Source organism: Poromitra crassiceps (genome assembly GCF_964638095.1).
Source record: "Poromitra crassiceps genome assembly, chromosome: 4".
Taxonomy (NCBI): Eukaryota; Metazoa; Chordata; class Actinopteri; order Beryciformes; family Melamphaidae; genus Poromitra; species Poromitra crassiceps.
Genome location: NC_139626.1, coordinates 76,046,828 through 76,191,006, shown reverse-complemented (window position 1 = coordinate 76,191,006; position 144,179 = coordinate 76,046,828). Strand labels below are relative to the sequence as shown.

At 44.7% G+C, this 144,179-nt stretch overlaps 2 protein-coding genes across 2 annotated transcripts; one reads left to right on the top strand and one right to left on the bottom strand.

The window, feature by feature from the left end:
• Positions 1-33,173: 33,173 nt before the first annotated feature.
• LOC310775943 (protein NLRC3-like) lies at positions 33,174-95,794 on the top strand (the record flags this gene model as incomplete). Its single annotated transcript, XM_083636066.1, has 5 exons — positions 33,174-35,056; positions 36,675-36,848; positions 40,638-40,811; positions 61,553-61,728; positions 95,250-95,794. The coding sequence occupies 5 exons, from the start codon at positions 33,174-33,176 to the stop codon at positions 95,792-95,794; spliced, it is 2,952 nt and encodes a 983-aa protein (XP_083492192.1).
• On the bottom strand, positions 76,337-79,911 carry LOC310774951 (uncharacterized protein; the record flags this gene model as incomplete). Its single annotated transcript, XM_083635041.1, has 3 exons — positions 76,337-76,834; positions 77,198-77,815; positions 78,913-79,911. 3 exons carry the CDS (start codon positions 79,909-79,911, stop codon positions 76,337-76,339), a joined length of 2,115 nt encoding a protein of 704 aa, XP_083491167.1.
• Positions 95,795-144,179: the final 48,385 nt, after the last annotated feature.

Sequence of the window (144,179 nt, the reverse complement as noted above, 5' to 3'; positions counted from 1 at the left end):
AGAGTGTTAAAAACGGGGAACATAGGACCCGGGGAACATAGGGATGACCCCGCCATTGGAAGATAAATTGGAACTCCCATGACATCTGCCGAATCTGAGAGGAACTTTTCAACATTGAAAAGGATTAAGACATGATGCTTTCCATTGAAAATGAGTTCATTCAGGGAAAGGTGGATTTCAACAGTAAAGTAATCGAGAGGTTTGCTCACGCAATGAACCGGCGCGCTACATTCTTGTTCAAGTGACCTGCATTGGTGAGTCAATATTTTTGTGTGTGGAGCTGAAATGTTTTTTTCACATAGGCTAATGTAATGGACAGTGCGCCGTACACTGTATACACACTACTGGAGCTGTCTGACATGTTTGTTTGGATATGTATGAGCTGGACAGTGCGCCGTTCACTGTATTCTGTAGACTATTGCAGCTGTCACGTGACTTGTCGTTATAGCCTCTGCTCTGCTGTTGGATGTTGAATAGAATAATTAAAGCCAAATTGATTTAGTAGTTTTGTATATTTTTTGTCAGTAATGCAAGGTTTGCAAGGCTGTCATATATGTGATAGTAACCCCATCTGGGATAAACAGGGAACAGAGCAGTGTGTGTGTTTGCAGCAGAGGGCTGCTCAATATCACTGCTATGAAGTCTGCGTTCCGTGCGTAAATACGCACGAGCTCCATACCGAGCGTACCCATACAAATGTGAAGTGTATTTAGTTTTGGAATATTTCTGCTCCTTGGCACTCAAATCGCAGTCATATCTGCCTACCATAGATTGGCTACATATTTTTTGTGTGTGATGGTAAAACTGCCCCTCCAGAAATGTCAGGCTAAAATCGCCACTGATAACACAGTGAGCTAAAGAACACATCCTCCTCAATATTGTGTGTGTGTGTTTGTCTGTGTGTGTGTGTGTGTGTGCGTGCATGTGTGTGTGTCTTTTTACGGATCAGCCAAAACATTTTTTAACAAAGTCATATTCTTCCAAACTTAGTGCTGTATTGTAACCAGCAGGAGGCCATTGATGTGTGTCGTGATTTTGGTGAAGCTACAATGTACAACAGCAAAGTTCTAGAATATGTTTGCAGTCTGTGTTGCACTTTGTAGACGGCCCCTCAGCACTCGGCCTGATGTTCGTTTCTCCGTAACCCTGCTATCCTGTATACTATTTCTCCATCTCACTGTTTTACTTTGTATGCATTGTCCTATTTGTGTTTATTTTGTGTGTTTCTTAACCTATGAAGCACTTTGTGAGTCTTCTCTGTGATAAGTGCTAAATAAATAAAATGTACTTACTTACTTACTAATGATATTTGTCCAGCTTGTCCAGGAGGACGTTTAGGTGAAAATGAGGTTGTAGCTCGTGGTCTACCTTAACCTGACATTGCCAGATGGGGGCGGTATTGAGAGAATCCTGTTAGGATGACGTCATCATTCCTACTTTGACGTCGTCACCCCGACTATGATGTCATCGATCACTGAGGATGTCATGGTTCATAAGTGTCTTTCATGCCTTTCGCTAGTGATGTCATAGCACAGGTGATGTCATGTCTCTGATGATGTCACAAACGGTATGATGTCATAGCACAGGTGGTGTCATGCTCGGATCTATAAAGGCCTGTTCCGGCAGGCTCTGGCCAGTGATTCATAATCTAAACTAGGATCATACCAATCTCAAGCAACGTCTACAACCTGCAATTCCTGCAGCTTCTGCAATCTCTCTGCAACCGTTTCCAAAACCTCGAACAGTGCAGCCCCAGCTTTCAAGCTACCAAGTTCCACAACACCCCAGCTTCTCAAGACGTACCAAGTCCCCCGTGGTCATCAACTACCCGCGAATAGATCCACATGTCTAACCCCGATCCTGAGTGTTTTAGCCTGTAGCAGCCCTTCATGGAGAGATAACATGAGTGTTTTAGCCTGTAGCAGCCCTTCATGGAGAGATAACATGAGTGTTTTAGCCTGTAGCAGCCCTTCATGGAGAGATAGCATGAGTGTTTTAGCCTGTAGCAGCCCTTCATGGAGAGATAGCATGAGTGTTTTAGCTGAGGGGAGGGTACTGTTAGGATGACGTCATCATTCCTACTTTGACGTTGTCACCCCGACTATGATGTCATCGATCACTGAGGATGTCATGGTTCATAAGTGTCTTTCATGCCTTTCGCTAGTGATGTCATAGCACAGGTGATGTCATGTCTCTGATGATGTCACAAACGGTATGATGTCATAGCACAGGTGGTGGCCAGTGATTCATAATCTAAACTTGGATCCCGTCAATCTCTGCAGCCGTTCCCAAAACCTCGAACAGTGCAGCCCCCAGCTATCAAGCTACCGAGTTCCACGACACCCCAGTTTCTCCAGACCTGCCAAGTTTCCCGTGGTCATCAGCTGCCCGCGATTAGATCCACACTTCTCACTCCGATCCTGACAGTATGAATCACTCAGAACTGGATCTAGCGGATACATCTCCGCCAATCAGGGAGGCCTTTCGAATGATAATTGAGCTCGCAAGAGCAACCCAGGCTCTGGCTCTCGAAGCCACTGATCGGCACGCCCAGCAGGAAAAAGCAATCCAGGCTCTGGCTTCCGAAGCCGCTGGTCGGCACGCCCTCTTGATTGGCCGGCTAGATCGTCTCGACGGACTGAATCCTCCTGAGGGTGTCACCCCGCAGCCTCTGCAAGACCTCGCACTTGAGTCAAGACGCCTGATTGCCCACCAGGAAAAAGCAATCCAGGCTCTGGCTTTCGAAGCCACTGATCGGCACGCCCAGCAGGAAAAAACAATCCAGGCTCTGGCTTCCGAAGCCGCTGATCGACACGCCCTCTTGATTGGCCGGCTAGATCGTCTCGACGGGCTAGGCCCCCAGGGTGCCATTCCGCAGCCTTCTGCCCCTCCTGCCCCAGTTTCCGAGCGCGCCGCCGTTCCGGAGGTTTCCAGACCTGCCACTCCCCCGTCCACAGCGGCCGTTGCTTCTAGCTCTGCCTCTCGGCCGCCTCCAGCTGCTAAGGGCATATTCTGGGGGGGAGTTCGCGTCATCCCAGAGCAGGGGCAGCCACATTCGAGTCCCAGCAGCCATCTGTACCGTGATCTGACCGGCAGGGTTCGCATCACACCAGAGGAGAGGCAGCGCCGTTTGGACACCCGGAGCTGCCTGTACTGTGGTCGAGCCGGGCATTACCTCTCCTCCTGCTCCCGGCGTCCAGTAAGTGGTCCCACCGCTCGCCGGCCCGTGGTACTCTCAGTGGATCAAGACTCTACGTGTCCAGCCGAAAGATCTGTACGGTTGGGTAGCGCTCCCTGCAGGACCCAGGAGTGGCAGTGTGTCTCCAAGAGGGTTAACGAGTTGGAGAGGACTGTCGACCGTCTCATTGGGAAGCTCAATCGCTGCCTGCAGATCGGCTCCGTCCCCCCGCAGGGGGCCTCCGAGTCTGCTGGCCCTGAGGCACAACCTGAGGCACAACCTGTGGACCTGCCCCTCGCCGAGTCTGAACCTGTACCTGAGGCACAACCTGTGGACCTTCCCCTCGCCGAGTCTGAACCCGTACCCCAGCAGCAGCCAATTCCTGTCCTTGACCAACAACTCATGCTGGACCAACAACTCATGCTGGGAGGCTCCCGTAGTGTCGTCAGCCCTCGGTCAAGAGCAAGAAGAAATAAGAGGCGTTTAAAGGAGGAGACGGTGGGTGACCTCCCCAAACTACAGGTCGGGAGGGCAGGCCTCGCTGTGTCAGATCCCCCTGCGGCTCTGCCTTCGGAGACGGCGGCATTTGACCCTTTTGATGGTCCCCAGCCTCCCATGTTTGGATCGTGCCCCGGGGGATGGCCGGTCCCAGAGGATCCACTGGACCCGGTGGAAGTTCTATCCACGTATCGGTCCATCTATGGCTTCGATATCCTGTATTAGGGAGGAGCACCTCCACTGTCCTGCACCCCCTTTGGGGCCTAACCACCTGCGTCTGACCACCTGCGGAAGAGCACCTCCACCAGAACCTACGGATTTTTTGTCTCCCAGATGCCATCCTTGATGGCCTCATTGGACGCCAGGTGACGTCCGTTGAGGGGAGGGTACTGTTAGGATGACGTCATCATTCCTACTTTGACGTCGTCACCCCGACTATGATGTCATCGATCACTGAGGATGTCATGGTTCATAAGTGTCTTTCATGCCTTTCGCTAGTGATGTCATAGCACAGGTGATGTCATGTCTCTGATGATGTCACAAACGGTATGATGTCATAGCACAGGTGGTGTCATGCTCGGATCTATAAAGGCCTGTTCCGGCAGGCTCTGGCCAGTGATTCATAATCTAAACTAGGATCATACCAATCTCAAGCAACGTCTACAACCTGCAATTCCTGCAGCTTCTGCAATCTCTCTGCAACCGTTTCCAAAACCTCGAACAGTGCAGCCCCAGCTTTCAAGCTACCAAGTTCCACAACACCCCAGCTTCTCAAGACGTACCAAGTCCCCCGTGGTCATCAACTACCCGCGAATAGATCCACATGTCTAACCCCGATCCTGACACTTGCAAGGTTAGGTCTACCTTACTAAATTGGGAAAGCGGCGTGGTTTGTGTGCATTCTAAACGCTTTGCTTCTGAGCTCTTGATCTGGGAAGTGTGAATCTGTCAATGTATTTCCAACTTTAGTGAATGTGAGCGGAGCTGTTTTTTTTTCAAAAGGGAAGTCAGACGAGACAGGCAGTATTCACGCCGTAAGTTGCATAATCGTCACAAACAATCTTGTCATCTGTTTCAGGCAGTTACAGCACTGAAAATGCTAAAGGATTTTGCACACAATGTCCTTGTTTTCCGTGCAAAATGGTCGCACGTTTAAAAATAGATAAAACCTTATGTTGTGTCACCTACGTTTACACACTGACCACAAAACTTTCGTCCGTCATTATAGTTTTCGGAACAGGTTTGATTTTCTGTTTTTTTCGTATCAGTCAAAATGCGTTTGCGAGCTGTTTGACCCGTCTGTGTCTGTGTTTGGAGGGAGGAGAGAGACAGCGGCCGAGCGGACTCCAGTCTGAGCAGAGAGGCAGCGGCTCGCTCACTGGCCCCTTTCTGCTCCCTCTTCCCGGGGAGCGGTGTTGCTCGCCCACCCTGCAGATAGGGAAAACTCAATGATGATGTCATCAATGATGATGTCATCATTGAGTGATGTCAACAGTGATGATGTCACCAGATGATGTCATCATTGCTTGAGTGACATCACAGTATCATTATGTAATTAGGACAATCATCATTAGGTAATTATGGAAATGAATCTGCCCTAATTACCTAATTAAGAAATCTGGCTCCATTATGTCACCCGCAGGAGTGCTCTTTACACTTCCTGAAAGTTTCAGCCCGATCGCACGTAGAATGGCATAGCTGTGCCGAACAAAATTCTGCTCTGTGTTTTGGGGAACATTTTTTTACGCTATATAAATGCTATATAAATCCAATCAATTATTATTATTATTATTAATTCTCGACTGATCAAAATGGCTAAATCTGGCACCAGATCTGTGGAACAAATGGGATCAACCCCAGCATTTAATATGACATCATATACTTTATATGACATCATAGACTTTCAGCACCCCGAAGCTCACTGACTCCAGAGTCTCTGCGTGTTGTGACATGTGGACACACCTCAATCACATCAGTGTCAAGGCAGCTCTTTCAATGTCTTTAGTATTTGCCCTTTGCCCATTATAGAGACATTGCGTAACGCGTCATCATTCATAAACCACACCCAAGACGGGGGAAAACGGAAACCCCCCCTCCAATCCTGGCATTCTCCTATGTCACGTGCATGGTTGCGTGTTGCACAAAAATATCGTATACGGAAGATGAACACTCCAACTTACTTCTTGACAGCTAGATCCACATTTTTCTTCTCGCCAATTCTCAATGGCTTCCTTGTTTTGCTCAGGAGTACAAAAACACTTTAACTGGCGATTTTTTACATTTGTTGTCTGCGCAGCCCACCACACAACAGCTTTTAGCTATCTTTAATTCAAGGAAAATGAGGCTGGTGTGTGGAAATGAACGGAGCTTTTCCCCCGTGATGGGCGTGGCCTATTTCATGGAGTGTCTCTATGGGCATGGTTAGAGAATGTTGTTGCACATCATCTACTGTAACTGCCACGCCCCCTGTTCACTTCCTCTTTTCTGCATCTTAAAGCTGTAAGCGATCTGACAACAGGCACAGACTGACTAAAACTCTGTCCATGTTCTCTTCATTAAAACCAGGCCAGATGTCCATCCCATCTCTATAGGCCTCTAGAGAATGCCAGGTAAGATCTGTGCAATTAATGATTTAAGTGTATAATGTTGCTGTGCTTATTATATGTTTTTCTTATTGCATTTATGGGAAAGAAAACCGTTAAAATAAAAATGAAATAAAAGGACCCACTGACTGCCCCCCTGCAGCTACTGTGGGCCAGACAGCAGATTTTGAGACATTAATTTGCAGGCAATCAAATGCATTTGCACTGTAAAATGTTTTTTTTATGCCTAGAATAATGTATGAAACTTAGAATTATCTTTTAATTGTTTTCTCTCATAAGTGCTTCAAGCTAAGTTTGAAGAAGCTAAAGACTCAAACCAATGATGCGATGCACTTTACAGGCAGCTTGACCGTGTTTTGAATTATTTTATTTTGGACAAGGGATGTTTGCACATACAAGGAAACTGACTTGGTGTGGTTGGTGCGCAAGTTACATAGCGCCACTGTTTGGCGGAAACGTCATATCTAAAAAAAAAAAGCTATTTTTCACAAGCAAAAAAACATTCAGATTTTAACATAGTGTAATAATAACAACTTTAATAACACGTAATATAACATCTTTTGCTGGGCGAAAATACCTGAAACTTTCACAGGTTATTTTCTACCTACTAAATCTTAAATCCATTTATGAAAATGTCAGGAACTCTGTGAACTCTGTTTTGTTATTCTTGTGTGGCCTGCTTCCTCCTGGTCACTTACAGGCTTGTGTGTACAGGCTGCTGAGATGTTTGGAAAAGCTGGTTTCACACAGTCTGTTCTTGATTATTTCTCAGTAAAGTTCCTCTGTTGCTCCTGAACGTCGCCTGCTTTCTGCCTCTTTCTGCATTTGGGTCCACACACCTTTTCTACACAAAACCTGACAGGAAATAAACAAATAAAATAAGATAAATATATGTTTTTAAAGGCTGAATTTGGACAGAGACAATAGGTTACATAAGGAACACGATAAGTTAGAAGAAAATATACAAGATTTAGACAGATAACAGATAACAATATGAACAGTATTAACAACCGATTGTGGCGAACCAGCAGGTTATATTTTGGCTGATCAACTGACAGCTTTGTTTGTTCATTTGGGAGTCATGTGGGTCAGTTCAGGACTGTGAGCAGGTCACACTGGAATCTGGTGTTGGGTCAGTTCAGGACTGTGAGCAGGTCACACTGGAATCTGATGTTGGGTCAGTTCAGGACCGTGAGCGTCATGGAATCTGGTGTTGGGTCAGTTCAGGACCGTGAGCAGGTCACACTGGAATCTGATGTTGGGTCAGTTCAGGACTGTGAGCAGGTCACACTGGAATCTGATGTTGGGTCAGTTCAGGACTGTGAGCAGGTCACACTGGAATCTGATGTTGGGTCAGTTCAGGACCGTAAGCAGGTCACACTGGAATCTGATGTTGGGTCAGTTCAGGACCGTGAGCAGGTCACACTGGAATCTGATGTTGGGTCAGTTCAGGACCGTGAGCAGGTCACATTGGAATCTGATGTTGGGTCAGTTCAGGACCGTGAGCAGGTCACACTGGAATCTGATGTTGGGTCAAGTTCAAGTTCAAGTTTATTGTCATATTCTGGCAACAATGCAAACATCTGTCACCTGCAATGAAAATATTATACTCAGCGCTCATTTCAACTTCAGTATTAAAAAGTTAAAAGAGGTATAAAGATAAAAACATACTTAGAAGTAAGTAAAAAACAAGAACCCCAATTGCACAGCAATTCACACACGACAGAGAGAATACACACAAAAAATGAATAAAGCTATAGTGCTAAAGTGCAATACTGAATACGGAAAGGCGGGGGGGGGGCAGCAGCTTAACAGCCCGATGGCTGGGGGGGAAGGGGGGGGGACGGTCACCCAGACAGCTATTTAGAGGCAGAGTTAAGCATCCTGATGGCTTGGGGATACAGGCTGTCTCAGGACCTGCAGGTTCAGAGACAGTTCAGGACCGTGAGCAGGTCACACTGGAATCTGGTGTTGGGTCAGAATTCAGGACCGTGAGCAGGTCACACTGGAATCTGGTGTTGGGTCAGAATTCAGGACCGTGAGCAGGTCACACTGGAATCTGGTGTTGGGTCAGAATTCAGGACCGTGAGCAGGTCACACTGGAATCTGGTGTTGGGTCAGAATTCAGGACCGTGAGCAGATCACACTGGAATCTGGTGTTGGGTCAATATTCAGGACCGTGAGCAGGTCACACTGGAATCTGGTGTTGGGTCAGAATTCAGGACCGTGAGCAGGTCACACTGGAATCTGACACATTAAAAAACATTGCGAACAAACTATAAATTTGATGTGAGCAATAAATCCGAATTGAGCAGTAAGATTTTAGTGACACAAACTGTCTTGCTCTGTGCACTGCAGATGTGTGCAAAGGAGAGACAGAAAGGGGGACATAGACAGAAAGAGAGGGGGGAGACAGAGAGAGAAAAACAGAGAGAAAGACAGACAGAGAGAAATACAGAGAGAGGGGCAGAGACAGACAGATTGAGAGGGGGACAGAGAGAGGGGCCAGAGAGAGAGGGGGGGACAGAGAGAGAGGGGGAGAGACAGAGAGAGAGGGGAGAGAGAGAGGTGGAGGAGACGGAGAGAGAGGGGGACAGAGAGAGTGAGACACAGAGGCAGGAGACAGAGAGAGAGGGGGACAGAGAGAGAGACAGAGAGGGAGGAGACAGAGAGAGAGGGGGGACAGAGAGAGACAGAGAGGGAGGAGACAGAGAGAGAGGGGGACAGAGAGGGAGGAGACAGAGACATAGAGGGAGGAGACAGAGAGAGAGACACAGAGAGAGAGGGTACAGAGAGAGAGACACTGGGGGGCATGTAAAAAAAAAACAAGAACAAACAGGAAAGGGAAATGACAGTTAGGGGAGTGCCTGAGCTGCTCCTAGACCTCATAATATACCTCCAAAGAATGTTGTAGACAAGGAAACACACACACACACACACACACACACACACACACACACACACACACACACTAAATCAAGTTTAAACTAGATATAGTAAGCCAACCCTACAGTGGATAGCCCAGCCTATACCCAAAACCGCCAGCCACTGGCCCTGGGTGAGTGTTCAGTCGTCCCCAGAGGCTCTACAGGTGAACCAGTGCTCTGGAAGAATGACCTGTGTGAATATAGAATACACTTTTGACCATGTTTCACCCCCATTTAGTAGTTCCATGTAGTTTATGGCATAAAACAGAAGCAAACTCAGATTTTCCTTCTTTTGGTTGAAATAGGCTACATCTTAAAAAAAAAAAATTTTAACCTTTATTTAACCAGGCAAGTCATTAAGAACAGATTCTTATTTACAATAGAGAGCCCCAGGAAATCAGAAATCATCCATGCTAACACTCCTGGTTCCTCACTGTTTTCGCCTATGGGATTTTTGAATGGGTTTTTGCCGCGATGCTTCTAATAAGGTCTCTGGGCAACACACGCTTAATCAAACGCGAACCAGTGTTTAGTAATATCATCTTCACACATGAGGACAACTTTTATGAGTTTTTAAGCTTAACTCCAATAACTTTTTTATTTATTTTTTAATTGTTGTTGCCTTTTCAGAGATGTTTCGGGCCAGTGCCCTTCTACAGTGTGCATCAGTGGCAAGTAAGGTGAATCAGTCACACACAGGTGATGGTTATCAGCAATCACGCCGACACAGCAGCTCCCAAAAAGGCACATATCAGGATATATACAACACATCCTATACTTACGTCCCACACGTTAGTTGGCATCGTGTATGACAGCAACAATACCTGAGCATAAATAATCTAATACACAAACATAGTTTGTAGCGTCAACATTATAAAGGAGACAAAAAACAAGCAATGAGCAACTGACTAGTAGACAGCACACACTACAGAGTAGACATCACACACTACAGCACACACTACAGAGTAGACAGCACACACTACAGCACACACTACAGAGTAGACAGCACACACTACAGCACACACTACAGAGTAGACAGCACACACTACAGAGTAGACAGCACACACTACAGAGTAGACAGCACACACACTACAGAGTAGACAGCACACACTACAGAGTAGACAGAACACACACTACAGAGTAGACAGCACACACTACAGAGTAGACAGCACACACTACAGAGTAGACAGCACACACTACAGAGTAGACAGCACACACTACAGAGTACAGCAGACACTACAGAGTAGACAGCACACTACACAGCACACAGCACACTACAGAGTAGACAGCACACACTACAGAGTAGACAGCACACTACACAGCACACACTACAGAGTAGACAGCACACACTACAGAGTAGACAGCACACACTACAGAGTAGACAGCACACTACACAGTAGACAGCACACTACACAGTAGACAGCACAGACTACAGAGTAGACAGCACACACTACAGAGTAGACAAGACAGCACACACTACAGAGTAGACAGCACACACTACAGAGTAGACAAGACAGCACACACTACAGAGTAGACATCACACACTACAGAGTAGACAGCACACACTACAGAGTAGACGGCACACACTACAGAGTAGTCAGCACACACTACAGAGTAGACGGCACACACTACACAGTAGACGGCACACACTACACAGTAGACAGCACACACTACAGAGTAGACAGCACCCACTACAGAATAGACAGCACACACTACAGAGTAGACAGCACACACTACAGAGTAGACAGCACACACTACAGAGTAGACAGCACACACTACAGAGTAGACAGCACACACTACACAGTAGACAGCACACACTACAGAATAGACAGCACACACTACAGAGTAGACAGCACACACTACAGAGTAGACAGCATACACTACAGAGTAGACAGCACACACTACAGAGTAGACAGCACACACTACAGAGTAGACAGCACACACTACAGAGTAGACAGCACACACTACAGAGTAGACAGCACACTACACAGCATACAGCACACACTACAGAGTAGACAGCACCCACTACAGAGTAGACAGCACACACACACACACACACACACACACACACACACACACACACTACAGAGTAGACAGCACACACTACAGAGTAGACAGCACACACAGTAGACAGCACACACTACAGAGTAGACAGCACACACTACAGAGTAGACAGCACACACTACAGAGTAGACAGCACACACAGTAGACAGCACACACTACAGAGTAGACAGCACACACAGTAGACAGCACACACTACAGAGTAGACAGCACACACTACAGAGTAGACAGCACACACTACAGAGTAGACAGCACACACTACAGAGTAGACAGCACACACTACAGAGTAGACAGCAGAGTAGACAGCACACACTACAGAGTAGACAGCACACACTACAGAGTAGACAGCAGAGTAGACAGCACACACTACAGAGTAGACAGCACACACTACAGAGTAGACAGCACACACTACAGAGTAGACAGCACACTACAGAGTAGACAGCATACATACAGAGTAGACAGCACACACTACAGAGTAGACAGCACACACTACAGAGTAGACAGCACACTACAGAGTAGACAGCACACACTACAGAGTAGACAGCACACACTACAGAGTAGACAGCACACACTACAGAGTAGACATCACACACTACAGAGTAGCACATGCCGGCATTAGAACAAGCAAAAAAAACAAGCGAGCACCACATTATAAACAGCAAAACAAAACAGCAGAGAGCAGAGATATCAGAGGGTTTAGAAGCAGTTGCATGACTCCGAAAGAGAAACCACCATCAAGCGTTTAAACGCTGATTTGGTGGTGAGGCTAACTAGTTTAAGTGCTTTTTGTAGATTGTTCCAGTCGCTGGCAGCAGCGGCACGGAAAGCCAACAGACCGAGAGCAGTATTAGTTTTGGGAGCTTTCAACAGAAATAGGTGCGCGGGTGTTGCAGATTCACCCCACACTGACTACGTTTACATGCACACAATATTTCACTATTATTCGGAAAATGACTATATTCTGAATTTGATAAGGGTCATGTAAACAGCATATTCCAGTTGCATTTTCCGAATTTGCCGTTTTTCCGAATTTAGCATTTTCCGATTAAGACATCCCCACCATATTTCGGGGCTGTTTTAACTTAGAAAACAGGGAGGTCAGGTCTACCCAGACTACTATATCACTTTTCAACAGTTACATTTCTGTATAAATCATTACAATATGCTCCCGTAAGGTGGGGATGCGTTTAGCTGCTGCCGAGCTGGGGTGAAAAACTCTGCATAACACCTGGACACTGGCGCAAGGTGGACTGCTATCTTCCCTGCCTTAAGGCATGCGCAAACAGATGCGCAACCACAAATAGGGGATATCACCTGTACCAAGATAGGGCTCAAGATGTTTATTGTCACTCGATGTACATTTACACACGTGTGAAATTCTTGAGCTGTGTTGTGTTCCGTTACATGTTGTCAATTGTAATGTACAGGTGGTTTTCCTGCTTGGCATCGCTGCCTGCCGCACCTCCTCCAGTGCACTTTGTGTCAGCCGCAGGGGCGTCAGCTGGTACCACCGTTCACAGATGTTTCGCCCCCTAGCCAGTACACCTCCCGGTGGGGGGGCAGTGGCTTCGTGGGGACGTCTCCCCGCGCCACTCCCTGCAGCTGACCTCATTGGGGTGTTGAGCCCCAACTGCTGTCCCTCCTCCGTGGCCACAACCAGTAGCTTGCCTTCTCGGCCTCCTCCGCCAGCTCCTTGATGGCTTTCTTTAGGCTTGTTCCAGTCATTCCAGCAGCACGGAGAAGCCGGATCGCAGATCCTCCCATGAAGCCCCTGCATCCAACTTCTACAGGGTGAATGGTCGCGGCCCAGCCTCCACCTCTGCACTCCTCCGCCAGGTCAGTGTACTTTGATCGCTTGAACTCATAGCACGGTCCCAAGGCACGGTCAGTTCGATGATGTGGACCTTCTTGTCAGCTGTGGACCACATCACAACGTCGGGTCTTAGTGTTGTCTGTGTGACCTCAGTTGCAAAGACTAGCTGCTTGTCCAGGTCAACGCGCATTTACCATCTCCTTCCAGGGGTAAGCAGAAGTGATGATCTTCCCGCCACTGTTTTCTGTCCTACCTCTCCTGGTTTGATAAATCGGATGTTTGGCTGATGGGGATCTGAGGAGTTGTTTGCCCCGACTCTGCATCTCTCCAACTGCTCTGCCAACTTCCTCAGCACCTGATTGTGCCGCCACCGGAGGTGCCCCTGCTTCAGCGCAACGTTGCAGCCTGACAGGATGTGTTGGAGACCTGCATTGTCTTTGCTGCACAGGGGGCACTTGTCCTCGCTTCCGAACCATTGGGAGAGGTTTCGAGGACAAGGAAGGGTTTCATACGCTGCCCTTACGAGGAAGCTGAGCCGTGACTGTGGAGTTCGCCAGATGTCTGCCCAGGTTATGACCCTGGTGATGGTGTCCATCCAGTGGGTCCATGCTCCCTGTTTGCCCTGGGACACAGCCTTGATGAGGTAGTGGTCCTGCACCACTTGTGAGACCTCTTCCACCACCATGGACTTCCTCTGCTCCCTTGTGGCTTTGGACCAGAACTGGACTGGTTGCCCCCAGCCCAGCCCAGCCCGGCTGTCTTGGACTCTTCCCAGGACCTCCTTGTGTTGCAGCCTGGTGAGCCCCTCTCTCTCTGTCTATGTCCCCCTCTCTCTGTCTTTCTGTCTCTCCTTTGCAGCCTTGGTCCACCTCTTCCTGGGCCCTCCATTTTCGCCCCGGTGCGGACGGTCACCGCTGCACCCTTCACCGCTTTGTCTCTGGATTCCTTTAGCTCGAGTACAAGACGGGTCTTCTCCTGCCTCTATCCCTGCCGTCCATCTTGCTGGCCAAGGAAGATGGAATTTCGCTCACTTTCAGCGGCCATATCACACGCTGGAAAAGTGTGAATTGGTAGCACCACACCTTCAGTTTCCGGGGAAGTTGGCTGTTGTCGATCTTTGCGAGCCCCTCTCTCAGCTGTTTCTGTACCGACCTCCCCATCTGCCTGTCCGAGAGCTCTGATGTGTATTCCCTCCCGAGGCTTCGGATGGGTTGCTCTATCAGCAGCAGTATCTTCTCTCCTCCTGCTGTGAAAACAGTCCTGTCATCCCTCATCCCTTTCCTGATTGAAAGGCTCCTGGACTTAGAGGGCTTGATCTTCATCCTTGCCCAGCATGTCAGCTCGTCGATGCGCTTGAGGAGTCGTGCTCTACATGGGGCGGTTTGTAGGATGCTTGTCACATCATCCATGTACCTTCTCAGAGCGGGGAGTCTTCCTCCTGATGGTGATTTCAGGCCTCTGGCCATTTGCCTGGCTCCGATGAGGATGACCTCGAACACCGCCACAAAGAGAATCTGAGATATGGAGCAGTCAATGGCGATTCCGACTTCTAACTGCTGCCATCCCGTCATGTAGTTATCAACAGAGAAACACATGTGCAGGTTGTTGAAGTACTTGGCTATGATGTTACTGACGCACGCAGGAATGTGGAAGAATTTCAAAGCAAACTCAACCAGCTTGTGTGGTACTGAGCCGTAGGCGTTTGCCAGGTCAAGCCATACCACGTGAAGGTCGCTCCTCTCTCTTTTGGTGCGCTGTATCTGCTCCTAGATCATGGATGCATGCTCGATGCACCCCGGAAAGCCTGGCAGCCCAGCTTTTTGACAACTTGTGTCAATGTAGCAGTTGTTGTTGAGGAAGCTGGTCATCCTTCTTGCCAAGACCGAGAAAAAGACTTTTCCTTCCACGTTCAGCAAGGCAATTGTCCTGAACTGGCTGATGTTGATGGAATTTTGCTCCTTAGGGATGAAAATTCCAACTGCCTCTTGCCACTGCGCTGGAATGGATTGGTTCTTCCACACAACGCTCATGAGCTTCCACAAGATCTTTGTTACTTGTGGACAGTTGTTATACAACTTGTAAGGAAGCCCATTCGGTCCTGGTGCTGAGGCTGATCTGGCCCTTTTGAGGACGTCTCTAATCTCGCTCAGCCTGGGTGGTGAGGTGTCGAAAGGGGTCCTTGGGGGGTCTGGACGTGGCACATGGCCTGGTGAGCCGAGTGGTGTGTCTTTGGCTGCATCTACTGGCTCTTAATGTGCTGTTCCAGATCCTCTTTTGAGATGGCCAGCTTGCCACTTCGCTTTTCGTCCAGCAGCTGAGGCTCGCTTGATCGTGCACTCTCCAAACCTCTCCTTGCACTCCTCATAGATGATGTTGCTCAGCGAGGTTAGTTTGCGCTCAACTGTCCCTCGCAAAGAATGCTCCAGCACTTCTTTCAGGTATTCGTCAAGCCTGCGCCATTCCTCTTGGCTTTTCGCCTTTGGCCACTTGATCTTACTGCGCCTTTCTGGATGTTTGCGTTGGCTCTCTGGCTGTGCGACTATCGAGGGGACAGCGTGAGCATCGCTCTCGGGGGCTGCCTCCATCTCCTCTCTTACATCCACTGAGGTTACCCTCTCAGCACTGCTGGGTCCCGCTGCACTGTGGTTTGTCACCTGGCTTTGGGTCCCTTCCGTCTGACCTGCCGAAGCAGTGCGGTCGTGCTGGTCGGGAGAATCATCATCATCATCATCATAATTGCCTCACCATCATCATCATCATCATTATCATCATCAACATCGTATTACAAATCTGTTGTTTGTGCATGTCTATAAACTATAAATGGAATATAAATAGAATATTGCATCTTACCCTTCAATATTACAAGTCTCTTTTCTGTGCATGTACAGTATATTGCTGTTACCCATAAATAGAATGTTGCATTTTGCACAGTGGTTTGAGAGTCATTATTGGGTGGTTTTATTTATTATTTAGGAGTCTGGTGGCTTGGGGGATGAAGCTGTTACTCAGCCTGCTTGTCAGAGTTTTTGGGGTTCTGTATCTCCTCCCTGATGGTAGCAGGGAGAACATGTTGAGTGGGTGGGTTGAGTCTGATTATTTTCATGGCCCTCTTGAGGCAGCTCCTGTACCAGTTTACCAAGTGTGTCTTGGACATTAAGTATCCATGCGTAAATCCACCAGTCTCACAGCAACCTTAACAGTATGAACAACTCAGAAATGGTTTTAGCGGATAAGGTTCCACCGATCAAGGAGGAAGACCCTGAGACGCCAGTTTCCCCGCCGGCCGCTTCAGGTGGCCCACCAGGCGGTCAGCTGAAGTGGCCAACACAGTATACCTCTACTTATGCTGTCACGTTCGCAGCCTTGCAGACAGTTATGCAAGATATGCAATTGGCCAACCAACAGGGATTTGCAACAATACTTCAGCGCCTGATTGCCCACCAGAAAGAAGCAACCCAGGCTCTGGCTTCCGAAGCCGCTGATCGGCACACCCTCCTGATTAGCCGGCTAGATCGTCTCGATGGACTAAACCCCCCTGGGGGTGTCTTCCGCTCCTCCTGCCCCAGCTCCTGAGCAGGTCGTCACCCCAGAGCAAAGGCAGCCACATTTGAACACCAGCAGCCATCTGTACCATGATCAGGCCGGCAGGGTTCGCATCACACCAGAGGAGAGGCAGCGCCGTTTGGACACCCGGAGCTGCCTGTACTGTGGTCGAGCCGGGCATTACCTCTCCTCCTGCTCCCGGCGTTCAGTAAGTGGGCCCACCACTCGCCGGCCCGTGAGACTCTCAGCGGGGCAAGGCTCTAAGAGTTCAGCCCCGAAGCCCATACGGGTGGGCAGCGTTCACGTGACGCAGGAGTGGCAGTGTGTCTCCAAGAGGGTTGAGGAGTTGGAGAAGACTGTGAATCGTCTCATCACTGCCTACTGCCTACAGACCAGCTCCGTCCCCCCGCAGGGGGCCTCCCAGTCTGCTGGCCCTGAGGCCCAACCTGTGGGTGTCCTACCCCAACTAAAGGTCGGGATGGTAGGCCTTCCCCTCGCCGAGTCTGAACCCGGACCTCAGCAGCAGTCTGTTCGCAGGCCTAAGGGTCAGCAGCCAATTCCAGTTCTTGACCCATACGTGGGTTCCCGTCTGGCGTTGGGAGGTCCCCGTAGTGTCGCCAGCCTTCGGTCAAGAGCAGCTACCAAGAAAGAGCCCAGGTTCCATCAGCAGCCTAGCTCTGAGCAGCTTGGCTATCAACAATCTCCGTTGGCTCAGCCTTTGGGAACAGCAGCATTGGTTGAAGCTCAGCCTTTAGATTATGCGGAGCCTTCTGGTGCTCCGCTCTCTGAGCTTGCGACACCCCCCTTGGCTCCGTCTTCCAAGTTTGGAGCGTACTCTGTGTACCCGACTCCACCTTCGCAGTCCGCAGCATTTCGGTTGTTGCGTCAGAGACACCATCTGATGATCACCAGGTTGTGTCCGTAGAGGGGAGGGTACTGTCAGGATGATGTCATCATTCCTACTATGATGTCATAGATCATCTGAAGATGTCGCAGACGGTGATGATGTCATGATTCATAAGTGTCTTAAATCATTCTGATGGCCTTACTGATGATGTCACTAAGCAATGTGATGTCATAGTCGGGACCTATAAGGGTGTGCTCTGCAAGTCCTCAGTAGTTGTTCATAGACTAACCTCATGGCACCCTTCTGCTCAGTTCCCATCTTCGAACCTTGCAGTCCCAGCTATCAAGTGCTACAGCGTTCCTAGTTATCGAGACTTCAGTTTACCAAGTGTGTCTTGGACATTAAGTATCCGCGCGTAAATCCACCAGTCTCACAGCAACCTTAACAATAATAACCTCCTTGGTTTTGGCCACGTTCAGGGAGAGGTGGCTGTCCTGGCACCACTATTCCAGGACAGCCACCTCTTTCCTGTAGGCTGTTTCATCGCCGTTGGAGATCAGCCCCACCACTGCTGTGTCATCCGCAAACTTCACGATGGTGTTTGAGGTTTGGGTTGCCACACAGTCGTGGGTGTACAGGTCGTATACCAGTAGGTGCTGGAGACACATCCCTGCGGCGCTCCTATACTGATGGTCAGTGGGGAGGAGGTGCGGTCGTCTGCGTTCAGCACCTGCTGTCAGTCTGTGAGGAAGTCTAATACATCAGATCTGCAATTAGGCCCCGCCCCCTTATAGGGCGAAAACACAAGCCTCTCCCTGTTGACTTTAATGTAAAAGCACTACCCCAGAAAATTTTAGAAAAATAACAGAATCAATCTCGTTTATTAATGACCCCAAAACACCATGATGACATGACAATATATTACAACTCGCCTGGGCAAGATACATCGGAAAAATTACCTTGACCTAAAATCATGTGACTCATGTCACATATTTACATTACAGCCCCGGCTGGTCGTCATAGCGACCACACTCCTGCCCTCTGCCCATAGCCAAAGCAGGCTTAAATCCATAAATGGACCTTTTAAACTGGTTAGGAAATCCTGTTGCCTCTATATCATATGACCTACATGGGCAATGAGACCATCGGCCAAGAGAATGGATATAAATTTGTTGTTATTTATCCTACATGCATACGCTACGTGCAGAAGGGAAGCCACCACCCCGGCTTGCGCTGGGCGGGGGACGAGAGTTACGCTACGAGGAGAAGGGAAGCTACCACCCCGGCGGCCTCTCATTAGGCAAGACCACGGCTTCACTAAACCCACTAAACCCTCCGCTCCGGCCTAGCGGAGCCGACGTTACACACAACTACAAGGGGTTCCAGAGCAGCGGGATTTTTCTCTCTCAAAACAATTGAAAACCGTCATGTTAAGGCTGAGCAAGGAGATCGATTTTATTTCACCACAGCCGGAGGCAGCAACACAAAAGACTGATGGAAATAACAGAAGAGAATTGGCAACAGGCGGACACCGTGGTGGTGAGTAGGTCAGAGATTGGTCATGAGTTACATGATTTTAGATGGGTCAAAGTAATATTTCCGATGTATCTTGCCCATTCTATGGCCACGTGAGTTGTAATATATTGTCATGTCATGGTGTTTTGGGGTAATTAATAAACAAGATATATTCTGTTATTTTTCTATATTTTTTCTTGGTTGTGACATTGAAATCAACAGGGAGAGCCTTGTGTTTTGCCCCTAAAAGGGGGCGGGAACATGTGGCGCCTACAAAATGACGTATTGCCGATCTGACGTATATCCAGTCACATTTCCTGTCCAGCCTGGAGGGCACGATGGTGTTGAGCGCTGAGCTGTAGTCCACGAACGTTCTTACGTAGGTGTCCTTTCCCTTCAGGTGGGAGAGGGCCATGTGTAGCACAAGGGCTACGGCGTCTGCTGTGCTCCTGTTGGCACGGTATGTGAATTGCAGGGGGTCGTGGGGGGGGAGGAGCAGGGGGCGGATGCATCTGGTGAAAAAAATCCTTCAGCTTTGAGTGACCGTCACGAGTCCGTCTGACAGCGCGTGGAGCTCAGGGCAAAGCTGCTCATTGCAGCGCTTTGAGGCACCAGGCTGGAGCTGTTTAGTGGAGCTTTATCCTGCTTGCTGGTTTTGGTGGACAATAACCGTTGTTTCTGGGCAAATCTATCACATAAAGGTGAAAACACAGATTGACGTGATATCACGTCAATGGCGGGGGAAAGGGTTAATGGTTCAAGTTATCAGACATGCTCGCAGTCACACATCAGATTGTTTATTCCACATGTGAAAAGTGAATCAGGAAAGACTGCTTTTTCCTTTTACGCTCCTGATAAATGGAACAGGCTCACGGACTCTCTAAAACTGGAGCGATTTGTCTCTATAGAGTCGTTCAGAGTACTTGAAGATATGTTACATAAGGATTGATCTTGTTTTTCTTCATGTTTTTTTATCTTGTTATCTATTTGTACTGTAATTTTCCATTTTCTATTTTGTGTAAATGCACTGTAACAGGGCGTCCTTATAAATGAGAGCTTGCTCTCAAGGGCCTTCCCTGGATAAATAAAGGTTAAACAAAATAAAAAATAATAAAAAATAAAATATTTGTGGGTGGTCATGAGATGATTTTTGAGATAGGGAAATAAACTAGTCTCTTATGTAAATTTGTCCCATTTATCATGTCCTGTAAAGGTCCTTACACATCAAGAGCGATGCGAATATACAGCACGAAATTGCGATAAGAATTTTGACCCACCTGTCAATCACAGCCACAGATGTGTACACGTCGGAAGCAAATTTCAGAAAAATCGACAGTGGTTCGAAAAAATAAACACCGCAATAACGTTCAGCACAACTTTGCCGTTGGTATGCACGGTTGCATTGACTGATATAGGTTCGGAAAATATTATTGATGTGCGAATTAATCGCACGAAAAAAATGCTCCCGATGTGTAAGGACCTTAAAGGAGGTCACATGACCTCACTCTTCAGTTTTAAGTGGTCATGAGCCAAAAAGCCACCAGGACACCCCAGAGAAGAAATTACATTATTGTTCTTTGAGTTGAAAATAACATCTGATTTGCAGGGAGCCACAAGGATCATCCTTGAAGGATGGCAGCCAACAAGCTGCGAAAAGTTTTGGATGATTTGAACGATGAAGAGTTCAAGACATTCAAGTGGCTCCTACAGCAGCCTGACACCATGGAAAACTTCCCAGTCATCCCAAAGAGCCGACTGTGTAATGCAGACAGGCTGGACACAGTGGATGAGATGGTCCAGACCTACCATGAAAACTCTCTGGAGGTGACCAAGAGAGTTTTGAGGGAGATGAAGAAGAATGATCTAGTGCAGAGTTTGTCAGAAGGTAAGTCATAGGAAGAGAAAAGTGCGGACAGGTGACAAACCTCGACCTTTTGGTCATATGCGTAAATTAAGTATACTATATTATAGGAACAATAGCATAAACTGTTAGCCTATCTTGCTTGCAGATAGATGTGTGAGGAGGGAGTCCCCTAACAGATAGATGTGTGAGGAGGGAGTCCCCTAACAGCAGATAGATGTGTGAGGAGGGAGTCCCCTAACAGCAGATAGATGTGTGAGGAGGGAGTCCCTTAACAGTAAACTTCATGACAGCAGGTCAATGGTTCAGGTTTAATTAAATGGGAACACATACATGGGTCTGCACAGAGGAACACAGTTTGTGTCACTTAAGGCTGTTACACACAAAGAGCGACGCAAATAAACATTAGGAATATTCAGAATCATTCACAGGCAGAAACAAGATGTGATTCTGTGGTAAAATAGGTTCTAAACAAACCATCACGACAGGAAAAACTATAGTCAACATCAAGCAGTGATGCCTTGTGAGGAGAGGAGAGAGCATGGAGAGTTCCACTGCTTGGTACACTTTACGCCAAAGAGGCGTGGCGCAGTGCTTAGCGCTTTTCAAAACCAGGCCTTATTCACTGCGCCGGCTCCCCTACCAAAGTCACACACAGACTCACATGTGAAATCTCCCAGCATACATAGAGGCTAATACATTTGGACAAGAAATAGCAACCAAATCAGCCTAAGTAGGCTAAGTGGTAGATATAAATAATATTTATGTTAACACAACATGCAATTCTAGAACATTTCAATATTGGACAAAATGAAACGTAAAAATCAAAACACAACCCTATGTGAAACATATATGTAATCCAGGTCGTATATATCCGTCGCAAATACAATGTGATATAGACGAGTGACGAGTTGTACTGTGATGTCCGCTCCAACAAGACTTAGTTTACTTGACACATACTTTTTCAATAAAAACACATTTATGCCATGACTTTACATAATGTAGGCTATATTTATGTTGCATCATTTAGCCTGTGCTGTGATGAGCAGGAGCAGCAGGTAGCCTACAAGTTATAAAACTAAGCCTGTCCTGAATGAGCCGAGTGCTTGTTCACTATTCACTAACTATAAAGTTATGTGTATACAACATAAAGATCATGGAATTGGATGCTATCAGGAATGTCACCGATAGTTAACCTTCTATATTGTAGGCTAGGGAGACCGCATCAGCCTTGCTGAACAGATCTGTATTTGCCTGGCTGTAGGTTGAATCGCTTTATTCAGGCTGATCTGTGATGAGATATCCAAATTGGGTCATAGTCTTCCGTCCGACCTCTCAATAGTTCGACCACTCATGAGTTAGACTACCCAAAGATCCGCCCTATTATTTTCATCTCATAAATCCGACCTCCCAAAAATCCGACCGCATTAAATTAGACAGTTGCGTGGGACTCCAGAGAGAGAGAGAGAGAGAGAGAGAGAGAGAGAGAGAGAGAGACGTCTCTCTTTCTCTCTCTCTCTCTTTCACACACACACACACACACACACACACACCCTCCATCTCTCTCTCGTTCCGAAGCAAATGCGCAAATGCGTCTGATGTCAAATATCAGAAGTCATAACTGAAATAAGTCCAGTTTGAACACAGAGCCAGCTGTGAGCATTTGGTAATATGAGGGCATTTGGCAAGCTGAGTGCCGGTGTTATGCCGAACTCTGGCATCCCCGGCAAGAATTGCATCAATGATCAATGATTTCTATGGTAACGTCCTGTTTAAAATATATAGGGCTCTATCTTCCCAAAAGCGCTAATTTAGCGTTTTTGCTCGTTTAACGCCGTGCGTAGTGCTGAACGATATATCGTTTACACATCGTCATCGCGATGTGCGCATGTCCAATAGTCACATCGCAGGACGTGCGATGTCAAAAGCAAATGAACTCGTCATGTTGCTTGATAAACTCTCACTTTAGGGGTAGTCTACTGAGTGAAATGCAGTCTCTCTCAAAGGAGAGAGACGCCCCACTACTGTACTCACTCATTTAGTGCTTAGCTTCAACACAACAAACATGCACATAGAGCTCAATTGAATTACTTTTGCTCATGTTGCGTTGCGGACAGTAGCCGTCTGTAAACGATGTGATTGCGGAGGCGGATGCCACCGTTTGCATTGCACTAGCATACAGCTGGCTGCTGTAACTCATTTCATGGAGTTCCACCAAAAAGCAAGACAGCAACTTATAATGACACGAAGGCTAAAGTGATTATTACTGAGAAGTTGTCCGTGTTATCACTGCGGCTCTCTCTCAGGCTCAGTCTCTGATGATGCATCAGATGATAGCAGTAACGTTACGGTAGAGTTAATCATACATAGCAACTCATTTACACAAAACATTTAAGTGAAAATAAAAAGACAAGAGACATATCTCGCCAATTAAATCTATTTTTATTACTTTTCACGAATGAATTGTTTGTCACCGGTCTGCTGCATGTGAATCCTCGTCTCTCTATTCTGTACTGCGGTGTGCTCCAAAACCGGAACTCCCCAGATGCGGAGCGTACCACTTGGTAGTTTCTGGAGGGGGTTTCTGGGGGGTCAGACCAAGTGTGTAAAGTGACAGGGGTGTTTCACTGTTGATTTATTGAAACATTATTTAATACCTTTGAGTAGAAAATTAAAACAGCTGACCTCGGGCTCATTTAACGTCACAAGATGCATTTACATCTTGTGATGTAAATGCATCACAATGAAATCTAATGTTTTTCTGCAAATAGCATCATTGGGAGGTAGATTCTGGCATTCAATATTAGGGGTGGGCAATATATACATTTTATATCAATATTGTGATATGAGACTATATATGGTCTTAGATGTTGGATTATGGTAATATGGTGATACGGCATAAATGTTGTCTTTCCCTGGCTTTAAAAGCTGCATTACACTAAGTGAAGTGTAGGCTAGTGACATTTTAAAGTAGAATGTCCTAACTCACTCACTTTTTCATGTTTGTAAGTCATGGAAATCCATTGGTCAAAATGTGTATGAACCCTGACAGATGGCACTCTGAGGCCTACCAGTGGGCCACAGCCCAGTGCTTGAGAAACATTAAAATACCTAATTCGACCTCCAAAATCAGATGGACTCTCTACAAAATCACCCCAATCATTATTTTCTTTAAAATAGAGCTATTCTGGTCATCTGGTGAAAATCTCTGTATTTTTTCGAAATTTTGACGTCAATATTCACAGTTGCATTGATTGATTATAGGTTTGAAAAAAATATGATTGACGTGTGAATTAACTCATTCTCTGCCAGGGTCATTTCGGTCTGTGTGCTCCCAGTGCCAGGATTTTGAGCATATTTCCTGATCTTCCAGGACCCACAGAATATTCTATGCTAGGAATAAAATTACACAACATATCTCACAATAAAGCAGAGACTCTATTCTTACCCCTTGTAAAAAACTGAAACTCTACCATGTTCCCTTGTTTAGTTACAAGCAGTGGAAGTTAGCTTGTTTTCACTAAAAATGCCCTCCTTGAGAAGGGAAATATGAGAAAAAGAGGTTTTTAGTGAAGTGACACCGTTTCAAGCAGAACTCTCTTTTGAGCCTTTTATTTTTTGCCTCAGTGACACATCAGACATATACAGTATTTGTTTTCCCCAAAAAATAAAAATAAAAATAAAAATAAAAAAAAGTTTTTACTGACTTTTACTTCTTTTACTTCCTGGAACTTATTTACCAGATAGTCCAAGACTGGACGGACCAAATGAACCCTTATGCTCGCTCGCTCGCTCTCTCTCTCTCTCTCTCTCTCTCTCTCTCTCTCTCTCTCTCTCTCTCTCTCTCTCTCTCTCGCTCTCTCTCTCGCTCTCTCTCTCGCTCTCTCTCTCTCTCTCTCTCTCTCTCTCTCTCTCTCTCTCTCTCTCTCTCTCTCTCTCTCTCTCTCTCTCGAGTCTCACACACACGCACACAGGAATCACAGGCAGCTGCTCAATGGCCGCAAATGCTGCTCAATGCACAAATGGCCGCTCATGATCGTCACTAACGTATGGATCACAATAAAACTACATACCTTCTGCACAACACAGAGCTAGTCGAGTCGCTAAGTTTACACAGACGGCTGTGTGTGATCATTTCATCTCAAACGCGATACAAAAAATAGGCTACAACAACAAAAGAAACGCCCGCGTCTTCCTCGCCATCCGAGGAACTCTGGGTCGGACTCTGTTTCGGACTCTGTTTACTGCTAAATGGGTGACTATACTATAAATGCGAAACGTGATTTAGCGGGTTCCTTTCATCAGTTTGACTTGAAACAATGTCACAGGCTGGGAAAGGGTCTGATCTAATGTAAACAAGCAAAACATGAAAGTACGTCTGAGTACGTCCTTGGCACAGAACGCCATTGTTAAAAGTACGTCCGAGTACGTCTTTGGCAGAGAATGAGTTAATGGCACAAAGGAATTACTCTTGGTGTGTAAAGGACCTTTATTCATGTGAGAGACTCAGATGAAAACTAAACATGATGAATGTTCACTTCCTTCAGTCCTTCAGTATAAATGTAAAGAGTTGTGGGATGAATAGGAGCTATTGGCTGGTTGGCTGGTGTTAAATTCAAGCCCTTTTAAAGTTTCTCTCTCTCTGTCTCTCTCTCAGTGGATGTCAGTGATGTCTGGGAGCCTTCAGAGAACAGAGGAGCTTCTCCTCGTCTGCAGCCTCCCACTGACAGTCAGACTGAAGGTAAAGCTATTATCTGGCTCCCCCTGGCTGCCATGTTGTTCTTCTCACTGACCATTGTGTGGCTGTTAAAATGATGAACGATTTAAGGCGCTGACAGGGTTCTGCGCACCCTTGACTTGGAGCCTTGCCGCCGACTAGCGACGACAGCGAGACTGTGCATACTCGAACGTAACTCGGCGCGTTGGCTGCGGTACACGCAGAGGCGGTTCTTGAACCAGGCAGAACAGGCAGTCGCTTGGAGCCCCGTCCACTAGAGGGCCTCGCAGACCAGAGCATTTATTTTTTAGTATCTCCCGACTCCCGAGTCCGTCCCTACCACCGGCCTCCCGGCTCCCCCTCCCCCTAAATTGCATCTGTGACGAAGGACTAGTCCAGACATGCCCATCCCCCCCCCCTTCCTCTGATGCCGCAGGAGACCAGCAGGCAGCAGAGCAGAAACAAAACTTAACTGCATGAAAGTGAAAGTAGAAAGTGCGCTGCTGGTTAGAGAGTAAAAAGTGCGATGCTGGTCGAAGAGCTTTGCTAATGTTTACAGAGTGGACTCTATTGGTAGTTTTGCTGATCCAGTTGCTGGGGTTTTTTGTTGTTATATGTTGCTGTGCGTCCAAGGAACAAGTGAGTGTTATTATTTGTTGTTGTCTGTGTGGAATGACGTTTATTTATACTGTGTTCTACATGCGGTGGATTCGTCCGCCATGTGGCTCCTTGTTCATGCTAAATTGCAGTGCCCGTTCGCTGTCCACTGATAGTGCCTTCATTTGAGTTATTGATGTTTCTTTGTATTGTGCGAGTGCCTTATTGTTTACTTATTATTTACACATTGATGTTTATTTGTAGATTGATGTTGAGTTGAATGAGTGATCTATATTTGGTTTACTGTATAAAGATGACAAGTGACAAAGATAAAGATATGATTATGAAGATTACAAGTGACAAAGATAAAGATATAAAGATGACAAGTGACAAAGATATAAAGATTACAAGATTCACAAAGAGAATGAGAGAGGATGCAGAGGGTCATGCCCATTGAATCTGAGGGGGGATGTAACTTCAAACAGCCTCTAAATATGGCAAAAATACGTCCAAAAAAGGTCAAATTGCCGCCGGTGGGGGCCTCCTTCATGGCTTCGCCTGGAGCCTCCAGATGTCTAGAACCGCCACTGGGTACACGTCCAAAACACTAGGTGGCTTGTGGTACACTTATGTCCGTTACATATGACGTTATCGTGTCGTTTACCAAGAACTTGCAATCATGTCGGTGGGGGGACATTTTATTGTCCCTCCATTTCAAAACTCATTCCGGTGAGCCTGCAGAAGGCTTTGCTAGATGAGGGACAAGCACTGTTAAATAAGGAAATGGCATTTCCTCAATCCTCACAACAAGTACTTCATGTGTGCGGCCCAAGGCAACGGCCAATCACAGCTCTCGTGCTGGTCACGTCACGTCCGCGTTGATGCCGCGGAGTCACATTTTCGAGGAGCTGCACGCCCCCTCCACCGAGCTGCGCCGATAGGACGCCCAGCAGCGGCGACCCCCTCGGCGCAGTTAGCGCCGGCGATTTCGCATGAGCATAATTTGCGCTTTAGTTCATAAACTACATAAGATTATATGACCCATGAGAAGGCGGGTATTATGAACTATAGAGACACTGTGGAGCACGTCATCATTCAGAAACCACGCCCTAAACAGGGGAAAGCACCCCCACCCCCCCATCCTGGCGTTCTCCTATGTCACGTGCATGGTCGTGTGTTGCACACAAAGATCATATATACGGAAGTTGAACACTCCAACTTACTTCCTTGACAGCTAGATCCACATTTTTCTTCTAGCCAATTCTCAATGGCTTCCTTGTTTTGCTCGGGAGATGAGAGAGCTCTGTAACTTTCTGCATGCCAGTGGAGATAGAGCCAAAGATATCTTCTATGATATCCTGAAGAAACAGGAGAGGTTTTTTATGGTGGACCTCAACCAAGAAGGTTACAATAATATAATGTCTATATAAAGGTACAACATAGGTACTTAACAGTAATATAATGTCTATATATATGTACAACATACTTACGTACTTTACCGGTATTAAACAGCTCTGGTCATGTGACAATTCACATGAAACATGTGACACTGCACATATTTGATTGAGACACTTTGTTATGTCAATATTTACAGGAAATCTATTGATACCTCCTTCAGTGACATTTTTAGAGCCTTATAAGCAAAAATGTTTTTTACGGGTGGGATTAAATTGAATGCAGCAGCCTTTAAACAGCACTACATTAGGAAAACATGATGTGATTTTTAAGAGAGCCCAGTTCAATGAAGTACCGCGGGACCCCGCCTTTTGTTATAGCAGGCGGGAGCGGGTGGTAATAACGTGGCTTGCAGGCGGTCAATGACACACACGTTGTGGGAGCAGGCGGTAATGGTCAGAAATCCAGCGGGAGCGGGATTTAAAAAACAGTCCCGCGCACTCATCTACTTGGGGCTGACATTAAGCTGGAAGTGGTTGGACTCCACTTCCCATTGAGAAATCTCTCAAGGGGAAGATCATTGAATGTGAGGTCCATACACTTCACATTGGATGCTTGTTCAGAGAGTGGTATGCTGGGTTCGATTCCAACCTGAGACGCTGTGAGCGCTGCCGCTGAAGGAGTGCATGCCCGTCCGCATGTCCTCGAGTGCCCACCACCCGGGTGGGGTCGTCAAAAGGGCCTTTCTGTGTGGCATTTGCATGTTCTCCCCGTGCCCCCTGGGGGTTTCCTTCATATAGGAACCCCTCACCAAAACATGCAATATCATGGTCGCTGAAGTGGTGCCTCCTCTGGTCGTTAGGAGCACCTGTTCAGAGGGAGGGGAACTCGTTGGAATAGCGTGATCCTCCCACGTGCTATGTCCTACCGGTGAAGCTTCCCCTGTCAGGTGAAAAGAGGCGGCTGGCTACTGCCCATGTCTCGGAGGAAGCAGGGAGCCAGGTCGGCAGAGGGTGGAGCAGCAACCAGGATACATAAATTAAATTTGCGCTAATGGGGGATAAAATGGGATAAAATAAATCTGGGAAAAAAGAGAGTAGTATGCTCTCTAGGACGACTGTATAATTTGACAGTCTTTATGTACAGTAGTTGGAGACCACCCATGGCACAGAGTTCACTCCCTTCTCTGGCAAGCTGAATAGCATCTTCAGTACTTCCTACACTTGTGAGGCCACCATCTACTATATATCTTAACATATATTTAACATTTCTCAGCACAAAAACACAAAAGTGTTTTTGATAACTCAACAATAGTATACAGGATAGGTTAATGACATGGGGATCCATTTTAATTATTTCACCTTTGATTCTGAGATTTTTTTTGTCAGTTTTGAACAATAGGCGAAGGCTACATTAGCCTACCCATCATCCCCAGCACCCGCTACTATAGTGAAGCAAGACGCCAGCCGAAGCCATAAAATAATGTAGTCTTTTATCATTCCTCAATATAAAAACACAAGTGTCCTTATGATGTTGCATCTCTCTCCCACTCTCTCTCTCTCTCTCTCTCTCTCTCTCTCTGTGTCTCTCTCTCTCTCTCTCTGTCTCTCTCTCTCTCTCTCTCTGTCTCTCTCTCTGTGTCTCTCCCTCCCTCCTCTGTCTCTGTCTCTCTCTCTCTCTGTGTCTCTCTCTCTCTCTCTGTCTCCCTCCCTCCTCTGTCTCTGTCTCTCTCTCTCTGTGTCTCCCTCCCTCCTCTGTCTCTGTCTCTCTCTCTGTGTCTCCCTCCCTCCTCTGTCTCTGTCTCTCTCTCTCTGTGTCTCCCTCCCTCCTCTGTCTCTGTCTCTCTCTCTCTGTGTCTCCCTCCCTCCTCTGTCTCTCTCTCTCTCTCTGTGTCTCCCTCCCTCCTCTGTCTCTGTCTCTCTCTCTCTGTGTCTCCCTCCCTCCTCTGTCTCTCTCTCTCTCTCTGTGTCTCCCTCCCTCCTCTGTCTCTGTCTCTCTCTCTCTGTGTCTCCCTCCCTCCTCTGTCTCTGTCTCTCTTTCTCAGGGGATGTCAGTGATGTCGGGGAGTCTTCAGAGAACAAAAGAGCTTCCTCGAGTCAGCCACAGTCTGCTCCTCTTCCTCAGCTTCTCACTGACAGCAGTCAGACTGAAGGTAAAGCTCTTCTCTGGCTCGTCCTGGCTGCCAGTATGGCTGTTAAAATGAGGAAGGTCTTAACTGAGTCTTAACTTGGCCTAAAACTTCCTAGCAAGCAGTTCTATTTTAGGAGTGATTAACTCATTGAGTGCCAGCCACTTTTGGAAAACGGATGCTCCCAGTGCCAGCCCTTTCAGAGCGTTTTCAGTGATTTCTCAAGACCCACAGAATATTGTGTGATATTACTATGTAAACACCGAACACGCCCAAAGAACGATGAGACTATCTTGTATCATCAGCAAAAAAAGTTTATTGATATCATTTTCCGTTCTTTAGTTATCAGCAGTAGAAGATAGGTTGGTATCAGCAAAAACAGAAGTTTCAAACTAGAAGCTGAGATAATGAGCCTTTTGTGAAATGAAGCATTTCAAGCACATCACTGAAGCTAATATTTTCTGATGTAGTGACACCTCAAAAATAATTTCCTTCAATAAAACAGGGAAAACAAAGGAATTTTGTAATATTTTTTAGCTGCAACCAGCAGCGCTGGCCCCTGCGTGCGCAGACCCTACACCTTCTTGCTGGTCTTGATTTACTGCTGGTGGGCATCAGATATTCTAGCTTGTGTTTGCCAATCTGTCCATCGAGCCTGCTGTCTGGGTCGGTGTTGTATGGTGCCCTGCGTGCCCCACCCCCCTCAACTGCAAACCCCTCCTCCGTGGGAGTGTCTCTGGTGGCTCTCTGCTCTGAATTTTCCGCTGAAGGTTTCAAAGTGCGCTGGCTGCACCCAGCCTATTTTCACAGCCGCTCCGCCGTTTTTGTCGCCGGCTCCCAGCGCTTCCAGCTGAGAATAATTTATCTTTTCAGAAAGACGCTCGTGTCGGGTGCTCCTTTTCTGGCAACTAATCATGGAGAAACTATCGCAACAGACAGAAAGGCTCAATTGTGGGAGCAGATTGGCTGCTGTTCACAGGCACAGCCAACGTTGCAGCATGCAGCAATTGACGTCTTTAGACGTCATTGGCACTCAATGAGTTAAGAAAGTTCTTCTCAAAGTGACTCACCTCTGAGAGAGTAATGGTCAAGAACGTTGATCTTAGTGAGGAGGTGTGGTCCACTCTGTTGCTAGGTATGACACTCTTTTAGATGCTGTGGTCCATCAGGACAAATCTCAACATGCCTCTTTTAATAATTCAGAATGTACACAAGAAATCAAATAATCACACAATTTAGTGTACAGCAAATAAAAGTGTAGTTTACTTGCTGTCAAAAATGAAAGTCCCTGTTTAATGAATAGTTAGTCTGTCCTATCAGTGACCCTGACAACACTGGGCTAACCCCTGGCCTATATCCATAAATGCTGTTTTATATGCTGACTGCATCATAGATCTTTTTTTATCCTGCAGGATCTAACCTGTAGCTTTATTAATTCAGCGTTTGGAGAACGTTTCTCCTCCTGTCTCTTTCAGCCATTTTCTCCTCTGCTTAAGAAACTCCTCAGCTCCTAAAACTCCTCGGGCTCTATCGTTGCAAAGGCGGTTATTTTGCGTTAACGCCTCCATATAGGCGTGTTTATGCCCAAAATTGCATGCAGAAAGTCTTGGAAAAGACACACTGAAAGAGGATTGACAATCTTTGCAATTTAACTAATGCAAGCATGAGGATTCAGAGTAAAGCTTTCATTTGGTCAAGCCCAGTATCTCAGGAGGTTACATCGTCCATGTTCTTACAGCTTTTCCACTGTTTGGTTCCCGCTATATTGCGGAAATTTTGTGAAACGGGGCGTCCGAGAAGTGCAGTGGTAGATTCCCTGCATATACACAAGGGTCACAGGTTTGAGCCCCCGTGTTACCTCTGTCTTGGTTGGGGGTTCATACAGGCACAATTGCCGTGTCACGTCTGTGACAGCCTGGCGGATGAGACGCAGCTTCCAACACGTTGAGTGCAGGGGGCTTTTACTGAGACATAGGACAAAAGGGGAATTAGAGATGAGAAAGGCAGACTTGATACATGACAAGCAGCCCAATAGTTTCCTAAAGCAGAATGCTACAAATGACTGTGAAAATAATCCATCTGGGGGAAGGCAATTCTGGGCAAGTGAAAAAAAAGGATGAACACGTTCGGATATAGTTATATAGATAAAAAAGATAATATTCCATTTGAAACACATCAAAGGGCTGCCGCGCAGTTACGCAGTGGATATCCTCATGGTGTTATATGTTCCAAAGCATGCGCTTACTGTAATTAGACGTTTCATTCATATAGGCTATAACATACAGATGTATATTTGTTTCTTTAAAAGGGTTGGTGTAACAGCGTTGTGTTTGATGGTAATTGCAGCAACCCATGTTAAGGGCTTGCCCAGGGTTGGAACTGCCGACTTTCGGCTTGCAAGGCGGACATGCTAACCACTGCACCAAGAGAGCTAGCTCCCTTGGTGGAGCTGATGAACGTGCCTTTATACTGGGGGAGTGAGTTTAACCAACTTACTCGCTACCATTCAGAACTCACGAGGACTCACATTCATTCGGTTACATAGGGATGTGTGAGAGTTAAATTCTAGCCTATTTCAATAGCATCATAATTGTCCACTCGGGTTAAGCTATATTGCATGTGTGCAATTGCAGGGAAAAAGGTTACTGTATACTGGCCGACACAACGTTCTCAAAAGTAATCCACTGTTATACACCTAACATCACAACCATGACAAACAAATTCTCATTTTTAAATCCACGTTTTTTTCCCCTGTTCTTTTCGTCAGCATTTTGCGCGGACACGCCTGGTTTTGCATGGGCGACGCCCAAACCTGTGTTTACGCTCGGAACCTGGCGTCGGTATGTTGGCCAGAGTGCAAAATGACACTTGCGGGAGGTAGACAATAGCATAAGACAGAGGGAAGAGGCACGCAAAGGCCAGTATTTTGCGCAGACACGCTGGGCCACGCCTACACTTGTGTCTACACTTAGATCCTGGCGCAAAACTGGATGGTGGAGGCAGACGGTAGCATAAGACGCAGGGAAGATGGCATAAGAGGTGCATTAACTGGTGCGCAAGCCAAGGGATAGCGCCTGTACGACGATAGGGCCCCTCCTCTCTACTCTGAACACCTTCACCTTAGGAGCTCGCTTCTTGAATAACGTTTAACTTTACAAGGATTAGATTTAATTCTAAGAATAACAATTATTAGCTTTTCACCATTAGGCCTAATTATATACTATAGTACTATTTACCTGACAATATAGAGTTAAAACAAATTGTGAATGGAAGCAACCTTGTAATGAAGATGATGATGTGAATACTGCCTGATATCACAACCTGCCTATCACAAGGCAGACAATGTTGTTAGGAAAACATTGTACAGGATTGATGTTGATATGCTATGTTGTTATTCTCAGTGCACCAACCTTTAGTTAAAAATCAAAACAAGATCACAAACATCTGTTTATTATGGTACCTGTCAAATAGACTAATACTCTTAGATTTCATGGATGCTACTTTTTTCTACACAGATTTGCTGGTGAGAACAACAGAGCCTCCCAAACTCATCACATGCTACCAACAAGAACTCCAACCTCTCTTGAAGGACCTGTTTAAGTGGCTACAAGAAGGATGGTTAGAGAAGAAGGATCAGAAACGCCTGGTTGATATCTACACATGGCTCTACATCACATATGGAGGTGATGTACACATCAACAGGCAGCATGAGGTCTGGCAGATTGAGAATAGATCAAGAATGATAGCAGACAAAGAGGAATCCATCAAACTCAGCGACATCTTCAAACACCCTTCTGGAAAAGACATAAGAACAGTGTTGACCACTGGGATTGCAGGAATCGGCAAAACGTTCCTTGTGGCCAAGTTCATGCTGGACTGGAGTGAAAGAAGAACCAATCAAGATGTTCATCTCATATTCCCCTTCACCTTCCGCCAGCTGAATTTATGGAAGGGAGAAAGTTTTAGTTTGGCAGAACTAATTCACGAATGTATCAGCGAAACCAAAGTCATCAACGAGAAGGCTCTTAATTACATCTTCACAAAAATGCAGAACTCAGGAAACACCAGCTATGACAAGAGTAACTTCAAACTCCTGTTTGTGTTGGACGGTCTGGATGAGAGCCGCCTTCAACTAGACTTCAAAGCCAATGAAAAGCGCTCTATTGATGTGACAGAGCCAATCACAGTGGATGTGCTGCTGACAGCCCTCATCAAGGGGAAACTGCTTCCCGCTGCTCGCCTCTGGATGACCACACGACCTGCATCAGCCAATCAGATCCCTGGAGACTTTGCTGACATGGTGACAGAAGTGAGAGGCTTCACTGACCCACAGAAAGAGATGTACTTCATGAAGAGATGCACAACTGAGGAGGAGGCCAGCAGAATCATCTCCCACATCAAGACTTCACGAACCCTCCACATCATGTGCCACATCCCAGTCTTCTGCTGGATCACTGCTATAGTTCTGGAGGATCTGTTGAAAACCAGTGAGAGAAAAGACCTGCCCACGACCCTGACTGAGATGTATGCAGAATTCTTGTTGTTTCAGATCCTTCAGACGGAAAAGAAGTATGGCACACAAAAGAGCAATCAGTACATTAAGTCACTTGCAAAACTGGCTTTTCACCAGCTGGAGAAAGGCAATCTGATCTTCTATGAGAAGGACCTAAAAATGAGTGGCATTAACTTCACTGAAGCCTCACAGTACTCGGGAGTGTTCACAGAGATCTTTAAAGAGGAGCGTGGGCGGAAGAATGAGGACAAGATGTTCACCTTTGTCCATCTGAGCGTTCAGGAGTTCATGGCTGCTCTTCATGTGGTCCTGTCACTCAACAACAGCAACACAAACGTAATGCCTAAGCCACGACTGAATGTCAAAAATCTGAGGATGTTGTTCAGCAAAACATCTGCCACAAAAGTCTACAGGATTGCTATTGACAAGGCCTTACAGAGTCCAAATGGACACCTGGACTTGTTCCTGCGCTTCCTCCTGGGACTTTCACTGGAGACCAATCAGAAGCTCCTAAAGAATATCCTGACACAGACAGCCAGTAGCTCAACCAAGACCAATCAGAAAATAGTCCAGTACATCAAGGAGAAGATCAGGGAGGAACCGTCTGCAGAGAGAAGCATCAATCTGTTCCACTGTCTGAATGAGCTGAATGATCATTCTCTAGTGGAGGAGATCCAACAGCACCTGAGATCAGGAAGTTTATCATCAGACAAACTCTCCCCTGCTCAGTGGTCGGCTCTGGTCTTCATCTTACTGTCATCAGAAGAGAAGCTGGATGTGTTTGACCTGAAGAAATACTCTGCTTCAGAGGAGGCTCTTCTGAGGCTGCTGCCAGTGGTCAACGCCTCCAGTAAAGCTTTGTAGGTGACAAGAAAACTGGATATATTAACTGTATTAAAATGTGATCATAGTGTCGTGAACGTTCACAATCACAACCACCAATAATTACATAATGTTAGGCAAACAACAGCTGACTAAGTTCATCGTTAATGATAATTTAATGACAACAATAGCCAATGAGCTGCATCTAGTCATGGTGGTAAGAAATCCATGGTGCATTATGAGAATACAGTACTTTAATTGAATTAAACTAAATTGTAAATTGTATTAATAATGTACCATACTTGGGGATGGCGCTTAGGGGGACCTGATGGAGTGCAGTGCCGAAATCTTGTGCAATTTGGCATAGCGCCACGCCACCTATTAGCAACACAAAATGTGGTTTATCTCAAGAGCCGTTATTCAGATCGACTTCAAACTTGAGGAGTGGGCTGCTGGGAACTTGGCAGTCTATTGCCTAATTTGTAGGGCTGACCCAAATATCATAGTTAAGGTCTTTGCACACACAGTCCGATTGTTTTCATATGCGTGTTTTTTAATCCGTCATCTGAAAACACAGACGGGTCCCAGCTCGCAAAAATCTATTGACTGATGCGAAAAACGCAGGAAATCGAACCTCGTCCGAAAACTTAAATGACGGACGTAATTGTCGGACTTGGTGTGTCAATGATGATTGACACAAATGAGGTCGTATTCATTTTTTTTTTCGTGCGTCAATTTCGGACGAAAATACAGACTTGGTGTGCAAAAGCTATTAGAGCGTTGACGCTTTGCGGAGATAAAATCGATCATAATCAAAGCTTCTATGCCGGTATTTTTTTCTTTTTTCTTTCTTTTTTTTTGGTGGGGGGGAGGGGGGGATGGGAAGTGACACAAAAATAAAAAGTCCAGTTTGCCACGAAATGTTGTGAATTTAACGTCATAATAACAACACGTTCCACGTGTTGATAATCCTAATGTGACGTGCGCTCTGGCTGTATGTTTATCCATGTGATAGACGGAGCCAACTTCAGTTTCACTACCAGTCAGTAATAACAAATCCATGTGATAGACAGATCCAACGTCACGTTCACATTAGTATCTGCTGCTAATTCATAACATTATAAACAAATTAAAGGACTTGAATTCACTTGAACACTTGTAACGTTACTCACACTGGGTTAGAAAATAAGTGTACGAAGATTCATGTTTACAACAGCTCTGCAGACCACAGCTCAACGTCAGGTGTGACTACTGGCTGGCTGTTGGGTGCATTTGTTTGTTCTCACGGCGCGTGTGGGTGTGAGTTCCCCGTGTTAAAAACAGTGTTGGCCTGAATGACCCGCCCAGCCAGGAAACTAGAGACTGTCTCACAAAGCTACACTCCACGTTAGACATTATGGAGAGAGAAAGAGAGAGGAGAGGAGGGGAAAAAACAATAACAATAAAGCGTTGATTGCTGATTTGAGCGTTGATTACCATGGCAATGATTCTAGCTTTGAAGCGTCGATTTTTTGGGTCAGCCCTACTAATTTTGTGCTATTCGGCATAGCACCACCTATACTGGCAAAAACAAAAAGCGCTTTATCAAAATGTGACGCGAGTCCTAAATGGAAAACATTTTAAAGTTGTTTGTCTCCATCACTAATTCTCATGCAGACTGAGTGGCTGTCAGCTGTCAGAGAGAAGCTGTGAAGCTCTGGCCTCACTTCTCAGCTCCCAGTCCTGCAGTCTGAGAGAGCTGGACCTGAGTTACAACAAGCTTCACGATTCCGGGGTGAAGCTGGTCTCTGATGGACTGCAGAGTCCACACTGCAGACTGGAGACTCTCAGGTAAGATCCATTCACAGCTTTCCTCATGTGATTTGACACGTTGATTTCTCCAAAATAAGGTCCCTGCTCTCAAAACTCTCAGGTCAGTATTCCTCAATCTGCAAAGGGAGACTCTGCAAGTTTGACATCAGGACTCCAGAACATTTTGTCATTTTCACTGAAAATAAAGTTAGGATTTTCCAGAATGTGTTTTGTCTTGACCAACATTCATACACAGCTCTGAAACTGGAGGACTGAGAGAAGAGCATCCATGCTTTGATCTCGTCATTTTGAATACTTAAACAAATAGTAAGCAACGTTAGGAGTAACACTTTATAATTACTAAAGCATTAATAAAGCATTAGTAAATACTTAATTCACCATGAACTCATAATTTATAAAGCATTATTCATACATTACTAAGCATTAGTAAGTAAGTCATAAACACAGTTATAAAGGTTTGATTCCCGATGAATAACCTAATCTGTAATGTGTTTAATGATTGTATTCTCATACTTTGTAAATGATAGATTCACAATTTATAAACAAGTATCATATCAATTATAAACCATTTATTTATGAGTTGTTAATCGTTCATAAGATAATTTAGAAAGTGTAAGTAAAGTAATTCTCCTATTTCCCCAAATCCTCGAAACACACAATTGACCTATCGCTAAGCCCCACCCCCCGTCCTCACTCGGACAAACACAAGTCAGACTGACTAGAGTAAATGGCAGCCGTCACTGTCAAAGTTACATCCCAAGACGCTCTTCACAACTTTTTGAGCCCTGATATCGTCTAGAAGCCATCAGAAAGTACTTCACTATGTCATGGCAGTAGCCTACAACATTTAAAGCTATCGATAAAAAGAAATGCGATACGTGCATGCCTGGAAACGGCTTTAGCGAATCTTTAATCAAACATTTTAACGGAGGAAGACAGCAGGCGGGGATAACAGACGACTCACATCCAGAATTGACATACACTTAGAGTAACCTCTCCGTGGATTATATAGCCTATATGCCGAATTGAAGAGTGGCGCCTGGTAATCTATTTCATGTACCTCTGTATAATCAAGAAACGTTAAATAATGTAGATGTTTTTCATAGCGAGACAACGGCACGCACGGGTGGTGGTGTAGCAGATCAGCAGAGGCATAGCTTACAGCTTTTAATCATGTTTTTAATCATGTTTTTTTCCTGGATATTTTCTCTTTAGACTACCTCACATTTATTTGGAGAACGGGATTCATTCCAATGTTTTAAGGTTTGACTGGTGTCTGGCAATGTTATAATCACATCAATCAATGTGCCTCCTCTTCACTCTCGCTGGCCAGCCTCTCCTCTCTATCTCTTCACCAACTCATGCGCATAACGTAATGACTGGAAACTCGCATAATTCAGCATTTTATTTTGCCGACTTTCTGAATACCATGATGATTTTATGATACCTTTTGGATCATGGAAGCCAAATGAGGGAGAAGACTCGTCATCTCGCTGTCACTCACCACGATCGCAGATTTAACTCCAAAACAGTAGCATTGTGGATGTGAGTGGATCTACATTTACTAGTTTAATATTATCAATTGCCTGGCCTCCCAGGATACCTCGTAATGTTGCATTTACCCCATGCATATCGTTTGACCATTTTTTCAACTTAGAAATGTATAAAACCAGAGGAAACTCGCGTTTTCTAGTGCTTCTCTATGGAGCTCTAAGCTGAGAATGTCCGAGTGTATTGTAGAGCTGCACGCGCTGTGATTGGCTCGTCTGCGTTCGGGGCGTGGCTTAGCGATAGGTCAATTGATCCCAAGTGAACCGCCCCATCTGCAAAGCCTTAGGGGAGTAACCCCACCCATCTACTGTTTAGGGATAAATAATTATTACACCTTTGACACTTATAAAAATACACAAAAATGTCAATTTCACCCACTTCCCGAGGTCGTAGAGACTCATGGACGGTTTCGTTGTAAAGCCCATGCTCACTTCCTGGATAAGCGATGACAATTTCAGAAAGATCTGAGCGTCGGTTCCAGAGTTATTCAAGAAAATCTTCCTATTGGCTGTTTAAAAGGCTCTGGGAGGCTTAATTTGCATTTTCTCCCCATCATGCAATTCTGACCCTCTTAGAGACACAAAACCCTGAGTGAAACACATCTCTCAGAATCACCCCCCTGGCCGTTTGGGCATTCAGACATCTCCCTCCATTGGTCAAGGCCAGCCCAAACCTTCTATCTCATTTATTACATGCTTTATAAGGCATAGATAGTCATCACTTTAGATGAGCTCACATGAAATACTTAACTAATGACTAGTAACTACCTTAATTAATCATGAGTTTGAGTATCAATAAGTGTTTATAAACCATCTATTAACACTCACTAACCATGTCCAAATCATATGCACAAATGTACAAATAAATGTACATACGTTGTTTAATCATTTACTTACACGTTCTAAATGATCTTATGAACCAATAACAACTCCTAAGTAAATGGTTTGTAATTGATATAATACGTATTTATAAATGGTGCATCTATCATTTACAAAGTATGAGAATACAATCATTAAACACATTAGAGATTAGGTTATTATTCAGGAATAAAATGTTTATAACTGTGTTAGTAATGCTTAGTGATGTATGAATAATGCTTTATAAATGATGAATTATGTATTTACCGTAAATTCCGCACTATAAGCCGCACCGGAGTATAAGCCGCAGCAGCAAAATTGCCTGTTTGTTACATATATAAGCCGCACCGCCGCAGGTGTTTTAGTTTTTTTTTTTTTTTTTTTTTTTTTTTTTAATTGTGTTTTAATGTTTAATTACCATATGTAAGGGTTCATGCACAGAGGGGATTGTCGGGAAAGAGATGGCTGTTTGAGGAAGCTCCCATTTATTAACATTTCAACAAAACAACATAACACAACACCACCTGTGTTTTTTTTTACAGTGCACACAGTGTCCGCGGTGTGGTGAAAAGAGGGCAAGAGAGGAAATTAAAACAGAAGAGGATTTATAGTTAGAAAGAGTGCTAAAAAAGAGATTTTTTTTTTTTTTTTTTTTTTTTTCCCTGAAAAAATTCATAGATAAGCCGCACCGTTATATAAGCCACAGGGCCAAAAAACGGGGAAAAAGCCGCGGCTTATAGTCCGAAATTTACGGTAATAATGGTTTATTAATACTTTATAGTGTATAGTTATTATAAAGTGTTACCACGTTGGGTGCTGCTCCGTGATTTTCACTGCACAGTGAGGTTATCGTTTCACAGCACACTGTGGGATATGTCGCTAGTAATCACAGTAACGTGAACGTTCACAATCATGACCCCTAATCATTACATAATGTTAGGCAAACAACAGATGACTAAATAAATGGTTAATGATAATTGAATGACAGCAATAGCCAATGAGCTGCATTGAGTCATTCGGTTAGAAATCCATGGTGCATCATGAGAATACGGCACTTTAATTGAATTAAACTTAATTGTAAATTGTATTACTAATGTATCAAACTTGGGGAGTGCGCTTAGGGGGGCCTGATGGAGTGCAGTGCTGAAATATTTTGCAATTTGGCATAGCGCCACCTACTGGCAACACAGAAAGTAGTTTATCTCAAGAACCGTTCTTCCAATTGACTTCAAACTTGGGGATTGCGCTACTGGGAACCCGACAGAGTGCAGTGCCTAATTTAATGCTATTTGGCATTGCACCACCTATACTTGAAAATACAAAAAGTGGTTTATCATTTATGAGTGCTAAATGGAAAACATTTTAAAGTTGTTTGTCTCCATCACTAATTCTCATGCAGACTGAGTGGCTGTCAGCTGTCATGGAGAAGCTGTGAAGCTCTGGCCTCAGTGCTCAGCTCCCAGTCCTGCAGTCTGAAAGAGCTGGACCTAAGTAACAACGAGCTTCACGATTCAGGGATGAAGCTGGTCTCTGCTGGACTGCAGAGTCCACACTGCAGACTGGAGACTCTCAGGTAAGATCCATTCACAGCTTTCCTCATTTGACACGGCTCCCACAGCTCATCAAATATGGCATTCACAAAAAAAATGTATTTGCAAGACATTGTTGAGTGACACTCTCTCCCTCTTTCCCTCTCTCTCCCACACACACACACACACACACACACACACACACACACACACACAGTACACAGTACTCTCTCTCTCTCTCTGACACACACACACACACAAAAACACACAAATGAGATAACACTGTCAGTCATGTTTCGGGTCTAAACACTAATGTATGAGAGTAGTTCTGAACGTAAACTTACTTTGATGTCACATCAGTGATATATATTGAATATATTGAGATCCTGCGTCCACTCCGTTCTTGTGAGCATGACTACTCACTACAGTGTGGCAGACTGTAGTAAAAAGCTTCTCCATCCGCTAAGTGGTTTGTACTTTAGTCGCGCGTGACGACCGCATGTTTTTGATCATTGTCAGTCCCTCCAAAACATACAACTGTTGCTGTTTTCCACCTATGAGTTTTGTTGCTTCCACACATGTATCTCAGTCAAAATAAAAGCTCTCTGCAGAGCCATGTCATTGTGACCTCATGACATTTCATATCACACACACACACACACACACACACACACACACACACACACACACACACACACACACAGGGCCCAGTTGCACAAAGCTCCTTATGTTAAGATTTCCATTAGGGTCCGAGTTAAGGTGTCCATAAAATAGAATCGACTGCACAAAACACCCTTAAATCTTCTCCATAAGGTTAAACATTTTAGGGAAAACATTAGCACAAGATTTAAGGGTGTTTTGTACAGCCGATTCTATTTTACACCTTAACTCGGACACAAGTACAAAGTAACATTTGCTTTGTAGGCATAAACACAAGTAAAACAAAACTAGAAAAGTGCACTCAGTAGAGTGCAGATCTCCACCAGGCGCTGCTACACCTAACCATGGCCGAACCCAAACCCAACTGCTAAGAAAACAACTTGCAGATTACAAGGCAACATTAACATTGTTTAAAGGTCCATTCAGCGATATTTTTGTGTTAAAATAGCCTAAATGTTAAATGGCTCTATATTCTGACAGCAATCACTGAAATAGAGTGTTTGGTCAGTAACTCCAAACCCCCCGCTGTACTCTGTCTCTCTCCTGTAGCCCTGCATGCAGGGCGGACGTATGGTCCACCTCCCACTATCCAATCAGAGAAATGTTGACATTTTCTGGGAAACAGAAGGTCAGATCGCGATGGCTCTAAAGGACTATAATGTATTTTTTCACAATTGTGAATTGAGACTGGCTGCCACAGCTGCCAATCATCCCTTTGTATATCAAATAACTACTTAAAAACAAACTGATCAGAAACATGGGCCTAACCCCCCCGCCCCCCTTTTCTGTTCTGTGGCTCTACAATGATGAACAAAATATTGGCTCCCTATATATATATTCAGCATACAGGTCACACTTATGGTAGAATACTGCTTGCTTAAATACAATGGCCCATCTATACCAAAATCACTTCCAGGGGATAACACAAGTACAAAGTAACATTTGCTTTGTAGGCATAAACAAAAGTAAAACAAAACTAGAAAAGTGCACTCAGTAGAGTGCAGATCTCCACCAGGTGCTGCTACACCTCAGCATGGCCGAACCCAAACCCAACTGCGAAGAAAACCACTTGCAGATTACAAGGCAACATTAATATTGTTTAAAGGTCCATTCAGCGATGTTTTTGTGTTAAAATAGCCTAAATGTTAATTCACTAACACAGACCACACCATAGTTCGAAACAAAATTAATTTATTGTAGTTTGAGTGTTTGGGTGCAAGTCGTAATGGGGTCGAGGTGCGGGTGATGTTGATGATGTTCGACTAGTCAGGAACCCGGGGGGGGTTGAGACTCAGGGGGGGGGGGTAACGTCTCCGGTGAAGCGCCTCTTACGTGTGGAGCGCGGCTTCACAGGGATGGAGTCCCGGCTCCATCAGCCCCCCCGTGGTTCCTGTGGGCAGAGGATAGAGATGCAAGGTTATGCAGATGCCAACGGCAGCCCTAGCTAACATGTTTTAGATTTGTTGTGGGAGGAAACCGGAGTACCCGGGGAAAACCCACGCAGCACGGGGAGAACATGCAACTCTGCGCGTGCTGCCCGTAAATAGGGTTGGGCGGGAGGGTTGTTACATCTGATGCAAACAGGGTTTGGTGGGATTGTCGCGTTATATATAGGCTACAGTAGATTGGGTTGATTGAGCCCAGGTGAATGGATTGGAGGAGGTACAGGTGATTACGTTTACGTGGTGATGAGTGACAATGGTGTGGTCTCATGTTCCTGAACCTCAGTTATCTCAATAACTCCACACAGACACCATAGTTCGAAACAAAATTAATTTATTGTAGTTTGAGTGTTTGGGTGCAAGTCGTGATGGGGTTGAGGTGCGGGTGATGTTGATGATGTTCAACTAGTCAGGAACCCGGGGGGGGTTGAGACTCAGGGTGGGGGCAACGTCTCCGGTGAAGCGCCTCTTACGTGTGGAGCGCGGCTTCACAGGGATGGAGTCCCGGCTCCATCAGCGCCCCCAAAAGTACTTCAGATGGCCATGTGCGCATGCGCTCTTCGGACGTCTTCGAGGTTGTTGTGGATGTACGTGTGATAGGCTTGGGAAGACCAGCGGCCCAGGATTCTGACGGTGTGGTCCGGGAGGCCTTGTCTGGATGCCGTTGTTGCTGCGCCGATGCGGAATGAATGGCCGGAAAACAGATCTGGAGAGATTCCTGATTTGAGCAGGACGTGGCGGAGGTGATGGTGGAACCAGAACCGTGTGGCGACTCGGCCCGATTCGGTCGTGAACAGAGGATCGTGGGGAGAGGAGTGTTTTGCTAATCTTCCGTTGATGTAGTTGATGATGGGTTCGTAGGGACTGAGGAATGAATTCAGGCGGAACAGAAACACTGGGTGAGAGAGGCCGACTTGGTCGGTCTTGCTCCTTTTTAGGTTGTACCTCAGGGTGTCGGGTGAGTGGATGGAGATGTCGGACAGACTGGCGTGCTGTAGGGGGTTGTACTTGGAGGAGTTGGTGGTAAACTCTGAGCAGCGGAGGAAGCCGAAGAAGGCCAGGAGAAACATGGCTTCAAGGGTGGAGTCGATGGCGGGAGTCGAGTACCCTGCACGGAGAGTGAGGATACATCTGGTGAGGAGGTTGGTTGTCAGGGGAAGGCGTTTGGGAGGAAGTCGAGGCTCAGCCTTTCGGAGGCCTTTGATGAGCATGGTGACGTGGGGGTGAGAGATGGAGGCTACAGGTGCTCCGGTGAGTAGTTTGATGAAAAAGTTTATGCCGCTGAGATAAACTTGGATGGTGGAGGTTCTGATCCTGAGAACTGTGTGAGCGTAAGTGATGAAGCTGGTGACGGAGATGGTGTTGACGGACGGGAAGGGGAGGTGATGGGCGTTATGGAATGCTTTGAAGGAGCACCAGCCAGAGTAGTATGAGGACAGTGTTTTGGGGGCTAGGCTGTTCAGGATGAATTGTTGCGTGGCGGCAACCAGGTGGAGGAGCGGAGGATTCAGGGGAAGATGGTGGTCGAAAACAGAGGGATCGATGTCAGGTGCGGGTCTGAGTCGGGTGCCAAGGATCTGAATTTCTGGAACGAGAAACGGGAAAGGGAGTCAGCAATGGAATTGCAGTGACCAGGAATGTGGGCGGCTCGGATGATGAACTGGTGTTGGGCAGAAACCAGGGTGAGTCTGCGGATGAATTTCATTATGTCCAGTGATTGTGAGCGTCCTTTGTTGATGATGTCAACTGTGCTGAGGTTGTCTGTGTGAATGAGTATGACCTTGGTTGACCATTCGTGCCCCCATAAGATAGCTGCGATAATGATAGGGTACAGTTCCAGGAGTGCGGAGGATGGTGTGAGGAGGGACATCTCCGGCGGCCAACCGGAGGCGAACCAGCGACCGTTGTAGTATCCGCCGAAGCCGGCGGAGGCTGCGGCGTCCGTGAACAGCTGAATGTCGTCTGGCTGGGTTATTGCGTCCTCGTAAAAGAAAGAGATGCCGTTCCACGACGCGAGAAAGTCCCGCCACAAAGTGAGCTCCAGCCTACACCCGTCGTCTAGGGTGATGTAGTTGTGGAGGGATGGAACGGTGGTGGCAAGAGACAGCAGGTGGGAGATGAAGGAGCGGCCTTGGGGGATGATGCGGATGCCGTAGTTGAGGTGCCCGAGCAAAGACAGGAGCTGGCGTTTAGTGCAACGGCAGGCGAGGAGGTGGTTGGAAATGTAAAGGGAAATGCGGTGGAGTTTCTCGGTCGGAAGGGAGGCCTGGAAGGTGACTGAATTCAGGGTGATTCTGAGAAACTCGAGGGACGTGCAGGGCCCTTCCGTCTTCTCCGGGGACAGCGGAACCCCGAGCTGGAGGAAGACGGACTTGAGGGTGGAGAGGTCTTGTGCAGGGGGAGCTGATGGTGGTGAGACTGTGAGGAAATCGTCTAGGAGGTGGACGATGTATGAGATGTGGTGTTCGTTTGTTAAGATCCAGCACAGTGCCTCAGAGAGAGTGTCGAATACTTTTGGGCTGCTTTTGCAACCAAAAGTGAGGCGGACGGCGAAATAATAGGACCCCTTCCACAACACTCCGAAAAATCTCCAGAATTCTGGCTTGATGGGCAGCACCTTGAAAGCGCTGGTTATGTCGGCCTTCGCCAGCCAGGCACCACGGCCGGCGAGGCGGATGAGTTTGATGGCGTGGTTAATGGTGTGGTAGTTCATGGAGAAGTCCGGGCTGGGAATGAGGCTGTTAATGCTAGGAGTGGATGAGTTGTGGGGGGAGGAAAGGTCGATGATGAGGCGCTTTTTTCCGGAGTATTTTCGTGTTGCGATTCCTATGGGGCTGATGCGGTATGTGATGAAGGGAGGGGATGGGAATGGGCCAATCATGAATTTGTCGGCCACCTCCTTGGCCAAGAGCCTATCTACCGTGTCTGGCTCGGTGAGGGCTGACTGGAGGTTATGGCAGGTGAATGATGTGGTGGGAGAGGTCATGATGCCCGGGTGAAAACCAAAAGTGAAACCGTGGGTGAGGAAGTGAACGAACTGTGGGTCGGGATGGTTCCTTAATGCGTGTGTAAGTGCTGTGATGTTGACCGGGGTGCTGAGGTAGTGGCCTAGTCACGATGCGTGTGTGGTTGGACTGTGAGGGCAGGTGGGTCTTGAGTGGGCGCCGCCGCAGTATGAGCATGTGTGCAGGAAGCGGCACCCTGATACAGAGGTCTGCAGAGTTGGGGGGAGGTGGCGTTGCCTTTTCCCGCGGTGTGCCGCTTTGATGAAAACAATTAGGCTGCAGTAATATTTATTAGACGCTAGGTGGCAGCATATCACCTGAATCTGCTGAATCACCTGAGAAACGATACACTGTGTGACCACAACACGGTTAAAATGGCAGAGTGGCGCTGTCCACTATTTCTGTTCATTGACTCAACAGGAAGTGCCTGGAGTGAACCAAAGAAGAAGAAGGCTGTCTAACGTTAATACCGGTAAATAAATAAATAAATAAATAATAGTATGTTATGCCATGCAGCGCTGTGGAAATAGGCTACAGTGTGTACTCATCCATCAAATTTGTAACACAACAGTGAAGGTAAGACATCATTTCTGCTTATGGTAGTAGCCTAACAGAAACAAGATGATGTATGGGCTTGTTATTATTATCTCCGCCAGGAGATTATGAGATTGTCGCCTACAGCAGGCCTGTGTTAGCTAACGTTAGCATCATACGCTAACATTAGGGAGTTTGCTAAGGCTTGCCACCGTTAGATAACTGCAACTGAATGTGTAACGTTAACAGTGATTAACCCCATGGTACCGCTAATCGTTTCCTCAAGGAACATGGTTCTGTGCTGTTGGTAGGCTATTTGGTAGCCTATCTGATGCCTGTAGTCTGCTTATGGAGGGTAGTAGCCATAAAGTGAAGTGGCTAGCGAACATGGCTAATAGGAGCTAAATCTAAGTCCCGTGTAAACCATAATATCTGTGTCGTTTTAACTTTGATTGCATTTTTTTCCCACCAGATTAAAGAAAACATTTAGGCCTATGTGATATTGACTGATGCGCGGTCATGCATCATGGTGTAGCTACAGTAACGCTAATCAATCTACAGTAGATAGCTCTGTTTTGGACTGGAGCTGCATATGGAGCTAGCTTGTCGTCTGAGCCATGCTGTTTTTCAATCAGGGAATTTGGAAAACTAACGCGCACATTACATTAAAAAAACACATCAGTCAACATCACACAGGGTCTTTTCTTTAATCTGGTGGCAGCATTTTTCAGTAAAACGTGAAACGACGACAGATAATGGTTTATAGTGGGACTTAACATAGGTTCCATAAAGATCAGGTTGTTTGTAAACAAACTGCTTCGGTTGCTAACAGAAAGAAGATGGTGTATGGGCTTGTTATTATTTTGTAGGTAGTAATAATAATAATAATTTAATTTATTTTTCAGTAAATCACAGCATCGTACAGCTCCATGTTCAACTGAGCAGAAGCAGCTGAGTCAGACAGCATGACATGATTGCTACAGACATCCATCAAGAACCTACTTCATGAACATGACGGAGGAAAAGTATGAAGACCTCAAATTCAAGTTGCCATTCTTGTCATCAGCTCAATCCATTCCTTAAAACCACATGGGCTCAATGGAGAGAATTTTCATGGAAGAACCTTATCAGATTTTTTTATTACTACAATAAGAAAATATTTACAGAACGATAGACCAGAATCCGGTAATTGCTGGAGAAAATGCAATAATTCAATGGCTGATCACTATCACATATTTTGGAAATGCCCAGCAATCCAAGATTACTGGTTAAAAATAATCTCAGAGATCAAATTAATACTGGGTTTTGAATAGCTGAAAGTGAAGCCAGAAAGGCACCTTTTCAAGTATTTTCAACTTAGAAGTTTTATTTTGACACGACTTAACAATTCTGTACAACAACCTCCTATGTCCACACTAGAAATATTAAGTAGAAAGTCAGGTTGCAAGCACACTCGAAAATATTTAAAAACTCACTGGGTGCAGGGCAAGCACGAGATATGAACAAGAGAAAAGCCAGCACTCCAAATGTCTTTTTGTTGATTTATTTCCTCATGTACCTGGGCAGCAGCAACGAACGTTTCAGTCAAAGACCAACGCTGAGGAAGGCCCATGTGTATTTTCACATTGAATGTATTATATATTATACATGCATGTCTCATTCCATTTTTTCTCTCCATTTTTTCTCTCTCTCTGAAGCTGATTGGAACAAGTAACCGAACAACATAACTTAACACAAAGCTAACTATTAAAAAACTAAGAATTGATCTGTAACACCCATCATGATGACCTGAATGTTTTTTTTTTTTTGTGAGTTTGCATTTGTAAAACTGTCACTCATGTGGAGAAATGTTGGGAAATGATGCACTCTGTTCTAAAACAAAAACCTTAAAAATAAAGTTACAAAAAAACACATGGGCTACATTATTTCCAGTGTCAATATTACACCCTGTTGTGGCCAACCAGCCTCTTCTGTTCAATAAAATCATGTTTCACTGATGGAATGCCATGCAGATTAGTCACCGTTTGTTCAAATTGTCCTGTAGCCTATATATCTTATTGTTAGGCTATTTTACTTATATGGGAAACAGGGGAAATCCAGTTTGTGTATAGAAAACGCGTCACGTTGAAAACCTGTTCTAAAACAAAAACCTTCTCAGTGTCTGCAGGGTGGCAGGGTGAATTAGCAAAACAAAGGACTGGGGGGAAGGGCATTGCTATTCACAATGTTCAAAGCAGCTATCAGCTGAAGCTCACCGGATAAAAAAGCTTTCCATAGGGCAGCAGAGAGAAGGATCTAGCACTCAAAAAATGTCCTTTGAGGGTTTTATTCCTGTTTCAAACACTGCAACAACGTACGCGTTTCAGCAAGAACCACTATAGACTGTTAATTAACAGCATACATATTAACAGAGGTTATGTGTAATGTACAGTGGCTGCAATTTAATTTAGCAGCAGTACGTGTTTTATATTTCATTCATTCACACTGTTGAGCCTTTCTTTAAGCTCAGTGATATGATATTGCAGTGTTTCAGATCAAATGATTGCCTTCTGTTCTGTTCTGTCAATGAGTATTGTTTGTTTCAACTTTTATTCTTGAAAATGCTCTCGTCTGGTCCCAGCACGGCAAGTACAGTACAGTAGCTTGGAGGGTGGAGCACTTTGTCTCACTGAAGGCTCGTCAGCAAGGGAGGGTTGTCCTGAAAAACAACAACAAAATAATATATGTGATTAGGGTTGCGAGGGTGCGATGTCAACCAAATAGCCATTGCGGTGGTATTTATGAATTCATTAATTGGTTTATGAAGTAGCTGCGATACTGTTTGGCTGCGACGCTGCACGTTCACAACCTGACAGCTGATCTCTGCATGAGAGACACCACTGGATAGGCTACTAATAAGTACAGTCAAGCGGCTGAACTAAGCACTATATCACTACCAGTAATATTGAAAGGCCAAAACAAATAACGTTAACGATACAGATCCTGACCAACAACGTGTGTGTTGCTGGCAGAAAACAGGGAGAATTACTGGCGGATAACGTTAGTTATCGCGTGGCTTTCAACCTAACGCTATTGGAGAGAGATAAACACAGCAGCAGCATGGATGTAATGGAAGCGACTTCATGCAAATAGGCGAGTTGAATTAACAGTTGAAGACCTGTTCATTACTCACATTGGGTTGAAAACAGGAAAGAATGTGAAATACATTTTCCACAACACAAATGACTTCTGCTGAATCTGCTAGTCCGCCTCCCCAGTCTGAACTGCACTGACACTGTAGGCTACTTAGGGCGCGCTTGTTCAACAACGCTTGCACCTCCCACGAGCGTTACGTTGAGTGGAATTGGCCTTTTTTACGATTAAATCTGCAAATTTGTAATTCAAACAGGTAATTAATCACGATGGTCCGATGAGGAAGGCTCAGAGGTCCGCCTCCCCTCCGCTATACTGCTTCTCTAACATACTTGGGTGCGTTCGTTTAATGCCGCCCGCACGTCCCCCTCGCGTCACGTTGACCAGTTTGCCTTTTTTATTATTCAATCTGCAATGCAAAGCATTTTGGTAAAGAAACCGCGTGCAATGTTGTTATGGTCAAACTTCCCCCACTTCACTATATCATGCAGTATTTGCGAGGGGTTTATATACACCCCATGGCTGTATGTGTAAAAAGTTATAGCTTTCTGGGAAATATGCAAACAGCTGGTGTTTGAACATTAACCTTAACATGAATTGAAACTCACTCACCTTGAATTATTGTAACGTTACAAGTCACTCTGTCTTTGAGGTGCTTCAAAGATGGAAATGTTTGGAACGAATGTACACTGGCACAGGTGACTTCCGCCTGTAGAGACTGCTCACACGTGCCACCTGGCGGCTCTTTTGCGCACTGCAGCTGCTGGTGAAAAAAAATACTCCGGGAAGCCGCGGCAGGCCACGGGAGGCCACGGGAGGCCGCTGCAACGCCGCAGCGTTGGGCCCTCCCAGTTCTGCAGACCACTGTACGTAGCAACCTTGGCTGTTGAAGTTGTTGCATATCATGCAATCCTCCTTGGTACAAGATGGGCCGCCCCTGTTTGTCTGATCCACCCCGTGAAGTCGGGCCTTGGCCCTGCATGAGTGGTTTGGGAGTGATGGAGGGAGGAGGGGCGTTGCCGAGCCGTGAGAAGACTGAGGGGGTGGGAGCGGGAGGGGCCGTGGGACGAGGTAGTGTGGTGGCGACGACGCAGATGGTGGCTGGGTGGGAGGGTGCCCCGCACAGAGTGCAGTTAATGGCACTGCGTGCCGCAAAGACCCTGCAGTACAGCTCTGCATCAAGTGTGCTCCAGTACGTTCCCTGGTTGAACTGTTGCAGCCGGCCTGCTGCCTGGGAAGCAAAGAGGGTGTGGTAAGTGTAGAACACTAGGCGTCTAGTTCGGCCCTGCGCTCGGGGGGTACACCGCGCAGATGGTGTCTCGGAACAGGGAGAAAGAATATGCGAATGCGATGGTGTTTAGCTCCCTGGAGCGGGAAGGCTTGGGAGGCCTGAGCTGTGATAGGCCGTAAGCTGTGTACAGTTCCCGGGGGTGGGTGGCGTCAGCGGTGGAGGGTTGGAGAAGTGTGGCGAGGTCGGTATATGCACCTGAGAGGATTGGCTGCCTGAGTGCGGAGGAGACCGGGGAAGGCGTTGCATGCTGGGGCTGAACGGCCGGAATGGCGGTGGCTAGGGTGTGGCTGGGGCGGGCCCAGCGGACTGATGGACGGGTGCGAGGAGGGAAGGAGGGACAGACATGTTATTGAATACATTGGGGTGATGGGGGAGGGTTGGGGGGGGGGGGTTGGGGGAGGGGGGAGGAGGGTGTCGAAAGGGGTAAGAACAGGAGGAAGATTGATGTCGTGGGCCGTGGTGGCCGTGGCAACGGAAGCGGACGCTGCGGGCGGGGGCCGTTGGTATAGCGCCGCTGTGGCGGGCGGAGCTAGCGGGGCTCCGGAGCCGTGGGCAGAAGGAAGAGGATGGGAGGGGAGGGGGGGATGAAGGGACGTGTGTGCTTGGGTAACTAGTGATTGCTCTAGCTGTGGGAAGGTGGAGAGCAGAGCTGACAAAACCTGATATGCATTGGGGTGATGGGGGAGGGTTGGGGGAGGGGGGGGGGGGGGGGGGAGGGTGTCGAAAGGGGTAAGAAAAGGAGGAAATGAGCCGATGATGATGTTGGGGGCCGTGGTGGCCGGGCGGGGGGGGGTGAATGCTGGGGGGGGGGGGGGGGTCGAGGGTACGAAGCTGCGATGGCAGGCGGAGCTAGCGGGGCTCCAGGGTCATGGGCAGAAGGAAGAGGATGAGAGAGGAGGGGGGGACGAAGGGATGCATGTGCCCGGGTTGCTAGTGGGTCTTCACCCTGTTGAGAATTCAGGGAAGACAGAAAGTTTAATATGATGTTGGCTGTATTGGCAGAGGGATTTGCAGTGGGAATGGGTGCTGATACAACCTGGCTCACGGAAGCAGCAGCAGTGTGGTGGGCGGTGACGTCACTGGGTAGGTGGGAACGTTGGGCTTGGTTGGGTGTCGGAGCGTTTGCCGGTGGCACCAACCCGGAAGTCCAACGCCGGTAGAGTGTTGCTTTGTTGTCGGATCGGATGTATGGGATCCCTCTGTCGCGGAGTGCCTGTTGGAGGCGTACAACAGTCCAGCTGGAAATGGTTTGTTGGCGGGGAGAATCGGCCTGTGACGAGGCGCCGGCGGAGCGGTGTTGGGGCTGGGGGGACGGGCCAGCGGAGCGATGTCGAGGCTGGTGTGACGGGCCAGCGGAGTGGTGTTGTCGAGGCTGGTGTGACGGGCCAGCGGAGTGGTGTTGTCGAGGCTGGTGTGACGGGCCAGCGGAGTGATGTTGTTGAGGCTGGGGGGACGGGCCAGCGGAGCGGTGTCGAGGCTGGTGTGACGGGCCAGCGGGGGATGTCACTGATCGGCGGCCGAGCCGTGATGGTAGGCTGGCGGTCGTGCTTCCTGAGCGGTGGCCAGCTTGGGAAGCAGGGCCAGCTGGCGCACTGCGGTCGGGTGGTGGGCCGGCACGACGCCTCTCGTGGCGTTAGCGATCAGTTGTTACATCTGATGCAAACAGGGTTTGGTGGGATTGTGGCGTTATATATAGGCTACAGTAGATTGGGTTGATTGAGCCCAGGTGAATGGATTGGAGGAGGTACAGGTGATTACGTTTACGTGGTGAGGAGTGACAATGGTGTGGTCTCATGTTCCTGAACCTCAGTTATCTCAATAACTCCATATGGCTCTGACAGCAATCACTGAAATAGAGTGTTTGGTCAGTAACTCCAAACCCCCCGCTGTACTCTGTCTCTCTCCTGTAGCACTGCATGCAGGGCGGACATATCGTCCACCTCCCACTATCCAATCACAGAAATGTTGACATTTTCTGGGAAACAGAAGGTCAGATCGCGATGGCTCTAAAGGACTATAATGTATTTTTTCACCTCGAATCCAACAGCGCCACCCATGAGTAGGCAGGGCTACAGGAGAGAGACAGCATACAGCGGGCGGTTGGGAGGCTATGGAATTACAAAGTTCCTGTAATAACATAGCAGACTATTACATAGTTCCTGCATTTAGCCTTTTTAAGGGTATTTTTTCTAAATCAGTTGCACAGATATTGTGATGTATGGTAAATAAATCTTGCAATGTATCGAGTATGGCAGAATCGCCATATTGTGATACCATCATTATCGTGGGCAACGTATCATGATAGTATCATATCGTGAGTTGTAACGTGTCCTCCTTTTTGGTGTTATGGAAATGGCCACCCTATGTAGGTTACATAGGGTTTACTGGGCAGCCCAGGTCTGCCTCTCAGTCTGGGGCTCTAACTAATGTTAGCCAGGCTGCCTGGTCTCTTCTGTATATCCTTATAACAGTTACGAGGAGAGGAGCTTGTGAACAACATCCCCACAATCAAAGCACTTCTCTGAGATATCCATTATAAAAACTCTCCTCATGCTTTACCCCAAATAAAACCTCCAGTGTCTGTTTGTGTGACTCTTGCGTGACATTATAGCACACATGGGCAAAATGCGGCACCAGGGCCAGACCCGGCCCCTGGGCCATCTCAATCTGGCCCCCAATGTCCTCAACAGAAAACAAAACAACCCCCCAAAACTCAAAAAAAGGCAGAGTTATGTTAATAAATCTCATCTGCTATACAGCCATTTGATTTGTATCACTATTATATTATATCAGGGGATTAACAGGAGAAATGAGCAATCACAGCGGGAGAGAGGGTTAAAAATAGACTCCCATGAAAATCATGTTGGCAGGTATGATGTCCAATGTGTGGCCCTAAGCTTACTTTATGTAAACCAGTATGGCCCTCTGGAGAAAACAAAATGTTGCCCACCCCTGCATTATAGTCAATGCTTCAATAGCTAACAGCTAACGTTAGCTGATGATCACACATCAAGCAGAACCCGTCTGGCCATAACGTTACACAACTTACTATTCCCCAACACACATACACAAGGCTGTGATGAGGGGAGAAGCCAGTGACGGCTTGAGACTGGCTGCCACAGCTGTCAATCATCCCTTTGTATATCGTCAAATAACTACTTAAAAACAAACTGATCAGAAACATGACCACTTGAACATGCATTAGCATGATAAGAACAATCTAAAATGATAGAAAACACCTTTGGGAAATAATATCTGATGTGTACGTTGATTGTTTAGTTTGGCTCATTTCCCACCCACTAACATGGCGGAGGCGGGACTTGTGACCTATACTGGGACTGACCGCCAGGGCGGCGATCTAAGATGATTTGGCCTCACTGAAAAGAGCTGATATCCTGTCCATTCTTTTTACAGTCAATGATCTATACCTTCATATAATGAAACTGTGTGTGTGTGTGTGGGGCGGCTTTAGCTCAGGAGGTAGAGCGGGTCGGCCAATGACGCAAGGGTTGGCAGTTCGATCCCCGCTCCCTCCCAGCTGCCGTCGTTGTGTCCTTGGGCAAGACACTTAACCCTCCTTGCTCCCGATGCGGCCAGCCGCGTATTGTTGTAGCAGATTGACAGCCAATGAAATGGCCAGGATTTTCACGTGACATAGGCTAGTGTTAGAACGCTGAGTATGTAATCTTCCAACTCTTGGCAGGAGAGATACGGGTTCGAATCTCGCTGGGGGCACACCTTTTTATGATGTAAAGGTTTATTTACCCCACCTCAAACAATTGTCATGCAACATTGCTGATAACTAAAACATATTTTTAGCAACATTAACAACAGTTGATTAATTTTAATACAGAAATATCAACTATTACATGATTCACACTGCAGTTTGCTGGAAGAGGATGCAGATGACAGGTGCAAATGAAGTCAGGCACTTTTCTGCTCCCAGTTGAAGTTTTCAATAAAATGTCACATGAGGCAGCTTAGCCTAATATCTACATCAGTTCAGTAGTTTAGTTTGAAATGTGTAGTGGCTATAGCATTTTTTGTACAGATAATTGTAGAGGAAGTCCCAAAGTATAGCATGTAATAGCATAATTATTACACTGCATAAATCATATTGATACTGTACTCAAAACTGTTGCATTCAAAATTTGATAAACAACCTATTTGACCTATTATTCTTGAAAACAAGCTGAGCAATGCCCTTGAAGATGAAATCAAGTGAAACTAATTATTTCCTTAAAATCAATGTTTTATTAAATCCACCCACATACATACACACTAGGGGTGTCACGGTACACAAAAGTCACGGTTCGGTACGTACCTCGGTTTTGGGGTCACGGTTCGGTACGAATACGGCACGGTACGAAAATGGGGAAAAAAAGCAACAAATCCCAAATTCAGTTTTTTTCCCTTTGAATATGTCTGAATTCTGCTTTTTACGCTATTTTTACCATCAGAAATAGTGTCTAATATGTGGGAATGAATAAATGTCCACTATTTAATAAGATCTAGGCAATCCACACAAAAAGGTTTTACTCTAGAGCAGTGATTTTCAAAGTGTGCGGTGCGCCTCCCTCTCAGATGTCTGTATTCCAGCTGTTTGACAGGGCAAAGGCATTTCCCCCCACTTTAAATCTTTATTGTACACAAGTTTGTAAACAGAGCGCATGTGTGGAGTAGCCTAATACTCCCACCAACCCCTCCCCCTGTTGTATTTGTTTTATGTAGCATTTGCGTTTGATGTAAGCACTAATTTGGAATCCTATCTAAAAGCGGCCACTAGGCGGCAGTGTTTCTTTAGTCAACGTCAAAATACCTACATGTTCAGAAGAAGAATAAAACGGCAGAAGAAGAAAAACTTCTTTACCCCTGTTGAAAGATACCCCCACTGTCTGACAGACAACGCGGTGGGTTTCACTTTCCCAGTAAGTACGGGAAAGAACCCTGTCAGCGCCTTAACGTTATTGGATGTGAGTTTTGTTTAGCATAATATGATTACGTTCGGTCATCTAATGGATTATTGGAACATGACAAGGAGTCATCGCCTCTTCCTCACCGCAGCTTGGCTGTCTGCATCCGCAGATGTCTGCTTGACCGCATCACTCATCCCATGCGATGTATGTTGCTTGTTTACAAGTTAACAGCCTTGTCAGTGTTATGTAACGTTTAGCCGCAACGCGCAACTATAAAGGACTTTGTCGCGGCTACGTAACGTTACATTGGCAAGCTTACCTCGTTGGCTTGATGTTGACAGAATTTGCAAAACAGCTTATCGCCACAAAACGTCCCATTCTGTGAACGCGGATTTCTATGGCCCTTGTGTTGTTTTGGTGTGTCTTCTTCTGTGGCGTTTAATTCAATTCAATTCAATGCCGTTCAAACAGCGTTTAGGTGCTTCTGGATTTGACGTATTCGTCGTGTCGTTTCATGTACCGTGAAACGAGGTACCGTGAGGGTCGTACCGTAAATTCACGGGACGAATACATGTACCGTGACACCCCTAATACACACATACCATATATACAAGCAAATAAAGTGAATTGGATTAATCACCACACAATATACACACAGTAGCAATTTACCGGGCTCCATTTAGATCCCATGTGATAAGATGGACATTTTGGCATATCAAGGACCCCTAATTCATTCACATTAGAGCCACAGACCCCCATTTGATGAGATTCTGTCTCTCGGGCCCAAATCTGAGAATATGTTTTACTCTCAGATATGATTTTGTCAATCTGTAGTACTGTTGGTAGAGAGATAACAGTGAAACTATGATCAACACAATAATTCTTCTACATTCTCTCATTGTATCAACTTCTTGTAAATTAAATAATGCAGAAATTTATAACAAATGATCATTTTGCTAGAGACCCACTGAAACCCTTTCAAGACCCGCTCGTGGTCCCATGTCAATTCAAGCACTTTCAGGGCAATGAGAGCAGATGGTTGCCCTCATGAGGCGGCTCCACCCGCTATGCCGACCACCCGCAATGCCGACATTAGGTTTAGGCGTGGGGGCTGGGAGAGGTTAGCTCCAGCCGGTCCACCGACACACCTCACTCAGCTGGTTCTGCTTGTGGGCTATCGGCATTGCAGGCTGTCGGTACTGCGGGCTGTCGGCACATAGACGGGGCACCCATGAGGCGGAGTGGAGCAGAGCTGAACAGAAAAACGTCTCTTTTAGGGATGCACACAATTAATCGAAGCTCGATTACTCGCTCGCTCGCTCGCATTTACTCAAGCATGTGAAAATGTACTCGATCAAAACAACAACAAAAGCAACGTGCATTCGTGCATTCTGTCAGTAGAACGGTGTTTTCAAATCATTTTTCAATGATCCTCCAGAGGGCGCAATGATATCACTGTAACAGACTGCGTGGCTCTGTGTTTGTCACCTCAAGAGTTGAACAGGATGTGTATGGGGAATGAGAGTGAAGCTTCCGTTGTTGACGAGCGTACTAGTTGTCTGAGAATAAATGTGGAAGCGTGTTATAACGTTACAGCCTGACTCTCGTTTATTTTTTTATTAACAAAGTGTAAGTAATAGGCGGACCCGAACACTCGTCTACATCACTATAGCCCTTTTCAGACAAGCCATAAGATGCTCTGTCACTTGAACAGCGTTCATTCGGATTAATTGGCTGGCTCCTCTTCCTCAAACCTGGAGCAACCCACCATCAACTCAAAGAGGAAGAGTTGCGACGCGCGGCCAGCAGAAAAAATAACCCAATCAATCTGCGGTGTTATAGAAAAAGACATGATGCCTATCTGTGATTGGGTGTACACCTACAACAACTGGATCCTAGTCTCACCTGGACTCGAGCTGAGCAACTCAGCATCAGCGTTTAAGCGACGCACGGCGAGCAGAAAAAAAGAAAATCTGCGGTCAGCGAGCCCCTGTTGGACCTAGGCAGCGGCCGTGGCGTGGATTCTGGGCAAATGTTGACATGTCTAAAAGTTATGCCTCTACATTTTTATATGTTTCATAGCATAGGCTATGCTATGCAATGCTGTGAGAAACATACAATATGTTGCTGCTGTATAAATAAAGGTTTTATTGATGAAAAAACCCATTTGGTATTGTTTCGACAATTTTGTGTTTTTAATTACAATTAATCGATTGATTGATCCTTAACGTTATCAATGATCGATTCCGGAATTTGTGGAAAATGTGCATCCCTAGTCCCTTTTCATTTTGGGGCCCATGTCAGTCAATCCAGCTCCGGTCCACTCCGCCATCCACTCTGTGTCTTGTGTGAGATATCAGGAGACAATGAATATCACAACAGCATCATCTCATTTCAGGTATTAAAAGATTTTTGGTTTACATGAGTGATTGTAATGTGTAGATGAAACAAATCCGACAGCTCGTTATCGAAAATAATGCGCTCTGACAGCAGCGCAAGTCACTGTTCTCATTCAGTGTAGACTGAAGCCTATGCTATAGCCTGATGACACGGATGTCTAATTTATGATCCTGTCATGCCCACTGCCTCCTAGTCTCTCTCTGTCTTTCTTTCTGTATGTGTGTGTGTGGTGTGTGTGATCGCAGGATTGGAGCCACTTGCATCCAGTTAGTCGCTCCAGTCTAAAAACTGTCTTTTAAGATTCTACAAATCCTGTTCAGTTCTGCCTACCTGTTCTAACCTGTTCCTGTCTCTGCTCAGATCACCATCGGACTTGACTCCTGCTCCTCTGCCAGCCAGCCTACCTGCCAGCCAGCTCCATCTGGCACATGCCACTCCTGAACATTTATTAAAACACCCTGTTACCTTGCAATTGCCTCAGCCTCTGCTTCTGCATTTGTCCGCTCACCTTGGCTTAACAGATCCGACATGCGTTATTATTCATATCCCACTATGGAAACGCACTCCAGTTAGAACAGGCTCGAAGGAAAAGGACGTTACGTCGTAGCCTATAGGCCTATTGTGTCTTTCGGAGCGTTGCAGAAATTTTATAATAAAAAATGTAATAATAACATAATTTACTGCAGTGACCTGTTTTAAAGCACATGACGGATAGTGCAGCTACTGTAGGAGTGGTTTGTGATAGATCTAAAAGAAATGTGTTTGTGCCCTTATAGCTTAATGACAGTCTTAGCTGCTGAAAAATGCCTGTAACATAGGCTACCTCACCTGTGTGTAAAGCTGCCTGCGTCACACAGCCTGCACTTCATATCATCCTCACAACCAATCTATTATCCATCTGACTGGTCATGATCTTCAATAACAGTCATAACAATTGATCAGAGTTCATTATCAGAGAGTCATGTTACTCTCACATGCGGCGCTAATAATGTTCCGTAAATGATCAATGAAAAAAATCCTGTATTCTTGATGATTTCACTGTAGAAACTTGGAAACTGCATGCTGGTGGATGCGTGCATGGAGAGACAGGGCGGTGAGGGCGCACAGCACAGACCCTGATAGAAAAAGTGAATCACCTTCGTAGCGAGACTTGGGTTGGCCACAGGAGAGGCATGTCTGAGGTGGCTGTTGCAGCTGCTGCTTCTCCAAGCTGGTGTGGACCATCTTCTCAACAGCAGGAGTAGCCTGTGCTTGGGGATTGGTGATGCAGGGGGCAGAAGTGTGACTGGGACACATGCAGCTTTAGTAGTGACAGTCATCTGTGGTGGAGGCAGGCCAGGCTGTAATAGAAGTAGGGATGAAATTATTACCGGTTTACTGATAAACCATGATCAAATTCCTGATGATAGTATTACTGTTTCAAATTTTAATGATCAATAAAACCAAAGTTTGATTACAGCGCTTTGAAAAAGACTGTAAATACTGTGTCACTGGCTCCCCTGGCCAGTGACACTTAGGAATCGACTAGGTGACAACCAAGTATAGTTTGGTGACAAGCTGGAGAGACAGTTGACGGTCGGAGAGACAACATCCGGTACGGGATGGGATTAGCACCCGATCCTGGCTCTCTCGTGAGGGAGAAATCCACAAACGCTACGGATTAGCCTCCTGAAAATCTGTGCAAAGATCGGTGTGGCCTGGGGTACTTCAGGCTAGAGCGAGGTGCTCGCCGCAGGCGAATGACGTGCAGCGCACAGGCCTGTCTTCTCTCTGCCCTCTCAGGGTGACAACAACCTTGTCACCCTGATGAAGGCCTGTGTGCCGCAACGCGTCGGTCATGTCATGGTGTCTTTGGGTAATTTATAAACAAAATTAATTCTGTTCTTTTTCTATTGATTTTTTTAGTACTGTTATTTTTACATTGAAGTCAACGGCGAGTGGCTTGTGTTTTCCCCCTAAAAGGAGCGCAGCGCCTTGACGTTTTGCAAAGTACCCAGATTTGCTGGTCTGGTCTATCCAGACGCAGGTTGCACGTCTGAGTTTTCTAAATAAAACTTGGTGAAATTATTACAGTGAATGCATTTCATCATTATCATTTTATTTTGGCCACTATAATCGTGATATGAAATGTTCTTACCCTTTCATCTCTAGGGGGAAGCAAAGCAGGCTGTAGTGGAGGCAGGCCAGGCTGTGGTGGAGGTTTTTGGTCCAAAAAAGATTACTTCTGCTGTTCTGCACATAAAACAAAATACATTGTATACTGTGTTTTGCATTCTAATGATAGCCTATGTTCCACATTGTGTTTTTGTTGAACACAGGGTTTCTTCACATTTTCAAATAAAAAAATTCCATGTTTTCCAGACCTTATTTGTTTTAAACATTACGTCTGGTGTTCAATGTGAGGGAGATAGACATCTTGCCCCTGCTACCTAGGTTATATCAGTATAGATGAAGATTGTTCTTCACAGGCAGATATATCAGAATGTGTGTGTGTGTGTGTGTGTGTGTGTGTGTGTGTATGTGTGTGTGTGTGTGTCTAAGTACAGTTTGTCTACTAACCTAGGGCTTATGCTAATCAGATGTTACTCTTAGTTACACAGAAAGGCAGACAAGCTAGCATTACAGTCAAGCTGATTTCAGATGAAGTCGTAGCTAGCCAGCTATAGCCACTGACATCAGACAGAGGGAGATTGCCAGCACAACTCCACAGCAGCCTTTTCCAAACAACTGACGTGTGTTATTATTATATGGACAAACTTCTTTGGACTGTAATCCAACCACAAACTATAACAAATGCACCCTCAACACTGCCCATTAGCTAACAATCCAGCTACATACTGTACATGCCAATAACGTTTCAGACGATCTGAAAGCATTAATGTTATCTCACTACCCTTAACTACACTACTGTGTGAAACAATAGCATTACCAATAAATATTTTCGCTCGCCCCCCCCCGCCCCCCCCCCCCCCCCTAACTAACGCAACGTTAACTAACGCCAATGCACAGCGCGATGCTGTCTAGGTCAAAACAACATGAGTCTAATCAATAAAATGTTATATCATTACAAATTGAATCATAAATTACTTACTTAACGTAGTTATTCCCTAAAGGAGTTTCTCTGCCAACCTCCGCCATCTTGACCACAGCTGAGATGCAACGAAAGGCAAAACTAGGGTGGCCTGCGTGCTCATGCGCGCACGGAGTTTGAGCCCAATACACAATGAATGGAAAATGGATCAGCTGGCGTTTAGCAGAATTATTCTCGGCGGCCGCACGATGCCGCCATTGGTGTATGAATGGGTGAATGTAGACTACCTACTGATTGTAAAGCCCTTTGGATAAAAGCGCTATATAAATGCAGACCATTTACCATTTACGGTGTGTGTGTGTGTGTGTGTGCAGGCTGTCACGCTGTCTGCTCTCAGAGGAAGGCTGTGATTCTCTGGTCTCAGCTCTGAACTCCAACTCCTCCCATCTGAGGGAGCTGGACCTGCACTACAATTATCCAGGGGCCTTTGTTTATTCCTCCAGTGTGGACCATGGTGGAGTGCAGAGGCTGAAACCAGGTGTGAGGAAATGTAAGTGTGTATTTAGTTTGATTCATTAACAAACTAGCTTCAATGTCAGGTCTTTAATCAGAATCAGAGTTATTTTATTCACCAAGGTATGTTTTCACTTACAAGGAAACTGACTTGGTGTGACCGCCTAATTTTAGTTGTATGAACGACCGTGGACAATAGCTCCCTCTTGAGGGACTTTCTAAGAGACTTAATGTGAAAGCAGCTGTGAGCCTATAACCATTATGACTTATAAGCATTTATAAAACGGCTCTCTCAAATCAAGCAATCTGATTGGTTCACAGCCATCGTATAAATCCCGTAACCCACTCCAATAACCCATGGCCATGGGTTATGAGTTGCCATGGCAACTCTCTTACTAAAAGGCAAGAAAAAATAAATGGCAGAGACAGCTGTCAAATCCTTGTGAATCGATCTTCGCTTATAACTTTTCTAATACTTCGCAGAAAATTATGTTTTGTACAAGAATAGACGCAGGCTAATGTCTTCTTTGCAAAAAAAAGGCTGTTAACCCCGCATTTAACCCCGTAACGTTAGTTGGTGTCAGGCTTTCCAGAAAGCTCTCAGCTTCTCAGCAAGCGCTGAGAATGCAGCGCTGCGCTCGAGCTGCGTGTCAGGCTTTCCAGAAAGCTCTCAGTTTCTCAGCAAGCGCCAGGATTGGCCAATGTCAACTTCAGTCTCCAGAACGATCCAATCAAATCACCCGCACGTTCTTGCGGTCCCGCCTTACAGTAGTGTTTCAACTGACTCTACCAGAATGCCATGGCAGTCGGACTTATAGTATTACTATTATTATTATATTATCATACTTGGAAACCGTTTTATAAAAGCAATATAGCACTCGAGCTGCGTGTGTTGTGGCATATATCCCGCTGATAAGCTGTTATCCCACGAGGCCGCAGGCCCACGAGATAACAGCTTATCAGCGGGATATATTTGCCACAACACACTGGCTCTCATGCTATATTGCTTAAATATAACCCTAACCCTCCTGAGGGACGTTCTAAGAGAGAACAGTTCAAGTTAAAAAATATAGCTGCAAGCGGCAATTGAGGTGTCCAGGCACAATTTGAAAAGACAGACAGAGAGACAAAACATTACTATACTGTAGGTAGAAAGACACATATAGAGATAGAGAAATACAGATAAGATATTAACTTTTTGCATTTTTAGCACCCACTAGTGGTAGTTTGGATGTGTTCCAGCAACACTGATCAACATGTCTTACTTTTGGTGGGATTTGATGAATGGATTACGAGTTTGGTCTAGTTTAGTGTTAGGAGGACATGTTTCGTTAAAGCGTTGGGGCCCTATAGCGTACACCGGTGCAGAAGGCATCTGCGGTAGCGTTTGCGTCTGTGCTGGCTCTCTTTCCTATCGTCCACCTGCACACCTGCAGGCCGTGCGCCCGGTGCCGGGAAGATAGCAAGCAGCTTTGTGCTCCCAAACGCGCCCGTGGGCGTGCTGCTCTGAAAAGTAGGTGTGTCTATGGAAAATCCTGACACACTGCCATCGTACAGATGAGCACAAACAACTGTGTTTAGACGAGCTGAGACCACTTCTTACCACAATCTACACCTCTCTCTCTCTCTCTCTCTCTCTCTCTCTCAGTTAAATAGTATGAGTTGTGCCAAACAAACGTTAATATCTCAAAAACTATCCATCACATCACTTATATTTAGACTTTGTGAGTGAGAGCAGAAGTAGCTCAAGGGTTTGATGTATAATAATATATGTATGTTGTGCTAAAGTTGTGTGAACTGTCACAGTTTTGTGTGGATTTAGTCTAAAGTACAGCCTGCTATGTGAGACACACTCAAGGCTGGTCCCATTATAAAGGCTGAAAAAAGCATCAAACATAAACTGTGATTTCTCAAATAGTACAAACGATAAATTAAAGCTGAGTTAAGCTGATAAAGTCCTAAAAGTGCTGACCCGTTGAAATTTTAAATGGAGTGTTAACACGTTCACTGCCAATGACGAGTTGATACGTCAAAAAAAATCCAACGGTTGACTGCCAATGACGTGTTGATACGTCAAAAAAAAAAAAAAAAATTGACGGTGGGACGTTGATCTAACCCTTTTACATCTCCTATTATAATATAGGAGCCACCGAACGTGTACAATCCATTCCACCGACCCACTAAGTGGCGACAGTGCTCTCCAGACTATTGAAAGCCAAGCAAAAACACCAGCATGAGGAAGCCATCTCATGAAAATGGATGGGGCGAAAACGCTTTCGCTTTCGCGCTGGGTGCTGGCGGTGGGGGATTGCAAATTTGCATAATAGATTATGGGTGAAACACACTTTGAAACACCCGCAGAAAGGCCAGAATCGCACGCAGCTTCATTCCAGCTGAGCTCACAACCGAAAACCCAGAAACGAACGAGCCTCATTCTCATACTGTAGGCGAAAACGCTTTCACGCTGGTGCATACGGGCGCACAACGGTGGGGGGTTCCAAAAATAGATTGGGTGCAAAACACACTTTGAAACATGCAGCATAAAGCCTAGAATCACACAGAGCTTCATCAAAGCTCTCAAACCCAAGAAACGCCCCATCCAGACTCGCCGACGAGGGGGCCGCCAGGGAGGGAGGCTGCTCACTGCTCAGACAGGCAGTAGAAACTCGCTTGTGACAAACGCTGCTGAAAGCCACCAGACATGCCCACGGAGGGAGGAGTTTGAAGGAGAGGGGGTTCAGAACTATATTGTTTAGATGTCTGATGCCAAAAATAAATTGTTAAAGTGACTGTTCTGCCTGTTTGATTGAATTTCACAAAACTGCGATTATCTCAGCTTTCAGTCTCAGACGCTGAAACCATGCTGTACTCAACGGCTAATATCTACATAACTACTAACTCTACAAACTAACTCTTTTAGACAGAGAAAGCACACATTCTATTAGTACTTTTGTGAACTTTGTGTTCACAAAGTCCAAGCAGAAAATAATCCTTGGCTCTTGTAAAATGAGCCAGAATCCTCAAAAAAAACCTCTGGCAGAAGCTACCTACAGTAAAAAAAAAAACGGCTGGCAGTGAATGTGTTAAAGTATGAAGGAGCAGTTAGAGGTCAAAGAGGGCGTGGTTTCAGATTGAACTCTGTTTAAAACCAACAGCAGTTTCCTCCAGAAGCTGTGAAGCGGTTTGTTCCAAACAGCCTGATCCCTCATCCAGCAGCTTTCATCAGATCAAATACAGCTCAAAGTGCTTCACACACACACACACACACACACACACACACACACACACACACACACACACAACACACACACACACACACACACACACACACACACACACACACACACACACACACACACACACACTAGGGTTTAATCCCGGGAAACGGGATTCCCGGGAAATGCCATCCAACCCATTTCCTGTTTTCTGGAAAATGAATGATGGGAAACCGGGAAAAAATGTTGTTGTATTTTTACATGCAGAACATATTGGAATAGGCCTATATTTAGAAATATGCAGACAGTTTACTTTCTTAAATGATGTAGCCTATGTTTTAAAAGAACATGTAATATATATATATATATATATATATTAGGCTACTGTAAGCATTGTAAAGTCATTAAATGATCACGATGTACATGTATAGACCTTATTCTCTAACCCTGGACAGCGCCATATTGTTGACATACCGTCCTGCGCGCACACAGCGCTGCAGCTGACAACTAGTAACAGCCTTATTGTCGTTTCTGTTCCATTACAAAATAGTGATGCTAAAGACACCAATAAAAACCCCACAGTTGTTATTTGTATGCTGCTGACGGCAGCCATTAATGCCTGTAATAAATAACCAAAAGAACGAGGTGAACAGACTTTGCTGTGAGGAGCTGTCAGAAAGTTTCACCTGTCTCAACTAACTATCCACACCTCTCCTGTGCTGCTGACAGTGGCGGACTGCATAATCGGGCACGTCGGGCAAATGCCCGGTGGCCTGGCCTGGCCTTTTTTTTTTTTTTTTTGCAGGCCAGGCCAGGCCACTCAGTGAACAGCAGGCCAGGCGCCGCCTACTGGTTTACTAGTGGTTTTATTACTTTATTCAGGTTTAAAGTGGGCGCATCTCATTGTAAAATTGGACTTGGCCCAAATTGGGCTTCAAATGGCCCAAATTGGGCTTCAAACGGCCCAAATCGGGCTTCAAACAGCCCAAATCTGGCTTTAAACGACCCAAATCTGGCTTCAAACGGCCCAAATTGGGCTTCAAACGCCCCAAATTGAGCTTCAAACGCCCCAAATTTTCCGCCGCCGCCCTTCGGACGCCGGCACACACGTCGGCCCATATCGGCCTGGCCTGCTTGGTATCTAATGCCCGGCCTGAATTATGATGCCAGTCCGCCCCTGGCTGCTGACGTATCCTCAGTGTCGCTCCCTTCACGTCTGAGGACGGTAGAGATAGAAACAAACCACGGGGACTTTATTGCTGTCATTACTACAGCCATGCCTAACGCAGGTCACCATCCGAACACAATTGGAACGATACAGGTAACGCTAACAGAGGCTAACTTCCTATAAACGCTGCTCCACATAGGCTGTCACTTTGAGAGCTGCTGCGTTATGTCAACAATATGGCGGCGGTGGGCATGCCAGTACGTGAGTGACGTCAATCGAATTAGGTCTATAGTAATTTCAGAGACATCAAAGTGAATCAATCAACCAACAATCAATCAATTTTCTATTTATATAGCGACAAATAACGAGGTATTGCAGGCAGATTTTAATACTATCTTCTCTGACAACAATGCTACAGCCAGTCATTTGAAATTTGATATCCTTTGCAGAGTGGAATTAATTTCTGATTTTATTTCGGCGTGTTTTGGCCATGTGCCTTTGTGCGCTGTGCGCCGGTGGAACACACTGAAAGCTTATTGCACAACATAGCCTAATAAACACAAAGCCCACAATGTTTCTTTTCTTTTCTACTACACTTCTGACTTGCTTGAGGGGATTGTGCCATGACCGTTAATGCAGTAGCCTACGAGACGGCGATTGAGCACCGTGCAAACTTCACCAGCGGTGAAAACGACAATCAGCCCAGCCGTGCGTCCTCGGTTCGTGTGCCCCAGGTTGGGCATGATGGTCTGGTTGTAGGCGATGTCCGTGCACAGAGGGGTGGAGATAGTCTGATACAGCCGTGCTCCGGTATGCGCTATAGAGATGTCTGGGCACGGCTGGAAGAGGAGCAGTGCAGCCGCCAGAGCGCAGTGCAGCAGCCCATATAAAAGCACACGTTGACACGTATCAGACAGCATTGATGTTGTGCGTAAAAGAGGGTGAAAACAGGCTGATTGACGCGTTTACGGCTCCATTCCTTCCACGGCAGTTTCCACAACTCTCTAAGAAAATATTTAACCTAGGCTACTACAGGATTTATTCCAACACAGTCTCACAGAAAATTGTATAATACCAACGTTTTGGACCAACGTTGCTATTTTACAATTTCTGCTCGAAAATTGTAAAATAGTAACATTCTTAGATTTTAGGGTTAGGATTAGAGTAGGGGGAGGGGTTAGAAACAGAAAATCTCCGTAAACCACGCCCAAACCACGCCCACCGCTGTAGACACATACGTTACCATTTTACAATTTCTTAGCCGAAATTGTAAAATAGCAACGTTTGTCCACAAACGTTGCTATTTTACAATTTTTTTGGAGATCGGGTTGATTTATTCATACGTCAATCCAGGCGATTGGTGAATTATATAAACCCTAATGGCACTATATAGCCTAATACATAATAGTAGTTGTGTAGGGTAGGGGCTATTAAAAAAACAAAAAAAATAGGATTTTTCTAGGTGGGCATGTTTAGGGCACCTTACGTCATCAAAAGGGGCGTGGCTTTTTTTTGGGTAAAAGTCATTTTTTCAGTAGTTCCTCAAAGGGTACTTCTGTATTTTAAAAAGTACAAAAAGGCACGCACATCCAGTGAGGGATTTAAAGTCAGGTGCAGGACTGAAGTACAGGGACCCCCACATTCATCAATGATGCAACGACAGGAAGCCCCTCGCCTTTATAAACCAGTAGGCTAGTCAGCTGACAACAATCACACAGCCTCGCTGTCAGTTTTTGCGACCAACGCGTCAACAGCCAGCGGAGAGCATTTTTTATCTCGGCCAAATACATTTGGCCCATTTTAGGAACTGAAACTAGTATTTTGTTAACAGCGGCGACCATTTTCACTGTCTACAGCTTCCTCTGCTTGCTCATGTATTTCTCTGACTCACCCATAGAGACCCAGGCTTCCCCTGCCAGCCCATCCCACCCCATCCCCCACGTTTTATCACTTCCGTTTTAAATAAACTTGTTTGTTTTTTGACCGTCAGGTGGGGCGTTCCCAACAGCACGTAACGCCCCTTGAAAGCTACGAATAGCGGCGAGATCAGGGGGGCGTTCCCGGCAACACGTAACGCCCCTTGAAAGCTATGATTAGCTACTGCTGAAAACGATGTAAGAACGAAGAGTGAGCGCACAGTTTTTTCCTCCCATGGCCCCTTATATCCTTTGCATGCCTGTCAACGCCACAGGCCTAATATTTTGTCCTAATTGTCCACCATTCAAATATTCCATAATTGCATGTTGTGCATGCAAATATTCCATAATTGCATGTTGTGCAGGCTATCTTATACTAATGTATTGCTGTTAGGCATAGCAAAGCATTCTGGGTATTCCCAAGGCTATTCTGTAGATTCCCTACGCGCAACACACACACGCACACACACCCACCCACCCACCCACTCACACACACACACAGACATATTCACAGCCAGCCACAAACACACGCACCCACAAATTCACAGGTAAACATGACACTGAAACATTCCAGTTTCACCATCTCAGATTCTTCCCCATGTTTTTCCCACTCCGGATCCAATTGTGACATCCCCATGATAATTTTGATATTGTCTGATTGGCGGAATGAATTAAATTTGATTAATACAGATTGAGGTGGATTGAATAGCTACAGACTGTTTTCAATTGAATTGAAAACGATTGAATACAGACTATGGTGTATGACTATGCCGTTTGCCCGTCTCTCAACGAGAGCAGAGTTTCCCAGCATGCACTAGTGTGTTTCAACACTGTGTTTTTGGAGATTACTTATGTGCTACGTTAGTTATGTTATATGGCAGTAAAATGCCACTGAATGACCAAATTGATTTATCTTGATTTTTTATTTAACACCAGCGTTAGTTTGTTGTTTATGCGTATGCAATAACGGATGCGTTATTATATTTACTGGCTATGGTTATTTCGAACCCCACATAGGTTACGCCAACCTATGTGTCCTATCAGAGTTCGTTACGTTATTGTACAGTACAATAAACAAAACAACATGATAGCATCAGCTGCATCACTATACGTGTGAGCGTAAGTATTAATGGTTTGCAACTTGTTTGTGTTGTACAGCATTTGGTTCAAACATATGGCGACATTGAATCAGTGTTAGCTTAGCGCTAGCTAGCTAGCATACACTACGATCTGTGAATAGAATTGGCCTGGTCTTGGTCGATATGACCAAAAATTGATATAACGTTACAGTAGCATGGACCCCTCTCGTTATGACAACCCAGACCCCGGATATCCGTGACCTACGGGTATTATTTCAAAATATGGAATATGGAACGTGAACAAACATCTTAGTTTTATGTATCTGTTGTGTGATTGGACCCATTGTTTTTATTTTTCGTATTTTTATATGATTATTTTAATAGTTACTAACTATTAATAGTAACTAACTAGTCCTCCACACAGAATTGGTTAATTTGCTGTGAGACTTTATGTTTTGTAGACAAGCACCAAGTATATATATATAATAATAATAATAATAATAATGGTATATAATAATAATAATCTTTGTAATACAATTGTTATAAAATTAAAATGTATATCACACTTATAATATGCCAACAATAATAGCACCAGTCTAAATAACATAACTTAAAGTGTAACTAACCCCCAAAACACTTTTTTTCAGCTTTTAACCAATATATATGACTTTGGGGGTGATGTGTGAAGAATTCTGGTCAGAATTTCCACATTTGACACCAAACTGTTGCCATTTTACCATTTGTATCATTTTTCAGCAGCATATCTGGCATAAGCGCCCTCTAAGGGTCAAACACTGCTTTTTTTTTTTTCTCAAATGAATGGGATATTTGGTACAACCTGACGTCAGGTTGTCCCCAAAGACTATGGGATTTCAAGATAGTTACTCCACTACTCCCCCTGTACCCTTTCGGCTCCTCACAACTCAGTGCACTTAGCAGCAGCATCATATCTCTCTCCCACTTTCCCCATGCAGATCCCCCCCCCCTCTCTCTCTCTCTCTCTCTCTCTCTCTCTCTCTCTCTCTCTCTCTCTCTCTCTCACTCACTCTGCTGCTTGTAGGGAGCCAATCTCTCTCTCTCTCTCTCTCTCTCTCCCCCTCTGCCTGTCAGCAGAGCGACTAGCGACTGGGGACTGGGGGGGGGGGGGGTGAGCAGCACAGCACACTCTCTCTCGCCCAGCATCAAAGTGAGAGCCTCACTTTCATTCTTCCGCAAACAAATCTTATCGCAGTATAGCGCACATGTAAAATATAACGCTATACTACGACGTGACAACGTGACAAAGCTGGTCTAAACACATCGGCTACTGTAATATCGTCACTGTGTACAAGCAACGGGGGGGGGGGGGGTTGACTCGCTGTGTGTGTGTTTTGCTGTCTGGAGCACTTTCTCCAGTGCTCTCTGTGCACAGTCTGACATTTCCGCGGCTATCAGTCCGACTTGGAAGCACTTTCTCTCGGCCAGTCAAACGGGAGAGTCTGCTCTCTCATGCACCTGCGGGGCGCGCGCACACTGCACACAGCAGCAGTGAGAGGCGGGGGCTTTCAACAGTCTGACATTTCAGCAAACAAATCTCGTCGCAGTTTAGCGGGAATGTAAGGTATAACGCTATACTACGACGTGACAACGTGACAAAGCTTCTCTAAACATATCGGCTAATATAATATCATCACTGTGTACAAGCAACGCCAACTTCTCAGCAAATGAAAGTCAGCAGAGCAGAGCAACTGGCTCTGTCTGTGTGTGTGTGCTCCGAGGAGGAGAAGAGCTTTGTCCTGCTCTGCGCCCTGAGAGGAAAAATCATAGGTGCTGTAACTTTCAACAAGAATCACGAAAAGCCCCAAAACGCAAATTAAAAACGGATTTCATTGCGCGGTTTATCGCTAGTTGTACGAGGGAATGACGTGGAGAAATCTCGCATTGTGTTACCCCAGAGCGGGGGGTTTCTCCTATTGTGCGGTGTGCTGCTGACGAGCCCATGTCACTTTGCTCTCGTAACGTAATTTGACACCCTGCCATAGAGATACATGCAGAAAAATAATTAAATTTCTAGTTCGCCACTGAATTACCAAATTGATATAACTTTCAACCATTTTCAGATTTTCTGTTTCCATACAGACCAACAGCGTTGGCTAGTTGTTGATATTTATAAAGATATTGCCCCTCTCAAATAAATTATTTTTGAGGCAGTAGGCAAACTGTAATGGCGTCGATTTCCGAAAAAGAATCTTGACTGAACACAGCCAAAGAGTCTAGTATAGACAAGAGCATATGTCATTTCTTGGTTTTTTCCATATGTTCTGATACATATCTAGGGGGTTAGTCCCCCTTTAATTCAACTTTGTCTCTCCTCACCTCTCATCCCATCCCCTCTCCTCTCCTCTCCTCTCCTCTCCTCTCCTCTCCTCTCCTCTCCTCTCCTCTCCTCTCCTCTCCTCACCTCTTCTCTCCTATCCTCTCCTCTCCTCACCTCTTCTCTCCTCTCATCAACTCACCTCTACTCCTCCCCCCTCCCCCCTCTTCTCCTCTCGTCTCCTCCCCTCTTCCCTCTCTTCTCCTCTCCTCACAAGCCTATAGATGAGGGATTTCAGACAATGTGACTATTGTTACAATATTGTCAACAATAATAGTACTATTCTAAATAACATAGCTTTATTCAACTTTGCAGGGGTAGGGTTAGGGTTAGTGGTCTACCATTAGGGCTAGTGGTCTACCATTAGGGCTAGTGGTTGACATGGACACAACTCGTTGTTGTCCCAGGAAGTAGCTACTATACTGTCTATAGCCAGTAATATGTAATATGTAATATATTATGTAATGATATTGGCTGGGTTTCCCAAAAGCTTTGTAGCGCTATGAAGCTAATTTAACCCTTCTTAACGCCCATGAGTGTACAGAATGTCAAGATAACATGTCTCACTTGCTGGGGATGAAGTTTGGAGTGTTTTTGCTTGGTGATAATGTGTATGCTTATGAAGATTGGAGTGGTGAGTACAAAGAAAAACTGGTAAAAGAGCTCATCAAAATGGCAGGTCGATCCAAAACATTTGTGTTGTAGCCAATTTCTAACCATTTCTAGACAGTGAATTTACACATGCACTTGAGTGAAATTCATGTGAATTCAATGTGAACATGCATGAACTATGATTGAATGAACGCAGATTGTCAGATTTGTATACCAAACCCTTATCCTGGTGCCTGCAAGGGTCGGCTGTACCACTAATGTTAACCAATATGTGTAAATGTGTTACAATATTGGGCTGGTTTCATAGACCTGGCCCAAAAGTACATACATCACATATATGTGTGCTGCATATATCCATATATGCCTCTACCGTATGGGTTAGTCATAATAGTCAAACATGGTTTTTCATGTTCTGACTTGCTGAAATGTGTGCTGCATATATACATGTTAGTTACACATAATAGTCAAACATGGTTTTTCATGTTCTGACTTGCTGAAATGTGTGCTGCATATATACATGTTAGTTACACATAATAGTCAAACATAAGTTTTCATGTTCTGACGTGCTGAAATGTTTTACACGTCACGCAAAACAGTTTTTAAAACAGTTAATTGGCCTACACAATGTGTAATTTCAGGTTATTGTAAGTTATTGCATAGTTGCAATCTTTCATACTTGCATACTTACAAGTGGGTTGTTTTTAATGGCATGTGATTTGCGGTACTAATTAACCAATGTGTAATTTCAGGTGATTGTAAGTGTGTCATGCCTAGTGTGTCATACATACCTACAAGCCTACATATCAGTTGGCTGCGTCAATGATTTTCTGTACCTCTTGATGCGTCAGCATTGTTTTTGTCAGGCTTAGAAACAATGTTTAAACAGTAAACAGTTTATGACAAGTGGTGTCGGCATATTATGCCACACAAGACGTGTTATGGTACATAAATAATATGTAGCGTGTATTAATCTGTCATTATTTTTACATTTGACTTTGAGAACTATGATGAACTGTTAGTCAGTACTCTGTACTGATGTACAAAAGTAACAAGATTGAGGTTGTGAAATCTTCAACCGGAATAAAAAACTGGATATAATATAACTGAATCAGTTAGGCCAAACTATTATCAGTCAGGTCGGTAATGACCGGGGGAAATTATATGAGTATTGTCCATTGTGTGTATGATACAACTTTGTTTATCATTCTGCCCCCTCACACTATACAGTCTGTATTTAACTCAACACACTCTACCTGCCCCTTGACCTCAGAGGGCCTCTTCTGTCAACGGGCCTGAGGCAAGGTGTGGTGATCACAAGCATTGTCATAAATATTGTTGTAAATTAAATTGGTAAATTGGTTACGCAAAGCAAGTAATGCTTTTGCAATGTAGTTTTAGCTATATATTAGCTATTAACTATACATATTAAAGTATAGATGATTGTTTTGCCCACCTTATCAAAACAAATGTACAGCATGTTAAAGTATAGATGATTGTTTTACCCAGCTTATCAAAAACAAATGTACAGCATGTTAAAGTTTTAAATAAAGTCAAGTCAAGTCAAATCCAACAGGTCTTAACGTCAATTAATTTAGCTTTAATGTGTTTTTTGAAACACACACACACACCCACACATTGACCCCTCTCATATATACGTAACTGTCTATAACTGTACATATATTCCTTTCACACACACTTTTCAAAATAGACACTCTTTCATATTGTGATTCATAGTGATTCTTGTTTGTTTTATGTGATCCCGGTTTTTAAGCAAACCGGATCCAGTTTCCTTGTATGTGTACATCCTGTACAAGGTACATACATCATTGGACTCAATGATTCACAGATGTATCAAACAAATGTATGTTTTACTGATACAAATGACCAAATTACCACAAATTCAACATGTAATGCCATTTTCTCAATAATTTTGGTCAAAACATTTGGTGTGCCCCAGATCAGTCCTTGTAACGAGGACCTTGTTATCACTGGTGTATAGCCAGACTTGGCACATCTGGGGTGTCTTAGGTCAGTCCTTGTAATGAGGACCTTGTTATCACTGGCGTATAGCCAGACTTGGCACATTGGATGTGGCCCAAGATCAGACATTGTAATGAGGACTATATTTTTTTGATCAAAAATATTACAGACAATATATATATATATATATATATATATATATAGTAAATATAATTGTATAATATATTCAAAGTATTGTTAATTGTTAATTATTATTATTCAAAACCTGAAAATACTGTAAATACTGTAAATAAACTAAACTAAACCTAAAACTTGCTAAGTTGTACTGTGTGTTAATTTAATGTGTTTTGAAAACACACACCCATACATAAAATCTCAAGTGAGATTTTTGAGAAAGAAAAAAGAGAAAAGAAAAATTCACCTTGTGCGCTCGGTGTTACAAAGTGCGGACTTTTGGACCCTAGGGGCTTCCGTCGAGCCGACTCGAACATGACGAGCGTGACGTAACTGTGACGTTGCTTGCTGCCAACCAAAACAGTTGCTCAGGGGAGGAGATGCCGTATTTGATAGGTACACAATGAAGCGAAAGCAAACGACTCAAACGACACTCATTCAGTGTTTTCGTAGGCCTCCTTGTCCTGCTACTGCAGCTGTAGCTGTAGATGGCAATACAGAAAGGAATCCTGAGGACTGTGATGAGGCAGCTGCTATCGCAACGTTACCTGATGATATCGACATAATTCAAACCATCCCTAGAAGATGTTTGAAGAAGGCAGACATCCTGGCCAAAATAGATCAAATACAACAAACCTACGGCGAGAAATACACCATGGACATAACCGCACACATTTTACGGATGATCGGGAGGCGCGATTTAGCCGAACGTGAACAGGACCCAATTTTTAAAAAGCCACACCCTCCATCTTACTTTTTGTTCACATTTGTTCTCTAACAAATTCCGGTCAGCGCCATTTTTGATGATCTCCTCCCATATCCCTACGACACGCCCTCCCCTAGACCTAACTCCTCCTCCTCATCACAACATAAGGATAAAAGAGACGGATTGAAAAGAGACTCATACCATTTTTACACAATAAAAAAGACAGATATCATCATGGAGACCCCTTCGTCGTCACCATTGTCCTTCCTTACAACTCACAGCCACTCTGATTCGGCGGAAGAAGAAGAGTTGAACCGTCTGATGTACGGATGTTCCGCGTCGTCGTCACCAATGTTCTTCATTACCCCACCTACCTCGACTCCTTCCTCACATCCTTCCTCACCGAAAGACCTTCCTTCTCCTCTGATCTCACCCCTGACTCTGGATCAACCAGATGGACTGCTCAGTTTTACTTTTCTAAACATTATAAAAGCCTGCAGCAGCACTCTACTCGGTGAAGTGATATTGCGGATGCAGAAGGCGGAGTGTAACGGATGCCTTAATAACCCCCCTTGTCGGTACCCGGCTAAGAATGACTATGTCTCCATCGAATTCAAAGAATTGTTGAAAGAATTGTGGAACGAACACTTTCTTCCAGGTGTCATACGTGTTTTGGAATCTCAAGGCATCGATGTTACCCCTTCAAGAGTGCTGGATGCCTCGGAAGCTTTTCTGCATTAACTGAGGGAAATATAAATACAAATTCAACATATGTAACTTGTATAATGTGCCAATAAAAATAAAATTGATTCTCATCATAATCAGTTTTTTTTCCATAATAATAATAATATTGTACAAATGTCTGTTGTAATGAAATAATGAATAACATTATCACATAATATAATCCTAATGTTAATTTAAAATTAAATATTCCTCTAAATATCTAGATATTGCTCCTCTAATATATAAGTTGCAGACTCTCATTGTTCACCATTGTACATACACAGCCTCCATTTACCCTTGGGAACTGGTCACTGGGTATGGTTAGGGTTTGAGTCAGGATCAGGGTCAGGGATTTCCAGAGGTTTGGGGTATCGACGGCAAAACAATGCAGAAAAGAGTTATTTCTTTTTATTATCTTTATTGTTTATTTGAACAGGGACAGTATACAATAAACATAGTGCATATAAAAATATTACCACCACAGGTGCAAACCTACGTCACCAAATACACCATGGGCATAATCGTACAGTTACGCTGAGCTTCTCCTCCTTGCTCATCGGTCGCCGTCGCCACAGAGCCTGCGAAACAATACGAAATGTATAAAAACTTTGTCTTTACATCACAAAATGTAGTAATTCCTGGGAATTAAAGCTTAGTTTGGCTCTCTCTCTCTCTCTGAGAGTGTCAAGTCAAAGGCTGTGAACGTGTCAAATTGTTTGTTAACTGGACAAAACACTTGAAGACTCCGACTCGGTGGACACCGATGAAATGTGCCCTCGCTTTTTGGTCATAAGAGTGGCATTTTTCTGGCTGGACCTGCTGCTGAGCATCAGCTTGGCTGACTTCTTAAACTTGACTCCCAGGAAGGCGTACAGGATGGGGTTGAGGCAGCAGTGGAAGTAGGCCAGCGCCTCCGTGATGGAGACCCACTTGTGCACGCCTTGCTCCAGCGCGCAGCTGTGCGGGATGATGTTGAGCTGGTTGAGCAGCGTGTCCATGAGGATGCCGATGCAGTACGGCAGCCAGCAGCCGAAGAAGCACAGGATGAGGATGATGGTGGTCTTCAGCGCCTTCCTCTTCACCGTCTGGCCCTTGGCGCCCTGCGACAGCTTGGCGATGATGATGCAGTAGCAGGTGAGGATGACCCGCCCGGGCAGCACGAAGCCCACCAGGATGTGCTGGAAGCGGAACGCCGCCATCCACACTTTGCTGGAGTCCTGCGGGATGGGAATCACAAGGATAGTCACGAGATGATACTATATAAATTATTTGGACGATGATACGATATTTGGTGATTTTACAAAGTGTCTTGACACGATACAATTTCAATTCAAATTATTCACATTAAACAAGATAAGTTGATCTGTGAGTGCTGTTTTTTTCCCCTTTGCTTTTTTTGTCCTTGACCTTTCACTTATGGTCATAAACCATGCACATCTATGCTTCATCGCCTTGGATTTACAACGCGTACCTTAAAGATGACGATATTAATATTTCCCCTTTGCAAATTGCAATGATACAATATTGATACAATACAATATCTATCGATATATCGCTCTAGAATATCGCCCCAACCCTACCTGTGGGTAGATGCGCTCGCAGATGACCGGGGGGCCCGACGTCTCCACGATGTCCGCGCCGAAGAGCTGGTCTGAGGGTGTCACCATGTCCTGTGCCTTGGCGAACACCAGGTCGGGCACAGTGAGCAGCGCAGCGGGCAGCCACACGCCCAGGTAGATCACCTTGTCTGCCAACAGCTTCCTGGTGGCCTGGCTGTTGGTGGCCCGCACCACCGCCAAGTATCTGTCCAGGCTGATGAAGGCCAAAATCAGGACGCTGCTGTAGAGGTTGACGGTGTAGATCATGTGCACGGCCACGCACATGAAGCTACCGAAGTACCAGCCGCTGGCCGCATCCACCGCCCAGAAGGGCAGCGAGAGCACGAACAGCAGGTCGGCCACTGACAGGTGCAGCCGGTATTTGTCTGTCATGGTTCTGACCTTCTTCTGGTAGCCCATGACACAGATGACTAATCCATTGCCCACAATCCCCAGAAGGAAGATTATTCCGTACACCATCGGTAAGAAGATCCGGTAGAATTCTTCGCTGAGCGCTCGGCCGCACGGCTCCTCGCCAAAGTCGATATTGTCATAGTCCTCCCCGGACCCATCCGAGTCGTTCTCGGAAATGTTGAAGACCTCGGAATAAGAAGGGGTGGAAAAGGTTAGGGTCAAAATGGAGATCTGTCTCACAGAACATAGGCCACGTGTGTCTGTTATGAGACTGTTACTGTTTGGCCTGGTCAGTCTGAGTTGTCTCTCAAAGTTTGAATGAAGGCTGAACCATAACTTTAATTAATAATTTAATTAATTTAATTAATTAATACAGATTTGATGAAAGGAACTACGAGCAAAGTAGGCCTACTACACAAGTAAATGGCTGACATGCAAATATGACAGGAAAACTATGCCCATCGGAAAGTTTGGAAAAGTACATTATGGGAGCATATATATCGCACGCACACACACGCACACAATCAAGCTGATAGGTTACTCACGATAGTAAACTCAATATTCAGTGGCAAGACAAACGTAAGGTTACATGATGTAACCATGGTTCTCTGAGTAGAGGGGTTTACCCTCCAATACAGAGATATGAATATATCTTGTATGGGAAGCTGATTACAAATGGAATCAGGTGACGTGAATAATTACTTTAAGACAATCCACCTGTAGACGTGGTTACACCCAAGCCTATAAAGCCCCTGTTAACCACGCCTACTTCGACTAAAGTTTCGATTGAACGAATCCCGAGCGGCCTCTGCTGGAGGGTAAACCCCTCTACTCAGAGAACCATGGTTACATCATGTAACCTTACGTTCTCTATCGTTATCGGGGTTTACCCTCCAATACAGAGATATGAATATATCTTGTATGGGAAGTGCTGTAAGACACACCGTGAGGGAATAGAGCAGCACCAGCTCCCCCAGGAGGCTGAATCGTGGGAGCTTCGAATGAGACGTCACCACCACCAAGAGTGCTCTACAAAATCCACAAGTGCATCAACAACTACAGTATAAACAACTGTACACTATTTACAAACCCCCCCCAAAGTCGGCCAGCTCCGCCAGACGCAGGATGCTGCCGGTTCGAGCCCTGGCGCCAGACGCTACCGAGGGCGAGTTGGCCCCGCAAGTCGCGAAGGCTCAACAAGAGGGGTCAAGAGGCCACTCAGACCAGCCCCCCCTGGGCTGACTGACAGGGAAACAAAACTACCGCCGGGCTCCGCCAAGCACTCGTTCACTGAACGACGTGCCTGCAGCCACATTGAATTGGTAGAATCGAGCAAATGTGGAAGGGGCCGACCAGGTGGCCGCCTCGCAGATCTCACTGAGAGACGCACCGCGCCACGCCGCCCAGGACGTAGCCATGCCCCGGGTCGAGTGTGCCCGCACCCCCGAAGGGAAGGGCATCCCAGCCACCACATATGCCTGCTGGATAGCTTCCACAATCCAGTGGGAAAGCCGGGCCTTAGACAGCGGCTGCCCCAGGCGGTCTGGCCTGAAACAGACAAACAACTGGTCAGTCTGCCTATGGCCCTGTGTCCGTTCCAGATACACTCTCAGTGTCCTGACCGGGCAAACCAGCGAGTGCCTGCGCTCCCCTTCCTCTGTCGGAGCAGAGTAGAGGGACCGGAGTTCTATGGCCTGGCTCGGCTGAGGGATGGACAAGACCTTAGGAAGGAATGCAGGGTTTGGTCGCAAGACTACCCCTGCCTCTTCAGGCAAAAATCTGCACAGGCCTTCATGCCCTGAGAGAGCATGGAGCTCCCCCACCCTCTTGGCCGTGGCCAGCGCCAACAGAAGGGCAGATTTGAAGGACAACCACTTTAGGTCCACTGACTCCAAGGGCTCAAATGGAGGTGCCTCCAGAGCCCCTAGAACCAGCTGCAAATCCCATGGTGGGAGAGACGGCCTACTGCGTAGGCCGACGCGTCTCCTAGCACCCTTGAGGAACTGGGATATCAGCTTGTCTACCTCCTCAGACAACCGATACTTCCCAACCCGAGCTGCCTTAATTGCCGCCACCATACCCCTGAGGGTGGACGGCGACTTCCCGGCATCCAAAAGCCCTTGTAGGAACTGCAGAACGGCTGGGGCAGAGGATGTAAGCGGGTCAATCTGGTGCACCCTGCACCAGGCCGCAAAGGCCCTCCATCTGAAAGCATAGAGTGCTCTCGTCGATGGTGCCCGAGCCTCTTGCAGTGTACTGACCACCGAAGGAGACAGCCCCATAGCTAATAGTTCGGTCCCCTCAGGGGCCACGCCCAGAGCTTGAGCCCCTGGGGAAAGGGATGAACCAGAGCACCTTGTGCCTGGGACAGCAAGTCCCGCCGCACTGGAAGCTCCCATGGGGTCCCGTCCAGCAGTGGCGGGATATCCGAGAACCAGGTCATGTGTGGCCAACACGGGGCCACCATGACCAGCCTCATCACCTCCAACCGTACCCTCTGTAGGAGGGCCGGGAGGAGAACAAATGGGGGGAAAGCGTACAGCAGGACGCGTGGCCAAGGGTGAGCCAAGGCATCCACTCCGAGGGGAGGATTGTCCTTCCCTAGCGAGAAGAACAGGGGACAGTGGGTGGATTCCTGTGATGCAAACAGGTCGACCTCTGCCCGTCCATAGCGGAGCCAAATCTCCGCGACCACCTGGGGGTGCAGCCGCCACCCCCCTGGGTCCGGACCCCCCCTGGACAGCTGATCTGCCGCCCAATTGTCCAGCCCTGGCACATGGACTGCCCTCAGGGAGAGAACCCTGGGGTATGCCCAAAGCCAAAGCCGACGTGCCAGCTCGCAAAGGCGAGGGGAAACCAACCCCCCTTGCCTGTTGATGTAAGCAGCCGCTGCCACACTGTCTGTCTTCACCAACTCGTGTTGGCCTTGCAGGAATGGCAAAAAATGCCGAAGGGCCAGATGGACCGCTGTCAGCTCTAGCATGTTGATGTGCTGGGTGGTGTGAGGCTTGCTCCAGCGACCGCTGGCACCGTTTCCTCTGAACACCGCACCCCAGCCCGTCAGTGAAGCATCTGTCAACACCAGTTGACGATGTGTCACTGGGCCGAGCACACTCCCGCTGCTGAGATTCCCGTCGTCCTCCCACCAATGGAGGGCCGCCCGCAACCGCCTGGTGACGAGCACAGTGGAACTTAGGTGACTCCTGGGGCTCAAGCCCAGACCCAGGAGGCACCTTTGTACCGGCCGCATGTGTAGGAGGGCCAACGGGACGGCTTGGACCGAAGACGCCATCAGGCCCAAGAGGCGGAGACACAGCCTCCATGTGACTCCGGCCCCCAGCCTGAATTGGGAGAGGCAAGCCCTGAGGGATAGCTGCCTCTCCTGCGTCAGTGACAACAGCGCAGCCTGGGAATCCACCACTAGGCCCAGGAACTGCGTCTTCTGTGAAGGCTCCAGCCTGCACTTCCCCGGATTGAGCCGCAGGCCAAGCTGCTGCACGTGCTCCAAGAGGATGGACAGATGAGCCCGACACTGAACTTCTGAGCGTACGCACAGGAGCCAGTCGTCTAGATAGTTCAGGATTCGTATCCCCTTCCGTCGCAGAGGCGACAAAACGGCGTCCATGCACCTGGTAAAGGTGCGGGGAGCCAAGGAGATTCCGAACGGCAGGACCCGAAACTCGTACTCCTTGCCGTCGAACGCGAACCTGAGGAACCGCCAATGCCCTTCCCAGATCGGAATCTGGAAGTAGGCATCTTTTAGGTCTATGGTGACAAACCAGTCCCCTCTGCAGATGGACTGTCGCACCCTCGGGATGGTCAGCATCTTGCAAGGCAGACGCCTGAGATGTCTGTTGAGACCCCTTAGATCTAAAATGGGGCGTAGTCTCCCATCCTTCTTGGGGATGAGGAAATACCGGGAGTAAAATCCAGCCTGTTTGTTGCCCTGAGGCACCTCCCTGATGGCTCCCTTCTCCAACAGGGTAGAAACCTCGGCCTGGAGCACTGCCTTGTGCTCCGCGCCCACCACCGTGACAACCGTTGGGGTCCTCGAGGTCGGAGGACGACGAGCAAACTGAATACGATACCCCTGGGTCATGGTCGAAACCACCCAGGGGCTCGCCTGCAGTGACCTCCAAGCCACAAGACCCACCCGGGCTTGCTGGAGGCAGGCTGGACGTAAACTGGCGTCAGGAAGAAGGCGGAGGCCTAGGCTTGCTGCCGCCTCTGCCTTGCTTGCCCCTGACCGGCCTCCTGACTGCGTTGCCGTGCCCACGGCGCGCATCCAGAGTGGCCCTCAGGTCATTTGGGCCCCAGCCCGACCTCTGTGTCTGTGCGGCGGCTTCCTTCCTCCTGCCCCCCGACTGTCTGGACCACCTGGGGGTCAGTGCATCGGAAACCTCCTTAGCACAACGACGGGCCTCCTGGCCCTGCTGCAACAAAGCAGTGGCACCAGGACCAAACATGGCTGATGGCGCAACCGGCAGCCGCAAGAGGGCTCTCTGGTCCTCTGATCGCAACTTGGACCGGGACAGCCACAGTTGGCGCCTTGCAACCCAGAGTGCCGACACACCCTTACCGGCAGTCGACACCTGCTCTTTCATCAGCTGTGACAAGACTGATGAAACCAGTTGTATCTCAGCAATGAGATGAGCATCGAACCCGGTGCTCAGCTCGTGGACCAGCTTCCTCTGATACAATGCTAGTATGGACCCAGTATTGGCCAACCGTGCCTGAACTGCTACCGGCCTATGCACCTTAGCCAGTGCGGCATCGAGCATCTTACAGTCCCCTGTTGGAGTAGCCGGCCCCAGCACTGGGCTGGCCGGGAACAAAAGAGATGATATGGCTTGGTCCAGCTGAGGCAATGGGCCACAGCCCACCTTACCCCTATCCTGCATGGCAGACAGCCGCCTGTTGGTAGAGGTAAAGGAGAGTGCAGCCATGGGTGTTGCAAACCCAGCCTGCATTAGGTTCTCCACTTCCGGGAGAAGAGGCACCTCAAATGGCACCTCCGGACCTGGCGCGTCCTCATCATCGAAGCGCGAGGGAGGAGGGGCTTGGCCCGCGGCGGACTCAAGTCCCAAAGCTTGGGAAGCCCTGACCATCAGACCCTGGAATCGCTTGCGTTCACTGGTCTGTTCGCCCTCTGCGACGGACCCCTCAATGAGGCCCCCCTCATCTGATAACCCCTCTATGTCGACATCCTCCTCGACATCCTCCTGATCACCAGCCTCAATCCTGATGCTGTCATCTGGTAAAAATGTCCTAAGTAAGGGAAAGGGGCGGGGATCCCCTGAGGAACCACCCCCACTCCCCACCGCTTTAAGGCGCTTAACCTGCTGGGGCGGAGCAGACTGTGCTACAGCATCCCGCCTGCGCTTACCCCCAAACACACAAAGCCGAGCCTCCAGGGATCGTGCTGGCAAAATGAAGCAATCCATACAGGAGGAGGGATTAGCAACCGCTTCAGAGGCATGTTCCTCTCCCAGACAACGCACACACACATCATGCCCATCTTCAGTGGGCAGCTGCACTCCACACACACCACACAGACATGGCTCATAGATGCCATAGCTTCCTTTCCTTTTAATGATTTTATTTTGAAGGAAGAGAGGAAGTGCTAAGCCAGTGTAACTGCGCTTGCTGCCAACTTGACACACATGCACAGTCCACCAAACCTCGCGATAGGCCCCGCCCTCGCGAGACTAACAACACGGAAGAGCTCTAAAACTTTTAGCTCCAGTCTGTGTGTTTTGGTGTTTTTTTTTGTTTTTTTTTGTACCGTTGTTAATGCCCGGGCTATTGTTCGCCAGACAGAAGCCGCGGCCAGAGAGAGAGAGAGAGATAGAGAGAGAACGCTGACAACGAACCCGCGGACCTGCTCTCGTTGTCCTGATTAGGGAGCCGAGAGAGGACCAAGTGCCGCAGGACACGGAAGCCTCCAGAAACCTGGAGACAATATGTCAGCGCCGAGGAAGTTGTGTTTAGCGTTATATGGGAGACGGACAACACACTCGCGGACCTGCTCTCACTGTCCAGTTACGGAGCCGAGAAACAAGACCTAGCGCCCCAAGACATGGAAGCCTCCAGAGACCTGGAGACAATATGTCAGCGCTGAGAAGTTTGTGCTCACCCCGACAACAGCCGCCACGAGAGGCAATCGTCCTCTCTCCCACCACCGAAGGTAAGAGGCAAGGCTGTTTACGAGAGAGTCAGAATAGAAGTTAGATTTTTGATTGTCTCAGACAGAGCGACCACACGTCACACTGCTCCAGTGAAATCGAAAAAGTCGAAGTAGGCATGGTTAACAGGGGCTTTATAGGCTTGGGTGTAACCACGTCCACAGGTGGATTGTCTTAAAGTAATTATTCACGTCACCTGATTCCATTTGTAATCAGCTTCCCATACAAGATATATTCATATCTCTGTATTGGAGGGTAAACCCCGATAACGATAGAGAACCCATATATTACCGGAGACTTAAAACATATATAGCCGAGGCAGGCAGGCCCTAGGCGTAGGCTACTACACACCACAGCCTATATCCCTCCTTATTGCTTGCCGGATAATTCATGCTTTTTTAAAGTAGGCTAGCTAAATTGGACCCTTGCGCGTATTTCTTTGCAAGAACGTAGTTGGATAGACTTTCTGCATGCCTAAATACAGCCTACATAAAACAAGAAAGTAGGATAGGCAAACTAACGTAGACGGCCGATTCTGAGGAGAGAGATTTTTAAAAAAGGGAGCAAAAAACTAATAATAAAAGAAACCAAACAGAAAGAGCACTCACCTCATAGAATGATGTCATGTTAACCCTGCGTTGATAACATTCTTTTTAGACAGGCTCCTATGTGTGTGTGTGAGAGAGAGATGTGTCTTTAGAGCAGTGATCTAACTATGGTGTTCCGGGGCGATGCTTCTTCAAACAAAAAGCAACCATGCATTGACTTTTTTTTTTATTCCAGTTGAAGATTTCACAATCTCAACCACTCTCAATCTTGTTACACCCCAGAGTTACGGGGTCCCGTCCCTAGGGGCTGGGCTTCCGGTAGAAAGGGGCGCAGCTTTCTTTTTTCTTTCTCAAAAATCTCACTTGAGATTTTATATGTGGGTGTGTGTTTCAAAACACATTAAATTAACACACAGTACAAGTTCCAAGTTTTAGTTTTAGTTTAGTTTATTTACAGTATTTACAGTATTTTCAGGTTTTGAATAATAATTAACAATTAACAATACTTTGAATATATTATACAATTATATTTACTATATATATATATATATATATATAGTCTGTAATATTTTTGATCAAGTCATTACAAGGACTGACCTGAGGCACCCCAAATGTGCCAAGTCTGGCTATACGCCAGTGATAACAAGGTCCTCATTACAATGTCTGATCTTGGGCACATCCAATGTGCCAAGTCTGGGTATACGCCAGTGATAACAAGGTCCTCATTACAAGGACTGACCTAAGACACCCCAGATGTGCCAAGTCTGGGTATACGCCAGTGATAACAAGGTCCTCGTTACAAGGACTGATCTGGATCACACCAAATGGTTTGACCAAAATTATTGAGAAAATGGCATTACATGTTGAATTTGTGGTAATTTGGTCATTTGTATCAGTAAAACATACATTTGTTTGATACATCTGTGAATCATTGAGTCCAATGTAGTATGTACCTTGTACAGGATGTACCTTGTACAAGATGTACACATACAAGGAAACTGGATCCGGTTTGCTTAAAAACCGGGATCACATAAAACAAACAAGAATCACTATGAATCACAATATGAAAGAGTGTCTATTTTGAAAAGTGTGTGTGAAAGGAATATATGTACAGTTATAGACAGTTACGTATATATGAGAGGGGTCAATGTGTGGGTGTGTGTGTGTGTTTCAAAAAACACATTAAAGCTAAATTAATTGACGTTAAGACCTGTTGGATTTGACTTGACTTGACTTTATTTAAAACTTTAACATGCTGTACATTTGTTTTGATAAGCTGGGCAAAACAATCATCTATACTTTAACATGCTGTACATTTGTTTTGATAAGGTGGGCAAAACAATCATCTATACTTTAATATGTATAGTTAATAGCTAATATATAGCTAAAACTACATTGCAAAAGCATTACTTGCTTTGCGTAACCAATTTACCAATTTCATTTACCACAATATTTATGACAATGCTTGTGATCACCACACCTTGCCTCAGGCCTGTTGACAGAAGAGCCCCTCTGAGGTCAGGGGCAGGTAGAGTGTGTTGAGTTAAATACAGACTGTATAGTGTGAGGGGCAGAATGATAAACAAAGTTGTATCATACACACAATGGACAATAATCATATAATTTCCCCCGGTCATTACCGACCTGACTGATAATAGTTTGGCCTAACTGATTCAGTATATCCAGTTTTTTTATTCCGGTTGAAGATTTCACAAACTCAATCTTGTTACTTTTGTACATCAGTACAGAGTACTGACTAACAGTTCATCATAGTTCTCAAAGTCAAATGTAAAAATAATGCTACACGCTACATATTATTTATGTACCATAACACGTCTTGTGTAGTAGCATAGCATGCTGCCACCACTTGTCATAAACTGTTTACTGTTTAGACATTGCTTCTAAGCCTGACAAAGACAATGATGACGCACCAAGAGGTACAGAAAATCATTGACACAGCCAACTGATATGAAGGCTTGTAGGTATGTATGACACACTTACAATCACCTGAAATTACACATTGGGTAATTAGAACCGCAAATCACATGCCATTAAAAACAACCCACTTGTAAGTATGCAAGTATGAAAGATTGCAACTATGCGATAACTTACAATAACCTGAAATTACACATTGTGTAGGCTAATTAACTGTTTTAAAAACTGTTTTACGTGACGTGTAAAACATTTCAGCACATCAGAACATGAAAACCCCTGTTTGACTATTATGTGTAACTAACATGTATATATGCAGCACACATTTCAGCAAGTCAGAACATGAAAAACCATGTTTGACTATTATGACTAACCCATACGGTAGAGGCATATATGGATATATGCAGCATACGTGATGCATGTACTTTTGGGCCAGGTCTATGAAACCAGCCCAATATTGTAACACATAGTGGCTGACATTAGTGGTACAGACGACCCTTGCAGGCACCAGGATAAGGGTTTGGTATACAAATCTGACAATCTGCGTTCATTCAATCACAGCTCATGCATGTTCACATTGAATTCACATGAATTTCACTCAAGTGCTTGTGTAAATTCACTGTCTAGAAATTGTTAGAAATGGTCAAAGTTACAACTGATCCAAATTATGTTTGAAGCAAATAGCAAATGGTGGAACTAAAGTTACTTCTGTGTAGTAATCACTACTTCTGGATATTGGATGTTGGATATTTTGCATGAGAGAACGCCAAATTAGTGAATCAAATCAATCTAGATTCTAGATTGATATTGACCCCACATCTTAGAAACGCCCAATGTTTGGAAAGTGTAGTGGGAAAGAGTTGTTGTGTTTGATGTGTGTTAATGTTTGGAAAGTGTAGTGGGAAAGAGTTGTTGTGTTTGATGTGTGTTAATGTTTGGAAAGTGTAGTGGGAAAGAGTTGTTGTGTTTGACGTGTGTTAATGTTTGGAAAGTGTAGTGAGAAAGAGTTGTTGTGTTTGATGTGTGTTAACGTTTGGAAAGTGTAGTGAGAAAGAGTTGTTGTGTTTGATGTGTGTTAATGTTTGGAAAGTGTAGTAAGAAAGAGTTGTTGTGTTTGATGTGTGTTTACATTTGGAAAGTGTAGTGAGAAAGAGTTGTTGTGTTTGATGTGTGTTAATGTTTGGAAAGTGTAGTAAGAAAGAGTTGTTGTGTTTGATGTGTGTTAATGTTTGGAAAGTGTAGTGGGAAAGAGTTGTTGTGTTTGATGTGTGTTAATGTTTGGAAAGTGTAGTGGGAAAGAGTTGTTGTGTTTGATGTGTGTTAATGTTTGGAAAGTGTAGTGGGAAAGAGTTGCTGTGTTTGATGTGTGTTAATGTTTGGAAAGTGTAGTGAGAAAGAGTTGTTGTGTTTGATGTGTGTTAACGTTTGGAAAGTGTAGTGAGAAAGAGTTGTTGTGTTTGACGTGTGTTAATGTTTGAAAGTGTAGTGAGAAAGAGTTGCTGTGTTTGATGTGTGTTAATGTTTGAAAGAGTTGTTGTGTTTGACGCGTGTTAACGTTTGGAAAGTGTAGTGAGAAAGAGTTGTTGTGTTTGACGCGTGTTAACGTTTGGAAAGTGTAGTGAGAAAGAGTTGTTGTGTTTGATGTGTGTTAACGTTTGGAAAGTGTAGTGAGAAAGAGTTGTTGTGTTTGACATGTGTTAATGTTTGGAAAGTGTAAAAAGAGTTGTTGTGTTTGACATGTGTTAATGTTTGGAAAGTGTAGTGAGAAAGAGTTGTGTTTGACGTGTGTTAACATTTGGAAAGTGTAGTGGGAAAGAGTTGTTGTGTTTGATGTGTGTTAACGTTTGGAAAGTGTAGTGAGAAAGAGTTGTTGTGTTTGACATGTGTTAATGTTTGGAAAGTGTAGTGAGAAAGAGTTGTTGTGTTTGATGTGTGTTAACATTTGGAAAGTGTAGTGGGAAAGAGTTGTTGTGTTTGATGTGTGTTAACATTTGGAAAGTGTAGTGGGAAAGAGTTGTTGTGTTTGATGTGTGTTAACGTTTGGAAAGTGTAGTGAGAAAGAGTTGTGTTTGACGTGTGTTAATGTTTGGAAAGTGTAGTGGGAAAGAGTTGTTGTGTTTGACGTGTGTTAATGTTTGGAAAGTGTAGTGAGAAAGAGTTGTTGTGTTTGACATCTGTTAATGTTTGGAAAGTGTAGTGAGAAAGAGTTGTGTTTGACGTGTGTTAATGTTTGGAAAGTGTAGTGAGAAAGAGTTGTTGTGTTTGACGTGTGTTAATGTTTGAAAGAGTTGTTGTGTTTGACGCGTGTTAACGTTTGGAAAGTGTAGTGAGAAAGAGTTGTTGTGTTTGACGCGTGTTAACATTTGGAAAGTGTAGTGAGAAAAGTTGTTGTGTTTGATGTGTGTTAACGTTTGTGGCTGTGTTTGGGGGCTGGCTGTGTGTGTGTGTGTGTGTGTGTGTGTGTGTGTGTGTGTGTGTGTGTGTGTGTATGTGTGTGTGTGTGTGTGTGTTGCGCGTAGGGAATCTACAGAATAGCCTGGGAATACATTAGTAGGCTATACATTAGTAGGCTATACTAGCTAAGATAGCCTGCACAACATGCAATTATGGAATATTTGAATGCTGGACAATTAGGACAAAATATTAGGCCTGTGGCGTTGACAGGCACGCAAAGGATATAAGGGGGCATGGGAGGAAAAAACTGTGCGCTCACTCTTCGTTCTTACATCGTTTTCAGCAGTAGCTAATCATAGCTTTCAAGGGGCGTTACGTGCTGCCGGGAACGCCCACCTGATCTTGCCGCTATTCGTAGCTTTCAAGGGGCGTTACGTGCTGCCGGGAACGCCCCCTGATCTCGCCGCTATTCGTAGCTTTCAAGGGGCGTTACGTGCTGTCGGGAACGCCCCACCTGACGGTCAAAAAACAAACAAGTTTATTTAAAACGGAAGTGATAAAACGTGGGGGATGGGGTGGGATGGGCTGGCAGGGGAAGCCTGGGTCTCTATGGGTGAGTCAGAGAAATACATGAGCAAGCAGAGGAATCTGTAGACAGTGAAAATGGTCGCCGCTGTTAACAAATATTAGTTTAGTAGTTCCTCAAATGGGCCAAATGTATTTGGCCGAGATAAAAAATGCTCTCCGCTGGCTGTTGACGCGTTGGTCGCAAAAACTGACAGCGAGGCGGTGTGATTGTTGTCAGCTGACTAGCCTACTGGTTTATAAAGGCGAGGGGCTTCCTGTCGTTGCATCATTGATGAATGTGGGGGTCCCCAGTCGTGACACAGACGCGTGATGCTGTATACCGTGATGCAGTATTTGATCCGTTTAACAACTATTTGCTAAATGGGCCTAATTACATTTGTCTGTGGTCAAAACTTTGCCCGTGGTTAAAAACATCATAGATGTTGCAACGCTCTGCTGATAGGGGGCTGATAATTAAATCGCGAAAAAAAACAAAAAAACAAGACTGGTTAAAGTGATATGGAGGAAATGCATATAGTGTACTTTGAGGAACTACTGAAATAAACACTTTCCACAAGAAAGTGATTTACACAGGGCGAAATGCAGAAGTGCCCTTTGGAGAACAAGTGAAATAAAGCATTTTTCACAGGATGGTTTAAACACAGGTTAAAATACAGAAGTACCCTTTGAGGAACTACTGAAAAAATGACTTTTACCCAAAAAGAAGCCACGCCCCTTTTGATGACGTAAGGTGCCCTAAACACGCCCACCTAGAAAAATCCTCTTTTTTTGTTTTTTTAATAGCCCCTACCCTACACAACTACTCATAATATAGGTGCAGCCTACTAAAAACAGCCTAAAAAGTTAGTTAAATTGTGACGTTTTGCCTTAATTAATTAATATTAATGGCACCAAATAATACATTCATCAGGTTGGGAACTAATAGGTATATTTCTCCTTGATGTATAAAAAAAAAGAAAAGTTAAAAGTTCCCGGGATTCCCGGGAAAGAGGTCTTAATTTCCCGTTTCCCGGTATGGCTCATTTTCGGGAAAAATATTAAACCCTAACACACACACACATAGACACACACACACACACACACACACACACACACATACACACACATAGACTAGGGTTGGCACGATGGACGATGGCATCGACCATCGTGATTGGCCGACCCCCCATCGACCTCTGAGCCTTCTACATTGGATCATCGTGATTAATTATCTGTTCGAAATAAATTTGTGGCGTTTTAATAATAAAAAATACCAAGTACACTTACCGTGACGCGTGGGGGACGCGCCGGCGGCATTAAACGAGCGTGCCCAGTTCAGACTCAGAGAAGCCTCCCCTCCCCCTCCTCCGCTCTAGTGCTTCTTTGCACTGGCAGCGCTTGTTTAATGTGGCCGGGGCGTCCCCCGCGCATGAGAAGTCAGTTCTTTTGTTGCGAACACTTTTTTAAGACAAAGAAGAAACTTCACGTTCTTTCCTGTTTTCAACCCAAAGTGAGTACAAATCTTCAACTGTGAATTTAACTCGCCTGTTTCCAAAGTGAAAGTTGAAGTCGCTCACAGCAGCAGCCTCAATGCTAGACTCATCAGTCTGACTGATCAGTCTCGCGTTGAGGCTACAGCAGCAGCTGTGTTTCTCTCTCAACTCTCCTCTCGTCAAATCGCTCTCATTAGGTTCAAAAGCCCACGCGAATCTAACGTTATATCAACCAGTAATTCAGTCAGTTTACTGCCAGCTAGTTAAATTCAACACACACACGTTGGTGAGGACCTGTAACGTTAACGTTTTGTTATTTGCGCCGTTCAAATTGCTGGTAGTGAGAGCCACTGCTTCATTCAGTCGCCTGGCTCTGTGCTGTTAGCACAGAGGCTAATAGTAGCCTATCGAAGCCCGCTGGTCTCCGTGAAGAGCACAGCTGTCCAGTTGTTAATGAACGCATTGCAATGAATGGCATTACCGCACCGCAGCGACTTAATAAATTATTAATTATTCCCCCCACCCACATAATCACGATGGATAATTTACTGACATCGCACAAACCTAACATAGACAGTGCTTCACACAAGACATTATTCAAACCATAAGAAATAAGATCATAGAAAAGACAAACCATCTCACTCTGCCCATTGATTGACACAATTATGCATGAGGAGATTCTGTTCCAACACACACACACATGCACGCACACACACACACACACACACACACACACGTGCCCGCGCGCGTACACACACACACTATGGGGTCCTATCGACGTCACTATTCACTGACACATGCGCAGCAATGTGTGTGTGCCTGCGTGACTTAACATAGTCAATCTTGTCACGCGTGCACACGTACGCGCACTATGATGTGCGCAAACTACATCACGCGTAACGACAAGCTGCGTAGCACAGCTACTTACAGCGTGTACACGTGTGACCAGTGTTGGAGAAATTTCGTTACGCGTTCACACACTCACGCGTTCGCAGTTTTGAGTGTTACGCAACCGGAAGTGTATCTGCATCGCGCACAACACTGCGCGTACATGAACGCGTCGCGTAGTTCTCTTCTGTTTTATTCTATCTCTTTCTATGTTACATTTTCATCCAGTAGATGGTGCCAGTGACCAAACCAACCAGTTGATCAAGCATGTCGCTTAGAGGAGCTGTCCTGCTTCTGAAAGTGAGCAGCGTCACAATCACATAGCCTGCTATAATGTTTATTAATGTTCCAGATGTATTTTATTTTATTGACAGTATTTCATTGTTAATATGACCTGCTGCACATGTGAAGTTGTTATTTTTTATTTTGTAGCCTATTATAAAAGCCTGCTGCTCTCTGTTTTTGTTAACTTTATTCCTCATTCATAGGCTATATTTTTATTTTATTTATTTATTTATTTGTTTTATTGCCTAAACATTTCAGAGGCCATTTAAAAAACGTTATGCTACATGCTGAAAGATCGCCTGTTTATTTTGTGTTTTGTAGCTATAGCCTATTATATGGTAACACTTTACAATAACGTACACAAATACTATAGTAGTTACTAGTAAACTAACCATTAACTAATAGCCAGTTAATTAGTAGCTAATGCAAAGATTTGGCATTAGTCAATCACTAGTTAATCATAGTTAATGAGTAGGTAGTCATTAGTTAATGATTAGTATCTATTTTCCTGAAGTATTATTGCCTGAACATTTCTGAGCCATGATTAAAATTATCTGTTTATGAATTGCGTGGTTTTGTGTGCAGTGTGATCAAAGAATAGACCTAGAATGAGTGTGTTTACTGTCATGCACACAATAAACTGATAATGAGAATTACTGAACTGAGAATAATCAGTTTATGAACGAAAAAAGGGTTTTTTAAATGGCCTCTGAAATGTTTAGGCAATAAAACAAATAAATAAATAAATAAAATAAAAATATAGTCTATGAATGAGGAATAAAGTTAACAAAAACAGAGAGCAGCAGGCTTTTATAATAGGCTACAAAATAAAAAATAACAACTTCACATGTTGCTGTTAAGGAACAGCAGAGCATTAACACTTGCAGCAGCTCATATTAACAATGAAATACTGTCAATAAAATAAAATACATCAGCAGTTAATGATGTTAATGATCTACAATTACCGGGAACATACATGGTAATACCAGGGAAACAAACCACGCTTCCTTTTACAGTACAGTTCCACCTTACTTAGCGGGTAACTCGTGAGCTTTTACTTGATAACGTTTTGGAAATGTATGTGGTACAAGTTTCTAATTACTGGGTAAATACCAGGTAAATACCTGGTAGTTGTCAAGAAAATATCTAGTCATTACCGGGTATTTACCTGGTAATTACCAGGTTATTACCCAGGAGATACTTCTAATTACAGGTAAATACCTGGTAGTTACTGGGTAAATACCTGTCCATTGTCAAGTATATACCTGGTAATTACCTTGTAAATATCTGAGTTATTGTCACACTAACACGGTCACATTTAGACAAATTGATGGGTGATAGTGGAGATTTACAATCTGTAATCTATAATTACTGGGTAAATACCAGGTAATTACCAAGTAAATACCTGGTAGTTTTCAGAACAATATCTAGTAATTACCAGGTATTTACCCGATAACTACCAGGTAATTACCAGGTAATTATTACCCAGTAAATACTTCTAATTACCAGGTAATTACCTGGTAGTTACCGGGTAAATACCTTGTAATTACCGGACTGTAAAAGGAAGGGTTACCCTGCGTTGTCCATACTGTTAGGCTTGGTGTGGGAAATGTGGATCTAGTCGCGGATAGTTGATGGCCAAGACACACTTGGTAACTGAAGTCTCGATAATTAGGGACGCTGGAGCACTTGATAGCTGAGTCTGCAAGGTTCGAAAGATGGGAACTGTTGCAGAAGGTTGCCGTGATATTAGTCTATGGACAACTGCAGAGGACCTGCAGAACCGAACCTTTATAGATCCCGAATACCTTGTGTTATGACATCACCAGCGAGACCATCCGAAAGGCATGATTCAGACACTTATGAATCATGACATCATCACCGTCTGCGACATCATCAGTGATCCATGACATCATAGTAGGAATGATGACATCATCTAACAAGCAGAGCGTCCAGAGCCTAATGATGATTCATTTGAAATGGATTAATTGGGGTTGGTCAACTTTAGGCTAAGAGGCACAATGATGGCAGTAACAAATAGCAGACACTGTGATATTTAGAAGTGAATCGTGGACATGCAGAGCTGCTGTTTGGGCTGTCTTGGGCTACATACTGGGGGCAGCAGCTCAGCTTGAGGGAGGCTTTGGAGGGAATTGTAGCCTCCATGAAACATGAAAGCTGGAACATCCCCACCCCCCACTAACTACTTAAGACAATTTCAAAATATATTGTGAATATATGCCATTGTTCTCTTGTTTTAATAATAACAAAAAAAAACTCTTAATGTGTAATTTTTCCTCCGTGGTATCGAAAATGGTATGAGTGAGTGAGTGAACTCTGAGTGAGTTCATGTCAATTCTGCTAATAAATACATAATAGCTGCTTCTTGCCTTTTAGGGGTATTTTTTTCTCTTCAGTTACACAGATATCGTGATGTATCGTAGGTTAAATTTGTACCCTGAATATATTGATTATCGTAGAATCGCTGTATCGTGATAATATCGTTATCGAGGGCCAAGTATCGTGACCGTATCGTATCATGAGTTACTCCGTGATTCCCACCCCTAGCACACACACACATGCACGCGCATGCGCACATACACACACACACACATACATGCGCGCGCATGCGCACATACACACACAGACATGCACACACGCGCACACATACAGAGCAGACACACACACAGACACACACACGCACACGCACACATACACACATGCACGCGCATGCGCACATACACACACACAGACATGCACACACGCGCACACATACAGAGCAGACACACACACAGACACACACACGCACACTCGCACACACACACACACACATGCACGCGCACATACACACACACAGACATGCACACACGCGCACACATACAGAGCAGACACACACACAGACAGACACACTCACACTCACGTGTGCACACACACACACACACACACACACACACATTCACAGCTCCTCTTCTGTCTCTCCCTCAATGAAAAAAGAATAGATACAAAACTGCCCTTAATCTTAATCCCCACCCGCAGACACGGCCAAATGTGCCTGTAAAGTTACACGGGGGCTCGAACCTGCAACCCCCATGTTGGTAGGCAGGGATTCTACCACTGCACCACTACGTGGATGCCAACGCATTTACTACCTTTTTGAGGTTGGTTTCCCTTTTATTTGGATTTAAATCAATAAATGAATATAAAATAAAATGAGCCACAAAAATGAAACTGTTGAATCATAAAGAGTGAAGTTATTAATAGAATAAAAATCAACACAACAGGTGTGTTAGATGAGAAGCTGCTATTGTATTGAGTCTTGTTCTCTCATCAGATGCCTGTGAACTCACACTGGACCCAAACACAGCACACAGATGCCTCCTCCTGTCTGAAGACAACAGAAAGGTGACGTGTGTGTGGGGAGAGGAGCAGCCATATCCTGATGACCCAGAGAGATTTCACTACTGGAAACAGCTGCTGTGTAGAGATGGTCTGACTGGTCGCTGTTACTGGGAGGTGGAGAGGGAAGGAGGGGTTCATATAGGAGTGACTTACAGAGGAATCAGCAGGATAGGACAGGGTGTTGACTGTAGGCTTGGATGTAATAAAAAGTCCTGGAGTCTGATGTGCTATGATAACAGGTACACTGCCTCGCACAATGACAGAGACACAGACATACGTCTCCCCTCCTCTGTCTCTAACAGAGTCGCAGTGTATCTTGACTGGCCTGCTGGCTCTCTGTCCTTCTACAACGTTTCCTCTGACAAACCCATTCATCTCCACACGTTCAACTGCACCTTCACTAAACCTCTGTACCCTGGGTTTAGTTTCTGGTCTGATGGTGCCTCAGTGTCTCTGTGTCAGATAGAGGAGGAGTGAGAGAGAAACACACTGTGACCAAACACAGCTGCTGACATGATGCTTCACTCTGTACAGGTTCAAATATCTTTCTTTTGATATGATGCTCTGATGAAGGCACATGCCGAAACGCGTTAGCCCTCAATAAAAAAAGAAAATGGAAATCTGAAGTCTTGCATCTTAATTTTTGGAGTGCTGCTACCTTCACTCTTGTAGTGATTTTTTTTTATATCTTTCTTTTGATCTTTGTTATATTTGGTATTTGATTCATCTCATCGTTCCAAGCTGAACATTTTGATGTTTTCTAGAACCGTTTCCCAGAGTTACATGTTAAATAAACACGGTTTTATCTGTTTACAAACCTGTTTTGTAATAAATGTGTTGACATTGTTCACTCTCTGTGTGTGTGTGTGTGTGTGTGTGTGTGTTTGTGTCCAATAGTGGTATTAGTAAACAAAACGAATAGCCTACTATCCACCCTAACACTCACTGTGTGTGCATGTGTGTGCGTGCGCACGTGTGTGTGTGTGTGTGTGTGTGTGTGTGTGTCCGCGCGCGCGTGCACACATGTGTGTGTGTGTGTGTGTGTGTGTGTGTGTGTGCGCGCACAATAGAGCACACACACACACACACTGAGGACAGACATGACTTTTAAAATGGGAAGAGAAGGTGAGTAGATTTTGCTTGGGGAAGAGGGAGAGAGAGGAGAGAGGAGAGGGAGAGAGAGAAAATGGAGAGTGAGAAGAGGTAGAGAGAAGAGGGGAGGAGAGAGAAGAGGGAGCGAGAGGGGAGAGAGGGAGAGGAGGAGAGGGAGAGAGAAGAGGGAGAGAGAGGGGAGGGGGGGAGAGGAGAGAGAAGAGGGAGAGAGAGGAGAGGGAGAGAGAGAAGAGGGAGCGAGAGGGGAGAGGAGGAGAGAGAGGGATGAGAGAGAGAGAAAAGGGAAAGAGAGAGAAAAGAAAGAGAGAGAAGAGAGTGAGAGAGAAGAGGGAGAGAGGTTGACAACATGAAGAGCATTTCAAACACCATCATTTACTATCAAAGGCAGCGTCCAGATTCCACACTCACCCCGTCGGGCGACGAGTGGAAAAAACAAGGGAGAGAGAGGAGAGGGAGAGAGAGGAGAGGGAGGAGAGAGAGAAGAGGGAGAGAGAGAAGAGGGAGAGAGAGGAGAGGAGGAGAGAGAGAAGAGGGAGAGAGAGGAGAGGGAAGAGGGAGAGAGAGGAGAGAAGAGGGAGAGAGAGGAGAGGGAAGAGGGAGAGGAGGAGAGGGAGAGAGAGAAGAGAGAAGAGGGAGAGAGAGGAGAGGGAAGAGGGAGAGAGAGGAGAGGGAGAGAGAGGAGAGAAGAGGGAGAGAGAGGAGAGGGAAGAGGGAGAGAGAGGAGAGGGAAGAGGGAGAGCAGGAGAGGGAGAGAGAGGAGAGGGAGAGGGAGAGAGAGGAGAGGGAAGAGGGAAGAGGGAGAGAGAGGAGAGGGAAGAGAAAGAGAGAGGAGAGGGAAGAGGGAGAGAGAGGAGAGGGAGAGAGAGGAGAGAGAAGAGGGAGAGAGGAGAGGGAAGAGCGAGAGAGAGGAGAGGGAAGAGGGAGAGGAGGAGAGGGAGAGAGAGAAGAGGGAGAGAGAGGAGAGGGAAGAGGGAGAGGGAAGAGGGAGAGAGAGGAGAGGGAGAGAGAGGAGAGGGAAGAGGGAGAGAGAGGAGGGAGAGAGAGAAGAGGGAGAGAAAAAATGGGAGGGGGGAGAGGAGAGAGAGGAGGAGAGGGAGGGAGAGGAGAGGGAGAGAGAGGAGAGAGAAGAGGGAGAGAGAAGAGGGAGAGAGAGGGGAGGGGGGAGAGGAGAGAGAGGAGAGGAGGAGAGGGAGAGAGAGAAGAGGGAGAGAAGAGGGAGAGAGAGAAATGGAGAGTGAGAAGAGGTAGAGAGAAGAGGGGAGGAGAGAGAAGAGGGAGCGAGATGGGAGAGAGAGAGAGAGAGAGAGATGATAGAGAGAGAAAAGGGAAAGAGAGAGAAGAGGGAGAGAGAGAAGAGGGAAAGAGGTTGACAACATGAAGAGCATTTCAAACAGCATCATTTACTATCAAAGGCAGCGTCCAGATTCCACACTCACCCCGTCGGGCGACGAGTGGAAAAAACGAGGGAGAGAGAGGAGAGGGAAGAGGGAGAGAGAGGAGAGGAGAGGGAGAGAGAGAAGGAGAGAGAGGAGAGAGAAGAGGGAGAGAGAGAAGAGGGAGAGAGAGGAGAGGGAGAGAGAGGAGAGTGAAGAGGGAGAGAGAGGAGAGGAGAGGGAGAGAGAGAAGGAGAGAGAGGAGAGAGAAGAGGGAGAGAGAGAAGAGGGAGAGAGAGGGGAGGGGGCGAGAGGAGAGAGAGGAGAGGGACAGAGAGAAGAGGGAGAGAGAGAAGAGGGAGAGAGAGACAGAAGAGGGAGAGAGAGGGGAGGGGGGAGAGGAGAGAGAAGAGAGAGAGAGGAGAGGAGAGGGAGAGAGAGAAGAGGGAGAGAAGAGGGAGAGAGAGAAATGGAGAGTGAGAAGAGGTAGAGAGAAGAGGGGAGGAGAGAGAAGAGGGAGCGAGAGGGGAGAGAGAGAGGAGGAGAGAGAGAGATAAGAGAGAGAGAAAAGGGAGAGAGAGAAGAGGGAGAGAGGTTGACAACATGAAGAGCATTTCAAACAGCATCACTTACTATCAAAGGCAGCGTCCAGATTCCACACTCACCCCGTCGGGCGACGAGTGGAAAAAATGAAGGAGAGAGAGGAGAGGGAAGAGGAAGAGGGAGGAGAGGGAAGAGGGAGAGAGAGGAGAGAGAAGAGGGAGAGAGAGGAGAGGGAGAGAGAGAAGAGGGAGAGAGAGGAGGGGGACGAGGGAGAGAGAGGAGGGAGAGAGAGAGAAGAGGGAGAGAGAGGAGAGGGAAGAGGGAGAGAGAGGAGGGAGAGAGAGAGAGAGAAGAGGGAGAGAGAGAAGAGGGAGAGAGAAGAGAGAGAAAAGAGAGAGAGAGAAGATGGAGAGAGAGGAGAGGGAGAGAAGAGGGAGAGAGAGGAGAGAGAGAAAAGAGAGAGAGAGAGAAGAGGGAGCGAGAGAGAGAGAAGAGGGAGAGAGAGGAGAGGGAGAGAGAGAGAGGAGAGAGAGAGAGAAGAGGGAAGAGGGAGAGAGAGATAGAGGGAGAAGATATGGAGGGAAAAGAGGAGGTGAAGAGAAGAGATGAGTCACTGATAACAGTTTGAGTGTAGAGTTCTGCTACGTCCACATGGACACAGATAGATTCTCCTCCATTCATAAAGAAACATGGCCTCCACACCTCCATCCACATGACAACATGAAGAGCATTTCAAACAGCATCATTTACTATCAAAGCCAGCGTCCAGATTCCACACTCACCCCGTCGGGCGACCAGCTGATGTGGGCGTGTCTCTCACTAAATGTCAGGAAGCTGAAGCTGTGGTTCAATACGACTTTTTCAACAACACTTTTTATGGCACAAGTGAGTTTTTTGTTTTCTTTCTTTCTGATCTTCATTTAGAACAATATTCATCACATTTTCTGAGTTTGCTGAAGAAATGCTTTTGATTTCTGAAGTGACGAGAAGTTTCTGAAAGTGAGTTGGAGCCAACCAGCTATTCAGTGCCTGTATGTTTTAATGTAGAAAAGCCCACACAACACATAGTGAAAGCTACCAGGCTACTGATGACAATAATAAGCTTCCTGTTACCTGCTCAATATAAACTAAACAGACATTTCCATGAGCAAGTTGAAGTGATGATGTCAGCGTCTTCAAAAAGCTCTGCTCCACCTGTCCACACCAATACAGCCAAACTGACTTCTGATACACTGTAACCGATTTTTGTAATTTGAACAGTATATCACTGTAATATGTACAGTAATATACTGTAAAACATGTATACAGTATATTACTGTAAGTCGCAAAGGATTATGGGAAAATATTTGCTCACTACTGTAATTCGTCTCTACTGTAAACCAACTCGTGATTGGACAGTATATTACTGTAATATGTTCAGTAAGATACTGTAAAGTGTGTATACAGTATAATTACTGTAATGAATCTCTACTGTAAATCCACTTGTACTTTGAACAGTATCTTACTGTAATATGTTTAGTAATATACTGTAAAATGTGTATACAGTATAATTACTGTAATTAATCTCTACTGTAAATCCACTTGCATTTTGAACAGTATCTTACTGTAATATGTTTAGTAAGATACTGTAAAATGTGTATACAGCATATTTAATGTAATTCACCTATGCTGTAAATACACTCGTACTTTGAACAGTATCTTACTGTAATATGTTTAGTAAAATACTGTAAAATGTGAATACAGTATAATTACTGTAATTAATCTCTACTGTAAATCCACTTGTATTTTGAACAGTATCTTACTGTAATATGTTTAGTAAGATACTGTAAAATGTGAATACAGCATATTTACTGTAATTCATCTATGCTGTAAATACACTTGTATTTTGAACAGTATCTTACTGTAATATGTTTAGTAAAATACTGTAAAATGTGTATACAGTATAATTACTGTAATTAATCTCTACTGTAAATCCACTTGTATTTTGAACAGTATCTTACTGTAATATGTTTAGTAAAATACTGTAAAGTGTGTATACAGTATAATTACTGTAATTCATATATACTGTAAATCCACTTGTACTTTGAACAGTATCTTACTGTAATATGTTTAGTAAGATACTGTAAAATGAGTATACAGTATATTTACTGTAATTCATCTATACTGTAAATCCATTTGTAATTTGAACAGTATCTTACTGTAATATGTTTAGTAAGATACTGTCAAATATGTATACAGTATATTTACTGTAATTCATCTATATGGTAAATCCCACTCTTAAAACAGATGTCAGAAAATGACACAAAAATGTGTTGTGTAATGACTGACGATGATGTCATCAGTGATGACAGTGATGATGTCATCATAGCACTAGGGTGAAAAACGGCTAGAAGACAAACAATTTCAACCTAGCCTGGGTACCTAGCCTGGGTAGTGGCAGCCTGGAGGTGGGGGTGGCTGCCCTGGGTGTCTGGGGCCAGCCATGGGGCTGATAGGCTCAGTAGTGACAGCCTGGGGCCCGTGGTACCTGCCCTGGGCGTCTGGGACCAGCCCTGGAGCTCATAGTCCCAGTAGTGACAGCCTAGGGCTGGGGGTACCGGCCCTGGGTGTCTGGGACCAGCCCTGGAGCTCATAGGCCCAGTAGTGACAGGCTGGGGCTGGGGGTACCCGCCCTGGGTGTCTGGGACCAGCCGTGGAGCTCATAGTCCCAGTAGTGACAGCCTGGGGCTGGGGGTACCAGCCCTGGGTGTCTGGGACCAGCCCTGGAGCTCATGGGCTCTATCGTTGCAGCGGCGCAGTTTCTAGGCCGAGCGCCAGCCGCAGCGCAAAGCAGTGGGCGTGGAAAGGCGCACTTGATATCTTGGTATCGGCGCTAAACTCAGCCTCAACCATTATAACCACGCCTTTTAAGCGTAAAATTATGCATTGTCCGCTCATTGGAGAATTGCAGGGAAGAGACACACGCTTGCCTTTTAAGCTCCAATTCCTGGACAAATCCGGTAAAACCAGACAAAGCCAAGGGCTCCGCCGCCCCCCCCTCCCTTCATCCGGTCTGTCTATCTCCATATATAGGCTATTATTCCATATTATTATGCTTCTCAAACCAATCTAACTGCAGTTAAAATACTGCAAGCATGTAAATACGCTACACTATAGCAAGACCAAAGTGAAAATAATTTCTAAATGCATCTGATAGAAAAAAATATTGCCTATGGCTGGATGTCATGAGATTAGATGAAAGTTTGGCCAGAATGATATCGTTTTATCTCTCCTCCCCCACTGCACGATGCAACATCCTCTGAATGACACCTATCACTTTTACTGGATCTGATAACTTAATTCTATTTAATTTACAGGATTTTATTATTGAGTAATAGTATTTTATTTGGCCTATATATGCGTCCCCCCCACCCCCTGCCCACAGGCTCTGACAAATATGTTCATTCTCAATAAAATCTTCAGTAATCAATCAGAGGGGCTTTAAAAGCCAGATTGGCAGCAGCTGGCGCAGTGTGATCAATATGGCAGAGCAGAACAGAGCCACCAAATTCACAGCTGAGGAGAAGATGGTGCTGGCGAATCAGGTGATATATCTGTCCACCATTCATTTTGAATAGCTACAAAACAACTCTTTACTTAAGTTGTTTATTCATCTATCCATTCAGGTTCAAATGTACCATCGCGCACTGTTTGGGGAGGAGAATTACCCCGCCGACGCCCCGCGCCCAGTCCTGGACCGCCTGAGTGAGCCGCCCCAGGTGGCCGTCTATGCGCTGCGCTTGTTCAGCACCTCGGACAGCTCCGCTGCCACAGACGGGGGAAACATTTGGAAATAATTATAACTTTCTATGCTTTGCACACAGAAAAAATAAATACAACAGACAATTCTGTAATGAATAGCTGTAATGAAGAGTGGGGTTTGAAGAAGCGCTACACAACAGTTTATCCATGTTTCTCTCTCTCTTTCTTTCTCTCTCCCTTTCTCTCACATTAAACGATATACATGCCTATAATGTCAATTATCTGAATGAAATAATAATACATATTAATTAGGAATATTAGTAATATTAGTAGCCTAGCTAATTTCGGGGGGGGGGGGGGGGGGGTAATAAAACGTAGAGCTATATTACACATAAATGGGGATTATTATGATAGCCTAAACTAAATTTATGAAACTGCATTACAGCTTCACCCAAAGCCTGAGAAGGGTTGCAATCTTATATTCTATTGTATTCTAAAGTATTTTTTTCTATATATTGTATTCTCCATTCACTTTCCTGTCCCCGGTGCACAGAATCCTGCTTTAGGCCTGCTTTTCAAAAGCGCAAAGCGCTAAAAGTAGGCCAGGTCGGAAGATGGCTGGAAGATAGTAGTACGCCGGTATTTAGCGCCGACACGCCCACTTCGGCGCATTCAGGGACTCCGCCACGCCCATTCGGCCTAAAGCGCATTTGGCAGCCTAAAGCCTATTGCTATTTTCCCGAAACAGGCGCAAGGCACGTTTTTTTGCGGTTAAGGCCCGTTATAGCGCCGATGGCCTGTGGGAGAATAGGGCAACATAAGCCCAGTAGTGTGTAGAGTGTAGACAGCCTGGGTCTGGGTGTGGAACTTGCTTTGCTTAAATCTGTCATGTGTGTCATATGACGTAATGTAATGTAATAAGAGAATTCGGGAAAAATCTGTCATTAAAGCAAGCCCCTCCAGATTTGCTGGACACCTAGGAGAAAGTTCAAAGCCTCCTCTCAGCAAATACTAGGCAAATCCAACCTACGCTCGGGGAGCTGTAGCCCAGCACACCCAAATGAAGTCCCAGAAATGGTTAGAAATCCTTAATATAGGCCAAAGTTCACACTCCTAGAGGCCTGGGCCGACTTTCCACTCAACATAGAGCATCCATTCTCGCTACAGTGTAACTAGAGGACCCATAGTACATTGTCAAACAGTTGTTTTTGCCCTTGCTTCAATTACATATTTTTCAAGAATTATTTTATATCGCACACATGATTTCTGCAAAGCAAGTTGTGAAAAGCAACTGCTTTATGGCCACTACAGCGCCCCTGGTAGTTAAATTGTGCCGGCATTCGCCACACTGGTTCGGGGCCGCCCGCCCATCATGTGCAGTGAAGCTTGTGTCGTTTTGGCCCCTAGGGGCCAAATAAGAGCCAAAAAGCACTTTGTGATGACGAGTTCGTCACAAAAACGGCTTTTTCGCTATACTCAACGGGTGATTGTGAGGGGCCCTGAGGCCACCGAGACCCCAGATTTGACACACTTGATTGGTTGTGGCCTCTAAACAAGAATACGAAACAATAAACTCCCCAAGTCCTTCAGAAAAAAAAGTTCCTTTGATCCAGCTCTGCTCAAGGGTGGTGTCAGGCCTTACGCCCGTCAGAGGACCTGAGAAAGTAGGTCCAATGTGAGCAAAACTTTTTCTGAACATGGTAGTGCTCCAATCTTTTAATATGTTGTATATGGGCCCCATACGAGTAGATTTGTGTTGTTTGGTGCCAATCGCTTTTACCGTTTCAAAATGGTGGGTGGCGGAACATACACAGTTGTGCCAAAAGGAAATGGCCGCCATTCAGCCAGAAATGGACCAAACGACTTGAAACTTGACATAACACCTCGTTTCTATGTATATATTATGAATATATAATCAGATAGATTTACATTCAAACCTGTGTTGGTGCCATTTGGGCTAGGTTGGGCTAGGTAGGCAGTGAAGCTTGTGTCGTTCTGGCCCCTAGGGGCCAAATAAGAGCCAAAAAGCGCTTTGTGATGACTGGTACTATGGAGGTGGTACTATGGTCATCATAGCACTAGGGTGAAAAATGGCTAGAAGACAAACAATTTCAACCTAGCCTGGGTAGTGGCAGCCTGGAGGTGGGGGTGGCTGCCCTGGGTGTCTGGGGCCAGCCATGGGGCTGATAGGCTCAGTAGTGACAGCCTGGGGCCCGTGGTACCTGCCCTGGGCGTCTGGGACCAGCCCTGGAGCTCATAGTCCCAGTAGTGACAGCCTAGGGCTGGGGGTACCGGCCCTGGGTGTCTGGGACCAGCCCTGGAGCTCATAGGCCCAGTAGTGACAGGCTGGGGCTGGGGGTACCCGCCCTGGGTGTCTGGGACCAGCCGTGGAGCTCATAGTCCCAGTAGTGACAGCCTGGGGCCCGTGGTACCCGCCCTGGGTGTCTGCGACCAGCCCTGGAGCTCATAGGCCCAGTAGTGACAGCCTAGGGCTGGGGGTACTGGCCCTGGGTGTCTGGGACCAGCCCTGGAGCGCATAGGCCCAGTAGTGACAGCCTGGGGCCCATGGTACCCGCCCTGGGTGTCTGGGACCAGCCATGGAGCTCATAGTCCCAGTAGTGACAGCCTGGGGCCTGTGGTACCGGCCCTGGGTGTCTGGGACCAGCCCTGGAGCTCATAGGCCCAGTAGTGACAGGCTGGGGCCCATGGTACCCGCCCTGGGTGTCTGGGACCAGCCATGGAGCTCATAGTCCCAGTAGTGACAGCCTGGGGCCTTTGGTACCCGCCCTGGGTGTCTGGGACCAGCCCTGGAGCGCATAGGCCCAGTAGTGACAGCCTGGGGCCCATGGTACCCACCCTGGGTGTCTGGGACCAGCCCTGGAGCTCATAGGCCCAGTAGTGACAGCCTGGAGCTGGGGGTACCCGCCCTGGGTGTCTGGGACCAGCCGTGGAGCTCATAGCCCCAGTAGTGACAGCCTGGGGCCCGTGGTACCCGCCCTGGGTGTCTGGGACCAGCCCTGGAGCTCATAGGCCCAGTAGTGACAGCCTAGGGATGGGGGTACCCGCCCTGGGTGTCTGGGACCAGCCCTGGAGCTCATTATTAGTGGCCAATCCTGAAAAAAAAAAAAAAAAAAAAAACGGTCATAGGTACCCTTTAAAATATACGAGACACATTCGGGAGGGAAGGAGCAGCTTCTTCAGTGGGCGTGGCATTGCTGACTCCCCAGTCAGTCTTGCACCTGTGTCAACAAAGAGCCACTTGGAGGAGAAAGTGATGGTTGGTTTCCCTTGGTGGGGAAAGTGAACAGGCAGTGCTTGCCCCTCTCTCATAACCACCACTGACGTGGCCTTGAGCAAGGCCCCTCATCACCCTGTATGAAGGTTAAAAATAAAAAGTATACAGTACATTACAGTACTGGAAACAGCAAAGCAAAATAAAAAAATAAAAAATTAATATAATATAGTGTAATGTGTACAGTTGGATACTGTAAAACGTGTATAGAGTATGTCACTGTAGATATCACAGTAAAATATACAATATTTATCATATATTGACTACTGTAAATTCATGGGCACATGTGCACAGCCTGTGTGTGAGAATTGTCTGACAGGCAGGTTCCCACGGGTTCTCAGGTTTCATGTACCGATCACCCATGAAGGGAGGGGCCACTCGCCACCCCCAGTGGAGTGGACCAATCAGCAGTCAAGAAGAAAGAACCGCGCAGCAGGACAAAAGCATTCAACAGCGTGAAAGGATTCACGCAGGATTTTCCTCTTTTTCCGCGCACAGACTTCTTCATATAACTTAAGCAGACGGACCTATTCTTCCTCTGGATAAAAGTGAGTTTTCACATGCTATATTTGATACTTGTCAGACAATTAAAGTGACGTGACGGCAGGGGACAGTTATTTACAGCAAGGAGTATTTTTCCGCGCTATTTTTGAGCAACTTCAGCAGACGGAGCCATTCTTCCTCTGGATAAAAGTGAGTTTTCACATGCTATATTTGTGGGTGGTGTCTGTTTGATACTTGTCAGACAACGTTAAAGTTAGGTGACGCTACCCAGCAAACATCGTCTTGACCGCGACATCACCAGACGATAGAATTGTGGTTTGGCATCTACCATCTAAGTCTGACGTTCTCTCCACATTCCTCCAAAGTAACGTTTAGACTGTCACTTCAAAACAAAAAATATTGACCTCATATTGCTTTGAAAACACCACATGTAGGTGTCTTTTGTGTTTTTGTTGAATAAAATGTCATTTGATTGACAATTTACCTGTTGTGTGATCAGATACTCACAGTGTGACATGCACTCCACCTGCAATGACGACTTTTATTGAACGCCCTTTTCTTTTTTTAATATGAAAACACGTTTATGTCATATAAGTGCAAGTGTCTCTTGCTATGGGCTTGTATTTATCACAAACTTCCTGAATCCTGTGGTATTGTCCCATTTCTCTTGCCTTAACTAAACGCAGTGTTGTGGGTTTTTGGATGTGCTATGCTGTCTGCTAAAGTCACGTTGGTTATATTATCGTAAATGATATAAATATACCTGTCTCATCGCTGGTTGAAATCATGAAACAGAATTAGCGAGGCAGCTAGCCTATCAACGCAACTTCCAGTCGGGACCGTCAAAATGCTAAGTGCTCAATGTTAAGTATCTCTATATATGACCAAATCCGTAGCATTTGTAACTAATTCGGTGGCCTAATGGATAAGACACATGACTGCGAAGCGGGATCGAATCCCGCATGAGGTGCGATCTTTTGTCTTTCAAAAATCGTTGAATCTGGACACGTTGTGGGGAAGTAGAGGAATTACGTCGCTAAGATTTCCATTCAGAATATATAATTAGACCCTGACTAGATGTAGTGGTTTGACGTGCAGCAGACGGTCGTTATACGTGAAAATGTTTGCTGGGTAGGGGAGAGATATTTAGGTGAATTAATTATTCATTCAATCTCCTTGGGCTGTATGTAAACGTGTCTGGCAAGATGGTCGCGCCATTTGTGTGCAAACAGTGTGATGTGTCTGTACGAACGCTGTCCAAATTTTACTGCCATATTAAAATGCATAGGCACCTAGCTAATTGTAGGTTCGGCTGTGGTTTGCCGACCTGTCCTTGCAGTTTTCAGACACTGCCTGCATTGAAGTCACACATGCGTCGGAAGCACACACAAACAAATAAAACTCGCGTCAGTTGTACTCAAATGCAGGGAATCTAATTTGTCAGGTTGAGGGATGCATGCATACATCTGTCAATTTGCTCAGCATGTGTGACCATTTAAAATGGCATTTAACAGACGGGAAAAAAGTAGCTTGCCCCTTTCCAAACTGTAAAAACAATTTCCATGTGAAGTCATCTTTCACAGCACACATAAGCAGGAAACACAAACACACTTTAGATAAACCTCCTGCACAAGTAACATTAGATAATGATGCATCAAGCTGCATGCATGACACTGACATCCATGATGACAGTATACATTTTGAAGAAGATGATGATGATGATGGTGGTGGCAGCAGTGATGTAGAAGGCACATTTTTGACTAATTTAGCACTCTTCTATTTGAGGATGCAAGCTAAAATGCTGCTACCAGCCACCACTATCCAAATTTTAATTCAGGAGTTTCAGCTGGTGCATGACAGCAATATGGAACACATATTTTCAAAACTGAGAGTTGAATTAACAAAACTAAATATGTCAGTAATTGAAATTGATAACATCACAGCTGGTCTGAACAAGAGCAATCTTCTGAGGTTGTATAATGAGGGAGTATTTAGGTCTGATGAAACAAGGAAGACATATTTCAAGAGAAAGTTTAAGTACGTGGCACCTAAGCAAGTGTATCTGGGTCAAAATGCCAAGGGAAAGGACTGCTTCATGCAATATGTTCCAGTATCTGAGACACTCAAAGCGCTTTTGAGCCATGAGTCAGTCAAAGCACAGTACACTGAAGCTAAGGCTCACAGATCAGATGATCCACATTTGCTGGAGGATGTAAGGGATGGCAGGAATTTTAAAGACAAGGATATTTTTCAGCAGTGCATGTCCTCAGTGTCTATTTTGATTTACCAAGATTCGTTTGAGGTTGTGAACCCCCTTGGGAGTGGAAAAAAAAAGCACAAGCAACTTGCTGTTTACATGTCACTATCAGAAATCTCACCACATAATAGGTCCTCTATAGAACCCATACAACTTGTTATGCTTTGTAAGGAGGATGATTTCAAGTTTTTTGGGCAAGAGAAAGTGTTTGGTCCTCTTGTAAATGATTTGAGGGATCTTGAGGAGACAGGGGTTGAGGTGGACAGTGGTCAAATAATACAAGGAGCAGTGCTTGCAATAGCTGGAGATAACCTTGGCTCACACATGATTGGTGGCTTCACAGATAACTTCAGTAGAAGTAAATATTTCTGTCGCTACTGTCTTATAGACAGAGCTACTTTTGTAAATACTCCAACAGAATTAGGCCCCCCACGCACAAAGCAAAGTTACAAGCACTCTGTTAATGAGCTTTCCATGAACCCTCAGTTAAATGATGTACATGGCGTCAAATTTGACTCTGTGTTTAACAGCCTGAAACACTTTCATGTATGTGACCCAGGACTCCCACCATGCTTAGGACATGACCTTTTTGAAGGTGTCGTTTCAGCAGATCTGTCTCTCTACATCAAGCAGCTTGTCACTGTGGGAAAGCATTTCACCTACATCCAGCTGAACAGGAACATATCTTCATTTAAATATGCTGGTGCTGATGCCAACAATAAGCCATGTGAAGTGCGGGCGGACAGTCTAAAGTTGGGGGGTAATGCAGCTCAGAACTGGTGTTTGCTCCGGTTACTCCCACTGCTGATAGGTGATCGCATAAGAAATCCACTGGAGGATGAGATTTGGCAGTTGTGCCTGCAACTACGAGAGATAGTTAATATGGTGACAGCCCCCAAAATACACGCTAACCAGGTAGCATATTTGAGAGTTCTCATTAAGGAGTATAATGAGTCTTGAGCCTCACTGTTTCCAGGTACAACACTGAAACCAAAGCATCACTTCTTACTGCACTATCCTGAGCTCATACTTCACTTTGGTCCACTAATTCGGGTCTGGACTTTGCGTTTTGAAAGCAAGCACACATTTTTCAAGCAGTGTGTAAGGAAGCTGCATAACTTCAAAAACTTGAACAGTACTCTTAGCAGAGAGACACCAGCTTCTGCAAGCCTATCTTCAGGCTGGCAGCCTCTTCACACCAAGTCTTCAAATGCAGCAAGCTGATGAATTTGATAGCCACTTATATAACCTTGGCATTCAGGAAGCTGTTAGGTTGAGAGGCCTCCATGTGGGGACCTTAGTGACACCAGCTGTGACTTACAAGGGCACCAAATACCAGAAATCTCTCATCGTAGTCATGCAGGACAGTGACATGGGATACAGCTTTGGCAAAATTGCACTGATTTTGACAAACTCATCAAGTGTTTATTTTGTCATTGAAAAATGCCTATCAGTTCCCTTAGCTGACCTAGGTGTGCACTGCCTCCTTGACTCAGGTATTTCTTATGTGTGTGTCAGTGTGGAGGCCCTGGCTGACTACTACCCATTGTCTTTGTACAAGCGATTTGATGTTAATCTTGTGCCTTTACATCATTCTGTCTGCTTAAGGTAAATGAAAAGATATGGCCTCAATGGGGGAGCCAATGGAGGATGTCATCAAGAGCGCGCTGCCCATGCTTCCGGACAGGGTTTACACCAATCTTATCTCACATCTGGCTGCTATGGGTGTGAAGACATGCAACGATCTGCTGTTTGTTGCCATGGATGACCTAAAAGATGTCATTTCAGTTATTACTGGCCGAAAACTCCTGCATTATTATTATTATAACGGAGGTGAGAAATACTACTGATGTCCCTTGCTAGCAGTGCACAATTCCTAGATGTATAATATAGAACACTGAACAATGCTGCCATAATTGTTTTAAGACTAGAAACGTGTTGTTGACTGGAAAAGGCCAATAACACAGAATGTAGTACCTGACAGGTTATAATCATTAATGTTACCCATAGTATTTTGTTGCATACAATCTGTAAAGAAGGTTAATTTCCAAATCTGTCTTTGAGCATTCAACTCTTTATCTGCTTAAAACAGTTATTGTGCCTCTGCCATCACAAGAGATGTGACAATAGGGATTCCCCCCAGCTGATACCAATAACCGATACTTACCTGCTTCTTCTCATTGTTACTGATAAGATAACCGATAATTTCACACTTTTGTATTTTAAATATAACCCGTAGTTTATGCACACCTGAGTTTAAGAAAGGCTAAGATGTAGTCAGTAAAGATGGATGATTTAATATACCATAGCTCTGACCTAACCAAACCTAACTGACATCACTATTGTGAACACAACAAAAACCCCTGCATAATTTTGCCTATGGAAGCTGTCATTTTTTTTTTTTAATTCTCAATTCCACAATTTGAACAGCCATTCTGTTATACCATCCTTAATTCTGCCATCAGTCTGTTATCACAGATACTATAGGGCCTCATCTTAATGTGCCATCAGTTTGTCGCTTGCCCGCGCTGGGCCTCCGTCACAAAACCCAAACACGCTGGGCCATGTTAGCTGCCCCTGGGCATAACAACTTTTCTGGGGAGAACCATGTGCTGAGGTTTGCATTTGAACCTTTGTGTGGAAAAACACAATTCCGCACCTGGCCATTCTGTTTGCACCTATATAGTCTATATTTGTATATAGTTTGTTTGCAATGGCTTGGACTCTGGCACATTTTTCAAGTTTTCAGGCTGTAAAATATTTTTTGAGGAGTTTGTGGAATTTTTAGAGAATACTCTCCTTAATACTGTCTCATTTTCCCCTCTGGGGATTATTCTAATCTATTTTGGTCCCTTTTTAGAGAACAGTTTCTGCAAATGCTGTGACAAAGCAGCACCCAAGCAGACATTCTCGAAACAATAACTCATAAGTAAAAAAAAAAAAAAAAAAAAAAAAAAAAAAAAAAACTTCTCTTATTGGCTGCCGCCTTGATGTGGTAGAGAAGCTTGAGTGTCTCTTTGACCCTGCAACTTAAGCCAGTGGGGCATAACACCCTGGTAGGTCTAACCATGCTGGACAAGTCAAAGGGTAGAGGCCAGACCAAAAGGCAGCATTATTAAATTCAATAAAAGTGCAACAACTTTGTAAGGAAAAAAGTGTCAGGAGGGCTGCTGTATGGCTCTTGCAGCAGCAGCAACAAGGTTTTCTTTTCTCAATTGTCTAACTGAAATAAAAGAAGTATAACAAGACCATGTTACACTAGTGTAAACATCTACACTACAAAAAACCAAAATACCTGACCTGTCAAATAAAGGGCTGCTTCATCTGAACAGCACAAATCAAGTAGAGATACTACTATACAGCAACACGGTTTTCAAATGTAAAATATGAAATAAAGTGGAACAAGCAAGTGCAACTGTAAACATCTCTACACTGCCCCCCAAATAAAAATAATAAATATAACAATACGTTAAAATAAAGGTCTGCTTCATGTGAACAGCACAAATCAAGTACACTATGGCTCTTGCAGCAGCAACAAATCAAGGTTTGAAATAAAAGTGCAATAAGTGTAATATCTACACTATCAAAACAACAATGTGCATGGCTGCTGCATCTGAACAGCAGAAATCAAGTCTGGTAGAGGGGCAGTATAAACAACTGTAAGGTCAAATGTCACATGTCAGTCAAAAAATATTTTAAAATAAAAGTGAAACAACTGTTGTGTGTAGCACTGCACTGCGTATAGCAAATGGCATTGGCAATGGCTTATTAGAACAAAGGTGTATTTCTGGGGTGGCAATTTGAATTATTTGCAAGGTCCCTTTCTCTGCCCAGTATGTTGTTGGGGAGCCTGCTCTCTCCACGGACCGCTCTATCCCAGTGCAACCACACTACCTGCACTGTCTAAATTGAAATTATCGGTTATCCTATTGGTATCGGACATGTAAAGCAAGTAATTATCGGTACCTGTATGAGCTGAAAAGAAATCCATATCATGCCTCCCTAGTTTTAGGAGTTAAATAATGATCAAGGCAGCTTTAAGCACACCTCAATATGTAAATCTGTGTATATTCACATACTCCAGTGGTCAGTATCGTGCCTATTTTTCATGAAGATATGTAGTGGATACTGGATGTTGGATAGTTCTTGAGCTTTGGGTTTCTAAAGATTACATGGGCCTGCTTTGAAAAGTACCTAAGCAATACATGCAATAATAAAATAAAGATGTTTTAATTCCTCACACCAGGCAACTCTCCAGCAGGCCCGTCATCTTCAGGCCGACCTGAACAGACCTCCCCAACCCATGTCCCTATTCAAAACTCTGACTGGGTCTCCTCCTATGAAGTCCCGTGGGAGAAAATGCCACCAAATTTGCGACAATGTATCGCACAAGGCCGGCCACCCAAGAAGCAGGACAAGTTGGCTATGGTGAGAATTATTGTCGACTCAATTCGAGGGAAATGCTTGAACCCTACTAGAAGCCAGTGCTCAGAAGTCGCAAGAAGAATCACAGACAAGTACCGAAAAAGCTTTGCAGATCTAACAATGGAAGGAGAGCTGATTGGCTGCGGTTATGGGTCGCTGTTAAATCAGATAAAATCAAGGGTTGACCATGTCAATCGTGACAACACACTGGCGAGAGTTAGAAAACCAAAACGTTCCATCGATGACGGAGAGTCTCCAGGCAGCAGCGAGACAACACCATCCAAATGTTCAAAAACGGATAGCTATGGCTGCATCAATTGGAACCCTGTTGACCTCCCTGAAGATGAGACTCCAGAATCAGTAGAGGAAAAAAGAAAGGAAATGGTTAAGCTATTTTCTCAAGAGGGACCCCGAGCAGCAGAGCGTGGCCAGGTGAAAGAATTTATGAAGATCACGTATGCTTCTCAGCGCTATGCCATCAATAGCAACCCCCCACCCAGCATCGATGACCTCAAAGAACAGTGGCCATTTCTGTTAATGAAGAGATTTCTATGTGCTCACTTCAACACACTGACGGGTATCGATGCAAACACCAGATTCATAGATGATCTCAGCCGAAAAGGGAAGAAGGTGCTACACTTCTTTGAAAGCCAACTTCCAAGGTGGAAAACTGATGTCAAGAAAGTGCTGAAAGCCATCGACAGTGCTGATGGGTTCGACATTGGTGTTGCATCTCTGCTCACCACTATGGCTTACTTCGGAGAGAAGGAGGATTCACTGTTTCTCCTGGCTGATGTAAGTATTAATGTTAATTGGAACAGCTGTTTCTCGAGAATATTTATTATAAATGGGGTCATAGTTTGACATTTCTAAATACTATTACTGTTTTTACGACAGCACTGGCCAGCAGGCCAGGACAGGAGCTGGTCAGGACACTCACTCACTCACTCTTGGATGTTTAGTGAAGGGTGTGGGGCTAGGTAAAAGGAGTGGTAGGTGTTTGAGGAGTGGGTAAGGGGATGTAGGTGTAAAGAAAGACTATAGACCAGGGCTATTCAACTAAATTGTTCAGCGGGCCACATTGTCAGAAACCTAAGGGGCCGGGGGCCGGACCCTTCCCCGAGCTATTAATCCCATTATATGTACACTTGACACAACGCGCCACTACAATTTCAAAACTTGTATTTCACTACATTGCAAAAGTATCTTCATTTTCATTTAAATTGCTTAATTTCTGTGCAACAAAAGCTGTGTTAAAGCCCCAAATCTAAACACATTTGAAACTAATCTAAGTATTCTACAACACATGTCAGCCATTTGAAATATAATTAGGTAAATTCTGACCTCTTAGCTAGACCACAGCATTGTAAACATTTATCGTGCATCAGGAAAGGAAAACAACTGTAAACATTCTTTCTTGTTTAGAACCTAGCTAGCTGCAGCACACATCTCCCGAAAAAACATTTATAATGCATATTTCTTGATTAGCTACATCACAGCGCCATCTCCTGAAAAACATTAATATTGCCCCTTTCTTGTGGCTACATCACAGCATCTCCTGAAAAACATTTATAGTGGATCTGACTTGTTTAGTTCACTTTAGCTAGATCACATCTGGAAAACAACCAGTCAGGTGTAATAAGTAAATGAGGTTTAATTTTTTTTTTTTTTTACATTTGTTTTTTTAGAACTCATCCGCGGCAGTTGAATAGACCTTCTATAGACCCTTTTCATGGGGGCCATTTTGTGTCAAAGGCAGGATATACACAGGTGCAAGCAAAACACTAATGAGGGTTTCCAACTTCCAATCATGGAAGATGGAAACCCTCATTAGTGTTTTGCTTGCACCTGTGTTAATTCTGCCTTTTCGACACAAAATGGCCCCCGTGAAAAGGGTCTATTGTAAAGAAAGACGAGATGAGATGAGAAGAGATGTTCTCTGATGTAATTAATTTCTTCCAACTTTTTGTTAATTGCTGCATTTAGGTCACTGCAACTCCAGAAGATGTAGTTGGCAGCCTCTCTGTACCCAGCACTCCAAGGCTTATCGCACTTGGTAAGGCTATCAAACTGGTTTGATTAATTTATACTATGGCTGAAATCTCAGTGAGATTATGGTGAGCTGGACGGTCTGCTTTAATGTCATATAGCTTGAGGTCTACTCTAGAGATTGACCAGCAGGTGAACGGAACAGGCCGGTTTTCAGCTGATCGGCCATATATCAGATTCTGTGCAGGTCAAATTGACAGTACATGCATTCGATGGAGCACATAGCAACACTGGGTGGCAGACAGTTACGTTGCAGACAGACCATCGAGTCCTCTAGGAAATAAGATGCAAAAACACACACACACACTGCATACCCACTTCTAATTACATCTCGCCAGGATGACTGTCCATGTTGCCTTGTTATCATAGCGTTTGCTCTTGGTTTTCTCTCTGTGTGTTTGTGATGTCAGTAGGCAGCCAATAGTAACGTTGCTTCAAGCTGCATTCAGTGATGTTTTTGTGTTCAAATAAGTGTTAAATGTCTCTATATTCTGACAGCAATCACTAAAATAGAGTGTTTGGTCAGTGACTTGTAACCCCCAACCCCCCACTGTCCTCTATCTCTCTCCTGTAGTCCTGCAGGCAGGGTGGAAGTATCTCTACAACCGTAACTCGTGGAGACTCGCGGATGGTGGCATTGGATTCGGGGTGAACAAATACATATAGAGCCCTATCGTTGTACGGGGCTATCTTTTGCGCGCCTCTTATTGCTATCTTCCCAGCGTCTTAAGCTATCGTCTGCCTCCACCATCCAGTTTTGCGCTGCGATAACGCAGGTGTAGGCGTGGCCCAGGCGTGTCCGTGGGCCTCTAGCCTATCACCTGTCTCGTGCAAGTGTCATTTAGCGCTCTGGCAAGATACCGTCGGTATGTTCGCCTTAGGTGCTCTCAATTTTAACGGCAGGAAATAGCTGGTCTTAGCGCAAACGCAGACGTACGCCTGAGCGCAGACAGTCTCCACATCTCCTTGCAGTGCAGGAAATCCTTGCTTGGATCCATTTATGCACGGCATGGATGTCACTCTCCACTCGCGCCTGCACACATTCTTCTCTCCTCGGAATGCCACGTTGATTTTCAACTATAGCCTACATTGCAGAAAAAACACACCTTGAATTAAAAATGTGTTTGTCATGGTTTTATTAGGCTACATAATTCCTGACCATACAGGTTTGTGGTGTGAGGTAACAATAGATTGCTTTTGAGAAAGTTGTGACGGTGTTGTGCCAAGCTGTCTCTCCCCACCCTGGCCGGCCCAAAATACGCAGGGCTCCGACCCACACCCACCCCACCACCAAGCCTGCATACCCGTCCAGCTCCCACCTTCTCGGGGAACACCCCCCTCCAGCACCCGGCGCACACAGACTCCCGCCCCGCCAGACCCTCATTCCCCTAATCCAATTCAAAATGCATCATTTTTTCGCACAACACCTGTAGTGTCCGGCCAGTATACAGTAACCTCTTTCCCTGCAATTGCACGCATGTAAGACCAGCTTCTCCACAGCGCGGATGGCAGCTGAAGTCCCTCTCGCCATCAAGCAGACAGTGACAGAAGCATGTGTCTTTATGTGCGTCAAGGGGAAAATGGGGAAAATTACAAATTACTAAATTGGTGGGATTCGATGTATATATATTAATAGAAACAAATAAAAAAATAGCTGATTAATAAAATGTCTGCTGGTGGAATTAAATTCTACTTCTTCAAATAGAGCAGTATCACTCATCGCGGCTCTCAGTCTCCGACCTCAAACTATCCAATCAGAGGCAAGTTGACATTTTATTGGAAAGGGAAGGTCAGATCGCGATCCCTTTTTAGGACTAAATCTATTTTTTCACCCCGAATCAGAGTCCTGCGCGGGTCTGATTTTCAAGACCCGGTTCCGCCCGGCCCCGCGACGTGCAGTACCGACCCCGTTCCGCGAACCCGCACATATGATCAATCAGTACCGCAACCCACCCCGCCCCGCAGACATGAGACCCGCCCCCCGACCCGGAACCGCATATATATAATAACCGTTAATCTGCAGTGCAAACATTTTGTAGTGAACCAAACGAAACTGCCACCGTTTCACACGAGAGGCGAACAGCAGTCTTTCTGGCCGAGACTCGTCAGCTGATGTACGTTAATTAGCTTTTAGCAGCTGCTAGCTCACTAACCAGCTGGATAGCTCTGCTATCAGACACACAGACAGTTACAGCAAGCAAAGTGACTTACCAGCTATTTCCAATATGTCCGGTATAATCCATACTGCCTTTATGATTGCTGTTGGAGGAACGTAAATCCACGTTGGGATGAGACCTCTCCACTTTCACGCTATCCATCCATGACATGTTCTTGCCTGTTGCTATGAAAACAGCCAGTGTGTATGTTTGACTGGAAGCTAACGTTAGCCTACTATATTATCTGTCCGACTCGTATTGTCTCCAATCAATCACCTTGACCGCAGCTGAGTTTTGAATGTTTTGTGCAGTCCATATAGCGTCACACATTGCACAGTATGCACATACTTGAAACGATGCCGGTTATGTAAACAAACTGCGAAAACGTGGTCAGAAACTTTTCTCCTGTTCGAGTCAGACCAGCTGCCAGACACCCCCCCTGCCAGACACACCCCCTGCCTGCCAGACACACCCCCTGCCTCCATCTGAGTGTAACAGAAAAACACACAAGGCTCATACGTTGTCGTTGTTCCACCCGCCGCCCGTCCGCATTTATTAATTTTTACCCGCCGCCCGACCCACCAATTTACAGAAGTGTATTTTTTACCCGCCCCCCCCCGTGTTTTTTTGCGGGTACCCGGCGGGGCCCCGCGGAACCCCGACCCGGTGCAGGACTCTGCCCCGAATCCAATGCCGCCATCCGTGGTTGCGGTTGCGGAGATACGTCCGCCCTGCCTGCAGGACTACAGGAGAGAGATGGAAGACAGTGGGGGGTTTCAATTCACTGACCAAACACTCTATTTCAGTGATTGCTGTCAGAATATAGAGCCATTTAACACTTATTTGAACACAAAAACATCACTGAATGCAGCTTTAATAACGTTACTATCAGCTACATAGTGATAGTTATAGTTTTACTTGAACATTTACACAAAGCGTTATAGTCGAGGCGTATAGTCTTTGCAATTAAATGCATTTTACTTGTACTTTCATTTCTTGCTACCTAGACAAGGATCCTCTGTTGTTTTATTTTTTGACCCAGAAAACCCTGAGGCTTAATTTTCTGGAGGGGGTTTCTGGGGTCAGACCAAGTGTGGTAAAATGGCAGGCGTGGTTAATTGTGGGTGTTTTGGAAATGTCTAGTGACCTTTATTGTTGAATTGCTGAATGACGCCATCTGTTGGACTTCGTACTTCTTGTCTACAACCTTTCTAGGAAAAAGCACCATGTAAATATATGTGGGAAATAAAAGCACTTTAACTTTAAAAAAAAAGTGCCTTGGAGTTGTTTTGTATTTCTTCTGAATGCTTAAAAAGCTGTTGTGCTGGTGTCGGTTACAGGGAATTCTCTTCTCCAAGCAAAAACATGGATGCTGACTATGGAGGGCAGAGTCATCAACGGACCGCAAGAGCTAACAGATTTTTCATCAGCGTTAGCTGTCCTGTTTGGGTGCTACTACGTGTTCAATGTGCAGTACCAGGAAGGGGCGGCCACTACGCTGGAGTTCATTCAGAGGTTTGTACATCATCTATTAATTCAAAGCAGGAAGTGTCCAATTGTCATATGGCAGTGTGACTGGTCTCTCGTCTAAATAATATTTAAATGTGTGTATCTGTCTGTCTCTCTCGCTCTCTCTCTGTGTCTGATGTCTTAATGCAATATCTCAGGAACGCCTTGATGGAATTGCTTCGAATTGGGCTCAAACATCCACTTTGACTCAAGGATGAACTTATTAAACATTACCTAAAGTGCCATAAAAATCAATGACCACACCACTATGCTGTGGGCTTCAAGGTATCTGTGCTTGTATGAGTCTGGGCATACATGGTCGGATGTAGACTGATCACTTGTTGGTGGAGGCATACATCCGCAATGCGGTATTTCTAGTTTAATTGTTATTCTGCAATAACTGCACCTTATGGCTGTTTAAACTCGACAAACGTTGACATTACTTGTCGAAACGGACAGCCACGGAGGCAGCCATTACTGTTGCCAGTGTCCTGATTAGCCGGTTATGATGTCAACTACGAGGCAGGTCCCTGATTGGCCCGTGGACTTTGAATTTTTTTAAAATGCCCTCCCTGAGCTGCAGGCCAAACGGTCCAGCAGAATGAAACAGAATTTGAGACGTACGCCTGCGCGCAGACAGTCTCCACATCTCCGTGCAGTGCAGGAAATACTTGCATACTACTACAGGTTAGTGAAAAACGGGGAATATAGACCCCCTTTCGGAGTGCCGATATTTCGGAGTGGCAGAACGTCGGAGTGGCAGCACGTCGGAGTGGCAGCATGTAACCGGTTCCATTTACGCACGGCATGGATGTCACTCTCAACTCGCGCCTGCACACACTCTTCTCTCCTCGGAATGCCATGTTGATTTTCAACTATTGCCTACATTGCAGAAAAAACACACCTTGATTTAAAAATGAGAATTCGTTTGTCATGGTTTTATTAGGCTACATAATTCCCGACCATACAGGTCTGTGGTGTAACATTAGATTACTTTAGGTAGGAGAAGGTAGGAGAAAATAAAAAGCAAATGTTGATCTTTTCCAACCATTATACGTTTAATAGCACCGCAATAGCCCTCCACTTCCCTCGTCGGGGGAGAGAGAGAGACACCCTCTCCCCATCAAGCAGACAGTGACGGAAGCATGTGTCTTTATGTGCGCCAAGGGGAAAATGACGGGCTAAATTGGTGGGATTCGATGTATATATATTAATAGAAACGAATAGAAAATAGCTGATTAATAAAATGTGTGCTGGTGGAACGAACTTCAAATAGAGCAGCATCACTCATCGCCAGGGCCGATTTTACACTTCATGGGCCCCTGGGCTATTCATCTCTGCAGGCCCCCCCCCCTCAAGCGGAGGGAGGGGGGCACCGTTGGGCGCCGCCGAAAAAAGAATCTGAGTGTTTTATTTTTACCTTTTTTAGCCGTATTTAAAGGAATATCTCATTTTAAATCAACATTAGGATTATACTGTCGTGATGTCATTATTCAGTATCTTCTCCTTTTCTCACTAACTTTCATGTCACCACCTGCTCTCCTCCACAGCATTCTAACTTACAAACACAAACTGTAGGTTTAGCCATCATGTTCTTTCATAAACAGCCTGATTGGAAAGAAAACATTGCCACTGAGATGTCACAATAAGCACTTTTATTATTATTATTTAGTATTTATTATTGCTGTTATTATTACAGTGCACACACACATTCTCACAATTATTGCACAAATCAATCAAGCAGTATTCAAGTCTGTTCGTACCTGAAATGTCTTCTTCCTGACTTTTGCCGTGGCAAAGCGTTTGACTAGAGTGGTGAAGTCCAATGTTCTAACAATGTCACTTTCCAATGACATCAATGTCAAGTGGGTGAGCCTTTCTTGTCCCATTGTAGACCGTATCCTGTTCTTGACAAGCCCAAGTTTTGAAAAGGAGCGCTCTCCAGAGGCATTTGTTACAGGGAGAGTTAAGTAAATCCTGAAGACAATATCCACATTTGGAAAAACTGATGACAGGTTCCTCTTCCTTATTATTTGAAGCAAGTGCCGCACACTTTTATTGGCTTTGTTTTTGATGAATTCTTTGAATTGCACTATTTCATCTACAAATTTGGGAGCCCTCTCACAGGGTTCCATGTCGTTGTTCCGACCTCTCGCTGTTCCGACCTCCCCTCTCCCAGCCCCCATGCCTAAACCTAACCTCCCCCAGACCCTAACCCAAAACCTAACCTCTCCCACCCCCACGCATAAACCTAACCTCCCCCAGACCCTAACCCAAAACCTAACCTCTCCCACCCCCCACGCCTAAACCTAAGGTCGGCATTGCGAGTGGTCGGCATAGCGGGTGGACAGACACCCTCTCACAGTGGATGTTATTACTCTGCAAAAAAAAATGAATGGCGTCAGTAAAAAAAAAAAAAAAAAAAAAATTGTTTTTCTTTTTTTTTCTTTCTTTTTTTTGGGCCCCTTTATGTCCCGGGCCCCGGGCTTCAGCCCGGGTAAGCCCGTTGGTAAAATCGGCCCTGCTCATCGCCGGCTCTCAGTACGGTGCGCAATTACGCATGCAGTATAGCCCGCAAGCGGAGATGCAGGAGAAGAGAGCCTGAAAAGGAATAGGCTAAGCATATGTCCATACAGACATTTGGGCAGCAGCCCTTTTTCAGCGTGTGAAATGGCAATAATACACAGGTGATTCACAGGTGGGCATGAGCACGTTATTTGATTTCTATGACAGCCTCACATCTCTCTCCCTCTCCCAATCTAGGCTATCTTTTCTCTGTCCCTCTTTCTCTCTCTCACTCTCCCTCTGAGTGAGGAGGAAGCTGCTGACGTGACGCTGTGGTTTTATGGGCATGACCACACCTCCACAATGCTTTTGGGCATAAACACGCCTATATGGAGATGTGCGCCGAGATGACGTTAAGCGCAGCGGGCCGACACGCCCACAATTAGGGCTTTGCGCGGCGCTATTCCAGCGCAAAACGGGTGCTTACCGCCGTCGGGAAGATAGAGCCCTTAATTTCCTGCGGGGACCGCCTTCCATTTGCATTCTTAGGCCGTTCCAGAAACTATTTTTTGACAAGGAGTTCCCCGAGGATTGGTAGCTGGAGATCTCCAATTGTCTGGGACTACTAATTATGTACCTTCCCCTGTAGGTGCATCCAGATGTGTATTCATAGATCATGATGCTTTTCTTAACATTACCGTGCATACAGCACCAAGTTATGACAGTTTGGGAAACACTGGCTTAAGAATGATGTATTTTTACTTGTGCTCGCAGGTTCATTCTGAGAATCAACCCTGATGGCTCCAAATGCCTATCATTGTCCCAGGTCAGCCGGAAATCTGGAAAGACGGTCCAAAGAAAAAACAACAGCCTGAATCCCCAGGTAGCGTCTCTCATCAGAGAGCTTTGTACCTATGATTGGCAGAATTACTGAGTGAAGCATGAGCGATAGTGCTCCAGTTTAATGTGATCACCTACATTTGAGGTCGGAATAGATAGATAGATATTACGTCGCTGTTGGGTGGAAACCTTTTATGTCCAAAAATCTATTTTTCACAATGAAGAAAATACATTCCCATTTTAACATATTGTAATAGTAATAACAACAAATAACTAGTAATATAACATGTTTTTCTGGTCTAAAGTAGCAGAAACTGCCACAGGTTATTTTTGGATATCCACTAAATCCATGTATGAAAAAAAGAACAAATGTTTTTTATTTATTTATATATTTTTGTACTTGCCCAATTTCCCCTGATGTCCCAGCGAGTTGTAGAACAGCTATAGTTTGATAAGTTGGTTAGGACATTTACATTGTACATGACAAATATTTTTTTCCAACAAGTGTTTACAGACATATAATTCACAATATCACAATTCCAGTGCGTCAGAAGTTTACTTACACTAAGTTGACTGAATGACATGAATAATGCTCATAAAGAGCTTGGGAAATTCCGGAAAATTATACCATGCTTGCGCTTCACAGTTGGGATGGTGTTTCCTCCAAACGTAATGATGGTCATTGTGGCCAAACAGTCATTTTTTTCTTTCATAAAACCAGAGCACATTCATCCAAAGTCATATATTTGTCCCCATGTGCATTTCCAAGGTGTAGTCTTTTGTGTGTGTGTGTGTGTGTGTGTGTGTGTATGTGTGTGTGTGTGAGAGACATTTACCATTTATTTTCCAATAGACATTTTATAAAATGCATATAAAAAAATCGTTTTACTTGGTCAAACCAAACGGTTCAGCTATATTTAGAATGGGGAGAGACCATATAACATTTAAAAAACTACATTGAAAAAATATTTTCTTTAAATCAGAATTTTTTTTAACCTTTGGTCAGAGTTAAATGTTTTGTGGTGTCTCCGGTTTCTAAATATATCTGAATCGTTTGGTTTGAAGAAGTAAAACAATTTCTATAAGCATTTTATGAAATTTCTATGGGGAAATAAATAGCAGGTGGAAATCTCTGGTACACTGCTGAAATAGGAAGTAGGCGGTCACTTTGCCTCTTACTAGATACTTTTGTAGCTGTTTCCACCACAAGGTCCTTTGCTGCTGTTCTGGGATTGAGTTGCACTCGCCACACCAAATTACATTAATCTCTACATTCACCCTAACTCTAAACCATAATGTTTAGTGTTATCCTTACCCTTCCACAGGTACACCTCCAATTGACTCAAATGTGAATTGTGAGTTATAAGTGAAATAATCGGTGTAGAAACACTTGTTGGAATAAATTATTTGCTATTGTTGTTCAGTGTTCAAGTTAGGCTGTGGTTTGCCGACCTGTCCTTGCAGTTTTCAGACACTGCCTGCATTGAAGTCACACATGCGTCGGAAGCACACACAAACAAATAAAACTTGCGTCAGTTGTACTAGTGTTCAAATGGATGCAGGGAATCAAATTTGTCAGGTTGAGGGATACGTGCATACATCTGTCAATTTGCTCAGCATGTGTGACCATTTAAAATGCCATAACAGAAAGGAAAAGTAACCTGGCCCTTTTCCAACTGCAAAAACAATTTCCATTATTTAATTTATTTGAATTTAATTTCCATTATTTGTGTCATGCACAAAGTACATTTCCTAACCGACTAACTAACCTAACTACAAAACTTGAAAACTATCTACAAACAAATCTACCACTGTCCATCAATGAAGAAATCACAATTGCTTGAGTGACACCACTATCTACCTCAACCCCTGTATCTCACACATCCTCTTGTACTGTACTTTGACTGACTTTAAGAAGACAGGGGGAAATCCCCGATGCAAACAAGACAGACACACACTTCTCCTTAAGGCAGGCCTGATAAAATTCACTCAAAACTTTGCAGTAGTTTATTAGTTGACTCCACTGCCGTTTCCCATAAAGTTAAAGCCAGAACAAATATGGAGAACAAATCACTTTTTGGCAGAACACTGGACATTGGATCAGTGTCGTTACATTACTGTAACGGTGATCATAATATGTATTGTATTTGCATGTATTGGAAATATCTGGTAAGCTTTCACTTGTTCCACAACACTATTCTCTGCTCAAATGAAGCTGATTAACAGCCACTACTGAGGCAGTCTAGCGGCTGCTAAGCTAACTTCAGATTGCCTTATCACAGTTCGCTCCTGACAAAAATGGCTCCAGGTAGGAGACCTTTCGCCATGCAGAAAAATGCAACAGCCCCTACACAGTAGATTACCCCTAGACGCTCATTAGATAGTAATAGATGTTTTTACAGGCATATAGCCTATGAAATTAACTGTTCACCATAACCAAATGTTAGTTAAGCCCCGCCCCCTCGTTTTTTTGCGAGTACCTAACTCGATAACAGGATAGTACTTGAATATTGAAATTACTTAAAATGCCCATCCCTACTAAATACTCCCTGATTATACAACCTCATCAATCCCAATTACTGACCGATTCAGCTTTGTTAAATCAACAGTTTTGCAAATATAGGTTCTATATTGCTGTCTAAAATTGGGAGTTGTATGCTCACAGTAGCCTGGTTAAAACAATGTTATTGACTCTTGTTGAATTGTTATTGATTTTATTGAGTATTTCAGCAATAACTGCCCTTAGGTCTGTGTTTACTCCAATGTTAATGTTGCTGCTAGTTGCTTCAGGAGCACCATGCTGATTTGGCAGCGGTGTCCCTGATTGACCGGTTACGTTTTCTATGATTTGTACTTTTAATAAGTAAATGTGAAAATGTGGAGATGTATTGTTGAGATGTGTATGGTTAAAACAATGTTTGTAGAGCTTTTCACACTACACTTAGCCAGGGTTAAGTGAGTCTCTTATGGAGAAAATGAATGGGGAATTCACTTCTGGGGCAACAGACATCACAAGCTCTACTGAGTCTCTTTCAGCAATAACTACACTTCAATAATGAGAGACTAATAAAAAGTATAACAAGCTTTAATGATACAACAAATTAATTTTGGCGTATGACTCCATGATATGATGACGCTCTCCTGAGATGATGAGAGGGCGTCGTCAGTGAAGAATAGGATAGGAAATCCCCCATAGGGAATTCTTCAATCAGGAGTCATGACCGATGGTGGTGGTCAGGGGAGGAGGTGGGGCGAAAACAACTGCTTCAGCGATGATGATCAGCAACTGAGAATGACATGGCACATACACAGCACACAGCACATAGCAAACAGTAAAACATGGACCCTGATATACTACGCTGATTAGGTGATTGGGATCAGCTGGAGAGGAATACCTTGGGCTGATTGGTTATTGCCACATGTGTGGTAAACTGTGAATGGGTGAGGAGACCGCATCAGAGAAAGGGGGCGAGCCTAACAATGAATGGGTTATACATCCTCAAAGAAAGGGGGCGTGCACTGTGATATGACGAACTGGGCATTGGCTGTTAACACATTCACTGCCAACAACGTGTAAACACGTTTTCAGAATCCAGCTGTTGACTGCCAACAACGTGTAAACACGTTCTTGGCATCGATTTTTTTTTTTTAACGGGGGGTTGTGCATCTAACCCTTTTACATATCTTATATAAGTATTGGACGTGTACAACGTGTACAACCCATTCCACCGACCCACTAAGTGGCGACAAGGAAGTAGGAAGGCAAGCAAAAAGCAGTGTGATCCATTTCCATTCTCATTAAAATGGATTGGCGGAGGCGCTTTCGTTTTCGCGTTGATTGCTGGCGGTGCGGGATTGCAAACTTGCATCGTGGATTGCGGATGGAGCACACTTTGAGGCACGCAGCGTAAATATGACCAGAGTCGCAAGGGCTTCATCGGAGCTCTCGGCCAGGGCTCCGGGAGGCGGGCGAGTCCAGCCGGGCTTCCTCGGGGAGAGGCCACGCAGACAGGCACAGCCAGGCACAGCGGCAGCGGGGCAGTGAGGCTGGTGACAAGCAGCAGGCCATTTTGCCTTGCAAAATACCACCAAATTGGAAACAGCCATAAAAGGCTTTTAGAATGGGATTTTCAACCCATTCTTTTTTGTTTCTTTTTCGCTCTAATTTAGAGTAATTTAATTTCTATTCAGAAATTTATTTGAGAGGTCGAGAGTATGAGAAAGTGAATTTGCACAGGTAGGAAAGTGCTTGTTACACGGCGCTGCAGCCAAGAAGAACGCCCACGGAGGGAGGAGTTGAAGCAACTCTCCCTCTCGCTCTCTCCCTCTCTCTCTCTCTCTCGCTCTCTCTCTCCCTCCCTCTCTCCCTCTCCCCCTCTCACTAGGATTAAACCTAGTGCGTCTCCCTCCCGAGAGGGAGGGAGAGAGAGAGAGAGAGAGAGGGAGGGAGAGCGAGAGGGAGGGAGAGAGAGAGAGAGAGAGAGAGAGGGAGGGAGAGCGAGAGGGAGGGAGAGAGAGAGAGAGCGAGAGGGGGAGGGAGAGAGAGAGAGAGCCAAAAATGAATGGTTAAAGTGACTGTTCTATCCAATTTCACAAAAAGCCGTTTATCTCTGAATATTTTTTCTGACGCTAAAACCATGCTGTATTCAACTGCTAATGCTTACATAACTACTAACTCTACAAACTAACTCTTTTAGACAGAGAAAGTACACATTCTATTAGTACTTTTGAAATATTGTATGTTCACAAAGTCCAAGCTGAAACGAATCCTCGGCTGTTGTAAAATGAGCCAGAATCCTCAAAAAACGGCTTGGCAGAAGCTACCTACAGCAAAAAAAAAACGGCTGGCAGTCAATGTGTTAAGTAGTCTACATTATTGAAAATAGTCCAAGACATCATTTCAATAATGAGAGACTAATAAAAAGTATAACAAGCTTTAATGATACAACAAATTAATTTTGGCGTATGACTCCATGATATGATGACGCTCTCCTGAGATGATGAGAGGGCGTTGTCAGTGAAGAATAGGATAGGAAATCCCCCAAAAGAAACTAAAGTTAAATTAGAATAAATGGAATGCATAAAGGGGATCATGGAGCTCACCAAACATATAAATAAATGTAGACTATGAGGGCAAAATGCATGCTGGTATTAAGGCCAGCTATGCGGGTTATTCACTATGAGGGGCAAAATGCATGCTGGGACATGGGCCAGCTATGCGGGGTTATTTACTATGATGGGAAATTTACTATGAGGGACGAAATGCATGCTGGGAGATGTAGAGCAGCTATGCGGGTAATTTACTATAAGGGGCAAAATGCATGCTGGAAGATGTAGGCCAGCTATGCGGGTTATTTACTATAAGGGGCAAAATGCATGCTGGAAGATGTAGGCCAGCTATGCAGGTTATTTACTATAAGGGGCAAAATGCATGCTGGAAGATGTAGACCAGCTATGCGGGTTATTTACTATAAGGGGCAAATGCATGCTGGAAGATGTAGGCCAGCTATGCATGCTGGAAGATGTAGGCCAGCTATGTGGGTTTATTTACAAATGCCGGGAGATGTAGGCCGGCTATGCGTGCTGGAAGATGTAGGCCAGCTATGCGGGTTTATTTACAAATGCCGGGAGATGTAGGCCGGTTATTTACCATGAGGGGCGAAATGCAAGCTGGAAGATGTAGGCCAGCTATGCATGCTGGAAGATGTAGGCCAGCTATGCGGGTTATTTACTATAAAGGGCAAAATGCATGCTGGAAGATGTAGGCCAGCTATGCATGCTGGAAGATGTAGGCCAGCTATGCGGGTTATTTACTATAAGGGGCTAAATGCATGCTGGAAGATGTAGCCCAGCTATGCATGCTGGAAGATGTAGGCCAGCTATGCGGGTTATTTACTATAAGGGGCAAAACGCATGCTGGAAGATGTAGGCCAGCTATGCATGCTGGAAGATGTAGGCCAGCTATGCGGGTTATTTACTATAAGGGGCAAAATGCATGCTGGAAGATGTAGGCCAGCTATGCATGCTGGAAGATGTAGGCCAGCTATGCGGGTGAAGGAATGGACAGGCTATTGATAAGGCATAAAGCGAGCCAACAACAGACATGGTGAACAGGTGAAACCAGGTGTATACTTAAACGTGGGACATGAATTTGTAATGCGGGATCGAGATAAAGAACCACCACCATCGTATATGCATTGACTTACCGATTCACGGTCAAGGGGTAAACAACATTTTGGAGGACCTCAAGACTCTGCGGGACAATTACAGTTAATAAGTTTCATGAATGGAGAGAACATTGGGCCGATAGTGAAGCCACTTGATCGGATCAAATAACACTGGTAGATGAAGGCCAGTAAGATATGGGATATGAACTGATATTCCATACAGATAGAGAAATACACTCCCGCAAAAGAAAAATTAATTTAAAACATGAAACCTGAGACTTACGCAGATATATACTGCCATCAATGATGGCATCATATCATCAATGATATAACAAAGAAATCTAGAATTATATAAAGGAGAGAAGAGACAAGATTATAAAAATAAATAAATGATATAGACAATAACGAAATTGAAACAGTTCCTAGTAATAATGATAACATTAAATGATGATAATAATAACCCAGCAGAAAAATAGTTAATGGTTCAAACTGAACAAAACGAACCCTGACAATGTATAGGGTGCTGGAAGGCAGGGCAAAATAAAAATACATTGAGTATATAAATCGACATGATTTATGAGCAATGGTTAATGGCAATAATCCGATATATTTGGGCTTAGCCAGCAATGGTTGCCAATGACTGGAGAATTTAAAACTTGAGATAGCCAGCAATGGCAAGGGAGGGGGCAGGACCTGCTTGCGATGAATGGGTTTTAGCCAGCAATGGCTATGGCAAGGGGACCGACAGCATCGGCTTGCAATAAATGGGCGAAGGATCAGGATCAGTTTGATCTTAAGACAAAAAGATCAGGACAGTGCTCTCAATTACTTTAAATTTGACACATGGTGTGCGATTTGCACCAAACACCCTCTTCATCGGGGTTGGCAATTCCTCAAGCGATGACCATGATAATTATAGTATAGATGAACGCACCTGGCACACGGGTCTAACCTGGGTAGGGGAGCCATAATGTAAAGCCGACTACTATAAGATCTAAGACATGGAGCAATTATAATAGATGATCTCGCACACAAAAAACAAAAAACACAAAAAACAAAAAATACCAAAAATAAACAAAGACATGCCCATAGGAATGAGGGTCCCAGGGACTGTATCCAACGCTTCTGAAGGATTCTGTCCCAGATACCACCTCTCAGAGGCAGATCACTGCCAATGTCCATAATGACGATAGCTGAGAATAAGCATGTCCATTGAAGATTCCTCATGATTATTGGTGATGATCTATTTAACATAGATCCTTTTTCTTTTTATCAGCGACTTACTAACTCACCGGACTTTACCTCGCCAACCAGCTGCGCTTTTCTTCCCCCAACTCAGACAATGACTGAGATTGATATTCAGCTTAGCCAACAATGATTCCAGCAGTGGTTTTTAATTCATCTTGATTGCAATGTTTGATGATTTTTAGCTTAGAACGAGGATACTGGACATCGGATTAGTCAACAACAATGACTTATTTCAGCTTAAACAGTGACAAATAAATTGATACCCACTTTAGCCACCAACAATGGCTATATGATGATTTCCAGCTTAGCCCACCAACCATGACTATGGCAATGATATTGAGCTTAGCCAGCAATGCTGTATGGGTCCGGAGTGACCGCATTGATCAGATGAGTTGATGAGCTGAAACAACAATGTTATGATGCCTGGACTGGATCACTAGCAAGAGAGACAGCCAAGATTATCCAATGCAATGAACTTTCATAAAACAAGAAACTATACCTGAACAAATAGGCAGAAATAAAATGCACAACACGGATAGCACAGTGGATAAGTGGTGAGCCGTGCCGCCTCATGACAGAAGGTCCCGGGTACGACCCCCGGTCCTTTTTTTTTTTTTTTTTTTTTACAGCTGTTGGGGCTTTGGACAGCAATGGATAGAAGGTCAACAAAGACCTGTATTTAAGGTCAGTAGGCTACTGAGTTGACCCAGATCAGCAACGACCTGCATAATCGGGGCTTTGGACGGTATGGATAAAAGGTCACAATGACCTGCATGAGCATAGCCAGCAATGGCTTAAAGGAATGCAGGGGATAATCAACCACGCCTTTGAATTCAGCTGATTGGTCACAATGAATTTGATTCAGTTTAGACAACACAAGGACTTGATTTTGGCATAGTCAACATCAACAAACTGAATACAGCTTAATCAGAAGCTTTAAGATTTCCAGCTTAGCCAAACCATGACTGGTGATGGGAATAATGATGGTTTTGGGCTTAACCAGCAATGCTGTATGGGTTAGCAGTCATCACATGATGAGATTGATTAGCTGAAAATAAACAATATGACACATGGACAGGATCGCTAGGTGGCAAGGCAGACAGAATTCACCCGATGCGGAATTCTTATCAGAATAGCTTCGCAACACTTTTCAGCCCTTTCAAGGACAAATTATTTCAAGATTACATGCCAATAATTCATGTGAGTGCAAGCATTATTAGTAGCTATTTGCATGAAAAAGATACAGTGACGGCCGGTGATGATGTCATCAGATAGCGACCATCTTTTTCCCCCAACAAACGCCTGTTTGCTACGGACTGCTCATAGCCCTGCTGGCGCAGCTGAGGCCAGACCATGGGGAAGTCTGGGCAGATTCACTGTGATTGACGGGACCCGGCCTGCAGCACTGATGCAGGAGTGCCATATCATCTCGGACACTCTGGGCAGACCAAAAGATCCAAACTGTTCATTCTGGCGGCAACCCTAGAGCTGAAGTGAAATACTTAATGCATGAGATATAAAGAAACTGGTTAATAAACAAATAAAATAGTTTCACCACCTTGCAAATGCACCATATACTGCTAGTTGCAACTCGCAGTGATATGTTATGGTTGGCCAACATATAACAGTGGGTTTCGCAGCCTCTTGTTACATGACTACTCAAACGGATGCTCAGACATGCTCCATGAGCCAAGGGTTTTTTGAATAACCCATTGCGTGATTTTTTACCGGCATATCATATGCAGGCATATCACATGATTTCAACAACATGCTGACAGAATTTATGGATTAAATATACAATGTGCGGTGATGACATCACCAGCAGCGACGTGACATCTTTTAACTCACACAACCTCCCGTTTATTTATGGTTTAAGTAAAGACTTGACTGCCCGGTGATGGCAGAGGGATCCGCGCCTGCTGTGCAATTGACCACAAGCGACGTGGAATGGAACGGCCTGTGATGCCTGCTTGGAGAAGAAGCCTGGAGACGCGATGATCGCCCGGTGCAGCCGGCGCTGGGCACCTGAACACCCGTCCGCTGAAAGAATAGAGAGACTGCATGCATGCTGCTTGCTGAACAAAATGTTTGGTCACTGATGTGATGTCGTCTGAAGTCTGTTGTTGACTTGAGTCGGATTCCTGGCTGAAGGGAAATGCTTGCTTGAGTCGATTTACTCCATGCATGGAGAGATAATCCTTAGGCAGGAAAGAGATTGACGACGTGCAAAACAACCGAACATGAAAGACGGCGACTACAGCGAAGCCGGTAAGAGCGAAAACAACTGCTTCAGCGATGATGATCAGCAACTGAGAATGACATGGCACATACACAGCACACAGCACATAGCAAACAGTAAAACATGGACCCTGATATACTACGCTGATTAGGTGATTGGGATCAGCTGGAGAGGAATACCTTGGGCTGATTGGTTATTGCCACATGTGTGGTAAACTGTGAATGGGTGAGGAGACCGCATCAGAGAAAGGGGGCGAGCCTAACAATGAATGGGTTATACATCCTCAAAGAAAGGGGGCGTGCACTGTGATATGACGAACTGGGCATTGGCTGTTAAGTAGTCTACATTATTGAAAATAGTCCAAGACATCATTTACGGCTGCTTTTACTCTAACCTTAATGTTACTGCTTGTTGCTACAGGAGCCACCATACTGTTTTGCCAGCGGCGTCCCTCATTGGCTGGTTCTATTTTCAACTGTGATTTAATGTCTTGGTGAAAAGCCTGACACCTAGCCCTGGGCAAAGAGCATGCAGTGTGAAAAGCCCTATTGGTTCTTGTTTGATTGTCATTAAGTCTATTTCAGCAAAAACTGCACTTCAGCTGTGTTTACTCTAACGTTAACATAGCCACAATATTGTTTTGCCAGTGGCATTCCTGTTTGGCTGGTTACATTGTCAACTGTGATTGAATGTATTGTTGAAGCCTAATGGTGAAAAATAGGGCACTGAACTGCCCTTAGGTCTGTGTTTACTCCAATGTTAATGTTGCTGCTAGTTGCTTCAGGAGCACCATGCTGTTTGGCAGCGGTGTCCCTGATTGACCGGTTAAGTTTTCTAAGATTTGTACTTTTAATAAGTAAATGTGAAAATGTGGAGATGCATTGTTGAGATGTGTATGGTTAAAACAATGTTTGTAGAGCTTTTCACACTACACTCAGCCAGGGTTAAGTGAGTCCCGTATGAAGAAAATTAATGGGGAATTCACTTCTGGGGCAAGAGACATCACAAGCTCTATTGAGTCTCTTTCAGCAATAACTACACTTACGGCTGCTTTTACTCTAACCTTAATGTTACTGCTTGTTGCTTCAGGAGCCACCATACTGTTTTGCCAGCAGCGTCCCTCATTGGCTTGTTATATTGTCAACTGTGATTTAATGTCTTGGTGAAAAGCCTGACACCTAGCCCTGGGCAAAGAGCATGCAGTGTGAAAAGCCCTATTGGTTCTTGTTTAATTGTCATTAAGTCATTTCAGCAAAAATTGCACTTACAGCTGTGTTTACTCTAATGTTAACATAGCCGCACAACTGTTTTGCCAGCTGCATTCCTGTTTGGCTGGTTACATTGTCAACTGTGATTTAATGTCTTGTTGAAGCCTACTGGTGAAAAATAGGGCACTGAACTGGCCTTATTGGCTGGTCTCTTTCCCCTGTAATGTCCCCACCTATTGTACAACATAGGAAACCAAGCAATAAAAAAGGCGTGTTAATGTTCCAAGGTGTGTAATTGTGTTTTTCTTTATACATTTTTCTTTTCTTTTCACAGGTATTTTGTTTATAGAAAAATAGTATGAATACTGTAAATACAAATGCAGTAAAAATACTGCAAATGGAAATGCAGTAAAAATACTGCAAATTAAAATACAGTAAAGGTACTGAAAATAAAAAATACAGTAAAAGTACTGAAAATGACAATACGGTAAAAATACTGCAAGTGCAAATACAGCAAAAGTACTGCAAATGAAAATACAGTAAAATAATGCTAATGAAAATACAGAAGTACTGCAAATTAAACTACAGTAAGAATACTGCAAATAAAGATACAGTAAATGAAAAATACTGTAAATGAAAATACAGTAAAAATACTATAGTGTAAATGAAAATACAGTAATATTGTAAATTAAACTACAGTAAAAATACTGTATATGAAACTACAGTAAAAATATACTGTAAATGAAAATGCTGTAATAGTGTAAATGAAACTACAGTAAAAATATTGTAAATGAAACTACAGTAAAAATAGTATACTGTAAATGAAAATGCAGTAATATTGTAAATGAAACTACAGTAAAAATACTGTAAATGAAACTACAGTAAAAAAATATTGTACTGTAAATGAAGATACAGTAATATTGTAAATGAAACTACAGTAAAAATACTGTAAATGAAACTACAGTAAAAATAATATACTGTAAATGAAAATGCAGTAATATTGTAAATGAAACTACAGTAAAAATACTGTAAATGAAACTACAGTAAAAACACTGTACTGTAAATGAAAATGCAGTAATATTGTAAATGAAACTACAGTAAAAATGCTGTGAATGATAATACAGTAATAATACTGTTAAAACTTTTACAGTAATTTGTTGGCATCCAGCTGCCAGTAAGTTACTGTAAAATTTACAGTAACCTGTTCCTCACATGGAAGACATGTTCCACTGTGGGCCTCCCCCCAGACAAAGCTTGGGAAAAGGGGACCCCCCACCCCCCCCCTCGCTCAATTCCTGGATGTCTATGAGATCATGATGATATTATTTGATCCCATAGACACACAACAATTGAGCCAATATGGCCTGATATCATATTGCTGTTTGACATATTTCAGACTACAGCAAATAGCAAATAGCATAAAACAGGTGTGTCTGTCTGAAGGCATTTATTTGTTTCTGACTCTGGGAAAATGGGATAAAACCAAATTCTGTTTTGGTCTTCTGCTCTGTTTTGCTGTATTGGTGTGGACAGCTGGAGCTTTTTGAAAACTCTGACATCATAACCTCAACCTGTGCATGGCAGTTGCTGTTTCATTTGTATTGAGCATGTGTCAGGAAAGCTGCACGATATTGGAAAAAACTGACATTGCGATATTTCCCGCCCCTGCGATATATATCGCGATATGAAAAAATAGAGATTTTCACCAGATTACCAGAATAGCTCCTTTTTAAAGAAAATAATACTTCTAGAATGATTGGGGTGAATTTGTAGAGGAGTCCATCTGATTTTGGAGGGGAAATTAGGTATTTTAATGTTTCTCAACCACTGGGCTGTGGCCCACTGGTAGGCCTCAGAGCGCCATCTATCAGGGTTCATACACATTTTGACATTACGACGTTACGAGTACTACATTCTAGTTTAAAATGTCACATTTCACATAGTGTGTGTAATGCAGCTTTTAAAGCCAGGGAAAAACAACATGTATGCTGTATCACCATATTACCATATCCAACATCTAAGACCATATATAGTCTCATATCACAATATTGATATACAATTGATATATTGCCCACCCCTAATATTGAGTGCCAGAATCTACCTCACAATGATGCTATTCACAGAAAAACATTAGATTTCATTCATTGATTATAATCACTGCTTTCAACTTCTTTCGTTCTTCTAATGTTTCAATAAATCAACAATGAAACACCCCTGCCACTTTACACACTTGGTCTGACCCCCCGGAAACCCCCTCCAGAAACTACCAAGTGGTGCACTCCGCATCTCTGGAGTTCCGGTTTTGGAGTGCACCGCAGTACAGAGAGACGACGATTGACATGCAGCATCACTGGTGACAAACAATTAATTTGTGAAAAGTAATAAATATACATTTAATTGCCCAGATATGTCTCTTGTCTTTTTATTTTTACTGAAATGTTTTGTGTAAATGAGTCGCTATGTATGATTAACTCTACCGTAACTGCTGTCATCTGAATGATGCATCATCAGAGCCTGAGGGGGAGAGAGAGCTGCGGTGATACACGGACAACTTCTCAGTAATAATCACTTTAGCTTTCGTGTCATTATATTATGTTGCTGTCTTGCTTTTTCGTGTTTCAAGAGTAAATATCTCCAGTCCACAGACATGTTGAGTTACAGCAGCCAGCCTGCCATAAAGGACTGAACTGAATACAGGAGAAACATGTTGGAAGCTCCACAGTCACTAACACAGCACCTGTAACATGTTGCAACACCTTCAGTATTACAGTTTTCAAGGAGCTGTCCACACACACACACACATACACACACACACACACGCACACACACACACACACACACACACACACACACACACACACACACACCAATCATTCAAGGAGCTGTCCATCAGCGCCACACAGATGTCAGAAATGACAAGCAAGGGGCTGTCTGTAACAGGCTAGTCTGGGCACCTTCCACCCCGCTTTTTGTCATGGGGGCGTAAACCCCGGACCCAGAATTAACACCGGATGGCAATGCGCCTAACAACGTCTTTGTTGCCGTTAGCTTGACGCGGTGATGTTACCTAAACTAGAGTCTGATCAAAACAAAGCTAGCGTTACATAAAACAAAACGTTTATGCAATATGGCATCTCCGCCACCACCGCCTGACACACCGGTCAAAACGGTGAAAGAGGATTCTGATACTTGGGTCAAATTGTCAAGTTAACGTGAAAGTTGACGAGCTAGAAACGCTGCCATCCGGTCTAGGGCGGGCTCTAGGCGGGATCCAGTAGGGTGACAAAATCAATTGTGGGCGGGAGCCAGGCTCTTTCTCGCCGAGAAGAGCCTGGTGACGCGAGGTTAGTAACAGGCTAATTAACAAATGATTAATAAATAACGGTATCCTTCAACAATGGAAAAATGCATTCTCATAACAATTTGACATCCAATATCAGATCCAAACAAAATCCAAATATCAGAAGAAAGCCCATTAAATCGATAGGGTTACAAATAAACACAAACCCAATATAAAGATGATGTAAAGATGAAACTTCAATTCAAGCAAAAGCAATAACATCAAAGAAACAAAAATCATACTTTTTCAAGTATGATTTTTCAAAATCTTTAAAGTCCCTGGAAACCAAAATCCACAAAAACGTTCTAACTATGTTATTTAGGGTCTTATGTTAGTAATTTTGTGCCTCCGAAATTATTATACATTACTTTCAACCCAAAGCCTTAAAATCGACACTTTTCTACAAGATTCTACAAAGTACTTCCTCATTGAAGACAGCAGTGCGCGAGGTGCTAAAACGCAGGAGCTTATGACGTCATAAGCTCTATATAACCTTTGTACACGCACGCATTCCCACCCACCTATGGCAAGTCCGTTCTTTGCCCCCAGTGACAGCGCTCCCTCGCTGTCCGTCTCCCTCCCTGTGTGCCGTCTGCCACCAAGCGCTGTGCTTGTGAGATTAGCAAGGTGTCGGGTTTCAGCCATGCGCTCCTCTCTCTCTCTCTCTCTCTCTCTCTCTCTCTCTCTCTCTCTCTCTCTCTCTCTCTCTCTCTCTCTCTCTCTCGACAGACACTCAGGCAAAGAACGGACAGAGATCTCTTCCGAGCCGCGGAGCAACACACACACACACACACACACACACACACACACACACACACACACACACACACACGGTGTGTGCACTCATCTCTCTTTCTCCGTTTCCCTCCCCCCTCTCTCTCGCGCTCTCCGAGAGACAGAAATTTCCCTGCTGTAGATGGGACACGCCCACACATTCCGCGGGAGAAAGTACACTCTAAAAAATAATGAAATCTCATGAGTTTTGCCATGGCTGTCAAACCTAAATTTATATACTTTGCTTATTAACATAGGGTCCTGTGATGTGATTAACTCAAAATGCTAAATAATAAAGAAATATTTCTGGTTTCCAGGGACTTTAACAAAAAAAATTGATTTTTTTTTGGAAATGATTTGGCGGCCCACTTGCAATACCTTCACGGCCCACCAGGGGGCCGCGGCCCACAGGTTGGGAATCACTGATCTAGAAGTAGTCACAAACCATCATATATTGAGTTGACAAAAATGACAAAGTTATGGCTAAAAATGTGATTTTTCAGGGAAAACGGTGGTGATCTAGGATTTGTGCCCTGCACACTTTTTTCTTGAACCCCAGGCCAAAATTTTTGTCATTTCATGTTGAGATAGGTCAAATGGAATTAAAAAAAAACTGAGACCTAATAAAAATGACCAAAAAAGTGTTTTTGACCTCTGTATAGCCCACTCCTACTTAAAAGCAGTAAAGTGTTAGATCCCAAAACAATATCTGCTTTCACACACAGTTGAGGGCCGGATTGAGATGGTCCAGGGGCCGCAAATAAATAAATGATAAAATGATACATTCCCTAAACTGATAACAATCAGATCACTTTCAAGATTTTGTGCCTAGGTCCCCCGTCTGAAAAGATGTTTACTTTAGATGTATGAAAAGTCAAAAAAGTGGCGACAAGATAGCTCAGCAGGCCAATATAAACAGTAAATAGAAAAAAGGAGCTTCTTGATGCTTATAGAAGGATTTAATAAAGAAGTAATGTACAGTTATATTTATTCAGTTAATACAAAGTACATCTTCAAGATATGACAAGGGTAGGTTCGAGGTTTCTTCGAGAAGCAACAGCAACAAAATAATAGCAAGGAGATAAAACAGAACAGCTTACAGAACAGTCTGTTTTATTCCTTCCGTGATTGGACCCGCCCTCTAACGTGACGAGCTCCTGTGGCGCCCTGTGATTGGTCAAGTCCGTCCCTGTGATTGGTCAAGTCCGCGATGACGTTACAAGCTCGTTTCCAGCCTGCCCCGGAAGCCCACATTTTCTTATTTTATTTTATTTCTTTATCTTCCCTGAAGCCTCTGGTTTTCATAGAGAACTTCTCCCAAATTAAGTCCCACTCTAATAGGTATGTAACGTTTTATTCTCTCTATTTTATAATTATTTTCCTTTGGTTTAAAAGTACACTGTTGTGCTACTTAGAAAGGTGCTAGCGAACGTGTTGGTCCAGCTTCCATGGTGTGGATGTTTCTCATTTTGATTTCAAACAGTGTTATTTGTGTGTTAAGTTATAGCTTTTGTGTTAGCTGCTAATGCTAACAAAGGCATGGAGCTCCCACTCCGTGGATCAATATACAGCATGTGCCGATATGGCCATTTTGCGTTATTATTTATTATTCCAATAATGACATTTTAGCCGATAAATATTTTATTTGCTTTGGAAGCGTGCTCGTGACATCACAAGCAGCTGCGCGAAACATGGCCGCTCCAGTGTGTGGCTGTTCGGTTTCAGTTGATAACAAAACAACGCTATTGCAATTTGCAATACATGTCCCGCAAGGTTTCTGAGATGAGGGGGAAGTCTGAGCTGGCGTTACGTTAAACCAAACATGGGGGGGAAGCAGCAGATTTGTTTAGCGTTAACATACAGTCAATGACATTAACGTTAGCTGTTGTGGTGGCTAATGTTAGCTAGCTGGTTGTGGCCTAGCTTGTAGTTCAGCAGGCAGCGGTCCTCAAGCTTGTTGTGACCAAACATCCCCACATTTAAAGCACTTCATACTCCCAGAGCTGGCGTAAACTATAGAGAACCTCATGCTTTACCCGAAATGAAATGTCCAGGGTTTCTGTCTTAACTCCAAAAGCAACCCGCTAACGTAACATTACATGTAAGCTAACGTAGCTAGCTAGCTGCTGGGCAGTCATTATCTAGTTATAATGTATAGAGACCAATAATAAAGAAAACAAATGCGCACATTTACATAAAAAAACACCAGTCAACATCACATCGCGTCTTTTTTTTTATCTAGAGGGAGCATTCTTCAGTAAAAAGTGAAACGACACAGATACTGTATGATGGCTTATAGTGAGGCTTTCCCTTCCTGCCCCATTCACAGAACTGGCCCCAATGCAAAATTCAGACGGCCCATTTAGTTGCCAGTAACATGCCAATAAGAGTCTAAATTACCATGTCTCTTTTGGTTTATCTGCAGACTAAGCGCTATGGCTTGGTTCTATAAAAGCCTTTATTTTTTGTATTGACTATTGAGGGATACACTTGACTAAAACAATCATATTATATCAGAAGTTTTGTTTGTTTTGTTTTCACAATAGTGATGTCAGTTAGAATTGGTTAGGTCAGAGCTATGGAATATTAAATCATCCATCTTTGCTCACTACATCTGCGCTTTCTTTTTTTTACCCCAGGTGTGCATAAAATACAGGTTAAGAACTTATTTTTTTAATACAAAAATGTGAAATAATTATCGGTTTATCGTATTGGTTATCGGCCAGGAGAAGCATATATTTATCGGTTATCGTATCGGCTGTAAAAATCCATATCGTGCATTGCTAGTTCTAGGTCATGTGTTCTAATGTTTATGTGTGTTTTATGTACGTTTTCTGTTATTCTTTTTGTAGTATGGAGAGAGAGATGGAAGTCCCCAAAGTGAAGAGAAAAAGACCTCGGCAAATCTGTGGGCATTGTGACAACGAGCTTTCTCATAGTCAGTATCATGATCATAGAAGACGCTTTTTCATTAATGGAGTTTGGGAGATACAATCCAATTGTGCTGCCGCTAATGTGGTATCAGATGCTGCCGTACAGCACCGGTCCACACATCCACCAGATTCAGTCCATGGTAAGATAAGAATAGTTAACCGCTTTTATAATATTCTTGTAGATCCACTTTGATTTCACACTTTCTATTCATGTGAATAATAATGTTCAGAGCAGAGGTGCCAAAATTATTTAATCTGTATGGACGGTTGTGGTCCAAAAATAAATGGTGTTCAGTTGTATGCATCACTAATGAGTTTTGCGTGGCTTTTTATGTCTTCTAGATGAAATGGCAGGTGACCAAAGCATTCATCTCTTTGGAGAGAGTGGAGGGACATTGAGTGGGACTGTTGGGTCAGAAAATGGTAAGCAGCGCAATGTGATAATTGAGTTACTGTAGGCTTCCTGTGCAGATCTGCAATGTCTGGGGACATATTACAAACAAATGTGATCATTCCTGGGGCCAAATTCATAAAAGTCTGTAAGCCCAAAAAACTAAAAATATAATGTCACCCAGCCACATTCAGTTCAAGTGAATAGCTCCACAGTCATGTGATGATGTAATGCTCTTATTTACATTCTGCAAATCCAGCCATAGTGATTGAAAGTAGTTTTGTAACTCATTCACCTGTCTGTCTCCATATATAGGCTGTTATTCCATATTATTATGCTTCTCAAACCAATCTAACTGCATTTTAAATACTGCAAGCATGTAAATACGCTACACTATAGCAAGATCAAAGTGAAAAGAATGTTCTAAATGCATGGTTTCAGGGCCTCAAACCATGTTGCTATCTTCCCTAGGCAGGCGCAAGGCGTGTTTTTTTTCGTTTAACGCCAGTTTTTGCGCCTAAGGCCACTGCAAAGATAGGGCCCACAATCTTCTAAATGCAACTGGGATACATCGTCAGTGATGTAACCTGGTGTCGTTGGGTGTTTCGGGTCTCACAACATCATACACACTCGCCCAGGTGACCCAGCCGAGGCTTGTAATAATAATAATCATTAAAGAAAAAGTCTTAAATTCAACTTGTTCAAACTTGTAGATATCCACACCAATATCTGTTCAGCATGGGTACGATTTCAATCCATTCTATTCATAACAAACTATGTTCTTCATAACAAAAGTGTGCTATACATTGGGCTGTATAAAAGTAAATAAATCTGTTCTGTTCTCTATTTCATTTGTGTTCACAGATTGAGCCATCCACACAATGTGGCGGTGACCTCATATTTGATGGGAGCCCTGGCTGCGAGTGCAGACTTCTACACTTTGGACCACGATGTCCTTCTGAGTAAGTAACTTGGGTTCAGTGGTCTAATTTGTGTCAGTTTAGGGAACCACTGCTCTAGTGTGTGTGTCTATAGGGTTAGGGTTAGGGTTAGGGTTAGGCTCAGTAGCCTATATTTTATATACTTATATGGAAATGTAGAGAGACAAAGACATGGCGCAGTTCTGAAAGAGAATTTTGTATTTGTAACATATTAATTTAATATTTTTTTTCAGCTGCCTGTAAGACCTGGTTTGAGAGTGTTAGGAGACGATTCCGGTACACCCAACCTAGGCTCGAGGAGAAGGGGAACGCTGCAAAGATTGCATCGCGGAGTCGAGCCAGAAGATTGAGGGTAAGATCCAAAATAAGATCCAAAATAGCAAAATTAGCAACAAAAAAATACATTTGAAAAACTTAACAGCAATGTCTCTTTCCCAGAAGTCATGACCTGGTTATTCAAGATCATCCACAAACCTTGTTATGAGCCGTTACATGTAGGAACTATTTACTTTAGACCGAACTACACCCACTAGCTGCTAGCTAATTGCTACATGGCAGCTAGCTAGCAGCTGTGGGAGTAGTTTAGTTAAAAGAAAATAGTTCCTACATGAAACTGCTCATAACTAGGTCTGTAGATTATCTTGAGTATCCGGGCCATTATTTCTGGAAAGAGGCATTGCTGTTGAGTTTTTATAATGTATGTTTCTGCCATTTTGAGCACCACAAGCCAAGTGCCATCTAGTTACATTGTATTGGAGAGAAGGCAGACATCTCTAAAACTCAGGCAACTAACACAAAACAATGTAGATGATAAATAGCACTACAGGTAAGACGAAAAATATGTAATTTTAGGGTGAGCTGTTCCTTTAACTTGAAGGCATTTGTTTTGTTACTGCAACACGTAACAAATTACTTATTTGCAGTTTCTGACTGTGTGCGTTTCTGTTTACAGCTCTACACACTGAAGACAAAGGTGCTGACGGACTTGGAAAAGGATATGTGGAGGGGCGTCTGTCACGACTTTATGTCCGATGAAGAGGATGGCAATGCAGATGGTGTAAATGTGTGGATTGTGCGGCGTCCGTATTTTCGCAGTCAGGAGCTGGGTAACTTGTGTGCTGTGCTACAGGAGAGACTGGACGCAGCCTCCCACATGACACCCCGCCCACCGCGTCTGCAGGGACCATCTTCAGAAAGACGCCAACCCCAAAAAATCAAACCAGATGCCAAAAGACATTTAAAACAGTAAACCGTTCACGAGCATCGGCACTGGACATTGGCGCTGGCCAAAAAGCACTGTGTGGTGTGGTGTGTGTGTGTGTGTTTTTGAGTGTTTGCATGTAACACTCATCTTAAGCATTTATTTTGAATTTGGGCAAGGACCCCTGTGTGCAGTGTTTTTTTTTCTAATTTTCTGTGTGGTGTTCTCATATTAAGCATTTATTGAATTTGGGCAAGGACCCCTGTGTGCAGTGTTTTTTTTTCTAATTTTCTGTGTGGTGTTCTCATCTTAAGCATTTATTGAATTGTGGTGTGTGGTGTTTTTATATTAAAGCATACGCTTTTCTACCTATTTCTCGAATTATGTATTTTTCCTCTCTCCCAATACATTGATCTCAATATTGCAGTGTGGAAAATACCAACATTACAGTCTTTCAGAGGCTATGGCAGGCTCATTTTTAAAGCAAGCTTGAATACATGACAATAGAAGACCTATTTTAGATTTAGAATGTAAATGGTCTATGAAATAAATAAATTAATGTAATTTCACATAACTTGAACACATGCATCCAGATTCATTTGGGTCCTTCATAGGAAATAATTTGAGCACCTCTGCCTTATAGGGTAACAACAATAACATGAAAGTATTTCCAGTAAGTGCAGTTTTTTATGTAGGCTTATGTACACACAATTTATTATTATGAAAATCATTTTATTAACACATTCACTGCCAGCCGTTTTTCAATACTGTAGTTAGCTTCTGCCAAGTTTTTTTTTTGAGGATTCTGGCTCATCTTTCAAGAGCCGAGGATTCGTTTCTGTTAGGATTTTGTGAACACACAATATCTCAAAAGAACTAATATAATGTGTGCTTTCTCTGTCTAGAAGAGTTAGTTTGTAGAGTTAGTAGTTATGTAAGCATTAGCAGTTGAATACAGCATGGTTTCAGCGTCTGAAAATTTATTCTGAGATAAACGGCTTTTTGTGAAATTCGATAGAACAGTCACTTTAACCATTCATTTTTGGCATCAGTAAGACGTCAGACATCTAAACAATAGTTTTGAACAGTAATTTCCTCCATAACAGCAGGAAACACCCCTCTCCTTCAAACTCCTCCCTCCGTGTGTGTTCTTCTTGGCTGCAGCGGGCGTGTCACAAGCTCGTTTCTGCTGCTGTTGTAACCTCGCGTCACCAGGCTCACTGCTTTGCTGCTGCTCCTGCCTGCTGGCGGCCGCTCGGCAAGTCTGGATATGGGCTCGCTCGTTTCTTGCGGTTTCGGTTGAGAGCTTTGATGAAGCTTTTGCGATTCTGGTCTTATTTATGCTGCGTGTTTCAAAGTGTCTTGCACCCATAATCTATTATGCAAATTTGCAATCCCCCCCGCCAGCTCCCAAACGCGAAAGCGAAAGCGTTTTCGCCAATCCATTTTCATGAGAATGGCTTCCTCACACTGCTTTTTGCTTGCCTTCCTCTAGTTTGGAGAGCACTGTCGCCACTTAGTGGGTCGGTGGAATGGGTTGTACACGTTCGGTTGCTCCAATATTTTTATAGGAGACGTGGGGAGCGTTGATCCACGTCCCACCATCAAATTATTATTATTTTTTTTTAAGCCGAGATATCTCGTCATTGGCAGTCAACCGTTGGATTCTGTAAGCCGAGATATCTCGTCAATGGCAGTGAACGTGTTAATAATAAGGGGGGGGGGGAGGGGGGTTCACTGTTCTATATAGCCATTGGCTCATGGCTGATCTATCTGACCAATCGGTTGATTGTGTTTGTAGTTTTCATCCAATGAATGGCTTCCCATGGCCAGGGGCTGTCCCAATGGATGTCGCCCCTGGTCATTCATTGGATGAAAACTACACAAACGGCTACAAATACAATCAACTGATTGGTTCTACAGCCTGGCTGTCTCCAAACTGATAATTGGAGTCATCACATTGAAATGCACCTCTGAATGCCCCCCTCAGAGATGTTAAGTGCCCTCTGCCATGGGCCCATTCATATGAATGGCCCATGCAGGGTGTGAATGGCTGGTATGGTTCCTGGTTTTTAGTTGACTGGAAAAGAGGGGGGAAAGTACAACCAAAGTG